Source organism: Lepidochelys olivacea (assembly GCF_965140295.1).
Source record: "Lepidochelys olivacea isolate rLepOli2 genome assembly, chromosome: 18".
Taxonomy (NCBI): Eukaryota; Metazoa; Chordata; order Testudines; family Cheloniidae; genus Lepidochelys; species Lepidochelys olivacea.
Genome location: NC_140428.1, coordinates 20083072 through 20225438, shown reverse-complemented (window position 1 = coordinate 20225438; position 142367 = coordinate 20083072). Strand labels below are relative to the sequence as shown.

At 47.8% G+C, this 142367-nt stretch overlaps 2 protein-coding genes, 2 long non-coding RNA genes and 1 pseudogene across 7 annotated transcripts in view; 4 read left to right on the top strand and 1 right to left on the bottom strand.

Moving 5' to 3' along the window:
- The window catches only part of LOC311532812, a 4694-nt gene extending 3636 nt beyond the window's left edge, over window positions 1-1058 (top strand). Inside the window, exon 3 of the long non-coding RNA XR_014714453.1 lies at window positions 308-1058. This is a non-coding gene — a long non-coding RNA (uncharacterized lncRNA). The remainder of the gene's footprint in view (window positions 1-307) is intronic.
- Window positions 1059-36941: 35883 nt separating this feature from the next.
- SLC25A33 (solute carrier family 25 member 33) lies at window positions 36942-72807 on the top strand. Of its 3 annotated transcripts, XM_084651656.1 has the most exons (9): window positions 36997-37055; window positions 45034-45330; window positions 54571-54612; window positions 55466-55645; window positions 62500-62577; window positions 64124-64224; window positions 66699-66765; window positions 68311-68594; window positions 70684-72807. In XM_084651656.1, the coding sequence occupies exons 4-9, from the start codon at window positions 55599-55601 to the stop codon at window positions 70884-70886; spliced, it is 780 nt and encodes a 259-aa protein (XP_084507782.1). In that variant the 5' UTR covers window positions 36997-37055; window positions 45034-45330; window positions 54571-54612; window positions 55466-55598; the 3' UTR covers window positions 70887-72807. The 3 variants fall into 3 exon arrangements, with proteins under 3 accessions (XP_084507781.1, XP_084507782.1, XP_084507783.1); XM_084651657.1 differs by lacking the exon at window positions 45034-45330 and having other exon boundaries at window positions 37037-37055; XM_084651655.1 differs by lacking the exons at window positions 45034-45330; window positions 54571-54612 and having other exon boundaries at window positions 36942-37055.
- Window positions 58455-77770, bottom strand: LOC311532811. The gene is made up of 4 exons (XR_014714452.1): window positions 77257-77770; window positions 65902-66062; window positions 65745-65810; window positions 58455-60295 (listed from the first exon to the last, which is right to left on the bottom strand). It is a non-coding gene; the product is annotated as an uncharacterized lncRNA (long non-coding RNA).
- Window positions 77771-77989: 219 nt separating this feature from the next.
- Window positions 77990-130496, top strand: TMEM201 (transmembrane protein 201). Its single transcript, XM_084651798.1, has 11 exons — window positions 77990-78216; window positions 89267-89387; window positions 91784-91978; window positions 98526-98702; window positions 99549-99934; window positions 100602-100805; window positions 113911-114134; window positions 119977-120048; window positions 122659-122949; window positions 123552-123683; window positions 124146-130496. Exons 1-11 carry the CDS (start codon window positions 78098-78100, stop codon window positions 124241-124243), a joined length of 2019 nt encoding a protein of 672 aa, XP_084507924.1. The 5' UTR covers window positions 77990-78097; the 3' UTR covers window positions 124244-130496.
- A 3610-nt stretch (window positions 130497-134106) lies between these two features.
- LOC311532776 (forkhead box protein L2 pseudogene) lies at window positions 134107-137154 on the top strand (annotated as a pseudogene). Its single transcript, XR_014714592.1, has 2 exons — window positions 134107-134457; window positions 134619-137154. The product of XR_014714592.1 is annotated as a forkhead box protein L2 pseudogene (transcript).
- The last annotated feature ends 5213 nt before the right edge of the window (window positions 137155-142367 follow it).

Here is a 142367-nt window from a genome sequence, read left to right as displayed (position 1 = left end):
CACAGGGTGACTAGCAGCTGAGTCAGGCTAAGCCCAGCTCTTACAGGCTCAGCCAGAAGGCAGCTCCTGGGTAGCTCTCATGGGTGCGCTGCTGCCTGTGACCTAGGTGGGTCTTGGTTCAAGTTGCAGCAGCGACAGTGTGCATGCCCAGTAACAGCCATGAGGGTCAGGGGCTCTGCTAATGGCTTCATGGCATCCAGTCAATAGACGTGTCAACTCTCTTGCCAGGCTAAGATCTGACAAACTCATGCCAGTAACACAAAGCAAGTGGAGGGTGCCGTATAAATTATTTGCATCTTGAATGCAGGAGGACAACCCAGTGAGCCTGTAAGCTGCTGGAGCTGAGAGAGGGAGCGTGGCATGCTGGGACAGGCAGGCTTGGTGGACCACATCCCTGCAATCTGTTTCTTTTCATGTGACTCAGGGACATTCTTCAGTCAGGCAAAGTTTGGCTGCTGTTGTCCTACGTGGCTCTCAAAAAGGCTTAATCTAGGAGACAGAGGGATGGAGAGTAATTTCCCTGCTCCCATGCACTCCACAATGTCACCATTTTAAAGTGAGTCAGATTATGGCTCCGAACAACTGGCGTGGGCTTTTGTTCTATGCCACATTCCCTCTGAGGATCTCAATTCACTGGACAAACACAAATTAATTAAGCCTCACGACACCCCTTTGACTCAGGGGAGACGCTGAGATGGCCACATCGCACACACAACCCAGATCTCCTGGTCCTGTATCAGCCAGGAGACCATTCTTCCTCCTTAAGGAAAAGCTAGAGGTACAACAGGAAGTAACCTGCCAGGGCATGGGCAGCCTGTCTAGTGAATGGAGCAGGACCTGGCCTGGTGGTTGTGGAGGCCATTTGGGTCCACGGATCCAGGAATCTGGCAGTGGTCCAAGTGTGAAGCTGGAGGCGGGGTCAAGGTGCCAAGCCAAAGGTCTGAAGCCAAAACCTAAGCCAAAGGACAAGACGGAGTCGGAATCAGAGATGGAGTCAGAAACTGGAATGGAACAGAAACGAGGCTTGGAGCAAGAGCTGGAGAAGGAAGTGGGAGTAAGACCAGGGTAAGCACAGCTGCAGACATAATGTACCTTGAGCAGCTGCTTAGCTGCTGCAAGGCTCAAATAGCCAACGGCTGGCTCCCTGGGAGTGCAGCCATTTGGAGGGGCCTCACTGGGTCCAGCTGAGCTTGCTGGGTTGCCTAGCGACCAGGCTGGGAGCCAGCTGTGCCCCTGACCCAGTGCTAGCAACTGGACAAAGTGGGTCTGAGACATACAATTCTATTTGCATGGGGAGAAAACATGGTTTAGTGGTGAGAGCATAGGACTGGGAGCAACTCGTTGCATTCCCATGGGAATATCCCAACCTTTCTGCCTCAGTTTCCCCATCTGTGAATTGCAGATAACTCTGACCTACTGTGGCTTAATGTCTGTAAATTGCTTTGCAATCCTTGGATGAAATGAGATGGAAATGCAGTGAATTATTATTATTTATAGCCGAGTTTGATCTCTCAACCACCAGTCCAATTTCTTTACCCACCCTGCATCCTTGGAATGGACTCGTGACACTTTCTGTCCCAGTTTCTCTTTGTCCCAAGAATCTGTTGGGTTTCTTTTAACCCTTTGCAAACCTCTTGTCAAGCAGTAGCTTTCTGCTGTATTTTGGCACTGATCAGTTCTCTCTGGGAGCCATTACTGCTCTGGCCCTTCCCCAACCTCAGAAAGATGAGAGGAAGGAAGGATGGCTGAAAGAACCAGTTGAGTGAACAGGGTCCTTCAAAGTTAACAGGGTGCAGGAGGCCATCCTCAGATTCAGCCCTGCAGGAGAAGGAGGGGAAGAAGCCCTGCAGAGGAAGGAGTGTCACAACAAGAACAGGACACATCTGTACTTCCTTCTCCTTCCCCTAGTGTGCTGCAAAGAGTTCTAGGTTACTGCCTCAAACTGGGACGAACTGGTTCTGTAGGTGATGGGGGGGGGGTGCAAAAAGTGTGAGGTTGGACTCGTGGCAATAAATATCCTCCCGTGTCCTTTGTATGTTATGAAACACCCCACCTGTAGCCTCCAAAAAACTTTGTACAGGCATAATTAACTTTAATCATAGCTTGTGTCAATGCAGTGCTTTTCCTCTAAGGAGCCAATGCACTTTGATTCCCACAACCCCCACATCAACCATGACCCCATTTACAGATGGGCAGCTCAGGCACAGAGGTGAAGGGCCCAAGCCCACAGTCATAGGGAGTGGGTGGGAATGGAACCCTGAGCTCCCAAGTCCCACCCCAATGCTTTAACTATGAGATCAGCCTCTCTCCCCAGCCAGGCCCCTACACTGGCAGGGTCCCTCTTTTCTCTCCCACTCCCTGAGACTGGCCTCTCTTGCCCCTTCTCCAAGTCCAAGTGCAGGGACCCGGCTTCTCCATTGCCCTGCGCTTTTTGGATCACTTGACAGCTAGGCGTAGAGTCTTGCTATTCTGACTGGCTAGCATTGCATACCCCCGGCGCACGAAGCCCAAAGGAGAGGTGAATCATCCCATTGCACACAATGCTGGGGAGACGCTTGGGCACAGGAAACTGCCTTAATGTTGAAATGAGCAAGAGTCACATCCGACCTCCCCCGCAGGCTCTACTTTCCCTCCAGTGTGGCGCTGGCAGAAAGCATTAGTGCAAAGGCCTTCCTGGTTTACCAACTCTCCCCTCCCCACCACCTGGTAAGAAAGGCAAGCGGTCCCCGACGCAGTTAGAAAGGCAGAGGATGAGCAGGAGCTGGTGTCTGCAGCAGGCAGAAGAGAGGTCACCGGAGGAAGAGCAGCAGAGCACGCCCCAGACTCCATGCACATGAGGCATTTCTGCAACTGAGAGAGCTTGGCAGCTTTCCGATGGGAGTCCTGCAAATTTCTGCTGCTTCTCTTCCGCGCGATTATTAGCGAGAATAGGTCCGCCCTTCACTCCTACCAGCACAGTGTAAAAATAACATCAGAAAAGGGGAAATAATAGGGGAAAGGGGGCAGGGAACCACTGTACATCTCACTGCACTGAGTCCATCACTGGACAGCGGGAAATGTAGCTGATTGCAGCTTTCAGGGGTGATGTTAATGTGGTGAGCTCCCACTCACTGTATCCTCCTAACTGCAGAGGACAAAAGACCTGCCACCACCAAAATGTCTTCCTTCATCCCCAGAGTAAACTGTAACCATACTGGATACTGACAGCACTGGGCAAACATAACCTGGCTGCTTTATGCTGCAGTCCCCATGTGCAAAGCCATTCATTGGGGCTTCCAGACAAGCGCGGGGCAGAACAGAACTTCTGCAGGGGGGATCCAAGCGCAATGTGCCCTGCTGTGTTTGGGGCATAATTAGTCTTTTATGAGCTAGCCGAATGCAAGGCAAGAATTTATGGGCCACGGAGGGTTCTGCTAGGAGTGTTTATAGTGCCCCCTTGCATACAGCTGGGCTGCTGTACAAACAACATTTAAAGGAAGCTGTCCCAAAAGTGGCCACGCTGCTTGGATCAAACAAACCAACAAAGGCAGGGGTGGTGGAGAAAGAGCCAGAGAAACAGAAAAGGGGAGATATGAATAGTCAAAGTTAAACTCACTCAAATAGAAAAGCCTCAGAAACAACTGTAGAGAGATTTTCCAGCTGCACAGGGCTACTGCTGGGCCATGCTCAGGGCAGTAGCATGACAGATGATGTCCCTGAACAGAGAAGGGCCTGATTTCCACTTCATCCTGGGGCAACGTGGCAGGACATCCATGTCTGCAAGGGCTTCAGCTGAGGTGGAGGTATGTTCTTGCGGTTAGGGCACTGGCCTGGGACTCTGGAGACCTGGGCTTAAGTCCCTTTGTGACCTAGGGCAAGTCTTCACTGCAGAGTTAGCCATGGCTCTTAGTCAGGACTCTCTCCAGCCCTCCCTTTGACATGTGTTTAGTGGTGTTCTCAACCCAGGCTAGCTGAGGGACTATAGGCTTAAACCCAGTTGAGTGTTTCAACTGGGCTGGTAACACACTGACTTTCCAGGCTAAACCATGGAGTGCTCATAGTCCTCCAGTGTGTTCCCACAATTCCCCATGTGCTCAGACACATTCTTCTGCCATTCACTGGGAAAGAATCAGAGCATCTTGGGTTTACTGCAGCACAAGGACGCCTGGGAGATGCCCCCAGAAGCCCTAGTGACACATACAGGGGAGAGCAGCACCAATGAACACACGGTAACTTGGGGCCTGGCTTTGCAGTGTGGCTGCTCTTACCCAGGGTAGGTTGACCTGGGTGCCAATCACCCAGGCAAACTCTCCATGGGCAGAAGAGGCTCGAGTGTCACTCAGGCACCTTTTGGGTCTAGTCTAGGTTGCTGAGGGAGTCTGGACTAGAGTCACTATTACACTCTGATGCACCCCAGAACAGCAATCCCAAAACACAAGAAAATCGAAGCCAGACACACAGGTAGATGGTCCATCAAAACATGTAATAACCATGAACCAATTAAGTCATCAACAGCCTGAACAAAACATAACAGCAGTCCTGATGGCAGGTAGGAAGCAGCAGGCCCTGAATAACTGCTCACACCCAATGCTACCCCCCCGCCACACACACACAGGAAGAGGACTTGGAAGACTGAGTTCAGGGAGCAGGAACTAGGCAACATACAGGAACAAGAACAGGGAGCAGGAAGCAATAATCACGAAGGCAAGACACACATACCAGTCATCACAATCACCCTGACTCCTCCATCTGAGCAGAGGAATAGCATGTCAATGAGTCAAAATGACTCTCTTCCCCTTTAAACGTGGGGGTTTTCTCTGCACTGCTCTCTGCAAGAGTTTCAGGCTGAGTTCGTTACAAAGCCTGGCACACGAGCGTTCAGGCTGGAAGCACTTACACCTCCCCAGATGCACGCAGACACGCTGCGGGTCGGTGACTCACTCAGCCGCCCTGCGGTGGATAATTGTGGCTCAGCATGCAGGTGCACAAGAGCCTCAGCTGACATGCTCCCAGCACAGCTGCTCTCTTGGGGATGGGAGCTCCCGCTCCCTACAAACGTCTCTCTGTGCATCCCTGACTTGGCACATGTACAATGCTAAAGGAGGCATGTGGTGCCCTCTAGTGTCTGTAGCAAAATGTCACAGGGCCTCAGCGGCATGGCGAGGGCTGGTGATTTCTGCCCCCTGCAGCTGAATAACCTTTTTAAGGTGGTAGAGAATTAATTCTTCCCTCTAGTGCCTCAGCCCACTGCATGGCTTACGGTCCATGGGGAAGGTTGCCAATCTTCCAGGATTGTCCTGGAGTCTCCAGGAATCAAAGATTGTATCATGGGATGAAACCTCCAGGAATATTTCCAACCAAAACTGGCAACACTGTCCATGGGCCAGAGGCCGCCTTTGACCCGTGAGATGCAGGGTTCCTGTCACTAATCGTGAAGAGTCCCGCTAGTTTGAGATGGCCCAAGTGAAGTTCATGGTTATACGCAACTGCCACCATGCCTGAGCTCCTCGCAGATGTTCATGGTGCAACTGCGCGTTCGCGTCAGGGGGCGATGAGGCTACAAGTTTAACCAAGTACCTATAAGGAATGCCAGCTGCAACAGGGGATATTCACCCGTAGAGATGTACCCCTGTATCTGTCCCTGCATCCTCGCAGTGGCAGAAATCCCTTTAAAGGAATGTGGGCTATTAGACCTAAAATACATAGCTGAACAGTGGTTAAACGATGCCATCTGCAGGCATTGGCCAAGGCAGCATCATTTGAGACCTGGGACTGAGTTCAAGTCCCACACAGGGTTATGGTTCGGAATTGGAGTATGTTTCCAAGGTACAGCAATGGTGTGTGAGCTGCTTGCAGTAGATCTTAGCTTCCAGTTGTGGAAGTCTGAGATCAACTGTTCTCGGGAGACTTCAGCAGGATCTGAACTAGGAAACAGACCTCCCGCCCCACACACACTTCTAATTTGGGATCTGACAGAATGGGGGTCAGGTTTGAACCCAAACCTTTCGTGCTCACATAAACTCCCGCGTGGTTGGGACTGGAGGTTCTGGTTTTGGCCCATCTCACAAAAACAGTGGCAGGGTTTAAGAAGGCAGCATGATTCTCTCACCCTGACCAAAGCAGGGCTGTAAACTGAGGTGCAAAAGCACATTTTTATGCAGTCATACTTACACAGCATGCCCTGCCCTTCGTGCAATTAGAAGTTATCTGGTGACTGCCATGCTGAACAGCCAGTTCATAGGCGTTCACTGCTTGCTGGCAGGCATCCTGAGGCATAGTTAATCCTGTTGCTGTGCTCTCCAGGAAAGTTCTAAGCAAGTTCCTTCTAGGTGATGTGGATGGAGGATGTTCTTGTGATTAAGAGATGGGAGTGGGAAAGACGATTTTTGGGTTCTGTTCCTAGTACTACCACAGCCTTCCTCAGATGCATCAGTGAACCTCACTGTGGCTCAGTTTCCCTATTGTAAAAGGGGGCTAGTACCCATCTCAGAGGGGCGTTGTGATCACTGATTGATGTTTGCCAGGTGCTTGGAGATCATTGGATGGTGAGTGCTATGGAAGTGCAAACCATTGTCACTACTGTATATGCCCACTGAAAGCTGGCAGAAGTCTCCTCTCCACTCAGCCAACCCAGCAGGAGGTGCATCCGCCTCCCCAGCTCCTGCTTGCCCCCTTTCCCTTCTGGGGAATGAGACATCAGTACCCTCCACTCCCAGGAGAGGCCCTCTCCTCCCAGCAGATGCAGAGTTGCTCCCTGCCCTGCCTGGCCTTTCTGCTCTCCTGCCTGTGTATCATTGCTGCCTCAGGGCCAGTTCCTCCTTGCCCCTGCTCTCAGCTGCCAGGCCCCAAGAAGGGAAATCTGGCAGTGGAGTGGGTCAGGATAGGACCGTCTCCGTCCTGTCCCCCTCTAGTTGGAGACCTTCAGTGTTAGAATCTCGATATCCAGTGGGGAATACTGGAAACAGGCCATTCCTTCAGGTATAAACCTCCGCCCCACCACAAAGTTCCCAGAGCAGCTGCCAGGAGACCGAGCCATAGTCTTTCTCATGCTGAGTGACTTGGAATTGCTGAAAGGAGAGATCAGCCCTGGCAGGGTGCACAGGGGAAGGTTCTGCAGGTTTCAGTTACTTTCTGGCCCTGACTGTTGAGCTTTTAGGCAGGGCTGAGTCTGGCTTCTTGTTTGTTATTGAAATGCAAGGATTCCAGAGGCCTTGACTGGATGCTCCTCTTGCATTCAGGGGAATTTCTCTTTGCATGGAAAATTGCAGCAGATGAGAGTGCATTGCTGCATCCACATGCTGCTCGTCCCCAAGCACCTGCTGCCTGCTCCAGCAGTCGGAGCTGGAGCTAGCCCCTTTGGTACTGCTCAAAGCTGCTCCCAGTCATAGTATTAAACATTGCTTCAGAGCAAGGATTCCAGCAGAGGGACAGTCAAAAAGAATTGCATAATAGTTCAAATAAGAAATACTTTGAAGCCTCACCAGACTCGGATGCTAAAGCAATTGCCGAATTCCCCAGGTTTGCTTTGCCAATGACTGATTTTCAGCATTCAGGCAGGGACGGAGTTCCAAGCAGTGACGATTTTTGTAGGTAGCGGAAGGACTTCAATGTGTATAATACAACAGGCGCTGTCCTACATTCCCTGCACACCTAAAACTATTGAAACCAGAGCATGTCTTGTCTGCAGTCTCCTGCCCTAACTAGGCCTAGTTGCTATTTCACATGTATTGTCTAACCTTAAAGATGCAGGCCTCAATCTTGGCTAGTGCAGCACAGAGCTGGACAACCCATAGCCAGCAGCGTGATCGTGGACCAGAAGGTAGCTGATGTTATTTGGGCCCCTCTGTAACCTCGCAGGGAGGCCACTACATGTGTTCGCTGGGCTAGTGCTGTAGAAGGACTTGCCGGGATGTGGCTTGTTCATTTGCCTGGTGCCTCATTTGACACCACCACTCCCATGCTCGTTATGTTTACCCATTTGGGGTGAGGAGAGGGAAGAGGAGGAGGAGCAGTGTGGGGTGGAGGTAGGTCACAGCCAGCAATTGACCCAAGTGTAATTGTACACTCTCTCACATGCACCACAGTTGTCCGTTTACAGACATCTGCCAGAAGCCAGCTCCTGGCACAGGGATATTAAGAAGCTATCCCTCCGTAGGTGCTTGGATACCATGATGGTATGTGCAGAAGAACCTAGACCAGAAGATGGTTGTGTCTCTTCCTGTGTACTCCTTGCCTGGTCTATTCTTTGGCTCCAAGTGCCATATAGCACCAAGTGTGCCAGTCATCCCAGAGCCTTCCCCCCCCCTCCTCCCCCCAGGTTCTGCCCTTCCCCCCAGGTTCTGCCCGTATTCTGGCGTGATTTGTCTCCCTACTTTGGCTAAAGTAACACCCATGTGTTGCTGGTGCCAGTATCTCACGCAGGACCCTGGAGGCACGGAAGAGCGAGCCCTGTTCTTATCCTCTGATGGCATCACCTCCTGCCTCCTCTTTATCGGCAGTGATGTGATGAGCTCAGTTCCTGATAGCGGGCGGAGCATGCAGTGCTAGAAGATCTTTGTTTTGACTTGCTAGCAGAACATATTTGATATGGAAACCTTGAGCCTGGCCCCAGTCTCCTTACGCAGGCAGGGCTCCTGTTGACTTCAGTGGGAGTCTTGTCTGCGTTAGGAGTGCAGGATTGCTGAGGGATTGGTCATAGCCTGTGCCCAGGCTAGATAACCCCTCAAGTGGACGGAAGGGTTGTGTATTGGGTTCATGCCAGTTAGCGGTGTGTGTCAAGAAGAAGGGGACGCACTGGAGGTTGCATGTGCATGCATGTGAGAGGAGTGCAAGTTGAGGCGCATGGTGTGCGTATATCTTGGGGTGGTTTGTGCTTCTTAAAGGTGTGTGGTGGGGTTTGCTTGTGAGTGTTGCAGGTTCATGACTGCTAAAGAGATGTGCTTTGGGGGTGGGTTGTGTGTGTGTGTGTTGGGGGAGGTCACGTGCTACAGGGGTTGTGTAATGGTGTGTGTTAATGGGATCATGCCTACTGGGGGGGTCACACCTTCTAGAGGCATATGTTTTGGGTGTTGCATGTGTGTGTTTGTGTTGGGGGGGTGTCAGACTTGCTGGAGGAGTGTGCACTGGGAATTGTGTGTGTAGGGGGATGGTGGCGTCCACATTTGCTAGAAGTGTGTGTGTTGGGGGATCATTCAGGCTGGAAGGTTGTGTGTGTTGGGGGATCATGCCTGCTAGAGGGGGTATGTGCATGTGCTGGGGATTGTGTGTTAGGGCCGACATGCTGAATGAGGTGACTGCCCAGGAACCTGGCTGGGGATGTTTCCCATCTCAGGTCTTTGTCCGGGGGAGGATGCCGAGCTCATTTCCTCGGCGCCTGGCACTGCCTCTGCTTCCCAGCTCCCCAGCAGCCCTGTGAGGCTGCAGGGAGGCCATGAGGTGAGGCATGTTTGAGCCGTTGCCTGGGTGACAACTAAACATTTGCTTCAAATAAGAATTGTAAAATAACTTCGCACTGGGGCCATGGGGAGGGGGCTTATTGTTCTAGGGAGCCCCATAAAATCCTGAGTGAAAAGCTACTGGTGCGAGCCAAGTTGTCTGAGCCTCAAAGCTGACTCGGAGCCCTATGCCTCTAGCCCTCCTCCTGGGCGGGAAAAGACTAGTAGAGAGGGAAGCATGTCTCTGAGAGCTCCGTGCAGCGCACCCGGCAAAGCACCAGGCTGCCCTGGCTCTCATCCCCCAAACTCGGGGGGGGAGGAGGGGGGACCCTGTCACTCTGGTTCTGGAGACACTTGGCACCCTGGCTCATTTTCCCCCCAGCCTGGGTATGGTACAGCCTCTGGGCACCCTTCGACCTGCCTCTGGGCACCCATTGCCCTCTGGCCTGGCTCTGGCCGACTGCAGCAACCTGGGGCACTGCAATCCCCAAGAGCTTTGCCAGCTGTTCACTCTTTTGTTGCCTTCTCTGGGGCTGCACAGATGTCACTCTGATTGGTCCCAGGAGGCTGTGTGTGATTGTGGGCTGGAGTCCAAGCCTGCCCTTGCTGAACCAGCTTGGATGTTGCACATCCGGCTCAGCCGACACTTGTCTCGCTGTGATGTGGCAAGAGAGGGCTGGCTGGGTGGGGAAGCAGCAGGCTCTTCCTGTGCTTGTATGCCCTGGATACGCCTGTCTTCAGAAGTCAGGTGGCAAGGACGTGGAAGAGAAGCCTTCCTGGGGAGAATGCGGCTGTGTCTTCTCCTTGCCCTTTGTGGATGTATTCCTGGATAGATGGCGTGGAGCCTTCTTGCAGCTCTGACTGCCGTTTATTATGCTTTCCCTCTGGCCATGGGGAGAGCTATGTTCCCAGCAGATGCAGCATTGCTCAAGTGCACCCTGGGCATGGATTACACCTTCCTCTCTAGCACGGGGTGCTGCTGGAGGCATGATGCCAGGCTTGATAGGATTTGTCAGCCCAGATCAGATTGTTATGGGTGATACCCCCAAAAGCCAGCTCCTCCCAAACACTAGTATGTGGGATCATGGGCCACCAATTATTGAGGTGTCATTGCAGGAGTGGGCAGGGATCATTTCTGTGTTCCTTCTTCGTATAGCACCTAGCACTGTGGGGTCCTGCTCCCTCGCTGGGACTTCAAGGTGCTAAATAATAAAGGACTATAACAGTATCACCAGGTAACATACTTGTGGCTGACTGAGCCCCATGTGACTTTGCATCATGGGTGAACCCTGCAGCACAGGACCCAGCGTTTGGGGACTGTGGCTCTTTTTGCTCCTCCCGGCTAAGTGAAAAAAGTCTGTCCCTCCCTGACCAGAGTCAATGTCAAAATAGATAGCCAGTACAAATTGTCTGCCCTGTTCTGCTTTGTGGCAAAGCTGGCCCTGGGTGTGGTGTATGGTGGGGGTCATGCCTTCAGGCAGACAGCGCTGCAATAGTTTGTAGTCATGGGATGGACTGGGCTATAGCTCACAAGTAGCAGGCAGTTACCCACCTTCCTTCCACCCTGTTGGGTGAGATGTATCAGCAGGCTGCCATTTGCCCTGAATGCAGCGATTCCTTTCTCTTTAAAAATCCACACCCGTTGCTGCCCCTTCCAGCTTGACTCCTTGTCCCCACAGATAGGCCCTTTTCCTCCCTGTGTGAGCCCAAGCTAGGCCAAAGCTGGAGCTACAGACCCCAAACTTTGGGGTTCAAATAAACAAGAGGGGCCCGAATCACCCACCGTTTGAATTTAACCAAATCCCAACTGAAAGCAGATTTGCAAGCCCCGCCTGCCCGCCCTTCCCTCCATCTCCCGTTTGGTTGCTTTCCAGTTTGAATCAGTTTCCAGTCTCCAGGGCTAAGTGCTCCCTAGTTACACAAAGGCAAAACCATTGTAGATAAAGTGGTCCTCAGAATAGAATGGATGCCCCAGAGGCTCTCCTGGATAAGGCAGCACCAGCAAGTGGTGCTGTATGACTGACTGGAGGAAAAAATAATGTGAGAGGCAGAGGCGGAACCAGAATCCACCCCACACCCTGATCTTCTCTTGGCCTCATGTCAACTCCAGAGCCACATGGTGGGGTTGCAGGTAGGGTGGCCACCTCTAAGAGTGTGATGTTTGCATGGTCACAAGTTGGTGTGATACTGTCACATCATGATGCTGTGTTGAATCTACAGGTACTCTCATGTCCTGCACCCTGGTTGTAGCGTGCGTGGCATAGGACATCCTTGTCAATACCAGAACTGTCCCATAAAGAAAAGGAGGACTTGTGGCACCTTAGAGACTAACCAATTTATTTGAGCATAAGCTTTCGTGAGCTATAGCTCACTTCATCGGATGGAAATCCGGTTGGGTCGCATCCTGAGGCTAGAAGATCCCTCGAGGTCCAGCTCAGATAGAAGGGGTGGTCTTGCATTGAAGAAACTGGGCTGGGCCGAAGGAGACCTGGGTTCAATACTTGGCTCTGCCACATGCTCCCTGTGCACCCTTGGGGCAAATCATTTAATAGCTCTGTTCCTTGTCTGTAAAATGAGGCTCCTCCTTCCTTTGCTTGTCTTGCTTATTTAGAATGTAAACTCTCTGGGGCACAGACCGATTCTTACTGTCTGTACAATGCCTAGAACGGTGGAGCTCTGATCTCCGTTGCCACCGCTAAGGACTATTATCATTCCAATAACGAGGGATCAGGATACTCATGGAATTTGGAGCCCATCCAGCATTTCCTTACCTCTAATTATTGAACATCTTGGTGAGTGAGTTTGAGGACAGAGTGTGCATTATGTGACCAAGTCTGGAGGAAGAGCAAGTTAATTTGAATTAGAGCTTTAGAACTCCCCTGAGGGCTGGTCTACATGAACACTTAGTTCGCAGAAAGCTGGGGTGTAAATCTACCCTGCACTAGCCTGCTGCACATTAAGTGTCCGTGTGGACCCTGCTGCTGCACACTAAAAGTTCCATAGTGCACGTTGCTCCTCCCCACTTTGAAATGGGAGTAGATTAAAGCATGCTATGGGACTTCTAATGCGGGACAGCAGGGTCCACACAGGCACTTTGTGTGGTGTAGATTTACTCTCCAGCTTGGGTAAGTGTTCATGTAGACAAGCCCAAAGACTCTAGAAAGCCATGTACAGAATCCATTTACAGCTGGGGCCAGAGTTCAGAGAGTCTATGGAGCAATTTTGCTGGGGTATATGGAGGAAGGGGAGCAGGAGGTGGTTTGTGAGGCTGCTACCCTAGCAAATTCCGGTGAGCTAGGGTGGTAACTGGCATCACCTAGTGAAGGGGTGATTCACTTTAAATTGCTAGGGGCAGAGCCTGAAATGAAGACCAGTAGGGCTGGGAGAATGGGAAAATGCAAAAGTGATTGCAGAGCCATGAGTAAAAGCACATTCCTCTCCACCTGCACCTCAGCCCTAGTTTGGAGAGAGAGAGAAAGAGAGTGTGTGTGTGTGTGTGTCTCTCTCTCTCAATCATACAGACAGAAACACACAGAATCACCAACAGGGTAGCCCTGAGCCAAACTGCTATGGAAATAAACCCCAACTCTCCTCCCTGGAGGGCTGGGACTGAAGTCTGATTTGTGGATGGCTGACAGATTCTTACCCCAGCTGGATTGAGACAATAGGTACCAGCTGAAGTGGCGTATTGAGGTGGCATATACTGCGAATAAACCCACTGTGAATCTCTGCCTCTGAACAAGACATTCTTAACATCTGACTGGAGCTTGTCCTACTAGGTCTCATTAAAATACAGCTATTCTGCTTCTGTGTAAATCATGCAGGCTCCCTCCCTGGGGGTGGATGGCTCCCAGAATTACACCGGGTCATGATCTCTGCTACTGCGTCCTCCCTATTGAACTACTTTTGGGGAGGAGAGGAAGAAACCTAAGTTAAACTCTGAAGTTAACCATTTTCTGCCTAGCTGGCAATGTGATTTCCAGTGAAATTCTGAGTGCTGGTGAAGGGCTCTGGACTGGCAATTCTGGAAACTGAAGGCCTCTGCCCCCAGAATAGGTAGTTAGGGCTGGCTAAAAATTTCCCATCGAAAAGTGCCTGCTCTCTGTGGAACATACTGACTTTTTTTTTTTTCAGTGTAAAAATATCAAACACCTGAAAATCCAAGTGTCCTTGCTCCAGTGTCTCATGGAAGTTGCAACTCAGTTTCCTTGTGTCTCCATTCTCTTCTAAGAGCCTGGCTCCCCAGCCAGGCCACATCTCCCATGGTGCGCCATGGCCTGGGCCTCCACTCACCGTTAGGGGAGACTGGTGCATGATGGGAGAGGTAAGCAGGTGTGCAGTGGGCTGGGCTCCTGGGTTCTACACTCAGCCTTGCCCCTGCTGTACAATCTAAGGCAAATGACTTAACCTTTTAGGGCCCAGTCCTGCTCCCAGTGAAATCAATGGCAAAACTTTTGTCGACTTAAATGCTGAGATCAAGACCTTAGTGCTTTAGTTTATCCAACTGTAATAATAACAGCATTCATGCAGCACCTTGCATCTTCAAAGCATATCCAGGCACTATCTAATTAAAACAAATTAACCAAGTAATACTCAGTACAGCTGCTTCAAAGAGTCACTGTGCTGCAGCAAAAGACTGAATTCTCTGTTTGTTTTCATTGCAGAAATCTTCAAAGCAGATTTAATGGTTCCTCCCTAGTGGGGGCCAGGGAATGTGAGGGTTAATTAATGTTTGTAAAGCGCTTTGAGATTCTTGGAGGGAAGGTTTTGTAAGTGTAACACACTGGCCAAGTGTGTCTGTGTCCCAGTCTGTAGCTGATTCACAGGAGAGAGCCGTCTGCTACTGCCATCAACCCTTTAGCTCAAGTGAATGAGGTCTGTGCATTGGAGGTCCTGTGATTAATCCCTGCTGATGCCCCAGCCAAGGGGTCATTATATAAATATTACTGTTAATTTTGAATTACTCAGGTAACTGCGAGTGCAAAGAACTCTGCCCCAAGTGAACGTCTCTTGATGTTCTCATGCTCTCTGCTCTGCTCTCATGAGGAGAGAGAACGGAGAGGATCTGACAAAGGGATATAGGAGTAGGAGAAGTGCAAATATAAAGGCTGCACTGTGTTCTTCCTTGGTTTGATTGCTCACCAGAAGGGAATGTCTTGCACTGGGCGGGGGGATGATGAGTGGGAGGTGTGTGTGTGTGGGTGGGGGAGCCTCTCCCACCAAGAATCTGTCTGTGTACCCTGTAGAGTTCTCTACTTTTCAGCCAGCCTGTGAGATGGGAAACATGCGAGAGGCTGCTCAGCAGAGCAGGGATTTAGGGATTGTTTTATGGGAGATGATATCAAATGCTTTCATCTGGAGTTCTCTGATGTCTATGTTTCCTCCCTTTATCTCTTTCCCCTTCCTCTTTAACCACACACGCTCAGAGGAGAGAGGAGCAGGGCCAGCCCCTTTGCAGCCGCAACATGAAGCTACAGACAGATCCCATGTGGCCTGTAACTCGCACACCGCTTTGATCATGTGACATTTACATTGGCCATCTGATAAAGGAGACAGAACTGGGTTATGTGTATGCTGCTGCCTCTTCAGCCCATGCTGTCTCAGCAGTGTTCCCAGTGGTTTTGTATAGATGTTGAATAATATCAGGAAGAGGATTGAGCCTTGAGGGACTCCGTTGGTGTGGAACCATCATCCACGAACATCCCTTTGGGTTTCAGGAGAAAGATCTGAGCCGTTTCTGGCTATTACTGTTATATGTAGCATGCTGGAGGCAGGATGGGAATATCCAGTGATCAGATGCACAGGATCAGAGGACCAGGATGAGTCTGGGTTGTTTTCCCTTGCCAGTCTGTGCATGCAAGGTTAGCATCCACTGGAACAGCAAGTGTTACCTCTGTACCATGCCCTGGCCTGAAGATTGACTGAAACAAATCCAGGATACTGGCAGCGGGTCCTGAAGGCCTCTTTTTGGCTAGCATCTCAATTTGCTTGCTTAGTAAAGGGGGTTAGATGCTTAGTGGTGGTTTGATGCTGTGGCTGGATTTTAAGGGACACAGATAGGACTTTTAAAAATTAGCCTTACTTGTGTTTAGAGTTGGTCAAGTATTTTATTTCTGTTCTAAATTCTTTTAAAATGAAAAATTGACTTCAAAATATGAAAAAGAATTCTACTTTTTTTTTCAAAACAAATATTTTTCAGTTTGAGTTTTGGTTTCTCCTCTTTTTCAGTGGAAAAAAGGTGGCAGAGGAGGAACAAAAAAGCAAAACAAATGTTCTGTTTTAATTTTTTTTAAGTGGCTATTTTTGGTTACATTTTTTTGGTGAAAAATTTTGCAATACTGAAAAATATTTCCTTTTCTAACCCCGTGGAAAAACAGTTACTTCACCGTTTTCAAAAATGTTCACAAAAACTTAGTGCTTTTCCATCAGCTCCACCGGTATTACTTAACACCTGCGAATATTGAAAAGTAAAGAATTTTTAAAATAGAATTTACTTCCCTCCATTTGTGCTTTTTGTTTCCTTTTCCCATCACACTCGGCGTGGATAGTGAACCTAGCTTGATGTGTTTCCCTTCTTCATTCCTATATACAGACTCAATGGGGCTCAAGCTGTGGGATGTCTAAATTAAGTTAAAATAAGTTAGATTTTCTGAAACAACATTGAAGCATTTGCAAATAAATAAATAAAGTACATGCAAATAAACTTGACCCCAGGCAGAATCCCTTCAATTTCCCTTTTCACCCATGGAGGGAGCCAGAGAGCTTCACTTCCCTGCAATCCCTTTTGCTGTAAACTTGCATGTACTACTGATGGTAACAGGTTTCAGAGTAACAGCCGTGTTAGTCTGTAGTCGCAAAAAGAAAAGGAGTACTTGTGGCACCTTAGAGACTAACCAATTTATTTGAGCATGAGCTTTCGTGAGCTACAGCTCACTTCATCGGATGCATACCGTGGAAACTGCAGCAGACATTATATACACACAGAGATCATGAAACAATACCTCCTCCCACCCCACTGTCCTGCTGGTAATAGCTTATCTAAAGTGATCATCAAGTTGGGCCATTTCCAGCACAAATCCAGGTTTTCTCACCCTCCACCCCCCACACACAAACTCACTCTCGGTGAGAAAACCTGGATTTGTGCTGGAAATGGCCCAACTTGATGATCACTTTAGATAAGCTATTACCAGCAGGACAGTGGGGTGGGAGGAGGTATTGTTTCATGATCTCTGTGTGTATATAATGTCTGCTGCAGTTTCCACGGTATGCATCCGATGAAGTGAGCTGTAGCTCACGAAAGCTCATGCTCAAATAAATTGGTTAGTCTCTAAGGTGCCACAAGTACTCCTTTTCTTTTTACTGATGGTAAGTAGCCCACAACCAGGTGGACCACACAGGTTAGCTTCAGCATAGTATCTGGATAAGAGCCCATTGTAAGTTTAACTAGTGATGTGATAGATGTGATGCACCAAATCCTTTGGAGTTTGAGATATAAAGGCTGAGAACAGTTGTGCTAACTCATTGCTGCTGTATTTAAGTTGCAGTGTGTCAGGGGAATTTTTAAAAATTCTGCATTCACTGAAGAAAAACAAAACCTACCTGCAAAAACATGTCTGTTAATAGTGGCTATTGTAGCTCTTATTTCCACAAAGCTTAATTCTAGTCATGGACTATTAGGGAATGGCTTTTTAAGCCATCTTGGACTGGTAGGCTAAATCATAAAGCCAAACGCAGGTTTTGGTACTCTGATTGGATCCTCATTTTTCAGTGGGTATCTACCTGGGTTAGATTGCAGGACTGGCACCAGGGTGGGTAACTAAAACAGCCCCTAAATAAATCAGTCTAACAGCTGGATAATAAGGAATCTGAATGTGTCCTGATCCATCTTTGACTTTGGATGCTGGAGCCAGGGCAGAAAGAATCAAGAGGATGAGAAAGGTGGAGGGTCCTTTCAAGATAAGCTAATGATAATAAAAAAGCAAATGGGCAGGGTAATAAATCTGATGGGATGGGTAGCTATTTCACTAAGCATTTTCTGCCGATATTAGCTAATAAAAGCAGCAGAGTGCTTGGTAGCTGAGGTCATCCCCTTAGCACATTACACCCATCTATAAATGAATTTTTTCCTCACTTTAAAAAAAACATTCTTTTTTTTTTTTTTTTTAAGGAAACATTTCAATCGAGTGGTGGTTTGTAAATTCATTATGAAGGGCGCTGTCAACATGAAGCACATTTTGGTCTGGGAGGATTTCATTATTTTTTAATTAAGTTGCAGTGACACAATTGGAAAAAAAAACCTCTTCAGATCATTGTTGCATCAAAAAAACGTATCTCTTGCACAGCTTGTTGCTGTTATAATTACAGTGTGATGACGACAAGAATTTGTAGGATGTCAATCACCATGACATCTAATTGAACTGTACATGGCTTAAATTGGGAGCAAGCCACATTATTAAAGTCTTAGGCCTAGGGTGACCAGACATCCTGATAATAGCGGGACCAACTCAATATTAAGAGGCTTTGTCTTATATTTGGAATTATCCTCCCCCCCCGCCACAAAAAAAAGGTGTCCTGATTTTTCGCTCTTGCTATCTGGTCCCCCTGATTAGGCCTGATTAATTTATATTACACTGGCATCTCAAAGCCCCCACCAAGATTAGGGCCCCCTTGTGCTAGCCGCTGGACAAACCCATAATAAGAGACAGTCTCTGCTCCAAAGAATTTACAATCTCAACAGACAAAGTGTGGGAGGGGAAACTGAGGCAAAGTGTCTTGTCCAGGTCTCCACAGAGGTCAGTGGCAGTCAGGAATAGACCACAGGCCTGCAGAGTGCCCGGCCAGCTCTTTAACCATCGGACCACACTGCCTCATCTAACCCTTAGTCATGTGAGTAGCATTGCTGAAGTGCTCAGGTGAGCAAGCATTTGAAAGCAGTGTCAGGCCAATTATCTGCATCTGCATTACAACATCCCTCGCATCCATCACCACAGCTTTCTGGGACGGAGATGGGAAAGGCAATAGCTTAAATGCCATGGATTCCAGAGCCCGCAGCGAGAGGGAAACTTGGATAAAGAGATGTCTCCTGTGCTGGTTTGTCAGTGTGGCAAGGACTTAGGCATAACAGGTGCTGGATAAAGCCCCTTTTTCTCAACCAAGTCAAGCACTAGGATTTCAGTTCAAAGATGTTTGAGTCTAGGATTCCGGTTTGGGCCCATTGTAAAAAGAGGTGTGAGCTATGAAGTTTAGATGTGGATCCAAACAAACTCTCCCCAAGGTAGGAAACATTCGTATAGTCTGGGCCTTTCTCTGTCTCTCACCCCACTGAGATTTAGTAATTCAGGGCCAGATCCTCATCTGGTGTAAATCAGTGCCGCTTCACTGCTGATTTACACCACTTGAGGATCAGCCCATCAGACTTCAAGCCACTTCTCTTGCCCCCAAAATATCCATGTCACCACAACGGTTCTGTTCTATTGAGTGGCAGCTCTTCCATTGTCACCTGCATGCCACATCCGATGCCCCTCTGGATTTTATTTATTTTTATAGCACTGTGCTTTGTTGTGGACTGGGTCTCCATGGCATGGGGAAAGGGAGAAATTGGAAGGAAAAGCAAAGAGGAGGAAGAAAGTGATGGCGTGGAAGATGAGGGGGAGGCATGTATTGGGTGTGCATGTACGTTAGCCTGTTCTACACTTCGAAGGTAAGTCGACATAGCTACGGTGGTCAGGGTCGGGGTGGGGGGTGAGAAAATCCACACGCTTGAGTGCTGCAGCTATGTGAGCCTAACCGCCCGCGCAGACACGGCTAGAAGCATTTGGCCTTGCTTCTGGCCCATCCCTAGCACATACAGCAGCAGTGAAGCACCCTGAGGATGGCAGGTCTTGAGGGAAGAGTGGATCGGGGATCGGAGCCCTGAACTGGGTATGAGTCTGGCTCCTCCTGTTTGCTCTGAGTCTACAGTGAGAGCTGGGGGAGGGCGGAGGGCATTGTTAGTGATTCTCACTCTTTCATTGTTATGGACTTGGAATCCTTTCTCCAGACTGGATTATGACTAATTATTTCACCAGGAGCGTGGGGAGCACTGGAGCTGGAGCCACGTACTTTTTAATCCCTCTCCCCCCCGCACCCTCCAACCCCACTCCCCATTCATGAGCTATTTGATCAGTGAACACATTCCTGAGTGGGTGCCAGGCTGTTCCTCAGTACCTCAGCTGCAGCTCCTGAAGCCCTGGGTCACAGGCTCTCCTCCCATATACTTTCTATTAGTCCAAGCTTTGCCTGCAGAGAAGCTGACTATGGGGATGGGGTGGGGCAGCTATGGGAGATGCTGCTCCCCTTCTACTTTGCCACCGCCCCTCATTCTCATCCAGGATTCACTCTGCCCTTTGGGGTCTGTACTTGCAATGTACTGTCTTCTTTGTGAAATCTGCTCCAGGGAGTGTATGTGAATGACTCGTTCTAGATCAAACTGGGTGTCATTTCTGCCCCGCTCTGGGGGATGACGGGTTCAGTGGGGTTTGATTCAGTATAGTAGCTAGGCTTCAGGTGCTTCTCACAGACCCACATGAGCATGCCCTTTACCTGTAAAAGAACGTTACCCAAGGGCAACTGGATTGAAACCCAGAGCAGGTGCAGGGAGCATATGCTTAATACAGTGGTACCCTTTGTTTGTGGAAGCTAGTGGTGGAAAATGTTAAGTAATGCAGCCATTTCCTCTTGTGCCCCCTCTGCATCCAGTCAGTGTCTGATTGCTCCCTGCAGCACATTCTAAAAAGCTTTGGCCAGTCTAGTTTCACAAGTCCCAAACAATAGGGTTTCCAGCACTCCCTTGGAAGATTATTCCACAGCCGAATCCCTCTCTCTTTTAGACAGTTATCCCTCCTCGTCACCCTACATTTTTCTTTTCCTAGGCTCAGTTTCAGCCCATTGCTCAAAGTTACACCCCCTTGCAACATGTTGACCAACTCCCCCCGCCACCATGTCCCTGACCAATTAGTTATAGCTGAGCTATATGCATTAGCCCTTTGAAATTTTCCTCATAAGCCAAGTCACTTGGGCTCTGTACTACACAAATGTAGTTATCCATATAAGTCATTAACCTGTTTTTGAATCTTACAAATTCTTAGCCTTAACAACTTCCTGCAGCAGTGAGTTCCGTTGCTTAATTGCACATTTAATGGAAAAAGCATTTCCTTTTAACAGTTTTGAATTTGCCACCTTTTAATTTAATTGAACGCCCTCTTGCTGACAGCGTGCTGCTCCCAATGTCACATCAACCACTCCTAGGCAGGGTTAGATGATACAATGCTTAAAACACCTGCAGCTGCCTGGACCACTGTGTGTACTAGAACTTCCTTCACAGGTGGAACTGAACCTATCTTAGCAATGGTAGGAAACTGAGTGCACAGCATCCAAGTATAGATAGAGCCACTCATATTTAAACCATCATCAGCAACAGGGCAGCTGATAATGGGTGCAGAACATGCTAGCATAAGCCAGGCTTGTATGGCCTTTGGATTAGTTATTCCAGCCCCAGCCTCATCTGTCCTAACTTATTTTGTGCCTGTTGGCTCTCTTCCTCAGCTTTCCCATGTGTAAAATGGGAATAGTCTATAATCACTCTGCTTGGCAGGCTTGTGCAGTTTGATTTATTCAAGCTTGCAAAGTGCTGTGAGATCCCAGGAAGAAAGGCAGCTATAGGAGTTAAAATAGTTTGTATTAAATAAAGTCCTGAGTGATTTTTATTAAACCATGTAACATGGCTTAAAAAAGATACATTGATGGAATCTCTAGATGACACACAACCCCCTTCCTGCCCATAATACTCCCCACTATTCACCCTGCTTCCATGCTCCCAGACATGCACCTCTCCCCAAAAGTGGAAGTTGCCCCCAAACTGACAAGGAATGACCTCAGTCAGCCATTCCTGGGACAGTTGAGCTTTATCAATTCCTTCTTCACACCATGGATGTTTCCCTGCTGCTGCTTCTGGCAGGGCTGCAGTTTGGAAAAGGAAGGAGAGCTTCAGATACACATCAGCCTCCATGATACACATCACTGGCCAGATTCCTTTCACCAGGTACTCTGGCTACTTTAGCTCAGACATTCAGTGTCTTCAGGGAAGCATCATCATTCCGCTTGCTCTCTCCTGGCTCCCCTGCTGATTTGTCTTCGAATGCCAGCAAATAGCTGAGCTGCAGCCATTGATCTGTTCTGCTGTGTGAGTGTTTTGTTACAATAATCCCTGTGTTTCCGCTAACTTAGGTCTTGAGACAGGACTGCTGTGGAAAGGTCAGATCCAGCTCCCATTGAAGTCAATGGAAAGACTGCAGTTGTCTTAAATGGGAATTGATTCTAGCCCTAAAACAGTAAGTGGAATGGGGGGATTGTAATGGGGTTGCTCTGCCTTTCAGCTGTGTGTGGCTGGTTTGAATCTAACCCAGGCTGGTAGTGATTGAAAAAGCTGCCACCTGGTAGCTGAGGTGAAGTGAGTTGCTGAGTTCTCAGTGTAGTTCCCACCAATCCACTTTACAAAACTGCTGCCCTGTTCCAGCACAAGGACCAGAAGTCTGAATAGGCTTGGAGAGCCTGAACTCCCCCTGGTTTCTCCTGATCAGGTTTCAGCACATTCTGTACCTGTTCTTTAGATAAACAAGCTTTAAGGTCTCTGCAGGGCATCTTTACTGAGCATTAACTTCACTAGAACCACCCCCAGCCCTGCCATAAAAATCAGCTGGAATACGGTGTTTTTCCATGGATGCTGGTTCTGACCCACAATGCTGCTGCTTTGACACTGTCCTAGGATTACTCCAATAGCTCTCTTAGTTCCCTGTCTCTTACCTTTGATTGCAACTCCTTAAACTGCTACCTGTGGGCCCCAATGTTTCCTGTTTCAAGTTCTGGGTGTGCCACTCAGCATGCCAGAATACCAGATGCTCCTGAGCAGGGAACTCCACAATAGGCCAAACCCACTCAGAGTGTCTGGCTGGCGCAACAGAAAGATTTGGGCACTGTGGACAGTGCAGGAGTCTGGGGCATGCCATGCCTATGGTTGCAAAGAGACCCTACAGTTTTTACAGATCCCTCAATTTCAGAGCAATCCTGAAAGAGGAGAATGGAAAAGAAAGGAGAGCCAGTAGGTAAAGCCATATTTGCATCTCTGGGGTGTGACATGAACAGTGACAGAAAGCCAATAAATACAGGCAAATGCAGAAGCTTGTTCTCACCATGGTTAGGAAGAGAAAGTGTGGGGCCAGGATACTGATCTGAAAGGGGTACAGAGGAAGGCTGTAATGGGATCCTGATCTCTAATGAAGCGGAGTGAGAAGCTTGAGGAGTGATGGGGGCTCTGCACTCCTGAGTTTCAGATTGACTACTGTTATCACCTGAATTTTTCTGCTGATCTCTCCAGCGTGTATCTTGACCGGAGCAGTGGCCATTAGGGAGGATGCATAAGGAGGGCTCTGAATCCATGGAGGCTGGTGAGACCTGAAAACATGCAGATAAAACTGACCCAGAGATGTACAGGCAGAGCTAATTTACAAGATCTGGTAAAGATCCTCCTGCCTCTGGCTCTAACTCCTACACTGCTCTGAGTTGTCTGTGCTCCTGACTCTGGTCTTAGAGTGCTCTCTGGTGGTGACTGTGAGCTAGAAGGCAGCTGGATGGTAGACATTCTTCATCGGCATGCACACTGGGTTGGGAAATGAGCAAAGGAGCAGTGTTTAAATTTGGCTTAGAGATTGCTCCAGCTAAATTGTTCTGCAGTATGGTTTGGCCAGCCAGCATGGACTGGGCTGAACTGTGTTTGAGAAACACATTCTAGCCAAGGTAAGGATGAAATACATGAACATCTGCAGTAATTCTGAATATAATTGCCAATCTCTGCTAGCTTTTAAGTCAGAATGGTGATGATCTCAGGCAAAACATGCTTCCAATGCAATTTGGCTACATTCACACTGACCAGCCAAGCCACGTTACAAACCACTTAGCTGGAACCATATGTAAATAGGCTCCTTAATGAGATCTGAAATCCAGTGTAAGATATGGCTTTAGAGAGCAGGCAGTGATTCTTACCTGAGCACCCTACTTCCTCCCTGTGCTGGTGACAAAGAGTAATTGAAGTGAAACGAATTAAAGTGATCAAAATATCTGCTCCAGTCAAGATCCCATTATAGTCCATTGTTAAGTATATTTCTCCCCTCTATTTAGGGATTTAACTCCGGAAATAAGGCTTCAAACCATGGAGGGAAAAGCAAAAATCCTCCAGAATCAGCTGGACTGGGGGTTTGGTTTTGTTTTTGTTTGGTTGGTTCTGGTTTTGCTTTTGTTAATGTTGAGAATAAAAGGGTGACTTTAGAGGGACAGGACAGCTCAGAGACTTTCTAATAATAGCTGAACCCTCTAGGCCATGTGTTTACATCCACGTTGGGCAGCTGGTATCTGAAAATGGCTGTGGCATATATGAAATGAGTTGGAGTAGCCCAGTTCTGTGGCCTGGGTGTCTAAATCACCTCTTACTATTTGTTTGTATTGGGGTCGTATTTAGGATCCCAAGTCATGGAGCAGGATCCCCTGAGGCTATTCTAACTTATCCTTGGAGCTGGGTATGTCTTGGATGACTCCAGAATACAATCAGCACAAAACTCACGAAAGCTTATGCTCACATAAATTGGTTAGTCTCTAAGGTGCCACAAGTACTCCTTTTCTTTGCGAATACAGACTAACACGGCTGCTACTCTGAAACCTTACCTTTATCTGCCCCACTGCATTCCTTCCCAGTGCAGGAATGGGGAAACTGAGAATCAAGCCTACAGCTTTTACTGAGTGTGTTGTAACCAGACCTCCCTGGAGCATTTCTAGCCTGTCCACGCTCGTCAGGCACACCGTGCATGACAGATCTTTGTCCAAGAACAGTTTAGCTCTCAGTGAAGACAGGGCCTCCCTCTCCAAGTCCCAGGATCACTTGCAGCCTGCTAGGACCCCTGCCCAAGGGCTTTTCCTAGAGCTGCTTGCTGAGTGGCTGTCTTGAGCCTACGCCTTCTTCACGCCCTGCTGCATTGGGCTGTGGCGTTCTCCTGAGCAGCTGGTGTTCTGGGCAGCTGGTGTTCTCCTCATTCCTGTCCGTCGCTCTTGCTCCTGTTTGGCCACTTGCCATCATGGCAGAGCTTGCTGCCCAGTGAACTGAGCGACGGCCATGGTGGACTCCCCCTCAGGCGTACGGTTGGGACAGAAATACAGCAGTGGGGTGGCTACTGAATAAACTAAACTGGGGGAAAGACCCCGCAGACTGAGCCATAGCCCATCTCATCCACGCACCCTACTGGGACCCTTAAGCTGGGCATGCTTCTCCCATCCCCCCTGCAGCTTCTGCTTCCCCACTCCACCCTGCATCCCTAGACATGAGCAACTTTGTAATCCCCCTCCCCCATCTGACAACTCCCTCCTTTTCCTATCAGGAGAAACTTTTCCATCTTCTCCTCCATGCCAAGGGAGCAGCCATTTCTCCCCCATCCCTGACCTGCCAAGGCTGGCTCCTCTCCCGCATCCCCACCCCATCACCTGGGTATCCCCACTTCTCCCTCTCTCTCCCCACTCCCTAGTCAGCTGCTTGGTGTGGCTCCTCTCCGCCACACCCTCCATCACCTGGGCATGCTGACTTCTCCCTCCCCTCTCAGTCACCTGGCAGAAGCAGATTCTCCCCCCTCTCTCACAGCTCAAGCTAGACGATCCAATTTCCTGTTTCCAGCTTGTGAAAAGGTTACTTGGCACCTCCCCAGGTGAGCAAACCGGTTCCATCCAGGAGCTGCTCTCCTGAGCTAGCTTCTGGGTTATAACTAATCTCTTGGCACTGCTCTTGGCACACACTGGTGTGTGTGGGGGAGGGGGACCTTCCCATCTTTGTGCGGGGTGCTTGAGGGTGGAGGGGATGGCATTTGTGCCTGAAATTGGGGCTTAAAAGGTGCTGATTTTTTTGTAACATGGTTGTGTATGTAGAAGGACTAGCCCTGCTCTGTGTATGTTTGTGTGTCTGTGTACACATCTGTGGTTGTGTGTATATAGGAGAATAGCTACCCCAGCTATGTCAGCTTTGTGCATTTGTATGTACTGGGCAGGGGTGGGAGGGAGGGTTATGTAGAAGAGAGCTTATTCCACAGCTGTTTGCATCAGTGTGTGTTTTTTTTGCATGTATTTGTGAACATTTGAGAGCTGTGCACATCAGTGAACTTGGTGCCTTTAGATTTTTCACCCTGTAGCCTTTGTTCTGTGGCAGTAGCTTGAGCTGAGCTGTAATTAAATGCCAGGCAAGCAGTGGATAGTGAAAATGTCCATCTAGTTCTCCTGGATGTTGATGGTTTAGTCATTGGGGATGATGTTTTTCTAAGCTTGGCCCAGAGCCCAAAAAGTAATCCCAGCAGAAAGAGAGGGTTGGAACTCCATTAAACTGGTCCCTACTGGCTCTTTCAGAGCCCAGGGGATTCGAGCTGCTTGACGTTTTTTTGCCAAAAAAATTTTGGGGGGGTCAAAAATGCAGATTCAGCAGCACTGAAACGTTTTGCAAATTAGTGTTGATTGCACCAAATTGTTCACTTTGGAAAAAAAATTTAAATGTGTTTTTTTTTTTGGACATTTTCTAAATGAAATCTTTTGATTTTTTTAAATTCAGAATGACTTTGTTTCAAAATGTCCTTTTATTGTACTTTTAAGTAAAAACAAAAAAGTTCAAAATCAAAACAAAACTTTTCATTTCAATTATTCTTTTTTTTTCTTTTCAGTTAGATGAAAAATTTAATTTTCAGTTCAATCCGAAACTCTTTTGCCCCATAATTTTTTGGCTCTGCCAGCACAACAAAAAAATCTGTGATTCACACAGCTCTACAGGGCACTGTAGCAGGTTTCTCATATGGAAGCAGCTTTATTGCAGCTCTTCACACAAGCTGTGTACAGTGCACCCTCCCAGGGCTGTCCTTAGGATTTATGGGGCCCTACGCAGTATTATTAAACTGATGCCCCTATGCTGGCGCATTCAGCTCTGCGAATATGGCCCCTGGCTTCTGCCTAGTAAGGAGACCGCAGAGCGCGCTGGGTGTGTGGGAGCCGACCTGCTCTTTCCTGCTGTCCCAGTTATAGGCACGAACTCCGTGGGTGAGTGCTCCGGAGCTGGAGCATCCTGGGGAAAATTTAGTGGGTGCAGAGCACCCACCAGAGCCAAGCTCCTCCTCTCCCCCCATGCCTCTCGTGTGCTGGTGGCCCTGCACTCACAGTGCTTCTGGAGAGCCGCGAACAGCTGATTCACAGCGTTCAAGCTCTGGGAGGGAGGGGGAAGAGTGGGGATGGAGCCACTTGGGGGAGGAGGTGGGGAAGAGGCGGGGCAGGGGTGGAGCAGGCACGGGAAGAGGCGGGGTGGGGGCTTCGGAGAAGGGGTAGAGTGGGGGTAGGTCCTGGAGCAGAGGCGGGGGGGTCGAGCACCCCCTGGCAAGATGAGAAGTCAGCGCCTATAGTCCCGGTGGTGCCCCAAATTTTCGGGTGTCCGATGCAGCCGTGTATGCTGCGTATGCCTAGGGATGGCCCTGCACCCTCCACCTTTAGTTCAGTGTTTTTCTCTCGATAGAATTGCTTGTTGACTTCATGGGCAGCCAGATGAGCACCTGGGCCTCCCTTCTTGACTGGACAATGGGCACTCTTCCTCATACCCCCATCCTGGAAGTTGGATCCTTCTTTCTGGGCAGCAGGCACCCATGCCCCTTGGGAGTCATTCCCTTCTGGCTGCATACTCACAGTGAGTCCCCACCTCCTTAGGAGCCAGTCTCTTGTCTCTGGATTCACACATTCCCAGGAGCCAAGAGATGGAATTAATTGCAAAATGTAGAGGAGAGCACTGTCCCTGTGATTAGATGGCTGTTTCCAAGTGGCATAGACACGTGCTCTCTATGTGTTGATAGTTAACTGCCAGGTTAGGAAAAGTCTTATCAAAGTTAAAGGGTTTATTAGTTGATCAGAGGCTGTCGACCCTAGGAAGATCTTCAAAGATCACATGATGGTTAGATCAATACTGTCAGCAAACAAAAGGGAGAGACACACTAATCAGGCTTGCTTGTTCACCTACATTCTGATAAACCTGCAAAGGTCACCAGATCAGTTCTGAAGCTGAATAAGCTGCCTCTTTCCCAGACTTTCCTATCTCCATACATTCACATGGCCCATCAGGGTCACTCATAGGGAAAAGCACTCAATTGTTCTAGCTGATATAATTCACATAGTTCAGCATTCCCAGCACTGGTCCTTAGATATATTTGGGACTGGCACATCTACAGAGCTCCATGGACATACCCAAGATAGCTACACAGAAGATGCAGGAACTGCATGGAGTCTGGTGGGAGCAGACAGAATACCCAGGATCCTGAGTTGCATGGAGCCCAGGCCGTCAGTGTGTATCTGCGGGAGTTGCCTCTCCTTGTGCTCGCTTGTCTGCAACCTCAAACAGGCATTTACGCATGCAGGGAGTGAGTCACTGTGCTTCAGAGGACCCAAGTGACAGCCATGGGTCCTGTAGCCACCGAGAAGGTACAAAACAATGCAAACCTTCACCCAGTGCCCTGTTCAATCCTTAGGGTAGGTCTAGACTGCAATCCCTAGGTATGATTGCTGCTCGAGCCGACATACCTGAGCCAGCGTTAATCTAATCCAGAGGAGCCATGGCAGCATGGGCTAGCCCCAGGAGTACTGTGCAAATCTGGACAGCCTGCACTGAAGCTTTCACTGCTGCAGCTCGCTCTGGGCCTGAGCTAGCGAGATTAAAGCTAGGTCGGGTGCGTGGCCCTGAGCTGCAGTCACACCCACTGACTGTAGTCAAAGCAAACCCACAGGGCTGGTCCACACTGAGAAGTTACCCTGGCATAGCTACGTCTCTCAGGGGTGTGAAGAATCCTAACCCCCAGCGCAGACAGCGCGAGGCCGGTGGAGCTACCCACTTCGTGGGGAGGTGCATTAACGGCAGCGGTGGGAGAACCGCTCCCATCTCTGTAGTGAGCGTCGGCCCTGACCCGCTACAGCATCGCAGCCGTAGTGCTGGAGCTGCACCACTGCCGTGGTTTAAGTGCAAACACGGCCACGGCCACGCTGCCGCTTACGTCGGCAACATGTATGTCCCTCAGGGCTGTGAAGAAACCACTCCCCGGAGTGACACACGTTTCGGTAGTGTGGACAGCGCTGTGGGCGCGAGAGCTTGGCACTTGGCGGGGCTGGCAGAGGCTTCTCACCCGGCTCCTCATCCCTGTAGCTCCGAGGCGGCGGAGGCAGGGGCTGTTCCCACCACAAGCACCGGGTGCCACAGTCCATGGGAGCTGCGTGGGCAGGGCCTGCAGGTGCGGGCAACGCAGAGACCCCTCCCCCGCCCAGAGGAGCTGCAGGGGGGCCATGCCAGTGGGAGCCGGGGAGCACCCCCCACCCCGAGGTAAGTGCCTCCCGCACTCCCCCAACCCCCTAGCCCTGAGCCCCCTCCCACACACCCAAACTACTGCTGCTGGCCCAGGGGCTGCCTGAGCTCTTCAACCTAGCAGACAAAAGTGTAACAAAACCCAATGGCTGGAAGTTGAAGCCAGACAAATTCAGATTAGAAATAAGGTGCAAATTTTTAACTAAGAGGATAATTAAACCTTGGACCAATTTACCAAGGGTTGTGGTGGATTCTCCATCACTGGACATTTTAAAATTAAGATCAGATGTTTTTCTAAAAGAACTGCTGTAGTTCAAGCCCAGCTATTGGACTAGAAGCAGGAATTAATTCATGGAAATCCTATGGCTTGTGTTATGGAGGTCAAACTAGATGATCACAATGGTCCCTGCTAGGCTTAAAATCCATGAATGTGTTGAAGACATCTCACGCAAGCCACCAAACGAGGTAGTTAAAATCTAAAGCATTTTTCCAAAATAACTTCTGACTTTTGTGAGCATCATCAGCATTGTCAGTGCAGAGAGATACAAAATGGCCTAACACGACTGCTCTTTGGAGTTTGAGGGGCAGGGACAGGGCTACAAATTTGGAACCCCATCATACTGGACTGATCCACACTCTGGATCCAGATAATGGTTCTGAGTTCACTACTTGAACCTTTTTGTGCAGTGGGCTGAATCCTGAAATTTGGGGAAGTTCAGATCCAGATCTCAAACACACAAGTTTGGAAGCGTTCAGAGCCAGCGGTTTGGTTTGTCCCATGAGGGCGACCTGAAGTTCAACTCTGGATTCAGGCTGCAGGGGCATTAGTTCAGAGCTATTGTCAGGAATAATAGAAAACCCGTGTTTATGGAAAATGTGCAGAGTGAGGGTCTTTCTGTGGACTTTAATATTTTCCCCAGGATTAAAACATCTATGTATAAAGCCAGACATTCCTAGCTCAGTATCACCAACCCTAAATGTTCAAAAATCATGAGTCAGTCTCACCAAAAATCATAAGATTATGTAAAAATAATCGATTTGGGGTTCTTTTTATTTGCCTTCTGCGTTTTGAGCCTTTAGGGTGCACTGGGGTCACATTTTGAAGCTTTCTCCACAGCCACAAGGGCAAGAAACTTACTTTTTCTTTAAGAATGAAGGCTGAAAGCATCACATCTCCACTTGACTCTAGGAGCTGGGGCTTTAAGGAAAACAATAATTATCATGTGACTCATGACAAAATCATGAGAGTTGGCAACACTGCAGTAGCCCTTCTGGTTGTGAAGTAAACCCGCAGCATATAAACTGATGGCATATTGTGTCTGTCTGCGGAGAGCTGGGTGTAAACCATTGCACTAACATAAGGACAAAGTTCCTCCGTTGAATTCAGTAGGATGTAAACTTTGGAGCTTAATATCATGTGTCCCTGAAATATAAACACTGTTAAACACTGTTGATATTCCTCTCAGAAACATCCAGCTAACTCACGTGGCCAGAATGCAGCTGTCTGAGCTTTCCCCAGGCACATCAAAGGATGGGGATAAAGCTGCCTGGTTTGAATAGGTAAACAGAACTGTTGACTCTTCCTTGAATTATTGAAATTGCTGAGATGCTTCCCCTTGTTCTTAAAATGTACATAGATGCAATAAGTCATCTTTGCAACATGAGACTCTGATATCTCTGAAGTCCTCTGGGGACCTGGAAGGGTTCGGAAGGGGCCCACTTAGTGGAGTTCCACCCCAGGACAAGTGGCAACTACAGTTTTGTCAGGAAAAAAAAAAAGTGGAGATTTTTGTGGTTTTTATGTAAGATTTGGGCCAGTGCTGGCAATTCACAATAACACGCTAATACATATTGCCAGTGATTCTTTGTCTGATAATGACACATGATTCTAAACTGTAAGGACCAAGCAGACTAGGAAACACCTCCCAGGTAGGGCCGTCATTCGCTCAGGATATTCCTGATTGTGTCGGGGCGCTCCCGCATTGGCTGTGTCAACGCTAAACTTTTTGGGGCGAACTACAAATCATCTAGTTTGACCTGCATCGCCACCTGTGTCTCTCCACCCGCAGGAGCAATGATAGGGATTCTAGTGTAGACAGGGCCCTGGAATTTTCCCCACTGTGTTTTCTAACCCGCCCTGTCCAGAGCCTAAGGCCTGCCTGCATTAGGCAATCCCATCATTGCTACCACCGATGTAGCTGTACATCTACAGGACAGTGCAACTTGGGTGAGTTAGTGAACACAAGGCCGTATTTCCAGCAGCATTCGTATTAGCCCTGCATGGATCCCAAAATATGTCACTGTGATGAAGTGGTTTTCACTGCACTATGCTGGTGGTTTGGATGCAATATCGTCGCAGCTCATTAGGTTTGCCCCAGGAGATAAGAGTAGCTGGATTTGTGCTGTTGGACAAATTCACCAAGATGGCAACCCTGCTTCCCCTGCAGGAATTCAATACACTGCAATTAGACACCCAGGCTGGCCCATGTCAGCTCACTCAGACTCACAGGGCTCAGGATAAGGGGCAGTTTAATTATGGTGTAGATGTTCAGGACTCGGGCTTGGGACCCTCCTCCCTCAGACCCTGGGAAAGTCCAAAGCTTTAGCACCATTCAGGAGTCTACCCCTATGATTCTATAGTGAAAACAGAGCCATCCTTTAACCATGTTAGGTGACTACTGTTGTAACCAGGTTCTGCAATGGAACCACTAGTACAGAGAGGGCCTCAGTCTTGGGACATGTCTACATGAGCACTTACTGTGTGGCAAGCTGGGGTGTAAATCTACAATGCTCCAGTGTGCCACACACTACGTGTCTATGTGGACCCTGTAGCAATCTGCACTAGGGAACCTATAGTGCACACCAGCAGGGTCCACATAGACCCTCTTTGTGGCACGCTGGAGTGCTGTAGATGTACACTCCAGCTTGGTGGGGGCACAGTAAGTGCTTGCATTGATATGCCCTAGGTCTCAGGCTAATGCACTTTTTAAAAATCTTGGGTTGGCTGCAGATACAGAGCAAGTGGGGGAGGGCAGGACAGAGACTTTGGACCCAGAAAAAGTGGCCCTCGTAAATTGCAGACTGGAGGATGCTGCCCAAAAATCAGACCAGAAAGTGCAAGAACAGTAGAGCAGGGCCAGATCATCTGAGCCAAGGTAAGATAATGAACGTGAGTGGGAGAGGAAAGGATGTCACATTACCTTTGACATTAAACTGCTAGATAGCATCATTCTCAACAGGGCTTCTGTGGAGCTCCCCTTCATTTTGGGAATCGGAACCTAAGTCATCTTTCCTTGTTATCCATCTATCTATCACAAACACGTTTCTACTAGCTGCAGTGTCTTTGCCTATATATAACATAATATCCTGGTGAAACATTTTTCCTGGAGTGTCTGTATTGCCTCTTCTCCTTCCCTCTCCACGTTGGTCCCTCATTTAAACTACACTACTTCCAAAATTATCCCTGTGCAAGGCTTGTCCCATGACTGACAGCTGCCTGTCGGGAACCATGTGAGAGAGGGCATGATTTTCTGGGACTGCAGTTGGTGGCTTGAAACACATGAAACTGAGATCCCTGCTGCTGAATGGTATTAGAATGCCAGCAAAGTGTGTCACAGGTTGGAACTGGAATGGGACCTTTTATAACACAGACATATAGTACGGGCATTTCAAGGATGACTTTTAAACTTCCCCACCTACACCTTTCCATTCTGCAAAAAACATTTACAGTCAGCTACTCCCTGAATAACATATACATAGTCCTCTTCATAGCACTTGAGTATAGTTGAATTGGTACACAGGCTTACTCTGCTGCATAGATTAGGTTTATAATTGCTAACCATGTATGGATTCTTATTTCTTATGATGACATGGACTGAACCAAAGTGAAAATATAAAAGTACTGGTAAAATCTGATGGCACTTTTTGGTAGTAGTTGGATTTTGTCCCCTATGTGCATAGCCAAAATTTATTCCTGTGTTCAACTTATTTGCCTGCCTCTGCCCCAGAGGTGGCTGCATTCCAATGGGTTGTATGTAGTGTGTGTCTGATCCTTTGTAATGAAAGACCCTAATTATTATTCTAGTAAGAAAATCAATGTATCATATGGGCATTCCAGAGAAAACATGCAGTTACTGACCTGAGAAATACTTTAATCTTTAAACCACAACATTCCTGTGGGTGAGTGGTTTGAAATATTTTTGGCAGTGAAAGGGTAAAATGAACTAGAGGCAGAATTGTCTGGTGGGTAGATCAGATAACTGGGCTACAAGAGAACTGGATTTTATTCCTGATTCTTCCACTGACTCAGCATGCAAACTTGGGCAAATTGCTGACTCTCAGTTCGTCAGTTTCCACATCTGCAAATTAGGGATATACCTAGCATTTTGAAGAGTAGCAGCAGTGTTAGTCTGTATTCGCAAAAAGAAAAGGAGGACTTGTGGCACCTTAGAGACAAACCAATTTATCTGAGCGTAAGCTTTCGTGAGCTACAGCTCACTTCATCGGATGCATTCAGTGGAAAATACAGTGAGGAGATTTATATACACACGGAACATGAAAAAATGGGTGTTATCACTCTCCTTATAGTGTGTATGATAACACCCATTTTTTCATGTTCCGTGTGTATATAAATCTCCTCACTGTATTTTCCACTGAATGCATCCGATGAAGTGAGCTGTAGCTCACGAAAGCTTACGCTCAAATAAATTGGTTAGTCTCTAAGGTGCCACAAGTACTCCTTTTCTTTTCACCTAGCATTTTGAAGAGTTTGCAGTTAGGGTGCCATTTCCTTTGGTTGATGGTAGACATTCACAAGTGGTCAATTTGTTCCATAATCTAGGAGTACTCTTGGATTCCTTGCGGATGCTAAGATCTCACATAACAGAATCTGCGAGTAATGCTTTCTGTCATATCCATCTGGCTAAGAGACTCTGTCCCATCTTGGCGGATGATGATTTGGCCTCAGTTATTCATGCCTTCATCACTTCTCAACTGGACTACAGCAATGTGATAAATTTTCAGGGCATGAAACCTTCAGCACTTGGGAAACTCCAGCTAATACAGAATGCTGCAGTGTTTCTTCTCATCAGCACAGTCTGCTGTGAGCACCTCAGACCAGTCCTCTGCTCTCTGCACTGGCTTCCCCATTCAATTTCAAATCAGTTTCAAAGTCTTCTCAGTCCTCTTCAAAGTGCTTCATGGCCTGGGCCTAGGACATCTAAAAGATCACCTAACACTCTGGAAGGAAGACCATGGTTCACAACTCAACTACTCTCTACAATAAGGGTAAAGCTTGTCTGTGCAGGAGACAGAACTTTCTCAGGGGCCAGTCTGAGACTGTGGAATGAACTCCCCCACAAGAACCAAAGACCATCAAAAACCTTATTGCCTTCCACTGCAAGGCACATTTCTGGGAACTGCCTTAGCCAACATAAACACATAGCAACAGGCATGTTTAAAAATAAGAACAGTAAAAAAACCTACAAAAACAAGACACTCCACTGCACGTGCTTCTCCCCCTGGGGACAGGATGAGACAACAAACAACCCATGACAGATGTGTAGTCACGTTGCTTTATGCACTAGTGAAAAGAGCTCAGACACTACAGTGATAAGCGTGGTATAAGAACTTTCATAGAACAGAACAGGATACCTTGGAATAGAATACCTTGGAAGCTGCTTTGAAGTCCGTGGAAGAAAAGTGCAACATAAATGATCATTAAAGTGATTCAGACACAAGTTCCTAGCTCCAGCTTTAAGGGTCAGGTTATAAAAAGGCACAATGTAGATGCTTAAAGGAAGATGTGGGTGCAGGAGGTTAATAGCACTGCTGGCTTGTACCCCCTGAGAGTCTCAGTCCAGATGCTACATTGATAAGCACTTTAAAAATACCTGTTATAATAATAATCCACAGACTCCCGGTATATTTGTGAAATAGTTCTGTTTCAATGACAGTATTAGAAAGCATGCTGACTCTATAAAGAAGTAAATGTGTGATGCAGGCGGAGTTGTTAGCTGTTGATGTGAGCTGATATCTGAGCCAGGTGCCCTGTGTTTGACATCTGTCTAGAAATGCCTGTGTTTTTGGCAAGTCTCTGCTTCTCCAACTGTATCTGGCAGGATACAGAGGATGATCTGATTATTAATTACCGTTTACATATGCCCAAGATACTTAAGCACACACCTAGCTTGAACCAAGTGAATAGTCCCATTACTTTGCTGAATCAAGGCCATAGCTCCACATGGCTCACAGTAGGTATCATAGCAGGCAAGGGCCCAGCCCTGAGTAGCTTACATTCTGATTTATACAGGTAACACAGTCAATAAAGACATTAAGGATCCAGATCAAGTACCTGTGTGTTTGTTCTGGAGAGGTTAATAGGATAAAGGGAGAAGTTTTTAAAGGATCATATTTTGTTTTACATGCCCACAGTGTGAGTTACAATCATTTGAATAGCCATGTTTTTTGGGGTGCGACAGCGTGGCCAACTCTTGTGATTTTGTTTGGTATTTTTCTTAAAGCCGCAACTCCAGAAGTCAAGAGATTGTGAGAAAGTCAGTGTACTTTTTTTTTTTTTTTAAGTTGAAAGCCTCTAGCCCTCATGCCTGTGGTGAAAAGCTGGCAAATGTGACCCTTGGGCCCTTTAAAGATTCAAAAACCAGACTGGAAATAGAAAGAACATGAAATGTGTTATCTTTAAGCCAAACTCATGATTTTTTAATTTGGGGAAATTTGGGCTGCCAATACCAAGTAGAGGGTTTCAATCCTGCCAGGTCAGGCAAGTGAATGACCATAGAAAACACCTGGATAGAGCATGATGGGAATGGGATGTCAGCTGACAGTTTAGTTGAGAGATTTGAAGGATAGGTGAGGGAGATATTAGATGTGCAAAATATGCTGACATTACACTCAGGGAAAAGATGCAGCGTTAAGTTTATTTTGTCTGAAATGTGTCAGTAGCAAAATACCTTTAGGACAAATCGTGCCACTGCTTTCATCCCCCCCCACCAACTTCAGAAGTATAATGCACTCAGCTCTAATACCCAGGAACTCCAATCAGCAAGGCAATCACAAGGGAGGATCAGATAAGATTTTCTTATCTCAGGAAGGTTCTGAATTTATGGCCTGGAACTGTCCTATCAGACACTATCATTATGCCTCTGATCTCAAATCTCCACCCATCTCAAGGCCTAAATATCTGCAACCTGGTCACCACATTGTAGCACCAATCTGCTTGAAAGACTGCAGACACTTTGCACAGTTGCAAACAGTTGCTCTATTGCACCCTAGGTTCCAGCTGTCCCAACAGCCTGCCCCATTGAACCTCACAATCCTGTTATACGAACTGATTTGGCTGCGTCCTTAATGTAATCAAGCCCCACTGCAAGAGCTGCCTCCTTGGTGTACACACAGCCTCCGTGCACTGCCTACCTGCTTGCTGAAACCCCATTCCCACTGCACAGTCTTCTTGCTGCATATCTAATTCCAGTGCACCCCTACCTGATTGCCCCTGCAGCCCTACCTTTGCTGTACTTCCCAGCCCCAATGTGCCAGCCCTAAACCCATACCCTTGCATACCCCTTCCAATCTCACTGCACCAGCCCCAAGTCTTCACCCCCATCCAATGCACCCCCATTGCACCAGCCTCTGGGCTGCACCCCCCATCTCCCTACACTCCCATCCCATTGCACCCCCCAATCGCCCTGCACCCCTATCCCATTGCACCCCCTATCCCATTGCGCCCCCAATCTCCCTGCACCCCATCCCATTGCACCCCCAATCCCATTGCACCCCCTCCCACTGCACCCCCAATCTCCCTGCACCCCCTATTCCATTGCGTCCCCAATCTCCCTGCACCCCCATACCATTGCACCCCCCAAGCTCCCTGCACCCCCCCATCCCGCAATGCTCCAGGCTCGCCTCCTCCGCATTGTAGCACCAGAGCTTTCGTTTCCCCCTATGACGTCAGTGCCAGCGCCCCCGCCCCGCCCCCGAAAGTCCCGCCCCACTCAGTCCCTGGTTGGTGGGTTCACATCCCGCTGGCTTCACGTGATTTCCGAGGCTCCGCCCCCACCAGGCCCTGGTCCCAGGCCCGGTCGGCGCAGGCGCAGTGAGGAGGCAGTCGCGGAGCCGGTAGCAGGAGCCGGCGGCGGAGCCATGGCGGGAGCCCCGCAGGAGAACACGCTGCTCCACCTCTTCGCGGGGGGGTGAGTGCCCGGGCCCGGCCTCCCCGGGGCTCCTCCCTCCCCCCATTCCTCCCTGGGGTGTCCTGGGACCAGCCCCCTTCCCCCCTCCTCCTTCCCCCCATTCCTCCCTGGGGTGTCCTGGGACCAGCCCCCCTCCTCCTTCCCCCTTCACCTGTTCCCCTCTCTCCTCCTTCCCCCCATTCCTTCCTGGTGTCTCCCTTGGGTGTCCTAGATCAGCCTCTCTCCTCCTCCTCCCCCCCCCATTCCTTCTTTCCTTCCTTCCTTCTCCCTCAGGTGTCCTGGCTCAGGTCCCCCCACGTCCCCAGCTTCCTCCCCCCCCCATTCTTTTCTTCCTTCCCTTCGGGTGCCCTGGATCAGTCCCCTCTTCCCTTCCCCCTTCACCTGCTCTCCTTTCTTCTTCCCCCCCTATTCCTTCCTTGCATCTCCCTCGGGTGTCCTGGCTCAGCACTCGTTCCCCCTTCACCAGCTGATATCTCCCTTCTCCTTCTTTCCTGTCCCCCCTTAATTTTTCCTGCCTCATCTTCCCTTCCTCTCCTGTTGATATCTCTAGATATTCTCTTAAAAGGCTTCGGTTATAAAGAGATTTTGTATGGGGAGGGTGAGACTTGAATAGTCTCACACGTGGGATGGGGGGAAGGGAAAGTATCGCCGCCACCCTCCTCCCCCCCATGTCCACCCAAATGTGCCTCAGTTCAGAGAGAAATACGACTGAGGAGCGGGGGGAAGTGGTACGGGCAGGGATGGGGTTAATGAGGTTCACATGACACACACACACAGTAGAACATGCCTTTCAGCAGCAGCCAAGGCTGGGGTTAGGGCAGACTGGCTCATTCTCCTTCCTGTCTTTTAAAGACCTGGCTGTGTGGACGTGGAAGGCACAATCCATGACCCAAAACGTTCATGCTCTAGTGCAGGCACACAGGATATACCTGCTGACAGCATAGGCCAAAGTGGCAGTGATATCTGGAAGTGCTCTGGATCACAGTGCATGCCTGCTGCTACCGTTGCAGTTCTGGTTTGCACTGAGTTTTGCATTATAACCTGTTTTCAGCTGCTCATAACCTCACTGGAAACTTTCCCTTTGGGCTGCAATTCCTCATCCTTTTATACATATTTTTTGATATTGATATTGCAAACATTTGATGCTACGGTATTGTTGCTTTCTCTGTCTCCTGGAATCAGATGTTGGGTTGTTATTGATCTGCTGTTTTTTTCCCTTTCAGTCTTTTAAATCTTTCCTTGTCTCATCCACCTCCTTCCCCTGTATTCTTGTTGTTTGTGCCATTGCAATAAGGCTGTGTAAGGTGGTGCTGCTGCCTCCCTGCAGTGGAACTGTATTGCATCTTAGCAAAATAAAACATCTTTTCCAAATATTGCATTATTAGGGGCAAGCAAGTCTAAAGCCTTATGACTGAGAAGGAAATGGGGGTGTTTTTGGTGCAGTATTGATGGTGTTCGCAATTGAGAAGGTACTAGGGAGGTTCTTAGAGCCCTGGTCAGCCTTTGGTATGGACTTTGTGGGCATTTGATACTGGGGCCACTTGGCTGGAAACATGACTGCACTGGAGTGCCACATCCCAGGGATACCCTGAGCAGCAATTGCCATTAATCTGCAAAGCCAGAAAGAGCCATGGAGTAGCAACATAGCAATCTGTGTTCATTCCTCCGGAGGCTGAATGGTTTAGTGCTTCTTCCCCCTCCCACACCTCAGTGACAAAAAGTGTTTCTCTCCCTTGAGAACGTCCCCATAAAAGTGAAGTTTGGACTCTGTGTAAATGTCACTACCTTCCTGGAAGGGTCAGTGTAATAATCTATTCTTTCTAGACCCTGCACTTGTGGTGCATATTGACTAGTCCTGGTAGAGGAAGGGAGCATTCTGAGGACCTGTATTATGCATTCATGCTGTAAGGCTCGTGCAGCCTGCGGCAGGCAAAGGGAAAAGAGCAGTTTGTGATGGAGTCACTAGGTCCACATCTGCAGTATAGAAGAGACCATGTCCTGAAAAAGTGCAGAGGACTTACGCGGCAGGGCAAGAATTTCCTTTTAATACTATGATTGAACGCCTGGAATCCTCAGGTTTCTTTCATATACAGGTGCAGGGATGTCCGGGTGGGGAGGATTTTGTTTTTCTTGATCTTAGCAGTGTGTGATCTATGAGGATGACTTGGGAAGGGTAATGGCAGTTGATAGTTGTGGTTGACCACATGCTGGAATTCAGTCTTGTCCAAAGCGAATTTCAATAGCTTTAAGGCTTTGTGTTTTGTTTCTTGATTACATAAGAGCACAGTTCAGAGGCTTTTGCTTGAGACATGAGACTTAAAAAAGCAGTATCTACCCAGTTGTATGTTTCTGTACTGACCTGCTAGGTATTAACACTAAAGCCTTTTTGTGTGTGTACTAATCAGAATTATGAAAGTGTGTTGTTTTTCCCATTGTCTTCATAATAAAAACCAATGGATTCTGTGCCAGGGCTGGCAAATTATGACTGGTTTGCAAGGCAGCTCTTAGGCAGTAAAGATAGAAGTCAAAGGTTTTGTCTACACTGCCACTTTACAGTGCTGCAACTTTCTTGCTTGGGTGTGAAAAAACACCCCCCTGAGCGCTACAAGTTTCAGTGCTGTAAAGTGCAGTGTAGACAGTGCACCAGTGCTGGGAGCTAGTCCCCTCATGGAGGTGGTGGGTTTTTTAACAGCGCTGGGAGAGCTTTCTCCCAGTGCTGGTGCCATGACTATGTTGCTAGTGAAGACCTACCCTAACTTAGTGGGTCTTGGGACCGGACTGAGGGCTAGTCTACACTGGCAATGCTAAAGTGCTGCTGTGGTCTTGTGTACCTTGTGTGGTCGCAGCGCTGGGAGAGAGCTCTCCCAGCCCTCTAAAAAAACCCACCTCAATGAGGGGTGTAGCTCCCAGTGCTGGGGCACTGTTTACACTGGCGCTTTACAGCACTCTGCTCGGGGGTGTTTTTTTCACACCCCTGAGCAAGAAAGTTGCAGTGCTGTTAATTGCCAGTGTAGACAAGCCCTTAGGAAAAGTGAGTTGTGTTTGCTATGATATCCAAGTGTGTGTAATTACAAAATCATATATAACTGTGACATTTTGCTGCATTTGTTAAATGAATGACTTGAGGCTAAATCCTGCCCTTATGTGTGCCTCCTGTTGAAGTCAATGCAGGACGTCATACAAAGGCAGAGCTCAGCCCGTGGTCTTTAGGCAACTTGCCTGAGCATCAATTAACTGAATTTGGGGTGGGGGTGGGGGTGGGAATGTTTGCAGAGCGTATTTAGAACTTCTTGCATAGGCTGCGATTAAAAAGTAAGGCCTTGAAACTGCATAACCTAATGTTTCAAAAGATGCCAGAAGACTGTGGAGACTGAAGTCCTCTATTTAGCAACAGACCAATGTTCTGAGAGGTAAGCAAGGCTCCAGTATTAACTAGATTAAGACCAGCGATCAATTTCATATAGTCTACTGAAGTCCTGTCAGTTGGCAAGTACTTTGGAAGAAGGTTTTGTAGTGCAGACAGATGAACTATCCAAAAAGATGGGCTTATAATGGAAATTGAGCAAGCTTCATGTAATTACTTAGTGCTAGCATTGCAGGATTTTTCTCTAAGAATGTCAACCATAAAATGAGAGAGACGCACCATATTTTTAAATGTTATTGCAAGAAGTTATTCAGGAGGAGAAAAGAGAGTGTAGCCTTTTCATCATTTAGTCACTTTTAGAATATCTAGGATCCTACATGTAGTATACTGAACTTTCACATAAAAATAGGAAAGAAGTTTACAACTCTTTAAAAGGTGGAGCACAGAACTCTCTGTGAAGGTTATTTACTCAGAAATGCCAGGAACCATTACAGCTTTTTATACTCTGTTTTTCAAGTTAGCAGTACTGATTCATCCAGTAAATTAAAACCCACAAAGCTGTTTTCTGAAGGCACTACCTCTTCTCCTTCTGGCTTGTAGTAGTACATGTTGACTTAAGTACAGTAGTATCTGGATCCCGCCACTGAGATGTGGGCCCTATCTGTTCATTTATGTAGATAATAAAGATGCTTATCCAAGGTTCCAGGTGTCCCAATGTAATTGTACAATAAATAATAATTAAATTGATCCTCAGCAGCATTAAAATCAGTTCCACAGGACCTGAGCCATCCCCTTTACCACCTAACCTCAGCTTCTCCAGAGATCCTATTGAACAGGTGTCTTTTGCAGCGTACCTAGAAAGTCACCAATCTTGGGCTGTCACAGGAAACACCCTGCCAACCATCCCCTCTTTTATAATGAGGGGGTCTAGTTCAAGCACCCTTGAGACCACATGTTTGGCAGTAAGGCACAGGGAGGTAGATCAGGCACTGTACAGACAGACTAATAGAAGAGGATCCCTATGCTGAAGGTCTCCCATCCATCCTTGCTGTCGGTCATCCATGTTTCATGACTGACAGTTCGCACTCAACAGCAGTAATGGTACTGTAACAAACCAAGCTAGTGCAAATGTGCACCACTACCCTGTATTGGATTGGGCTGGAATTGCTCAGCTTTGTGCTTGGTCACTGTTTTGCGAATATATGATCGTGATGAACACCACAGAAACGTCTATAAAAATGAAAATAACAAAGTAGTCGTGAAGTCTTTCCTTCAAGCTCATAGCCTGCACTCCTGAGGCTAGAGGATCTAGGTGAAATTCATAAAGCTGTTTTATGCAGCATAGTGGTGACAGTGAAGTGCCTAGGTGGTCACAGTGTGGTTATGCTATTTAACATTTACAGCTCTTAACCATGTGACCAACCACTTCTCTTCTGCTGTGCCGGAGGCTCCCTCTGCCCCTATTCATTTCTGTCTTCCTGCTTTCTTCCATGTGAACTCTTAATGCACTGAACTTAAATTCTTCCTCTAGACTTGCTTCTACTAAGATAGCTGAGAAATTAGCCAGCTGTAATAGCTCAATAGGGAGCCTGTTGGGGATAGCTGATATGTCTGAGTTGTGTGCTGTATCTTTCTTCCACCCATTGTTCGTTGCTTGAGGATATTTACAATTAAAGATTGTTAGGTGCTATGTTACTATGGTGATAAAGTCCGTATGAAAACCTAAGACATGTAGATAGTTATGGGTGCTACTGTGCTATCTGCTAGGCATTGTCCAAACTGTTTGGAAGAGCTCCTAATCCAAGGTCCCAATCCTGCATACACTTAAGCATGTGCTTAATTTGTATGCGTTTATGCCCATTTTTGCAGATGGGGAACTAAGACAGAGAGAGACATACTTGCCCAATGCGACATAGAAAGTCTGAGGCAAAGCAGGAATTTAAATCAAATCTTCAGTGTCCTGGACTAGCACCCTAACTACTGAATTGTTCTTTTTCTCTTCACATATGCATAGGAAATCTGGTGTGTTTTGGAACAGTGACAAGATACATAAACTTGGGAAACCAACATCACCTTGGATTAAGTGTTATAAACCCTGCTATCCTTATGGGGTTTTGCTTTTTAGCAGTATAATAAACTTACAGCACATTCCCTTGAGAGACAAAATCTGATTAAAGGAGAACTTCAGTGATTAGATATTTATTTTGCTAACTATATTACACTATCAAAGCAATTTTTGTAAACCATTGTCACTGCTTCAGCTCTTCCATTCAAGTGAGGGGCAAAGTTTCTTGTTTCCCCTCCATGTAAACTCTGTGGAGTAGGGACTGTCTCTTTGTTCTGTTTGTACAGCTAGCACAATGGGGTCCTGGTCCATGAGTGAGGCTCGTAGGTGCTACCTCAGTACACACAAATAATAATAATTCCCATCAGGGACTCTTTGATGGTGCAAACTAGGACTCCGGTCCTGCAAGCACCTCCACCTAATCAGATCCTGGCATGGTGATCCACTGAACTCAGTGGGGCTCCCTAGATGTAAGGGTCAGCCCACACAGAGTTGGTTGTAGTACCAGGGCCTAGGATGAAAAGGTTCCACTTTGCCAGTAGAAAGCATTAAGAAAGTGGGAACAAATGAAGTTTCTGTAAGATAAATTCTGAACTTAAACCCCCTTTTAATGACAATTTTGCAGTTGATATAAGAGCCACTCCATCACTTAAAACAATGTTGTTGGTGATTATGGCGATGGCTGCGGGGCCCTATTGTGCTAGGTACTGTGCTTATACAAAACTAAAATGGACCCTGCCCCAACCAGCATGCAAGTTTACCTAACCTTACAGCTTTGAAGCTATCCAGCACTTAATGCAGACTAGGAGTGAAAGAATGGACTTTGACACTAGAAAGCATCTTTAAATTGTAGAGAGATAGCTTCCTATTAGCTTTAGTGTATTTATAGGCAGTCACAGTGGTTCTTGCTGATTTCGTCTTGTTCGTTAGATGGAGTGTTTCTGTTAAGGATCACACTAATAACAGCAAAGCAAATCCTCCTGTGCTGTGGATTGGAAAGATGAGTCTGAGGCAAGAAGGATTTAATCAGCAACAAACAAGAATGAGACCTGGTAACGCCTTGAACACCTTGAATGGGTGATCTGTGTGACGTTACCGTGATCGCTCACGCCTTCTGACGTGCCCGGACACCACGGTGAGGAACATCGCGGAGAGTGCTCTGCAGGATGCTGTCAAGAAGCAAATCGCAAGGACCCCCTCCAAACAAGATGTCGCACCTACCTGAGCGGCTCGCTGGAAAGTGAATTTGGAAGAGATGGGGAGACTTTGCTTTGCTCTGGACTCATGCCCGCAACGCTATGTGATGACTGGAGAAGTGCATCAGCTGCCACTGGATGTGCGTGCAAGTGGGAAGCCAGCAACCACTTCTTCCCTGATTTGCCGACTGGAGGTTCATCCACAAGACCTGGCTCAACTGCATCCCATTGAACAGAGCTGTTCACCACGGGAATCAGAACAAGCGATGCAGGAAGTGCAGCTATGCCAACGAGACGCTACCCCACGTACTGTGTAGCTGCAAGCCCCATGCGAGATTGGCGACTGCGACACAACGCCATCCAAGATCACCTGGCCAGAGCCATTCCGCAACCTGTGGGGAAGGTTGCTGTAAACTCCGCCATCCCTGGAACTGACAGCCAACTGCGACCAGACATTGTCCTCACCAATGGGGACTGGAACAAGATCATCATGGTGGACATCACAGCGCTATTCAAGAACAGGACCCCAGCCTTCCACGATGCCCGAGCTCGAAAGGTAAAGAAGTATGCCCCTCTGGCCGAAACCTTGAGAGCTAAGGGTTAACAGGTCCAGACATGTGCGCTGATCGTCGGAGCCTTACACTCATGGGACCCCAGTAAGAGTGAGTGCTGAGAGAATGCGGAATTGGTCAACACTACGCCCAGCTGATGCGGCAACTCATGGTGTTGGATGCCATCAGGTGGTTGAGGGACATCTCCATAGAACACGTCACTGGACATCAGCAATACCAGGAGGAATGAGCTGGAGTGCTGATGAGAAACACAGTCAGGAAAGGTTTCAGAGTAGCAGCCGTGTTAGTCTGTATTCGCAAAAAGAAAAGGAGTACTTTTGGCACCTTAGAGACTAACCAATTTATTTGAGCATAAGCTTTCGTGAGCTACAGCTCGCTTCATCGGATGCATTCAGGAAAGTAACAAATACTGTCCTCATGGATTGTATTTTCTAAATGGACAACCAACCTAATTCTCAATTACTGAGGGACAAACTCCCCTCATTGAGATGTGCTTTCCATTACCAAATCTCTATACAACTTTTCATGAGTAGTGTATCTGAGTATTCGGATTCTAATATCTAAACTGTATTATTCAGTCTATTCAGCTAAATTTGGGTTATTGCTGATTATGTATTCTCTGTATCATATGACTTTTAAAAACTAACTTTGTGTTTGTGGATACTCTATGCACTATACCTAGATGTATAGACATTCTTTTCCCAACCTGTGTATTATATAATTTTTTCAACATTCGCTTTAATAAAATTTTTAATTTGTGTGTATGCTTAAATGTTTCAAGGATTGGGGCCCAATTCAAAACCTCCCCTGCTTCGCAGATTCCAAAAGGAAACAGCCAGCAAAGCCCTCTTGAAAAGCCTGCTGGAAAAGATTGGGTTTGCAGTATGCCCTGAAGGTCAACCAGCTCAAGCTATTTCAGACCAAAGGTGTGGGGTAGATTCCAAAGATGAGGAAGATACAAGGAGTCCTCATGGAGAACCTTCCTGGCTGCTCTCAGTTACATCCAAAGTTGCTCTAGTTTGATCGCTGCCAATGTGTTAAGTTGCATCACTGCATCTGCAAGAGGTGTTTCAAACAGGTGAGTCCCAGGCCATTTATGGCTCTATTGATCAAAACCAACACCTTTAAACTTCACATGGGACCACTGGGTAGCCAATGCAGGTCACAAAACATTGGTGTCATGTTTTAATGGTGAAGGACTCTATTTAACAAACAAGCTGCCACTCTCTGCACTAGCTTCAGGATTTAAAATATTGATCCATGTAGAGCACTTGCAGTAGCAGGTAGATTTGTGGGGTTTTCTTAAATCAATAAGGAACAGGGCAGAGGAGGCCTCCTAATAAATTGCTCCAGCAGAGGTTAATACTTGTATAGTGCAGTGCAAACACTCATCCTTACAACACCCTCTGGGAGGAGGAGAATACTAATTCATCTACCTTACAGATAGGGGAAACAGAGACATGCAGGTTAACATGACTTGCAGGGCCACAGTAAATTATGGGCAAAATCTGGATTGGAACTCAAGAGTTCCTGGCTCCCAGTCCAATGCTTAGTCCACTGGTCTGTGTACACTCTGATAAGAAAAAGGTCTTTCTATTTCCTGAGTAGTGTCTAAACACAGCACTGATCTGAAAACAGGAAAATGCTTTGCAAGAATTCATGTACCTGGTAACAAAATTATTAGTTGGAACTTTATTGAATGCTTAATATAATTAAGGGGCTTGTCTGCTTGTCCTTATTTCATTACTTATTTTAATACAAAATCTGCTTCAGTCCCTGAGTTTGCATCCACTTATTTCACTTAATGCAGTGCTCAAGCATTGAAGGCATGACCTGCTTAACAGTCCCCACTGAGTATTCATTGCTGGAGATTGTGGCATGTTGCAGAAAAACAGACTGAAACTTTCCACCGCAAAATAAATCTGGGGAAAAGCTCTGTAAAGAGCATTCACCTCAGAACCCCCTAACTTTGAGATGATTCAAAATTCAGCTGTTGGGGACGCTTCTCAGTGCTTCCAGTTTTCCTAGGACGAAGATGGGCGCACAATGAAATGTTAAGAGCTAGATATTGAGCCCCTTACTTGTGTAAATGAGCAATTATTTACCTGAGTGGTCCCACTGAAGGGAATTGACCTGCTGGGCGACCCTGGGCAAGTCATTTCCTTTCTCTGTGCCTCAGTTTCTCAATATTTAAAATGGGGGGTAAATAATACTGCCCTCCTTTGCAAAGCGCTTTGAGATCAACTGTTGAGAAGTGCTATATAAGAGTGAAGTGTTATCAAATGCTTGACAGCGTGAATAAGGGGGCTTCCAATCTGGTCCTCTCAAATTATCCTTCATTATAGCCTTGGCTGGGCTCATAGCAGTTTTTGACCCATTCTGTGTCTTCTGGGATTACACCATTTACCATTCTTAATTTTCCCCAACAATTATGCTTGGTCTAGCAATGCTGAGTTCGGGTTTCCTTTCTAGTTGAGTTTTGGTTTTAAGTTTTGGGAGTCGTGCACATAGACTAGGTTGTTGGGATGCTGACAGCTTCTTTAGAATAAAGTCACTGTGTACTGGGGCAGACATTAAGTATGAATGTCAAGGTCTTTGCAAATATAGAAAGTGGGAGGTAAAAAGAGAAGCACAATCAAATGTTGAGCCTAGCAACCAGGACATGATTTTTAAATAAAGCTTTTGCATCTACAATAAATAAACAAATATACTTATGTAATCATATGTACAGAGAGGTACGGGGGGTGCTACTGCACCCCCTGGCTTCAAGTGGTTTCCAATTATATACAGGGTTTACAGTTCAGTTCAATGTCTCTCAGCATCCTCACTATACAAATTGTTCCAGCCCCCCTGTATGTAGTTACATAGGGCTTCCCATCAGTTCTTGTCATAACTGCTTACTAGCTGCTTTGTGGTCCTTCTGGCACTGATGGGAATTCTTGCACATCATGGGAAAGATCCATTTCTGTTGCGATCACGTGTTTCTGCTGCCTGTAATTCTTAGGTGAGGGTGGAGAGAGTAGACGCTACTTTTAGCTACCTTTAGACCTTTCTGATTCTGGACTGCTTTCTCTTTCCTAATGAAGAACAAATTGATTGTGAAACCCTTTTATTTTGATTTTACAAGAGGCCGATGCAATAAAAGCTGTGTATCTTGTCATGAGAACTAAAATTTTGCAGCTGGTACCTCAAAGTAATTTTAACCAATATGGAGTCTTGGTGGACACGATAGCTGTAACTTTTACTTTGGAAACTCTGATCTGGCTGCCTATTCATAATCCAGTACTGCAAGGGTTTGGCTTTGTTTGCGTAGCTGTTTAAGGTTGTTGCTGTTTTTTTCCTTTTCCCAGATGTGGGAGTATGAGACACTCTGGGAATACTAGAAAGTATTTCCTTTATGTGCAGCAGGCTATTTTCAGCTGTCTTCCCAGGAAATAAACATCACAGGGAGAGATGATGCAAGGAAACCTCATGCGGAGGAAAATCAGCTGATCAGAGCATAGTGTTAATATACTGAAGTACTTACTGGAGCTGACCTGCAGAGAAGTCCGGAGATTTGCTGTGCTAGATAGTGTTGTGTTTAAAGTCATGCTGGTAACATTTGCCCTGAGCGGTTAAAGCTGATTATGTGGATACTAACTCGTGCTGTGTATGAAAAGGTTACACACTTATTCCAGGAGGTACTTGCACTTAAATGGTAGAGGCTGCATACGTGTCGGAGGTTACTGAATTGCAGGATGGAAGGGCAGTTCGTGTGTGTGAACAGGACAAGATGGCAGAGGAGGTAGCTAGTGGCTGGAGGAGAATGGCCAGGTATCCGAGAAGGTTGGAGAAATTGCATAACAAGAGATGTCACTCAGTGTAGGAATCATAATGCTCTCCTGTCAGTCATGAGGGCTGTGGTAGTTAGTACACATACTCACGTAAAACCCTAGACCGTATATTTTTAGAAGCAAGCTGCACAAAATAATCATAGAATCGGATAACCTTTTCATATTGTGTAATCTATTGTCTGTAAGTAGTTAACTTCGTTTTATCATGTATATGGAATAAACAAGATGTAACTAGATGTTTGGCATGGTGCAGTGTGGGCTATTCCTGGTTCTAATGCAGACTTCCTGTGTGACCTTGGGCAAGTCACTCAATCACTCAGTGCTTTGGTTTCCCCATCTGTGAAACAGAGATAATGCCTCCTTTCTCACACCCATTACCTGTATTGTATGTTTAGATTTGTAAGATTCAGGCAGGGAAAGTTTCTTACAGTCCCTGTACGATGGGGCCCTGATCCCAGTCTAAGTGCTACTGTAATATAAATGATCAAAGCATAACATTGTGTTCTTTATGTTTAACTCTAACAGCACGAAAGCACAGATTAGGCAGCAAGTGCTCATGTTCTTTGCACTGCCACCTGTTCGCTTCAAGATGCAATTCAGAGTTTTGGCTACAGTCCTACGGCCCTGAATAAAAAGGGACCCCAGTAGCCAAGATTGCCTTTTGCCTAGCACCCTGTTGTAGCAATTAAGGTCTGAAATTCTTTGATGGCTGGTTAGTTGCCAGGAGCAGTGAGAGGGCTTTCTCTGCCCTCTTTGCAGCCTGCCAGAATTCTAAGGGCATTGCCGAGCATATAAACTCTGGTTTTAGGGGTGTGGGTTTTTTTTAATATTTAGTCTCACCAGCATCTGGTTACATAATGTGGATGTGGGTGACACACTGCAAAAATGGTGGTTACGAAGCTCTGCCTTTTTTGAGTGGCTTTACATATAATTTTGTGTCTCCAATTTTCCCCCCTGTAATAGCACCTAGCAGTTAAGACACTCTATAAAAAGAAAGCCAGCAAAGAAGATTGTATGACTAAAGCATCTGTCCCATTATTTATGTAAATAGGGAAGGATGACTTTCTTTGGTGAAAGCAGAAACCTACTACTGTGCTTACATAATTTTTCATTTCAAAGGGAATTCATTAATCACTTCGGTTTCTGCTCTTGGATGATAAATTCTTTAAGATGGGGGTGTAGACAGGCTGAGTCAAGTTCTCCTCTCACGCCATGGATTTCAGCGGAGTCACTTGTGATTTACACTACCATAAGTGAAGATAGAATCTGGTTTGTTGTGCCAGTGTTGGATCCAGGCATTCAGGAGCAGAGGGAAGGACTTGAGGTACATGTCAGATCCATGCCCAGAATGCAATTCCAACCCCAAACTATTTTAAAGTCTGTACTCTGGGACCGGACAAAGGTTTTGTTGTGAAGGGTTTTCCCTGCCCAGGGCCCCAGTCCCTTCCCCCTCCACCACCTCTGTGTTCAGGCAAGCACATGGGCAGCACGCACAGTTCATGCTGTCCATTGAGGAAGATGTGCTAAAGCCTTGTGCTCCAAAGCTCTATTTGCAGAGCAGATAGCTAATGTCAGGCCCAGGTTCTGTACACAAAGTGAGCAAAGTGCTGATAACAACCAAGCTGCTTGTTCAGTCAGTCTTTTGTGTCAGTTTTTCTGTAAATGTAGCTCAGCCTCCATCCATGCAACAGAATTTCAGCTGCTGTGTGTGTGCCTAGCTTCCTAAGCAGCTTCGGTGTTTTATTCTACAGCCAAGGTCAAAATCAAGTGGATTAAAATGTCTGGAGGCAAAGCTGTTTCTCAGAATACCTGTTACTGTAAAATGCATGGATTGCCAATGGTTTAGGATAAGCTCTTTCTGTTTGTGATAGGAAGGAGCAAGAATCAAGAAGACGAAGGAAAACACACTTGACTGATATTGTTACTCATAGTTTAAGGCTCTAAAGTTCTCAGATTTCACAGGGGGGCTGTTTGCATGGGGGAGAATTATTAATGGTAAAGGGAGGAAGAATCTTGCAGTCTATCCAGCAAATACAAACAATAATGGGGAAACTGGAATTAAAGTACCCTCTATGTTTCCAAATAGTCCTGGATGTTCTGATCATCTTTACAGTAAGGCCTAGTCTATCCTTAAAAGTTTTGCTGTCAAAACCCCTATAGGGTAGATAGATGCAGCTTATACAGGCAAAAATAAATGCTTTTGCCCTGATAGTTTATATCAATTCAGCAAGCAAAATTAGCTCTACCACCAAAAGCACATGTTATGACCAGCTTTTCTCAAATGCGGTCACCAGGGGATTTTTCTGTGGCCTGGGTGGAGATTGGGTGGAGGGTCGCAAAGCAGTTGCTCCTGGCTGCCTTGGTGTTTGCTAGCACTGCCAGCAAGGGATCAGCGCTCTTCACCACAGAGCCTCTTGGGGGCTCCGGACAGCGCCTCTGCAGACATGTGGGGCCAGTGTGCCAGCGTGCTCAGGGGGCTGCAGGCTTCAGCCTGGGGCAGTGGGGCTTAGGGTTGGAAAAATTGTCAGAGCAGCCACCAGCAGGGGTTGGTGGCCGCACTCTGAGGCCACCAAAAAGAGTTGTTCAGCAAATCCCTTGCTAGGTAGGGGCTTGCGTAACAGGGGGCAAGAAGTGGCACAGGCCCACCTCCAATCAGCAGGGGCACAGAACTCCTGCGGTGCTGGGTCAGGGAGAGCGAGCTCCACTGGCCCCCGGGGCGGGACGGGGAGAGATGAGTAAGGTCCACTGACTTCGGGGGGAACCAGCCTCTTGAGCCGCGGACAGCACAGAGATTGCCCCTCCAAAAGCGACCAAACTTTTATTCTTGTGCACGCCCCTAACACTAGGGCATTTGCCTGCATAGAAATGTCAGAGAAAATCACCCCTAACCAGCCTGGCTATAGCAGCAAAAGTTCTTAGTGTGTAGACCTGGCATTAGACTTTACTCTGGTGCGTATGAGTTTTTCCAGCAAGTTCCTTGTAACTCTATCAGGCACTGCTTGGCCTGTGAGTAAGATGAGGGGCAGTTTTTTGCTTCCTTCTCATGGACAACACCTAAATTGCAATTTCACCATAAGATCCACTGAATTAAATGGTATTCTCCAAAGGGAATCTCATAGCATGTTATCACTTCAAGAAATGCTAAGACGCTTGTGTAAACAAAGAAAATGCTTCCTTCCATTGAGTTGAGCTGTGGAAGATCTCTCCTATTTAAGTTGTAGAAAACTGAACTTTTCATTTTACATCCTAGCTAACGCCTATAATAATATCTTATAGCACACTTCTTCAGTAGATCACAAAGCACTTCACAAAAGAAGTATCCTACTGAGGCACACAGGGGCAAAGAGTTTTGACCAAGGCCACTCAGCCAGGGCAGTGGAAGAGATGAGAATAATACCCAGCTCTTTTGAGTTTTAGTTTGGAGCTCTATCCACTTGGCCACACTGCCTCTGTTGATCATTACTGGCAAGGGTTAATTCTGGAGCAGAGAGCTTCAGCATGATTGCAGGAAGCAGCAGCATGCATGTAAGGTGAGGTGCAACACACTAGTTCAGGGGGTCTCACACTCAATTTACCTTAGAGCCAGTGCCAGTCCTCAAATCCCCCCAGCAGGCCAGTAATGTCACTGACAATGGTGGTCCGAAAAGAAAATGTTTGTTTTGTTTTTTATTTTGAATTTCTTAGCAATAATAAAACTGTCATACAACTTTATACAATTCTTTGCCTGCCAGAGAGTTTTTAGTGTTTGCCAGACACCTGGCAACACTTCAGTTCTGTCAGTTTGTTGATGTTTGGCCTCAGTGACAAAGCCGTTGAAACCTTCAGGATTATGGCAAGGTGTGCATCAGATAGTTGTGGGCCGGTATTTTGACTTGGGGTGGGGGAGTGACACTGCCTCCACGGCTTACTCTGCCTGGCAACTAATGATGCTGCCTCCATGGCTGATTCTGCCCAATGATTAGTGATGATATTTCTGTCCCTCTCCCCCAGCCAATGGGAGCTGCAGGGGGTGGTGCCTGCAGAAGACAGAGCCGGCAGCGTGGCTATATGGGCTTCTCCTCTATGGGCTGCAGTGGGGAGGCCGCTTACGTAGCAGTACAGTAAACTCCTCACTTAACGTTGTAGTTCTGTTCCTGAAAAATGTGACTTTAAGTGAAACGATGTTAAGCGAATCCAATTTCCCCATAAGAATGGATGTAAATGGGGGGGGTTAGGTTCCAGGGAAATTTTTTTTTTTGCCGTACAGTACTGTACTATAGTTGGGAGGTGCCCCCGCCTTACCCCACACAGGCACAGCCCACTGGCACTGGAGACCATGAGGCAGGCAAGGAGGCTGAAGGTGCTGTAGGCTAGGAGAAGCACGTTGCACAGCTGCAGCTTCCCCTACTCTGCAAGCACCAGGGGCAGGGCACTGAACCCTCAGCCTGCCCACTCCACCCCTTCCCCCAAGCCCCCACCCTTGACCCGTCTCTTCTACCCTCCCTCCCTCCCCCTTCACTCCGCACGCCACATCCTTGCTTCTCCCCTGCCTCGCCTTGCGATGTTTAGGGGGCATTGGAGGGAGGGGGAGCCTGTGCACCGAGTCCTCACTCCTCCCCCCTCCCTCCTGAATGCTGCAAGCCAGCTGATTGCCATGGGCAGGAGGCAGGGGAAGGAGGGGGAAAGTGCTGATCCACAGGATCTGCCAGCGGGTGGGAGGTGCTGTGGGGGGCGGGGGCGGCGTAGGGGAGCTGATCGGGGGCTGCCAGCTGTGGACAAAGTAGACAGCCAAACGACATTATAGCAAAGCATTGCACAACTTTAAATGGAGCATGTTCTGTAATTGAGGAGGGACGTAAGATCGAAACAACATTAAGCGAGAGGATGTTAAGTGAGGAGTTACTGTAGAACCTCTCTGAGCCACAAACTTGCATATTGTCCTAACCTGCAGCCTTGCCCCACATCTCAGCACAGATGTAATAGCAGAATGGTGTTGTAAGCTTACTGGAAAAGTTATGCGTGTTACTGAAGCTTTACACAATATGTACTATGGGAAAAAAAACATTTGCTAGCATGCAGTGAACTGTTAGGATAAATCATTGTAAACAACATTTGTCAAAATAAATGAACCAGCTACATCTTGCAATCAACTATCCTTGTTTTTCAATCATGTTTGTTTGTTTATTTTAATTTCCAGAGGGTTTCCCAATCAGTAGTGTGAGTTAGCATTGTTCATTGCTCAATGTATACACAGTAGTTGCTAGTCCTTGGGGTGGGGTGTGCATGAGCAGGTTTCAGGGGGTCTGCCGAGCAGGTACTGCATTAGGCTTTCTGGGGCTCATGACCGAAAGCTGAAGCCCCACCACGTGTAGCTCAGGGCCCCAAGCCCTGCCCCCTTGGGGCTGAAGTTGAAGCCTGAGCAACTTAGCTTCACAGGGCCCTCTGTGACATGGGGCCCCGGGCAGTTGCCCTGCTTGCTACCCACTAATGTTGGTCCTGGCTTTTGTATGCAGAAAACCTGTTGTTGTGGCATAAGTGGGACGTGGAGTTTTTATAGCATGTTGGGGTGGGGGCTCAGAAAGGAAAATGTTGAGAACCCCACCCCCGAACTTACGGTATGCCTGCACTGCACACTAAGCCCAGGCTCTGATTCAGGTTCAGCCCAAGCCCTCCTTTCATCCGCACACACGAATCAGTCTAACTCATGTCAGCAAGCACTCAGGACCTGGGTCATAGGACCCTGCTAGGGCTTCGGGCTCTCACCCACCCCTCGAACGTTTTGCACGGTGGATGCAGCTCAAGCTGTAGACCCAAGTCAGAATGTCTGTGTAGTGCAGTACTGACGCACATTAGCATGGCTGTGATACCATGGTCCAGCAATTGTAAACCCAGGTGTCCAATACAGTGAGGATGCTTGAGCACAGGCTTGGAAACACGGTCCATAAGCCTGGACCCCACTGACCTGGATTTACGATGCCGTGTGTAGACACCCTTAAGGGCTTGTCTACTCAGGGACATTCAGGAAAGAAATGGACACTTTTAGTTAATTTGGAATTAAAAGTGCATTAGTTACACCCCATTAATCCCTGGGTGGACACTCTTTCAGAATTTAAGTGGCCTTATTTCGGTTTTGTTCACTAGTGAATTAAACTAAACTGAGATAAGATCACTTAAATTCTGAATGAGTGTGTCCACTCAGGGATTTCATGCAGTTTAACAAATCCACTTTAAATTCACACCATAAATTAATTCACATTAATTTTCCTTTGTCCCCAAGTAAACGAGTCCTCTCTATACCATTTGCTAACAGGAAGAAACCATTAGTCAAGAAAAGGAAGGCGAAGAAGACTAAATTGGGTTTTGTCAGCATGTAGATAATGGTGGGGAAATTAAGAGTTGAACAAGAGCAGCAACCATAGCACATGGTGTTACAGTTGAGAAAACAACAGACAAACTGAAATAAAACTAAATGCTTTCATTACACTTTTTTGTTTTGATTCTATCAGGTGGCAACCGTTTGTGTCAAGGACAAGATTTTCTTGACCCTTGTGAGTAGAGGCTAATGCACAGGCTTGGAATTCATGGTTTGTTTCTTTTTAAATTGTTAGTAAAGGTAATATGTAAATTACACCTGAGCTTCCCATATCAGAGTCAGTGACCCATCCAATTTGACCACAGAGCTTGTCCTTTTGCCCCCCTCTCCTGCCCCCTGTCTTGTTCTCAAATATTAGCTAGTTTTTCAGGGCAATTAACTTGGAAGTCTGAGATTCCTCCACCTTCCACTTCTCAGAAGAGAGCGTATGAACTGCTTTTAAAACGACTGACTGAAGGAGAGAAGGCTTTGTCACATCACTTTTGGCACAAGTCCCCTACAATTGCTATTTTTTACCTTCTCTAGCTAGGCTTTCTTGATGGAAGAATCCCCCAAGGACATAAATCTAGAGCCTTCTTTGTAATAGGGCTAGTGACCCACTAAAAACTGGAATTACCCCACTCCATTCAAGAAAACTAAATTCTCTTGCACAGTAAGATCAGGTGACCTGGACAAACAGGAACATAGAACATGGGACTAAGAACTGATCAGTTGCTATTGATTTGGGCGTTTTGCTGACCTTCAGAATCCTCCTGCCACTGGTAACTTATGCAAGCATTGAGTAGAAAATGATTCACTAAATCTTTTTGAGACAAGAAAGCATTAGTGCTCCTGAATCTCTTTTAAAATCCTCCTCTTTTATCTCATGCCAAAAATTCCCCTCTCCTGGTATTGACATAAACACAGTTGTAACTCTTTCTTGCAGTGGGAGAAGGGAGGGGAAAGAACTTCACTTGTTATATAACGGTGGTGTTTCGATATGACCTTCTTTTGCTTACACCGTATTCTGTTTGCATTGTGCCATACAGGTGCGGGGGTACAGTTGGTGCCATTGTTACATGTCCCTTAGAAGTAATAAAGACCAGGCTCCAGTCTTCAAGGCTAGCTTTCCGGACTGTCTACTATCCTCAAGTCCAGCTGGGGACGATCAGTGGGGAAGGAATGGTCAGGCCGACATCTGTATCACCCGGACTTCTCCGGGTTCTAAAGTGAGTACAGCTCTTGTCATTCGTAGCCCTCTGTGCAACCAGTGGACTTGACTCTGATTTCATTGGCACTGGTTTTACACTTGAATGGTGTCCTTCTGGACTCTCACTGGTGTGAGATGGGAATTGGGCCTTATGTATTCAGCATCAACTGAAAAGTTGAATTAACCTTTAAAAATACATCTTGTGGAAGCACCTTTGAATTTTCAAAGGAACTTATTTAAAACTGCACTGAGAAGCTTTCCAAAGAGTATTGGTTTGGATAAGTGTCTGGAGGTAGTATTTTTAAATAGACTTATTGGCTCTAAGCTTTCTGGTAAGTATAAAGCCCCAAGGATCAAGAGACGGTAGTATTCTCTTGACAGGTGATATGTATGTCTGCTTGCAGGAGAAGTTTTAAAAATATGCCTTTCCTCCATAGCATTTCCTATAGCTCAGAACATGTGGATTCTCACCCTGTTCATCCTTTTGGATTTCTCATGTTTCTCAGTCTTTTGCACTGGAGCAGTGTGATGGGCAAGTCCTGCTGGCTAGGCCCCTGTCTTAGCAGTGTGACTGAAAGACTGAGTGAGCCACTGAGGCAGAACTCCTCCCTCTCATCTCTGGAGCTGATGACGATCCTAGTTCAGAGTCGGAGCAGCATGGGAGAAAAACTTTTCGTTGCTGCTGTCTGTGCTGTGTACCTGTTCTGGGGACCATGGACTCCAAGACTGTCACTCTAACTGGGGTCTACCCCTCCACCTGTTTCAGGGAGCCTGGTCCCTTTTGTTTCGATGGGCTGTACCCACCTTTCTAAGGTTTTGTGGGCCCCCCTCCCGCCTGTGTGGGTGGGTGTTCAGTTGCTTTGATGGGCAGAATCCACAAACACCAGTCATCAAATAGTGTGGGGCTTGGCCTAAAATTCACTTTAAAAAAAAAAAGAGAGAGAGCCAAAAGCCCATCAAGTGATGAAGAAGGGAAGAGTGTAAAGGCCATAGCGTGTGGTGTCTTGCATTGCTCGACTGGCACTGTGTTTTAGAGTATTAGACTGTAGTTTAATAATATTGGAATGGTCCAAACTAACCTCTGACACACTCTGTGCTGGAGGGTGAAGGGGTGTGTAACATGCCACTGCTCTGGGTTTGCAGGGCAGTAGCGCAGTGGTGTACAGTTGGGATTGCTTTTCAGAGCAATCTATCCATGTCTTTCTTTTAAGGCTTAGATTCTGCCAAAAACTGCACAATTGGCAGCTTCAAGACTGAGCTTTTCCAGTGGCGATCTGGCTGCCAGGTTTCCTGTTCCCAGCTTCTTTGAAACAATAGATTGATAAAACTAACAATCCATTTTATACAAGCTTCCTATCTTTCATGTTTGCCACATCATTCGTTGCTGTCCCCCTTCTTACATTCCCAGCTACGTGCTGCAAATTAGATGAGACTTGGTTTCTGTCCAAGAACCTGAGCTGATGCAAACAGGATCTACATGATGTAATCTTTGCTCAGTACCTGGGGTTGGAAGGTCTCGGGCAGAGGCAGGCAAACTACAGCCCACGGGACCGTCCTGCCCGGCCCTTGAGCTCCCAGCCAAGGAGGCTAGGCCCTGGCCCCTCCCCCGCTGTTTTCCTTCCCCGGCAGGCGCGCTGCTGCGCGGGCAGCACATCTTGTGCCCGCCCACCTCCGAGGCTTTCCAATAAGCCCGTCCCAGTGCTCTGAGCGGCATGGTAAGGGGGCGGGGGGAGTTGGATACGGGGCAGGAGGTCCCAGGGGACAGGGATTGGTTGGACGGGGCGGAGGTTTTGTGGGGGGGGGGGGGGAGACACACACTGGTCAGGAAACAGGGAGCGGGTTAGGGGATCCCAGGAAGAGGGGGGGACAGGGAACGGGGGGGTTGGATAGGGCGTGCGGTCCTGGGGGACAGTTAGGGACAGGGGTCCCAGGAGGGGTCGGTCAGGGGACAAGGAGCCGCGGGGGGGGGGAGTTGAATGGATCAGGGTTTCTGAGGGGGGCATTCAGGGGCGGGAAATGGGAGGGAGGCAGGGGCCAGGCAGTTTGCGAAGGCACAGCCTTCCCTACCCAGCCCTCCATACCATTTTGCAACCCTGATGTGGCCCTTGACCCAAAAAGCTTGCACACCCCTGGTCTAGGGTGATCTTTTGAATTTGGAGGCCTTTCTGGTACAGGTAGGGCACTGGTGAATGCGTGTGAATGAGGGCTTCTCTGCACTGTTATGAAAGGCGCTGATTGTGACATGCCACATGGGAACTCATGGGGGAGGAGAGGGAAGAGGAAGGAGACAGTCTCTTTCACAAAAGCAGTCCAGCTAGAAAACCCAGCATGAACAGTCCCTAAGACAGCCCTATTCTTTCCTCCTCTTTTGCTATTTCTGACTGAACGAGCAGCCTTCTGTCTGCTACTGATGTGTGGTTTCAGGCAGTGCACATTATATGGTCATTCCCGTAAATCCTCAGCTGGGAGTTTGAACTCCCCCTGCATATCCCTGTTGGAAAATCTCCAAGGCTCGTCAGATGCCTCTGCAGACAGGTAGGAGCAGCAGTGTGTTCAGCCTAATCTTTTCATGACATACATCCAACAAAAGAAGACTGGATCGAAGGCAAGTCAGTGCTCCCAAGCTAATGGGTTTGTATGGCCTAACCTGAGGCCTAGGTCTCTGCTGCTACATTTCTGAAGAAAGCAAAGGCAAAATCTAATCTGCACCAGGTTTATGTGGATCTGTGCAAATAAATATTTGCACTTTATTTTCGTGCAACGATTTTTTGTTTACATCAGGCATTTTGGTGCACCCCTCCCCTCCCCCCCCCCAAAAAAAGCCCAGCCAAACATGTTGGTTGATTCATGTAATACTGATAAATTTGGCACATTGCCCAGTGAAGTTGCATGAATTAGATAACAATACAGTGGCAATCAAGTCCTCTACAGACTGTGTAGCTTGCGTCACGTCACAACTTGAATCTCTTATTATAGATAAGCAATACTTCTCTCCCACCCTATCCCACAAATGCCAAGCACTCCTCTTTATAACATTTTTTTTTGGTCAGATTGAGTCTAGAGCAGTACACGATGCACAACCAAGGTAACCGGAGCAAATCAGTACATTTTGGATGCATCTAACTCCCCTCCCTCCTGCGACACAAAGCAATCCTGATTAAAAGGGAGTCCAATAAAACCATTTCAAGGTAGCCAGTTCTTGTGACAGTATTCACCACTCTCTCATTTTCAGGGTTGTCCTTTGTGGGGAGATAGAAAGTTGGCTAAAACTGGGTGAGCTTTTACCATCCTTATAGACTCATTAAAGTCAGCATTTGTGGTCTGGATTTATTTAATCTTGTTTCATTTCAGCAACTGCTCAAAGTCTGTCGCTTGCCTGGCTCCTTTTCCAGATGTCTGTGAAGCAATCTTGCGAATCGATTGTACTGTTTGTATTTCACAGACAATAAATTCTTCAGAGTCTAGAATTGATTTCACACAGGACCTCAGTGCACTCTCCTAAAGAGACAGTGTACACTTGCCACTGGCTCCCCTTTCCCATTTTGATGAAATCAGACCCCCTTGATGCTGCAGTTAACCACAACTTTGTGTAAATGGGCACATTCTCCAAGGAAAGTGTAAACGCCTTCCTTGTTGCCACCTCCACCAAAGAAAGTTTTCAGAGACCACATTTGTAGAGCGTTCCCTATAGATAGGAGTGCACTTTCCTCCCAAGACTAATTGCCTTCTCTATAGCAACATTGGATGAAGGGGTATAGAGGGAGCATGGACTCGTTCAGCATTTTTCTTAGTTATATCGTTGGAGTCAACTGTTCAGAACCTGATTCTTCATGATTAAGGCTACATTGAGGTCATGGAATCCCTGACTTCCAGAATCCTCCGTGACCGTCTCTGCTTCAGCCCCAGGGGCCGAGGGACTGGAGCTGGCAGCCAGCGGGTCCCCAGGAAGGTTCCAGCAACAGGTGACAGCAGTGACGGGGGCCCCCTGCAAGTTTCCAGCAACAGGCAACAGCCTCCTGAGGGGGCCCTCCTCAGGGTTCCAGCGATGGGCAACAGCCTCAAGTGGAGGGGTGAGGAGGGGAGGGGGCCACCTTGGGCAAGTGGCTGGGGGTGTCCCATTTTCTCTTTGACAGAAATGGTCATCCTGCAGCTCCCAACATCTGTGGGTGAAAGGGGGGGCTTGCTCTGCAGCTGCCGCAGGCAGAGGGGGTTCCCCACAGCTCCCGGCTACTACAGTGGCGGGGGAAACCATGGAGCCACAGCAGCAAAAGTCACAGAGGTCATGGCTTCCATGAAGTTTTATTTATTGCCCGTGACCTGTCCATGACTTTTTTTTACTAAAAATAACCGTGACAAAATCTTAGCCTTATTCATGATTGATTCTTCAGAGAAGATGCTGTATTAATAGCTTTCGACTCAAGCAAGCCTTCTAGAGCAGGTAATGAGCGGTGATGACTTTTTGGGGCTCCTCTTACTGATGTCTCAGCGTGTTCCAGGCTGCAGAATACTAGGGGTTTGGGGCATAGATTGTCTTTTTATTGTTGTAGATGCTGTGCAAACACACAACAACCTCAGTGGGGTCCTGGTCCATGATTGGAGCTCCTAAATGCCACTACAATTCAAATAATGCTGCTGGTGGCGATCCTTCCTGCTGCTGTGAACTTGAAACCTTAAAGCAGGATGGAGAGCAAATTGGGTCTTTTGCATTAATTCCCTCTGCCCTTCTCTTCTGAAACTGCTGAGCTGGGGGTGGGTGAACTAGGTGCTTTGAGTGGTATCAATAATTCCATTGAAAGGGGAAAAGCCTTCAGAGGCCTCTGTCAGATTGCTCCCAGGGAGTTGTGTATTGGCTATGAAAACACTGACTGTTAAGGCTAGAAAGAAAATAAATGCCCTGGACGGACCTGGTTAAACTTGCCTGTGGAACCTTTCAGAATGGAAAATGGTCCCAGAAGGGCAAGCTGCTTGTGTGTAAACCAGATTTTGGTGAGTCACCTCAGCTGGAAGCCACAGTCGTGACTATTAAAGTGACAAAGAACAAGCAGTCACTGGATCTGTTTCCTAGGAGACACTTAGCCTCGGAGTTTACACAGAATATTCGGCTCTGCTTTGGGGATGCATTTCAGAAGCTTTCTAATGAGCTTGTTTTTTGGGCTCTGCGGCAAACGTTGCCAGCAGCATTAATGACCTGGAAAGTAAACTTTGCAAAATGGGAGACTTAAACCAAAAGAACAGGCACGTGTGAAGGACCTTTGGAAGCAGGAGCTGTTTGAATTTCCTCGCATGTTTTTCACACGCACTTTTTTTTTTATTAAATAGGAGGGCTGCTACTGCCTTGCAGGCCACCATACTGAAATCCAAAGCAGCTCCATGGCAATAAAAGTGGCTTTTGCTGATGGTTGAAATATGGTCCATGGATACTTACTAGGGCTCAACCATTATTTTCTTACTTGTAAATGTCCCTCTGTGCCAAGGCTTCTTGCTTGGAATCGAACCCTACACTAGGGATGCTTTTGAGCCAAACTTGTACAAATTGTGCAGGGTCCCCAGGAGGCATCCAAACCATTTTCCCTTTTTTATATTGGTGCCAGCTCATCTCACCCATTTGGGTTTAAACCATGGGAAGGAAAAAATTACGCTCAAGGTCAGGAATTTGGACTGATCTTCACCGGTGTTGCCAACTCGCACTATATTTGGTGGCTGTCTTAAAGCCCCAGCTCTTAGAGTCTCGTGATTGTGACAATCTCAGCTTTCATTTTAGAAGAGTACATTTCTAGCCATCATAATTGCAAAGAAAAGCTTGAAAACGTGATCCAGGTGTAACCTAAAAGCTCAAAACCCAGAAGGCAAAGAGAATGAATCCCAACATTATTATTTATTATTTTATTTTTAAATCTCATGAGTTTTAAAGCCAACTTAGGCTCTGCTATATCAAATGCATGATTTTTTTCAATGCTCGGAATTGACAGTACTGCAACTGCAGTGTTCTGTGCTTCTGCTTAGGAGGCCTAAACCAGAATTTGTAATGCCTGGTCAGACTAGACTCCAAGCTGCGTAACAGGGAGTGTATGCTTCCCCTTGGAAGGAGGAATGTGTAGGTTCCTACTTCTGGAAACTAGTCCTCACCCTCCCCCCATGCTCTGACCATGTGTTCTCCTGTCCCCCTTTTCCCCAAAAAATACTCTCACAGTCCTCCAAAAAGAGCGTGTGGGGCAGTTCCACTCTAGTCTTTATCTCCCCATTCCTCCCTCCCATGTGGGGAAATCTGCATGGTTCTCTGATTCTCATAGGGTCCGGGCAGCCCCTGCGTCACTGACTCAGGACTAGGAAAGCTCAGTCTCGCGCCCACCGCAGAGTGGGCAGGGAACACCACCTCCTATGCTCGTTAGCCCCCACAGGTGACCCATTTGAAGGGGTGCACCATTTAGCAAGGCCTCTCAACCCCATACACCTTTGCTTCTCAATGAAATCTCCACTTCCCTTCAAATGTTCCCCCTGAAGGAATAGCTGTGATAGAATGAATGCTTTTTTTGTCTTTCAGAACTGACTTCTCTTGTGATCTCCATTAACTTTTTTAATAACCCAGCTCCCAATAGTTTTCTAGCAATTGAGCTATTAAGCTGCTCTCATATGACACAAATGCAGATTTGTCTGTAATACCCTTAAGTTCCATTGCATTAGCTTCCTTTTTCAAGTCAATAGCTAAATCAGCCAGCTTTCTACCAAAGAGCACAGCCTGATCGCTAATAGGTTTGTTGTTTAATACTGTGTTATCTTTTACCACAGTTTTCCTGATCTGTGACTGATGGTTATTATCTACCAGGAGAGGTAGTTGGTGATCTTTATTTTTGTTTTTTATTTTTATTTTTTTAGGTCAATTTTGGAAAAAGAAGGACCAAGGTCGCTCTTCCGAGGATTGGGTCCAAACTTGGTTGGAGTGGCACCATCAAGGTAAAGATCTTAAAGGGTTCAGTTCCATAATAATAAAAAAGTACATTTTAAGGCTGTGGCAAAAAGATTGTACTAAGCATATTATAAATGCTCTGTTTTTATTAAACTAGTCTAAAAACCACCCGAACAGTTCATTTATGAACTAACTGCTGGCCAGTGGTAAGAGCACATAGTCCTAGTAGACAGAAGACCTGAATTCCAATTCCAGCTCTGTCACAGATGTACTCAGTGATTTGGGACAAGTTGCTTAACTTTTATATACCTTAGCTACCCCATCTGTGAAATGGGGCTACTGAAGCTCTTTCCTTGTCATAAAGCAGTTGCAAATCTATGGATGAAAAAAGTGCCATGCAAGTGTGATGCAAATATATATTAAATTCGAGCCATTATTTTTGAGGTGTGCAAATCAAAACTGAATGTGAATTAATCTTACTTAGTACTTGCCTAGCACTTTTCAATTCCTTGTCTGTTTCCTTCTCCTTCTCCCTGGGAGAAGGTGTACGAGCAGACTGAAAGCAAGTGCCTGTTTACAGCGCCTAAAAATCTGGCTTTCTCTGGCATATTTATTGGCTTCTGTACATTTTGTTTCTCTGTGTGTGTATCCAGGCTGCTACTTATGATCTTTGCTTTTCATTATCAGTTTCACACACTGTCTTAACGTAACTGATCTGCAGAGAGGGAACTTGAGATTGGATAAAAAGAGGGGTTTCTGTTAGTACAAGCCAGTCCTTTATTTTTTTTTTTTAAATATGTAGACTGAACCATGTATTTAAATGAATATCAGGAATGGGTGACTCGCTGGGCATAGACTGGGACAATAGAAATAAAGGGGTGCAAAAAATGTGAGATTTACATTAAGACAGACCAAAAAGAAAGGGGGCAGCAAATGTGGGCATGCACAAAGTTCTGGCATGGGGAAAATGGGGCACACACAACACCTGGTGGAGGGGAAATTGGGGGTTCCTAGTTTGGGGGGATAGGGGTGTACACAGAGCCCCTGCCATGGGGGGATGGCACTCTGAACCTCTGGTGGGGGAGAGTGGGAGGAATGGGGGGCATAGCTTCTGCCAACGGAGGAGTGGGGGAACCTCAGAGCCCCTGGTGGCAGGGGGGAGATTGAGAGGGAGGAATGGGGGGCAGGCAGAGCCACTGGCATTGAGGAGGTGAATGAAGGATGTGGGAGTTAGAGCCCTGTACGTAAGGGAGCAGTGAGGAAGTTGCAGGGAGTCCCTGAAATAGAGGGGGTGGCACATGGGAACATGTGGGGTGGAATGGAGGAATGCATGGAGTTCCTGATGTGCACACTGAGCTTGGCCCACAGAAGCTATGAAATGCACGACACCCTAGTTCTAATCCTCTGGCTGTAAAGGCAGACATCCCGGTGCAGGTTGGCAGGCTGAGCCTTTGCAGATGGAAACAATAATGTTGAGGCCCTTCTGAGATCTACCTTGTTGGTCAGGACTATGGGAGGAAAGCAGTGACTGGTTTGAATTGCATGTCTGTAGATTATCCTCTGTTGCAATTTCTTCTCTTCTTCCTGGCACAGGGCGGTCTACTTTGCATGCTACTCCAAAGCCAAGGAGCGATTTAATGGCACTTTTGTGCCCAACAGCAACATTGTGCACATTTGCTCAGCAGGCTCTGCAGGTATGTTATCACATGGAGGGTGTCCCTTTGTCTCCGAGGCTGTCTTGCCATAGTACAAAGGTGCCCAGCCATTCTGCTTCCAGTAATGGGTTATCCGTGGTGATCCTACTCCAGAATCAGTCACGCACCATTTCCTTTCCACTCCACTCTCAAGAACCTCTCTTTATAGAGGGCAATGAAGAAGTTTTATCTATCAGATGGTCCATAATTCTTTCGACATGCTACTCTGTATGGTACACGTACCATCTAGGGCTGCCTAAAGCACATTTCCCAACTAAAGCAGCAGGAAATGTTGGCAATGAAGCATAAAACAGGGAACTGTGTTTGTATTAGTACCCTGTACAATGGCGCCTGATCTGATCGATACCTCTGTATGCTACCATAATACACACGAAGACACAAGCTGTGTATTATGGTGCAGAAATGCCCAGATCTTCCTGAAAATGTTCATTTGGTCTCCCTGGGTTTGTACACCCACTGTGTTGCTGGGCCTCACCATGGAGAAGGGCATTCTTTTCCCAAGGAACATTTATCCAGCAAATGATCTCCATAAAAGATTGAGATCAGGAGAGGTGGCTGAGTTCATGAAACAATGATGTTGGGAAGGGCACCTCTCAGGAATCAAAGTACAGGGACTGTTGAAAATCAACTCTGCTGGACCAGAAACTTCCAGCTCTCTTCAAAACAGGGAGGCAGGAGGCAACTTGGCAAGCTCCTCTATGGATTCTTAAGGAACCCCTCTTTGCAGAACTAGAAGTTAATGTTCATGCAGAGGCTTAGTCATGCAGCTTACTTCTGCAGCTCTCTACTTACACAACTGAGTATCCGTTTCAACCAGGGAGGAATTAATTCCAAACAAGGGTTGTTTTTACCAGTTGTATAACATAGTTGTGGGACGCTCTGACAAGGATACTTTCAAAGTCACCGTAAAGCATTTGGAAGGTGAGAAATAAAACTCTAGAGGAGCCTGCCAGGTGAATACCCACATAAGATATGTACATGCTGTAGTCACCCCACATAAAGAAATGCCTAACAACTGGTATACCGCAGAGGGTCCAATATGTCACAAATTCTGAAGAGTACTGGATGGATTACCCAGTGGAACAAGGAATTTAAGCTGGGATTTTCAAATAAGACTATGGGGCTTTCCAAGGGAGTTGGGCACACAAGTCCCTTAGGCCTGCTCTGTCGACATTTTTACACAAGTAAAACAATGTTGGGGAGGGGGGTTCGGGGTGGGGAGTAGTAACTATTTACTGAAATACTTACACTGTTATAACTCCTAGTGTTGGCACAATTATACCAATATAAAGGTGTCTTATTCTGGACTAGTTTATTCTCCTTCCCATACAGGAATAAGATTTACCAGAAAAAAAACAAAACACTTTTGTACTGGTGTAAATGCATCCCACTAGGGGGCTTGTAGTGCTAGACTATACCGGAATAATTCAAGCGGTACAATTAGAGTATAGACAGGGCCTTAGGCTCCTTTGACAATCCTAGTCTTAAAGAAATCTTACCCTGTGTTATACACCAAGCACTGCAGTTCTTGAGCAGCGACCAGCAATATGTCGTCATTCCCTCAGCTGGGGAAAGAAACCATTTGCGTGTTATAATAAGTGCCTTTGAAACTGAGACTTAAAGATTTAAGGGGTGGGAAGAGGTGAAGTTACTAACCTCTCATGCAGCACAATATCAAGTGAATGTGCTAGTGCTCAAGTGTATTTCATCTTGCTTATGTAGGAACCCTTTTAATGTGGAAAACTTTGTGTACATTTCTTCTGAAAATACGTTTGCCATTTGCAGACGAGGAGGAGGAGGAGGTTATGCTGATGCTCCTGTGAACAATAAGGAAAGGTGCAATTTAATTGAAATCAGCCAATCCCCAATCAGAATGGTTTTTAAATCAGCTATTCTTTGTAGTCTCTCTCTTTGTCAGTGTTGGGATGGTACTTTGCTGTTCTGGGAGAATTTACCTCAGGATGACTGCACCAGTTTACTCAGACCTAAGTCACCTAACTGCCCATTAAAAAACATTCTCAAATTATTTCAAGCATGGATGGGTTCAGTTAAGGAGATGGCTCAACAGCACCACCTAGAGTCTTGAACTATCTGGTATGGATGATTGGTTCATGGACAAGTTAATAAATTATTCTAAAACCAATCAGTAAATATTAAATCTTATAGAAAGATTGTTTACAGCAACCCGGGCTACATAATAATACCAGTGCTGAGTGCTAACAAAATCCTACGGTAGAGAGAATGAATACCTCATAAGGGGAACTTGCTATGATTCTGTAGCAGTGTGTTGATTCCAAACTGACTACGTCCCTCCCTATACTTCCTGTTCTGAAATCTCTAAATAGAATCTCGCCTATGGGACTACAGAGCATTAAAGCTTAGCAATTGTCATGGTTATTGCAGCAACCAATCCCTCTTAATTACGCTGTTTTTTTGTTTTCTTTGTCTTTCAGCTTTTGTCACAAATTCCCTGATGAACCCTATATGGATGGTGAAAACCAGAATGCAGCTGGAACGGAAGTAAGTGACTGAAAGAAATCGGGTCATCTTAGTTGAGAGGAGCTCCAAAACACACGTTCTTGCCCCTTCCATCTGTGGCTCTGGCATCCCTGACAAAGCGCTTTTCCTATTCCCTGTCCCAGTCAACCCCCATACCCTTTAAGTCCCTGTCCTGTCAGATGACCAGGGTACAGCTTAAGCCTATCAATTTTGTACCTTAATTTGACAAGAGGGGTCACTACTGAGGAGGGGAAGGATGGTCCAATTGGTGCTAGCTTGGGATTCAAGACCCACGTTCAGTTCCCACCTCTGCCCCAGACTTCTTGTGTGGCCTTGGACAAGTCACTAGTCTTTTTCTCTGCCTCAGTTCCCCATTTTTCCCACCTCACACACAGTGGTGTCAAACCTAAGTACATGAAAGATTGTGCGGCACTTGTATGACCCCCATTACCGAACTATCCAAGCACTGAAGAGAAATGCTCAGGGTGGGTTCAACGAGGTAAAGGTCAGGACTGAGGATCCAATGTGTGTCCCCTCTACGACAAAAAAAGCATTAATATTGGCCCTAAATCATACAGAAGTAGGTTCTATATTCTCTTCGGCTAGTTCAATAATACAAGCCCCTCCGTAACTGCCCATTAGCTACGCTCTGAACAATGTGAAGTTTTTTTTAAAAATCCTATCATTGAGGTTGTTTAATTTCATAGAACACTATAATGGCAATAAAAGGGTCCCCTTCAGGGGTTTAAAGTCCTTTGGCTCCCCCTTCAAGACTCTATTACTCTCAACCACATGTTCTAGAGACAGAGGATAGTCTTACGTAAAAATTGATAGTAACAGCTTGGCGCTGAATGATTCACATCCACCGGTGGATGTGAAAGCCATGAGGGATTCTAGCACAGTGAGAGCTCAGCTATAGTTAAGGTTACATTAATAATGTGACTCTTTAAAATGGCAATTTTTTTCCCAGGGATATGTTTGGTGATAGATCAGAAAGATCCTTAAGATACTGAGATTACTCACCAAGAAGTACTTGAAAATATGTTGGTTTACGCAGTTTATAAATTATTTAAAAAGCCTAACTCCAGTAGTTCACTAGGTGGCACCTTTGAACCTAAATGCTGCTTGTTACCTGAAGAATCATTCCACAGACAGACCTTTGTCTCTGGCCCCACCCCAACCAGACAAGAAGGAAATTGCTAGTTCAATAAAAAGCAATGCTCCCTCCATAGTACTGTTATTAAAGCACTAAACTATGACAGAGGAGCCAGGACTGGCGCTGAAAAGATTAGCACAGGCATGTATTAGCTGACTGGAAAAGGCAAATGTGCACAATTAGCATTACAATCCTGCTACTGGCATTTGAAATGTGACTACAATGCCAAAAGCAATGAAAGGAACATTAAAAGTCTCTGCACAGCGTTCCTAGAAAATTCCTGCAGCTACACTTAGCAGAGAGCTGTTCTTGTTTCTCCTGGGTCACTTTTCATTTGTAATGTCTGTGCAGATTTTTGAACCTCTTGAGTTTTGCCTTGTTCTAACCCTGTTTTAATTTGCTCCCTTTAGAGTCAGGGGTTCAAAGCCGATGAATGCTTGGCAGTGTGCTAGATACGTTTACCAGACAGAAGGGGTCCGTGGTTTTTACAGAGGCTTGACGGCCTCCTATGCTGGGATTTCGGAGACCATTATCTGCTTTGCTATTTATGAAAGTTTAAAGAAGCACCTGAAGGATGTCCAGCTGCCCCCTTCCCCTACTAATGGGACCAAGAGGAACTCCACAAACTTTTTTGGACTGATGTTTGCTGCTGCTGTTTCTAAGGGCTGTGCCTCCTGTATTGCTTATCCGCATGGTATGTTAAAACTCTCCATTTACCAGTACAGTAGAACAGCTGTTGCCTTTAGTCTGTATTATTCTATGGCTGACAGTGCTGTAATATTCTTATTAATCTGGATGTCTGCAGATGCCATGTTACTGCAGTGACTGTCTATGTACCCAGATCTTCAGCATTGTTCCCCTTACTCCTTGCTAGCTAAACAGCTGATTGCTGGGACTTCCTGAAGGAGGTTGGCTACAGAAAGCGAACTCTTCTCCCTCCCTTCTCTTGTTCTTCACTATTAGCCTCATCCAGCTCCTCACAGGTCTTTGGAGCATGAGTGTGTTTGTTTCATTTTTATTAGCTCACTTTGAGTGCCACATAAATGACTGGAGGTAAGTGCTTTACAGAACAAATAGACTATTGTTTCTGTCCTGAAGAGATGCATCAAGGGAGAAGGGGGCTGGGGAATGACAAGGTTGCAGCATTTGGATTATGCTTGTCATTGTGGTTAAATAGATGCCGCATCCCACCTCTTGTAGGCAGCTCAGTAGAGGGGTTTAGCAGGGATTTGGCCTAGCCATCACCATCCCCTCAGACAATGAAAATTGATGGGAGTTCCATACAGAAGGGGTAGCATGGAGAAGGCTGCTAAAGGGAGAGATGGAAACAGGGCAATGAGGCTGGTCCTAAAATGCCAAAGATATTCTCTTCCTTATCGGGCAGTATTTCTTTACTCCGCTATATGCTGTGCTTTATGGAAAAATTATTCTGATTCCCTGCACATCTCTCTCTGCCAAATTCTTTCCTTCCTTTTAAAATCAGAGCCCTAGATACTGGCTGTTAACATGGCTTGAATTCTTAGTCTGATACCCTTAGATGCTACCATGAAAATGCCAATCTGGGCTTTTACCTCATTCTTGGCACTAACTTTTAGGCAACAGATCACATCACAAATGGAAGAGAGCCAGGGGGGAGAAAAGACCATGAAATCCGATTCACCAAACCATTGACTAATTTAGTTTTAGTCAGAAACTAATTCTATTCCAGGCCTTCCTCTTCCTTTTTTAAATTGTCCTCAGTACCTTGTTTAATGAATGCAACTCCATAGAGATTTCATAGTGCCATCAATGCTCTGAATCTATAAGAAGCCTTTCTCTGCCATAGCTCTCCAGACAGATTAGATGAGGCCAGTTTTTATTGCAACTGTACAGAGACTGTTTTTGACTTCCATCATACCTGAACAGTATATAAATTTATGTGCAAATGAGTCAGGTAAGAAAAAAAATCTAGGGTGACTTGTCCAAAGAGAGCCTGATTCTTGTATAAATGTTTTGATTTATACAAATTACAAGTGGCTCCTATCTAAGGCAGTAGATGCCGCTGCCATAAAGCTAAACAGCCCACACCCCATGCAGATATCCCCCCCACCCCAAATCTGATTCCTTTCCAAAGCTGCCCGCCACAGCAGCCCACACAAATTGATGCATCTTGCAAGATGTTCTGAAGTTCAATGGAGCCTGGCTATTTTGGAGCAGAGGAGGAAGCTAGTTTCAGAGTGGTGGGCCCCTCACAGAAAGCACTGTACTGCAAGCCGCCTCTCTTGTTCAATCAATTGGAATCCAGCCCAAATGCATCTGTCGATCACAGCTATGGCCTTGAACAACACTGTAGCTGTGCCAAATCAGAAGTGGCTTCCCTCTGTTTCATCGTAAGTAAATGCCACCAAGCCACAGCTCACACCATACACCAGCTTGAGGAGAGCACAGGACATACTTAACTGTGTACCCCCTTCCCAAAGCACAGTGTGGGGAATGTGAGCAGAAACAGAGGAGGTAGTCAGCTGACTAACAGCTGTCATGAGCAAGCCATCCATTTTTTGTGCAGTTTGGTGTTTACATGGAAGTGGAAAGCCAATTTTAACTTCCTGCCTTGCCTGACGAGCAGTGCCTGCAGGACTCCAGGGTTTGTAGGTGAGCGGATTATCCAACAGGCATCTCACTTGTCCAGGGTAAGGTTCTGGTTGCCCTAAGCTATGCAGGCTCTTTCCGAAACCTGTATGTGTTTCTGCGCTGGGGGATTTGACTGGAGACACTAACCTAGTGCTCTGTTTGTTCCCCCACAGAGGTCATACGGACAAGACTGCGAGAGGAAGGCACAAAATACAAGACTTTCTTTCAGACGGCTCGTCTGGTAGCACGTGAGGAAGGCTACCTGGCTTTCTATAGAGGACTCTTTGCGCAGCTCATCAGGCAGATACCAAACACAGCCATTGTGTTGTCCACCTATGAGCTAATTGTGTACCTGTTGGAAGACCGCACTAAGTAGCAGAGCCAGGGAACATCCTTTGGAAAATAAAAACTGACTTGAGCAAATAGCCATTTAAGAGACTGATACAGGTGATGAAGATGGAGAATAGCTATGAGTCTCTGATCACCTGCTGGACACTTTTTTCCTTTTGGATTCATGCTTTCTGGAAGGGTTCAACTCATTAACGTTAATAGTTAATTAAACTTTTTAACTTAAGGAGAGATGACTCAGAATTAAACTGCTACTAAATTAAATCATGCATTTAATTTATGTATGTTTTGTTTGTCCTTTTCTTTAAGCACAGGTATATGTGGCATATATGTACCTGTGCTATTGAGATGTCTCTTGGATTGATAGTCATTAAAACTGTATTGAAGTGGGAGAGGAACTGGTTTGGCGTCTGAAATTGAGACCTACCACTGGTGTGTCACACTATTGTTTCCCAGAAGTACTGAGGCCTGAGACTTTTCAGTGTGCTTCATGGCTGATTCATGGGTGTAATACTCATCATTCCTGTGATCTTTCAGAATGGGGTACTGAGCACAGTGAGGCAGCTTTGTAACTTGCAACTCGACCAGTATAAAATGTTCATGCCGGAATTTCCTGGATAAGCCACTATGTTGGAAGACATTCCTGTAAAGGCTAAGCAAAATAGCTCCCCTGAGATAAACTTAAATCATACTTGGGAGGGGCACCTCATTTAATGTTTGCATCATTTAAGTCTTCTCTAATCTATTACTTTCCTCATCTCCAGTGGGTGACTTCTTTTCTGAATGGCATGGGGGAATCAGTACAAATTCTTCGAGGTATGAAGCCAACTCTAGAGCTCCACTTTCTGGTGCAATATCTAGGAGCTAAACAGTTTTAATTGGTGATATCAATAATTATTATTAATCTGATTTGCCCCGGGAAATAGAAACTTGGGGATTGGAATGGAATCATGCACATTTTACCTCCTGATAACCCTTGCTACCTCACTGGGCTAAGTAAAAACCATATAAAGTTATGTAATGAGACTTTAAGGAAACCATGTATGAAGTTAAAAATGGAGAGAGACAGATCTCCTACTCCAGTACAACCTATTGGACTGTTCTCCCCCCCCCACTTAATGTAGGTTCAGTAATCTCTTGTGTGCTCCAAAGAGACCGGATTGAATGGCTCCCCCCCACCCACACACACACTTTGGTCATCTTTCACCACGAGTCAGTGACATAGCTCCTGCCTTTCCATTTTAAATGACGCACCCTGCATAACTCGAATCCTTTCATGGGGCTCTTGAAAGGTGCTTAAACTTAAGCAGTCACGTACATTGTTGTAGCACCCAGCGGCCTAGATATCACTGTCCGGGTATAATTGCTGGGTGTTTCTGGATTATTTTGGGGGGACTTAAAGGGTTACAATTGGTTTTGCCTTTTTGACTGGCCACTGTGTTCTTGTACCCATTAGTGTAATTTGCTTTGACAGCTGAGACAAATGCTACAGCGCAAGAAAGATCATCTTCTGTCTTTTCTACAGTGGAACTGAACAACTGAGCTCCTCGTGACTTCAGCAGGTGTTGAATTCTTGGCCATGCACCAGTGTTTACTTCTCTAACTTCACCAAGAAGCAAACCCAGACTTCGGAGTGTGTTACAAATAGTTAGGAAAAAGCCCAGGAGTGAGGCTAGGGCTCTAGAATCCTGTCTGCTTATAAAAGGCTAATGAGAATAACCATGATGGTTAGAAATGTACTTACTGACCCACTCTGTCTCTGTACTAGAATGCCAATCTGGATGCTAACAGTTAAGCCCCCCTTGAGGACAACTGCAGAGGTAGGAGGAAGTGAAGCATATGTACCCTATAGATGAGGCCCAATGTAACTATAGAAGAATTTATTAAATCCTACAGTGGTTCATTGGCAAGGAGAGAATGTAACATTTAATTTGAATTTAAAATTAAAAAAATTGAAAGTTGAATAAACTAGAAATTGTGAAAGGACTCTTAAAATAGTTTTGCTTCTTGTCTCTCTTCTAAAACCCTTGTGGGACTCTAAACTGTCAGTTTTGAAAACCAAAAGATTTTTGCTGCTTATTCCTTCAAAACTTGAATCTGAGATCTGCTTTCTTAAATTATTCCTGTTTTTCATGTACATTGGCTCCCTTTTACAGCATTGGTCAAGTGTCTGAGCTGCTGGTGCTTCCCTTTTAGAAAAAGGGAAACTAGTGGTTTGCTTGAAGCTCAAAACTTGAGATTACAAACAGGGTTTTTTAAAATACCTAAGCCTGTTCAATAAGGTGTTTTGGATTTTGTTTTTACTAATGACCTTGGCAAATTATTTGATGGTGATTGAAAGTATCATATTGACAGCTGTTGGAAGATGAATTCAAGTTTAAATTATTCCCTCCCCTTACACTAAAATCCAAAAAGTTCAAAAGTCTAAGACCCTAATCCTGTAAAGATTTATACACATTTAATGTCATGCTTTGTGAGTAATCTCTCACTGAAGTCTGCTTCAGTAAGTCTAGGCCTAACTCCATTATTGGAGGAAAGGACTGGAAATAGTTCAAGGGACATTCATGTTAAAATACTCTAAAAAGGCAGGGGAGTCCTTTTTATGATGAGATGTTTGTGTTTTTTCACAATTGATGTGGTCTTTTTAAAAATTCATTCTGTTTAGGTAATGAAAATATACTAGTCAATGTCACTTGTTTCACTTCCAGGTTCTTGCTTCCTAACACCATGTTGCAAATACTGGGTAATATCCTGGCCCCATTGAAGTCAGTGGCAAAACTCGCATTGACAACAGTGAGGCCAGGATTTCACCCGTTGTAGGAGAATGGTTAAAACAAGCCGTACGGTGGTTCAGGATACCAGTTTCTGTAAGTCTAATTTTTGGGGTAGCTCTGATGGAATTGATGGTGAGAGGATGGATCAGGTGTAGTGTCCTGGCTCCTCAGAAGGCTGTTTGCATGACTGGTTATATATTATGGTCGTGCCTAGAGAAAGTGGTGCAGTCTTGATCTGTCACTTCTTTTTCCTCCTCCTGAAAAGTAGCTGATTTCCTCCAACTTTGAAGAGTTTGTGTATATTCATTCCATTCTCTATTCCCCTTTTCTTTCATGTTCTGCCTCATCCCCACCTGTCTTTGTGGTCCTGTTTCATTTTTAGTAAGTACTCATGTGGAAGCAGCCTTGCTTCGTAATTATGAAGTGGGTAGATCTCTCTTGTACAGTTGGAAGTAAAGGAGGCAGAAATTATAAGCAACTTGACCAATGCCAGAAGGAGGGAGTGTGTCAGAGCTAGGATTAGAATACAGGTGTCTCAGCCAAATTTTCTGATTTGTCCATTGATTCTGGGGGCCCAGGTTTTGAAACAGCTTGGTCTTTGGTTTTCAGAAGTTCTCACACCTGGAATTTTCTTTGATGTCAGTGGGAACTGTGGGTACTTAGCACCTCTGGAAAATTAGGCCAAATACAGGTGTCCAGAAGTTGAGAAATGTAAAACTAGTGCTGGTTTCTTAAAAGCAGCCCCTCTTGTTGATCCTAGGCTGCACCTCTCTATTGAACTGACCCTCTTTATAGCCAAAGAGCTGTTCCACTTCCAGCCAGCCAGAAGCTGCAGCCCAGGTGCCACTTCCATTTCACAGCTGTGTACTGGGCAACATCATCTATTAAATTCAGGGGGGAGGGGGAGGGAACCAGCCTACCTGTATCAGAAGGCCCCTCCCCCAGCCTGAGGGGAGGAAGCACTAAATCCAAGGTTCAAGTCAAGCAGGGGACAAAGAATGATTCAACAGGGTCAAAAGCAGGGGACCAGAGGGGTGCTGGGAAATAGCAGCTGAGCCAGCACTTTGGTCACTGCGGCTCTAACAGAGCAGACCTCGTTAAGAGGAGCTGTGCCTAACTGCTGGGCTGAGGAGGACTGAGAGGCTAATCAGGCTGTTAGGCAGATGATACAAAAGGCACAGGAAGAAAGTGGGATGGGAGAGACTGGTCTTCCCTGCTTGCCTTGGGAGCTGAGGGCTCCATAGGACTGTTGGAGGGAGGATATGGGGGTGGTGCAGACTAATATTGCAAATAAACAGCACTGGGTGTTCTACCTGAAAAGGCCTCTGAACTGTCTGTGAACTTGAGCGGGGGCTGGGGGGGGGGTTGCCACACGTGGGGGCTTGTCTGGGATCGTAGCCAGCGTGAAGGTTTGGTGGCCTGGATGATGGAGGAGACCCTGCAATGGCTGGTGAAACAGAGAAGACCCTGCAAAGTTTCCAACAAGCCTATCGCATGGAGAGGCAGGCCTCACAGCAGAAAAGCTTGCCAACATGTCACAGCAGCTCCTACAGAAAGTGGTGAGTCCTGTGATGGGGGATGGTAAACCAGACACAGGGCCTAGGGCCTACATAAGATAGGCCCTGCTGAGGATCCTGATGCATTCTGGGTACTTTTGAGAGGGTAGGTATGGATGCAGGTTGGGATAGGGGAACCTGGGCCCTGAGGCTGGCTCCCTATCTGTGGGGAAAGCCCAAGCGGCCTATATGGCTCTGAATGAGGCTTAAGCCACGAATTACAAGGCAGTGAGGGGAGCCATTCTGGAGCGGGTGGGGCTGCCCACTGAAGTTCCACTGAAAGTTCTGATCTGCAAGGCGGGCTGGGGGTTTATGGCCCTGGGCATTCACCCAAAGGCAGATGGACTAGGCCATCTGCTGACTGAGACCAGACACCCAAACTGGGGAGCGGGGAATAAGGGAGCTCTGGTGCTAGAACAGTTCCTTCAGGGCCTTCCTGAGAATAACCAAGTGTGGGCCAGGAAGCATCTACGGGGTCTGATGGATGCGGCCATAATATTAACTGAGGAATGCACAGAGGTGGACTTTCCCACAAAGGGAGGATTACCATATAGGGATCTGGAGCATGGGAGGCAGACCAGAGACCCTCAGCAGGAAGGGGATAGAGAGACAGGTGACAGGGACACACGCAGGGATTGCCTGTACATGGACTGTGGTTTTGCTGAGTTTTGTAGCTGGGCCAAAACTAGAGAAAAGCAATGGACAAACTGTCCACACTTCAGTTATGGTGGGAAGGAAACTCTCTGGAGGGGACTTGTGGATACAGCCTCAGCTTGCTCTCTGGTCTGGAGGGAGCTGGTGAAGTCTTACTGGATGATTCTAGGAGCAACTAGGAACATAGTGAGTCCATGGGGATAAGAAATGCTGCCCTATGGCCTGGGTGCGCCTTGAGGTCAGTGGGAGGTTTTGTTGGAAACAGGTTGGGGTAGTGGACGGGCTGTCCTATCTGGTTGTATTGGGCACTGACTGGAACCCCTTCCCAACAGGGAAACAAGGCGGTATAAGGAATCCCAGGGTGGGGAAAAAGAAGCCAGAGGAAAGAGAAGAGAATGAGCCCGAAAGAAAAGCAGTAGAAGCCTCTAGACAACAAAGCGTAAGTCAGAAGGAAAGGAGAGTCCTTCAGGAAACTGAGGGTGCGGGGATAGGAATTAAGGAAGGAGGTACAGGGGAAATAGCCTGAACTCCTTAGTAGAGCCTGTTGGACCTATGAAGTCCCCTGCTCCACAGCCCCAAGGAGAAGAAACCCAGGCATGGCTTTGAGGATTTGGAGAACCCGAGGCCCCGAGTGAGCAGTGGGATAAAGAGAGTAACCTTGATCCGTTGCTAGATACAAAGGGAGAGAATCTTGTGAGCCATTCCCCCAGGTGCCCATGCTGTGAAGACTTGTGGGCTAAGCCTGAGCTGTGGGGGTATCCTCCTCCCACAAAGTGTGATTTCTGTGGGTGGAAAATGAGCAGACTCCACCAGGGTGACCCAGATGATTACCCTAGGGAGAGAGAGAGACTCCTACATGGAGGCACCTCTGGTAAGGGATGGTGGGGGAGGGGGTAAGGAGGTGTGTGACAGACTGCTGGGTACAGCAGTTCTAATTCAATACTTGAGAGCAGACCTCATTAAGAAGAGCTGTGCCTAACTGATGGGCTGAGAACTGCGAGGCTAATTAGACAGATGGTACAAAAGGCACAGGAAGGAAGTGCAGGGAAGCAGACAGGAAGAGTGCTCTTTCCTGCTTGCCCCAGGAGCGGAGGGTTCTCCAGGACTGTTGGAGTGGTGCTGTGTAGAGTATATGGGCGGTGGAAACTAATATTGTAAACAACCTGCACCCAGTGTTCGTCCAGGCGAAAGGTCTCTGAGGTGGACGTGGACTTGAACAGAGGCAGGAGAGAGAGGGCCCTGCCCCAGTTACTCTTCCATCAAATTACTGACTCTAGCCATAGGCTCGGAAAGCCAGTGCTGGGCTGATGTAGAGGAGACCGGTAACTAACCTGCATTTGTCAAGCAAAACTAGCATACTTTCATGTCATTTTTCTCTCAAAGACCAGAAACTTATTGAAAAACCGAGATTTACCTTGCCAGTCTGAAAACCGGAGGGGGTTGCAGCGCTGGGTCTTTCCATTGTTTGCAAGCCCCAGGGTAGTAGATAAGATGAAACATTTCCCATGAGGAAAGGGAACAGGGTCACTCTTCACAGTCCAAGCTGAGGGCAGTGCACAGAATCAGTTCGTACAAGCCGCAGCCTGGATCTTCAACATTTTCTGACTCTCACTCCCCTAGCATCTGCACCCCAGGTAGGGAACCTGCTCGGACTTGGAGAGGGATTGGCCCCCTGCCCGTCCCTCTAACACGACCTTCTCCGCCGCCTCCCTGGCTCCGCACGATCTTAACGTTTCACAACCCGTCTCTCCCCAGCTGCCCTCCTGGTGCGTGCAACGACCAATCCGTGCGGCTGTCGGACCACTGCCCTCTTCTTCCTCCCTGCCAGGCCGGCCGCTGCGCGCTTGAATCACACACACGCCCGCCTTCCCTGATTCACAGCCCCCCCTGGCACGACATTGGCCTTTCACGCTGCCTCCTCCACTCCTACGCCCACCTCCGCCGGCCAGCCGCTGCAGACGCAGCAGCCGGGGGCCGCCTCCGAGGCATGAGTCACTTGCACGCTTCCCCCCTCCGCCAAGCCTCCGAGATCCCCGCCCGCCCCCTCTGCCCGCCGCTGATTGGCGGACCGGCGGGCGCGCGGCGGGGCGGAGGGGCGGCCGGCGGCGCTTACAAAGCGCGGCGGCGAAGGTCACAGGCGGCGGATCGGCTGGCGAGGGAGCGCGCGGAGGGGCCCAGGCGCGTTCTCCGCGCGGCTACTCCGCCTTCGGGGCGGGCGGGCCGTTACCGGGCGTTCCGCGGGCCGCTCTCCGGCAATGGAGGCGGCCAGCGCGCTGCTGGCCGGCTGCCCGGTCGCCGGCCTGGCCGGGGGGCTGGGGGTCACCGTCTGCGCCGCCGCCGCCGCCGGGCTGCTCCTCTGCAGGATCGCGCGGAGGTAAGGGGCGGCCTCCTCTTCCGCCGCATGGGCGCGGGAAGCGGAACCGCGCCGGCCGGCCCGCTGCCGCCGGGCTCCTCCCGTAGGCGCTCCGCCGGGGAGCGGGGCTTTCCCTGCTGCCTCGCTTCCCCCCCCCCCCCGCGCGGGGCTCCCTTTGTGCGGAGGCGGCGATGGGTGCCTGGGTCCTGCCGCCGCGGGAGGCGGGGTGCGGTCGAAGGGGGAATCCGGGAAGTGGACCGGGGTCCCGGGCGCTGCCGCCGCGGCGGGTGGCGCTCTTGCGGGCGCGTGGTGGGGCCGGCTGGCCGGGCGGGACGGGGGACGACGCGTGGAGGGGACCGTGCTCGCCATGCGGGTGGCTGAAGGAGAGAGACTGAAGGGGCAGGAAGCCCGGCGCCCTCTGCTAAGCAGGGGAGGAGGCGTAGCTCTCCCCCGAGCTTGTCACTGGCGCACAGGCGGCAAAAGAGGAGAAAAGACCCCGGCCGCTGGGAGCTTTGGCCCCGACCGGGCTGGAGTAGGAAGGACAGATGCTCACGGGACTAGGCGGTCCATAAACCGTCGGAGCTGTCCTGTTCGGGTGCCGTGGCCCTGTCTGACCCCCCCCCCCGGGTATTTAGGCTCTAAAGAGGCTTGGGAGGATGAGATTTGATCGAAAAATGGCTATAAAGGTCCGTTTCACCGTAAACCGTGTGCGGGGGGGGGGGAATATATTTCCCTGGATTATCAACATTTGCAGCTAAGGAAGATGCTGCTTCAGCACTTTTTAGTTTGATTTAGTAGCCGCCTGCTCCGAATATTTTGACGTGATGTTGACAGCTTGTGTTTTAACAGTTACAAAGCTTTGGCAGTCCACAAGTAGTTATGTCCCCTGCCGTTAAATAATTAGTGTCTGACCCCCCCCCCCGTTCATTTCCCACACCTGTAAAAAGTTGAAAACATGCTTAAAAATGGGTATTTGTCCAAATTCTTAAAAAATAAAATCCAATTTTGTCCAGTCTAGTTGTAAGCTCTTTGCGGCAAACACTGCGTCTTTATGTGATTGTTCAGTACCAAGCATGGGGATGCCTCAGTTGCTACTGGGACTTTTGGGTCTTACGGTAAAATTGTGTGTGATTAAAATATGTGGAATGGGTAGGAACGCAACTGAGAAGGGCATTTCTGTTTTTTTTTTAATTTCTTCCATAATTTCAGTATCTGTCTAGGAAACAAAATTCCGAAATGGGCAAAAGTTTGAGCTGTTTGGGAGCAGTTATTTGTAGGGGGATAGCCGGATACATTTTTTTCCCCGTCCCCAAAACTATTTCCTGTCTTTGTGTTCCATAACTGAACACCAGGCACTTGGCTCTTACAGGAGATGCATAAATTCATAAAATCTGAAGTGTCTTCCCTTCCTTCTGTAGATGTGTCAGTGGCTGGCATTTTTTGTGAACTATATTACAATAAGTTATTTACAATAAGTTATTTATCTGTGCACCTGCACTGATGCAGCTGCTCCGCTACAGTGCGTCTGGTGGAGATGCTCTGTGCCCATGGGAGAGAGTTCTCCCGTTGGCATATTAAATCCACCTCCATGAGAGGTGGTAGCTATGTCAGCGGGAGAAGCTCTGCTTCGGTGGGTGTAACTTACATTGCTCAGGAGGGTGGCTTATTTGCACCCCTGAGCAATGAACGTTTTACTCCTGGCAGAATTCTGTGCCAAAAAATTAAAAATTCTGCACCCTATATTTTAAAAGTCTCCATGTTTTATTTGTTAGAATAACACAATATAATCCCTCCAGTTTCAGTTATTTTGATGATTTATTTCAAAATATCTGTCAGCAAGTATGTCTGTAACAATACAGTCAACAACAAAAGATTTCCCCATGAGTAGAGAATTAAAGAAACCTCTATGCTTTTGTTGAGTGCCTGACTCGGTGTGTCACACATGCCAGCTGGACACATCTCGTAGTTGATTCTCACTTTTTTGCCTTGCCCGCGTAGGGGTACCATATTTCAAGTTCCTAAATAGAGGACAATGGCAGGGCGAGGGGCAGTTGGAAGGGGGGCGTACAATAGGGGTGGGTATTTGGAGCATGCTGGAGGGGTGTGTACACTGGGAGGGGGTATTTGGGGGTTGCTGGCCCAGACACTTGCACCTCTTCCCCCCAGAGACCAGCTGCGAGGTGCCCCCAGGCCCAGATGCCCGCACCCTCGCTCCTCCCCAGAGCCCAGCCACAGGCTCCTTTCTGTGCAGCTTCGTTACTGTCCCTCTGCGGAATGCGGTGCAGCCTTCCCTTCCTCACCGTTTGGGAGAGATGGCGCAGCTGGGTCTGCTCCCATCCCTGGGCAGATGAGGATCAGGCTCGGTAGCCCGTGTGTGCAGTCTGCATCCCTGCTGGACTCAGAGCTCTACTTGCTGCAAGGCTGTGGCCCACACAAGGCTTCCTTCATTCAGGCCATGCCAGCAACTGCAGCCTGCCCATGCCTCCCGTGCAGGCACACTGTGAGCTGGTAAGCTGAACTCTGCCAGGTCCAGCAGCTTTGCAGCGCCTATTTTGCAGGGGTAAAATAAAATTCTACAAAGAACATTAATTCTGCACAAATTCTGCATTGCACATTGGCACAGAATTCACCCAGGAGCATAAATTATATCAAAGTGAGTGATAGTATAGAGCTGGCCTTAGTGAAGACAGTACTATGCTGATGGGAGAGCTCCCATTGGCATAGCTACCGCCACTCACAAAGGTGGATTAACTATGTCAATTGGAGAAACTCTCCCATGTCATAGTGCTATCTACACTGGGTGTTAGGTCAGTGTGTTGCTACGGGGTGTGGATTTTTCACACCCCCTGAGCAATCTACTTATACCGAAGTAAGTTTGGCCTCAGGCTTTGAGATTTTCTTTCCAGCTCCAATATTTTTTTTTTATTTTTATTTTTTTAAGCAAATGAACAGGCATTATAATGGGGAAGGTGAGAGCTACTTACTTGGTTTGCAGACTTTTGGTTGGTTCATTAGCGGGGAGGCAGGCGTGTATAAGTGCAATGGAACAGAATCCCACTAGGGAAAGCAATGCCAAGATGGTACACTCATGCCATACAGTGGTGCACTATAGCAACTTAGAAAGGTAAGCAGGGGTTAATGGTGCTCTTTAGGCTTTGGTTATTTTTGGTGATTCCTGCTGAATCGAATGGAGTTGTACTGGCCTAAGGAAGCTTTATATACCTTATATACGCTTCTATTAGTTATTTTTTCCCCTTTTTCAGGCTTATTCCTTGAAACATTATTTTCTATAGCCTCTTGTATCTGGGGTGGAGTCAGGATTTGAATTGCACAGTGGGAGCTGAGTTGAATTTGAGAAGCTTAGAACTAGCATAACTTAAAACCAATGTTTGATATGTGCTTTTTGACAAGACACACTTGGTGTAACAGAGCAAACTTGGGCCATCCTATCACCCATACTGTGCTTCACTGGAGTAGGAGACAGTCCCCATGACCAGTGTAAGGTTCATTTACAGTTTGAACTTTCAAATGGAAATAAGACACCTACAGCAGAATAGTTCAGGTTTCTTCTAAAACACATAGGCTTTATATAAATGAACAAATAGGACAACAGTCAATGTTCCTCCATGTAAAGGACCTGACATTTCCATTTGACATTAAGGGTAGATAAGAAACTGATGGCGTGCAGCTATCTTCCATGAAATAAGCCATGCTTCCATGACCATTCTTGGTGCTGATTTAGCCAAAGTGCCTCTTTGCTTTGCTTAAGTGGCTCAGGTGGAATGTGTTTGTGGAATCCAGAGAATCTTAGAGTTTTTTGAGCCCCTTCTGTACAGGGAAATTACCACTGTTCTGAAAACATTCTCAGGGACTGGTCTTCATAACTGTTTGGGGGGTAACATAGTGGTGCTGAGCACTGCTGGGACAAAGTACTGTTCAAAATTAGGTTTCAGAGTAGCAGCCGTGTTAGTCTGTATCTGCGAAAAGAAAAGGAGTACTTGTGGCACCTTAGAGACTAACCAATTTATTAGAGCATATGCTTTCATGAGCTACAGCTCACTTCATTGGATGCATGCAGTGGAAAATACAGTGGGGAGATTTTATATACACAGAGAACATGAAACAAAATCTTATGCTCAAATAAATTTGTTAGTCTCTAACGTGCCCACAAGTACTCCTGTTCTTTTTGTTAAAAATTATTCCACCAGCGCTTCCCAGTCCTCCTATAATTTGCTAACAGCAAAGGGACGATGGGGTGGCAGTGACACTTCCCTACAGAATTCTCTACTGGGCTGGGGGCCTGCAACAGTACCTGGAAGAAGTGTGAATTGTCCAGTACAAATTAATGGGTAGTTAACTCTGAAACCCCTGCTACTAATGGGCCACCCCAGAGCAGCCTAGGTTTCTGAGTGACCCCATCCCACTGAGATGAATGGAGTCATTAGCACTTATAATGTCTGCAGACCTAGATTACACTCACTGGGCATGTCTACATTTGCTCTTCCTGCAGCAGGAAACAGGTTCCTAGCTGCAGTGTAGACATCCCCTTAAGGAGTTTCTGGTGAAGTTACGGTACTCTAGAGCATATTTCCACTGATGAAGGACAGTTTTTCAAAGCAGTTTCAGGAGTGGGAGGGGTTGGTGTGGATTGGGTACTGAGGAAGACTGATGTAGTCGGAGGGATTGAGAACACTGATTTAAGATGGAGCATTGACTCTCAAAAAGATTTTTTGAAAAAGGTAAATTTGTTAAATACATTTTAAAACTTTGATCCAACTTTGTGTCACTCTAGAACCTTGGAACAGATCCCTTGGAGTCCAGCCTAGGGAAATCCCTCCGTACCCATACTTTCGTCCCTCACTCCTGCCCTGCAATTAGATGGGTAATATCCCACTCACATGCTCTCACCACAAACCATCCTCCCCTCCATGAGGTTGGGATCTTCTGATTTTTGAACCCATTTCCATGGCAACAGATTACAGGGTCATACCAGGGGGATTATTGCTTCTTATCCTGAATAAGCAGGAGGAGCTGGAGAAATCCTGATCCTTTGTGTGAAGGAAGGGTTGATATTGAATTCTTTGTGGCCATTCCGCCACCCTGATAAGGATGCAAATCTGGAGGGGAGAAACAGAAGCATGTTTGTAGGAATCGGAGCTTCCATGCTCTTCCCACAGTAGAGAGTGCTCTTGTACCTATTAGTCTAGTTCTCCTGTGTAGTCTCTGGTACCAGCAAACCTTTGGACGGGACGAAAGCACTCCTTTTCTCCTAGTTTCTCAGAGGCAGACCCAATAGACCCCACCCCTCTTTTGTGCCCACGGCATCCAGTACTATATCATCCTTAAGGGGCTGGTGAGCATGCCCTCTAGCAGACCTGTCTGGAGGAGCCAGAAGTAGACTGAAGTGTGCCTCAAATGGACCTCAAACTCCTGTATGGTGGTCTGCTTGGCTGCTGAAAGGTGAATGCCGGTAGCCCGTGGCTTACTTGGATTGGCCACCTAATCTAAAGGAAGGACATCTCTCTTCTCTTCTCTTCCCCCCCCCCCCCCAATTTTAACAGTGTTCTTTAAGTACCTGTCTTGAATTGAGCACGTTGGGCATTAAAATAAATCTTATTGCCTTAGGACTCTCTCAGGGGGGTAGAGGGAAGGGCCTCTCTTTCCTATAGGTCTCTTAACCACTGAAGATTTTCTCTGTGTGGTCTTGTCTTCACTGTGGGGGAGAAGATTCACTCTGAACTAGCATTAACCAACATGAGCTAAAATCCTAGGGAAGACAAGACAGTGCATAGTTTTCACAGAAGTTAGCAGGTCCAGGTAATCCCTAGGCTCCCTCATAGTCTTTAATTGGACCTGCTAATTCATAAGAAGACTACAAACTGCCTTGTCTTCTCTAGGATTTCCACTGGAGTTCAGAATACGCCTTTTTCCCTCTCATGAAATACCACCGTGTGTGCGATATTTATGCTCCGTTCTCAGCCCTGGGGACCAATGACCTCATCTTACCACAAAGCAGGTATAGCACAACAGCAGCTAGGCACACTTGCTCATGAATGTTTTAACGATGTGGTAAGGAGACCACCTGCTCGGGATCCAAGTCTCATGCCCACTTACTTGTTGCGTGCTCTGCTGAGATTGCCATGAAGGGAACCAGTTGGTACTAGTTATGCTGGTGTTTTTGAGAGGTGTGCACCTGGGAGCTGGGCTGAGACCATTTAGTGATAACTTAGGCAGCAAATATCTGACTGTTTACTGTCTCCAGGGTAGCCAGCTCTTCCAATTTTAGTAGGTGTTTCACGGTATTTGGTGTGGGAGGCGTGGATCTGCGCTCGTGTCTCACTCCCCGCCAGTACCCGGGCTGGGGAAGCTAACGAGCCAACCAGTGGACCAAATTCAGTGATGAATCCTGATCGCATGCCACCTGAGGCACATTGCACAAAGGCTGAGATATTTGATGTATTTCTTCATGTTCCAGTTCCTGGAAGTTTGTGATTACATGAGAATCTGTTTTCATCTTTAAAAAATCCAGCCTTCTTGATTGCAAAGAAAAGCTTGAAAATGTGACCGGAGCGTACCCTACAGACTCAGAAACCAGAAGACAAAGAGTACCTGTGACTTTTGGAACGCTTGGGGTTAACGTTGCTGTCTCTCTGATCCAGAATGCTCACCAGTGAAGACCACCATCTTTCTCTGGCCCAAAATCTCCAGGACTCTCCCACTCATACCTCCTAACCAATGGACCAGGGGTGGCCAACCTGCGCCTGAGAAGGAGCCAGAATTTACCTATGTACATTGCCAAAGAGCCCCAGTAATACCTCAGCAGCCCCCCATCAGCTCCCTCCCCACCCCCCGCCTGCCAGCAGCCCTTCTGATCAGCACCTCCCTCTCCTTTCCTATGCCTCCTGCGGCATGCAAGCTCGAGGGGGAGGAGCGAGGGCATGGCAGGCTCAGGGAAGGGGGCAGGAAGGAGTGGAGGCCTTGGGGGAAGGGGTGAAGTAGGGGCAGGGCCTGTGGCAGAGTCAGGAGTTGCAGTGAGCATGCGCGCACTTTTACCACCCCCCCCCCGGCACATTAGAGAGTTGGTGCCTATGCAAGGAGACACATATCAACTTCTGAAGAGCTGCATGCAGCTTTGGAGCCAGAGGTTGGCCACCCCTGCAATAGACTGTTGGTTTCAATATGTGTGTGTTTCTCTCTCTTTCTTTCTTCTCCCCAACCCACTCTATTGCCTGCCGTAGAGCCCATGGGGATGGGTATTCTGGTGCAGGGCAGCATTTTTATCCCAGCAGTACGACTTTCCACACCACCTTGAACTTCACTGGTAGAGAGCAGCAGCACTGTTGGGCAGGGTGGGAGAAACTCAAGAGCTGAAGCTGACCCCTTTATTTATGGTCCTGCCAAGTCTCCTGTTTCAAATAGGAGTGTCTTGCATTAGGGGGTGTACCCACATCCCTACCACACTCCCTTTAACTCCTGCCGTCCAGCTAGCATTCTGTATCCTGGCATTTATAATCTCATCACGGGTGGTAGCGGTGGCTGCTGCTTCTCACTGGTTCTCTGAGATTCGCCCAAGTCCTTCAGTCGGTAGCTTCCCTTGCAGCAGGGTCCTTTGTGGATTGTGGAGGGAACAGTTCCCTGACAGCAGAGAGTATGTAGAAGATCTTTAACAGAACTAGTTCTGCAACAATGCCAGCAGCTCTGCCTTTGACACAAGGCCAGGGTGGGCCGCAGAGCGCTCCTTGCTGTGACTGATCCCTGGCCATGTCTTTTAGGCAGGAGTAGGGAAAGGAGTCTTGGGGGCCCTGAGGGAGAAGTGTGGAGAGAAGATGGACAGGAATCACAGGACTGGAACTGAAAGGGGTGTGAAGGTGGGAAATGGGACAAGAAAAAGGAAAGCTCCCAGCCCTGCCATCTGTACCTAGTTGGTATCCTCAGAGAAACTTTCTCAGCTCTGATCTCTTGGCATAGACCCCATGCTAGGGCCCTGGGAGGGTTTATAAGCATGTTATGTGCCGGCTGTCTGGGTTGCAGTTGTCAGCATGATCCCTCATCAAGGGCTGCTGGATAATCCAGGACTCAAAGGGAGCCCATGTGGGTCCCAGCAGAGCTGGCCACAGTCCACTAATGAATGAGTGCCATTGCTCTGGGTGGGTTGGCTTCTGCCTCTGTCCTGAGGGCTTGTGTGAATGAGATGCCTTCAGATGGGCATTTCTCCTCCTGTTCTTATCAACAGCTGTAGTTCAAATGGGCCTTTGTGGCCAGCTGACTGACTGCATAGGGTGGCTGCAAACGGAGCTTGGGCAGATTTTCAGCTTCATCTTTAAGGCAGCTTTTTGTGGGGGCCCTAAGGTATCTGTGTCTTGCAATGAGGTTGTGTTGCAGAGGCCTTGGGTATGTGCAGAGAAGTGAGAAGCCTTTTTCCCCTCTACTTGCTTCCAGTGGCATTTCTACTGCCCAAGAGAACTGAAGTAGTTACTTACTGCTTCAGCTTGCCCCAGCACGGGGTGGCCAGGCAGCTTTCGTTCACAGTGAGTGCAGGGTATGTAAACGCAGAGGTGGGTAGATCAGTTAATCTCAGACCCTCCTGCGTCCCCTTTCCATTGGCTCTTCCTTGGAGCTGTTTTTCTGAATCTTCCATCCCCAAGTCTGTTGCTGTCACTCAGCCATTGGATTGATTTATTTTAATTGCAGCTTTCCGTATTTGTTTATAAAGTAGCCATCTGAGGTGGGCAATCAAAGGGGAGAAGGAAGATTGGCATTTATCAGCAGACCAAGCCTCTACCCCTTTCTTTGAGTTGAGTATCTAGCCCAACCATCTTGCCCACCTCCCAGAAGAAGGGCAGGGTCAGATAGGTACTTCACGTTGTTTTATAGTCCCAATGGCCATTGAATGTTTCTTGAGCTTAATCATTCAAGCGCCTGTCCTGCATGCCTGTCTAGCTGTAGCTGCACAGATACGGTGGTGAGGAGAGAGATCGAAGCACCCAGGTAATATTTATAGGAGGAGCCAGGCATCTGTGTAACGCAAAGCAGATTTGAGTACCCACTAAGCACCAGGACAGAAGTCCTATTGATAAAATACCGAAAAGGGCAGAGATTGGAGGCAAAGAGCAGATTCCACACAGCAGGAGGATGGGAAGTTTCTCATAGCTGCTGGAGCTCCTGTGGGGTTTTTTCTGATTTCTAAGCCCGTGATGTGCTTGCATGCCCTGCTGCTGCAGCCGTATTGGACAAGCGTCAAAGGAGAACTCCACCCCTCTGCCTCCCTGGGTACAGATGGCCGGTGTTTGAGTCTTATTTTGTCCCACAGGGTCAACATGTAGCAGCTACTCACCTGTCACACAAGTGTTTACTGCAGTACGCCATGGACAGCCCTTTCCAACACGCTGTCCATTGGCGACACGGCCATTGCGTGGCTTAACTAGAAACTGCTATTCTTGATTTGGGTAGCAGCTGTCCCTGTCACTCGAGACAGCTGTTGTACACAGTCACTGATTGGCTGTTGGCTTGAACAGCTGTCCCTTCGCTCCCAGACCTGGTTGGCTGGTTTTAATAAACCCAAACAGATTAACTCTGTTCTTTGAGCTACGATGAAACTTGTTTCTTGGCTCGGTTCCTGGTGGAAGACCAAATCAGAGAATTTTACTTGAGAGATCCTAGAGGTCCAAATGCGGAGACTTTAAGCAAAGTCTTTGTTGTGGTCTCCTCCAGTCAGGCTGCATCATGAAGGAGGCTAAACTTGCTGAGATTCCTATTTTATCAGGATTGTTTTAAAAAAGGGGGACTGATGGGCTCAGGGGATTGGGCTGATGGTTCAAACCCAGGCACAGAAAAATGGGGATTGGAAGTTGTTTCCGTCTGAAAATTAGTGGCTTGTGTGACATGAGTTTGGGTCTCAGTCTAGTTCCCAGTGGGCAGGAATCCATATTTCAAAAATCTCACTACTTCATTTTTATTGGCAGAGAGAGATCACAAGTTGAATAGGGCATGAGAATTAACTCCCATGTTGCCTCTAAAGGAGATGTTGACAAAGGAGCGTTGTGGGGGAAGGCCCCCCCGCCCAGTGCTTTAGATCTGCCTTGTGGGTGGATGATTTTAGTCTCCAGGGCTGCCAATCTAGCACCTTGCCTGACAGTCTAATTAGTTGTTCCCTGTTTATGACAATGAATTCCTTGCTGCAGCTCTCTGCTTGCACAGTGACAGTAGACCAGTCAGTTTCATTCTGTTAAGTCTCTCTGATTTTCATGCACTAGCCCAGTGTAGTGGGTTTGGATTGTAACTACAGAGGTCTGATAAATAGCTGGCTTTTGAGCAAAACTTGCCTTCTCTGGCTGTTGTTTTAAGATTATGGGAACACTGTGTAGGAATTAGAAATGACCTATTAATCCTTCAGTCCTCCTTGCCAATTCATTTGTCTAGTGCTATGTAAAAAGCTTCAGTTTACAATGGCTGAACTTGGGGCCAAATCTGATCTACCCATGTCCCTTTAATGTGAGGTGCGATGAGCCATTTGGGCACACAGCGATTATCAGCTAGTCTCTCATATTTCTGATGTCCCCACACATGGCCTGATAGAATGTGATGGTCACGGCAGCTTTCAATACCACCAAGGCTTCCCTTTCCCATGGCAACTGGAGCACAAACTTGAAGGTGTGCCAGGACCCTGTAGCCTAAGCAGGTACTGTTGTGCACCCTCCAGTTGCATTGATGCTAGCCACACCGGGGATGGCACATGAGGCAGTTCTGGGGGTGCAGAAATAGCAGAGCAGGATTCCAGGCAAAGCCATCATTGTTGGTACTTTCCTTGTGCAAGCCCCAGGGAGACTAGCCAGGAGGTGCTGGAATTGCCTGTACTCATCTCTCCAGTCTTCTGCCCCATCCTAAGAAGGATCATTCAAATCCTGATGTTACTGTGAGGCTGCATGGGGTGCGGAAAGTTGGTTACTATTCTCAGACTTGTATGTAAAACACACCTGTATTTTCCGATTTGAGCAAACAGGCTGCTGCCCTGTTTCCTTCTAGCTCACTGGCCCAGCTCAGTTTGACACCCTTCTGTTTCTGTTTCTAACAGGAAGAAGCCCACACACATGTCTGTGAACTGCTGGTTCTGTAACCAGGACACGGTGGTGCCCTATGGGAATCGCAACTGCTGGGACTGTCCCTACTGTGAACAATACAATGGCTTCCAAGAGGTACCGCAGGGGCTACCTGGCTAGAAGGCTGCTGGGAGGGGCTGTGCCCTGTGGGAGCAGCAGTTGCAGGGAAATCCCTACTCAATCCCACATGACAGAGCATGCTCTGTGCAGATGAAATCTGCAGAGAATTTAGCTGCTATACACTAACAAGTCTCTACTGAGCATGTGTAAACTGAGATTTATCATTTGGTCAAGTTTGAGTGAATTTCACAAACAGCGAAAGGGAGACCCTGTCAGATTTCAAGTCCTTGCTCCAGAGCATCGAGGCACTAGATTTTTCTCAACAAAACAGATGTGGGAATTTTTTGACATGGATAAAATGATGTATTTTTCCCCCAACCTTGTTTTCCAAAATGGCTGAACCATTCTAGCTTTTAAAAAAAAAAAAAAAAAAGTAAATTCAGCCGGGGCTGGTAGGCACCGCATGGGAAACTTCAGCCCGAACGGTGAGCCTTTGCAGGAGGGTCTGTCCGCCCAGCAGCGGGGAGGTGCAAGTCCCAGACGCATACACGCTAGCGCACACAAAATAGCAGCATGGCTGCTACTGCTCAGGTATGTACCCAGGGCAAAGGTGGGCAAACTACAGCCCGAGGGCCACATCCGGCACACGGGACCGTCCTACCTGGCCCTTGAGCTCCTGGCCGGGGAGGCTAGCCCCCGCCCCTGCTGTCCCCACTCCCCCACGGCTATGTCGCCGCGCAGGCGGTGCGGCTGGCTCAGGCCGGCATGGCTGCCAGTCCTGCCGCTCTAAGCAGCATGGTAAGGGGGTGGGGAGTGGGGGGGTTGGATACGGGCCAGAGGGTCCCGGGGGGCAGTCAGGGAGCAAGGGGCTGTTGGATGGGGCAGAGGTTTGGGTGGGGGGCGGTCAGGGGATGGGGAACAGGGAGAGGTTGGATAGGCATGGGAGTCCTGGGGGGCCGGGGTGGGGGTGTGGATAGGGGGTCGGGTCAGTTAGGGGACAGGGAGCGGGGGAGGGGTTGGAATGGGTGGGGGGTCCTGGCAGGTGGCGGTCAGGGGACAAGGGGTTGGGCAGGGGGGTTGGAGGGAGCAGGGGTTCTGAGGGAGGCAGTCAGGGGGCAGCAAGTGGGAGGGGGCAGGGACCAGGCTGTTTGGGGAGGAACAGCCTTCCCTACCTGGCCCTCCATACAGTTTCGCAACCCCGATGTGGCCCTTGGGCCAAAAAGTTTGCTCACCCCTGACCCAGAGGTTGGGTAGGATTGAACTTGACCGGCTAGCCCAAGCGACCGCCTGTGTTGCTATGGCCATGATGGTGTTTTAGGAGCTCGCGCATATGCCTACCGATGCTGGGACTTAACCTCCCTGCTGCTGGGTAGACATACCCGGCGTAATAAGCATCAGAAATTGGCTTCATCGTAGCCTTAACTGCAGGGCTTTCTAGCCAAGATTCACAAAGTCTCTCTCTTTACAGAGAGAGATTAAACCCCACCCTCCACTCCGTCAGAAGGGTTGTGCCCAGTTTTCAGGTGGGGAAATTGAGGCACAAAGGGTTTGCTCAAGGTCACAGGGTGGGTCTTTGACAAAGCCAGGAATAGAATCCCAGTCTCCTGATCTCCAGTCCTTTGCTTCTAACCACACAACCATCTTTCCCCTGGCTTTATGTCCCCAGCCAGGATTTCCTTAAAGTCTGACCTCGAGGCACTTTGACTCCCTTCCTGCCCTTCCATGTATTCCCTTCCCTTAAAGCCATTCCCCTATAATTAGCTCATCAAACGTATGGCAAAAGAAGCCAACTCTGCTGCATCTTCTCCTCCTTCCAAACCTCTCCCACTTCTGGGGTGCGCACACTTTGTTATATGTTGACTGGCCCTAAAATCTTGGTAGAAACTCTGTCCAGATGTTAGTCTGTGGCCTGCACATCTGCATGCACAGGGTTATAGCCCGATGCTGTTCTCTGCCGTGGGAGACTCATCTTCTGTGTTGAACCTCGTTGTTTGCCAGCTGTTAGTTGGTGGATGCTGGGCTGCTGAAGACTGAAGGGTCCAGAGGTGCTGGCTAATATGTTTGTCACAGGATATGCAGTGGCATTTGATGGGCATGGGTGCTTGGTAACCTTTAGCTGCTTAAGGACATTTTTGATAGGGCCCGTCTGTCCCCTGCTGTGGCTCCTGGGCAGTTTAGTGAAATGCAGGGTACAGTGCTGATTTTGCACCCCTTAGTGGTGTGTGCACTAGACAATCCATGGCCCAGGAGTATGCACGAATCTCTGCAGCGCGGCCTGTAAAACAGCTGGGAGTGGCGTACAGAATGGGGGGAAGAGCAATGGATCTTATTCTGGTTTTATTTCTTCCTCATCGTATGAGGCAGGGCACTGACAGTGGAACCCTTGCAGAGGGTGGACTCAAGAGCTCATGCTTTTCTTTGCTGCTTGGCAGAATGGAGACTACAACAAACCCATTCCTGCCCAGTACATGGAGCACCTAAACCACGTCGTGTCAGGCGCCACCACCTTTTGCGACCCCACCAAGCCACAGCAGTGGGTGAGCAGCCAGATCTTGCTGTGCAAGAAATGCAACAATCACCAGACCATGAAGATCAAGCAGCTGGCGTCCTTCGCACCCAGGGAAGAGGTAGGTGCTGGCTTGGACAGACTCTCTCTCTCTATCCTGTTTGGGTAAAGATAACATCCAGGTGTCCCCAGATCTATCCATGAAGGCATCTTATGTTCCCACTCTACGTTGCTGGAGGAACAACAGCCTTTAATCCTGATCTACCATTTTGATAAGCTCTGGGCAATTGTAAGATGACTGAACTACCAAGACCCTTTCTGTCTGCCCACCCAGCCCCCTCCTATGTCTCCAGAGAGTGGTGTGTGCCTCGGAGCTGGAGGGCAAATCTGTTGATTTGATCCCTGAGCAGGGCATTCAGCAATGCGAGCAGCCTCCAAGTTGTTCTCCTGCTGTCCCTGCCCTGGATTTTTCCATGGATTGCATCCTCCAGACAGCAGGGCTGTTTCTTGTCTTCTCCCTGCCATGCAGGTAGCTCATCCTCTGCTCATTCTAACTGTGAGCGCAGCCCATGTGTCTGTGTGTGAAGTGCCTGCCCCAGTTATCTGGGAGGCCATGGCAACTGCATGATGATGCAGATAGGGAATTACTGTCCCACCTACACAAAGAGCTTTTTGTCCAGGGCCTTAAGAAAACTGAGTCCTCTGAGCTGATGGCAGAATCCTGGATGAACACTGAGCAAGGAGCCCCTGAGTGCAGCCCTCACAGTCTGTCTTGGGGAGGAATTTCCCCGATGTTAAACTCAGCCCCACTTTATATCTTCACTTCCCTTATTATTCAGAGTCCAGACTGTTGGGTCCCCTCTGCAAATACAGCGTGGTTCCCTGTTGTCCATTTTGCAGACTATGGTCCTGTTCGGTTTGAAATGAGGCAAGCCAGGATACTTCTATCACTTCCCTATGGAAACTGAGCCACAGCCTGGAACAGTGGTTCTAATCCTTTCCCGGACCAGAACCCCACTGACCCAATTAGCAGTATGGAAAGAGCAGTGTGTTTGCAACGCCTAGGCCTAATAGATTTCATTGTTTACATGGGGGGGAGGGTGTTCTTTATTTTCCCCCCCAATCTTCAGCCAGAGTCTCTGAATTTTAGCTCATTACCTCTAGTTTTTACCCATCCATTCATTAGGCCAGTTCCTTTCCCTTTTCGGCACATGTTACTAGGCTGGTTATGTCTCTCCCCTCACCCTTAGCCAAATGGGGGGTTTGTATTCTTCTTTTTAATCTTTCCTTGAGTGAATCCTGCCAGCCTCCCAATTATTTCTGCAGCTCTTTGAACTCCCTCCCTTTAATACTTTGCATGAGTAGCCTTTTGTGTGAGGCTTTACAAATGACACCAGGCCCCAGGAGGCTGGTAATGGGGGGAGAGGGGTTCTTCGCTCAGCTGGAGGGTGGAATGCTGTATTCAGTGCTGCCCAGGGACTTTGTGCAAACAGTTCAGGAGGGGGAGTGAAGAAGACTCTCCATTCTGATTGGCATTGGCGAGGGGGTTTATAGATGGGAAGAATTGAATTAGCGGAGTTAGAATGTGGCCAGGAAACTGGAACCACCTCTCCCTAACCTTGCAAAGGTTGCTGTGGGATCGCTAGCGTAGTTAGGACTTCTAAGGTTTTGTCCAGCCTGCCAAACAACACCATGTCAGTCACGGAAGGAAGAGCGCCACCTACTGAGCAGCTAGCATAACTTCTTGCCACTAGGCTGGGTTTCTGTGGGAGGTTTCCCATCTCGATACTGGTCGGACCTCGCCCTGCTTAAATTTGTGGGATGCGATGGGCAGAATAACATAGTGGTAGTTCTCAAGCGCCCTGCCCTTTTCTACAGGGCCTCAGCTGAGCTGCTCTGATCCAGCTACGGAGGTTAAAAAGAATAACGCAGTCCAGTTGACATTTCTCCTGGGAGTAGTAGGTTCATCTTCGTGCTTGCGTAGGACAATGAGGCTGCCACTCGTGCAGCTCTAGGAAGCTCTCCTGCTGATTGACGTCAGTGCTGTCCACCCAGTGGAGCACGGGATGGTAGTCCGCTCTGGTGTGGGCTTCTCTCCCCCAGCTTCTTATTTTAACTGTGTTCCTGCAAAGTATCTAGGGCAGTAGGTCTCATCCTCTGCCATGCAATGAGCCCCCTTATTATAGCAGAAAAATTCTGGGCCCCCTGGGTTGCAACCCCAGGACCTAGTGGGTTAGTTTTACTCTGTAGACTTTTTCTTATCCAATCTATTCCATGTAATTGGAGCCTGCTTAATCAGGATGTCTCCCGGGGAGCAGATTTGAACCCATGGATTGTGATTAATGAGGATGCCTTCTGGCAGTTTCATGGTGTTTGAGTTTCTCTTGTGTCTCTGTCTCATGCTGATTCTGTCCACTTGCTCCTGAAACAGCAGTTTTCGCTTCCTCTGTGGTTGATTCACCTCTGCCTGACCGTTTGCTGGTTCCACACTGGCTAGACATGTGGGGTCAGCATATAAACTGCTGGCTCAGTCTTTACTCCCTGCAAAGAGCGGCTGTGCAGTAATGTGATGAGCCTGCTGCCGCTGAGCAGCTCCTCAGAGTGTCTCTTGGTGGCAGCCCAAAGCATCTCAGTCCAGAAGGTTGTGACCCTCAGTGATAATACATGGCAGTTCCATTGTGTTTTTCATCCGGCCATTACAAATTGCTTTGCAAAGGCCATGGAGGTATCGTTACTGCCTGTCTTTTAGACAGAGAGGTGAAATGACTTGCTTGAGGCCAGGTAGCATGTTAGTGGCAGAGGCAGAGAGAATGTGGGTTTCTTCGCTCCCTGTCTGGGTCTCAGCGCTTCTGGACGGTGCTGCCTTCTGTAGAGATGCCTGGTCACTTGGCCCTCCCAAGATCTTTGTCAATGTAGTAACATTGTGAGCTGCAGAGTTCTCTTGTGCCCACTAGCCTGATGCCCAAATCCTCAAGACCTCCCACAGTTCATGCTTGTGCAATGACTCTCTTCCAGAACACTGTTCCTTTCCAGCTTAGAGAAGAGAGGCAGGGTCCAAAGGTGGCTGCCAAATTCCCAGCCCCATCCCTTAGGTTCCCACGCTTGCAGAGCACTCTTATCCTATGTAATTCTAGCTGGGTGCCAGCAGAGGGAGCCCTTGGCACGGCGATAGCCAGGGAGATGGGCCTTTCCTCCCTTACCCCCTGGATAAAGCCGCCTTTGTCCGGCACAGTAATAAGCACCTGCTCTGACCTGACCGAGCAGTAAACTGCAGCAGCTGGCAACCTCGCTGCTGTGTGAACAAGGAGCATTAAACCTTCCACGCAGCCTCATCTTGGCCATGGGCCATTTGCAGTGAAGTCTGCAGGGCCCTCAGTGCACCTGGGTTTCTAGTGCTCGGGCAGCTGTGCCTGGGGACGAAGCCATCCAATAGGGGTAGGGAGGGAATCCGGAATGTTTCCCGTTGTTGCTGAAGACGTTAATGAGGCAGAAGTTTTGGGAGCATCTTTGGAGCTGTGAGCTGTGGCTCGCTTGTGAACGTGGTAAAGTGCAAACAGGATACAAAGTCATAATAGCATTGTCACCTCCGGTGTGGCCCTTCACATGCACCCCACACACACGCACACTCCATTGCTGTGGGTCGCTGTTAAGAGGAGTAGCCAGCTCAAAGACCTACTCTCCTATACAGCTTGTGGCTTCCTTCCCAGTGTCTTGCAACTGTTGGGACAAAGGTGCCCATCTCCCCTGGGCAAATCCCAGGGCCATCGAGAACCTTGTTTGACGTCAAGCAAATCACTTTGCCTTTCATAGAATCATTAGAATATCAGGGTTGGAAGGGACCACAGGAGTTCATCTAGTGCAACCCCCTGCTCAAAGCAGGACCAATCCCCAACTAAATCATCCCAGCCAGGGCTTTGTCAAGCCTGACCTTAAAAACTTCAAAGGAAGGAGATTCTATCACCTCCCTAGGTAACGCATTCCAGTGCTTCACCACCATCCTAGTGAAAAAGTTTTTCCTAATATCAAACCTAAACCTCCCCCACTGCAACTTGAGACCATTACTCCTCGTTCTGTCATCTGCTACCACAGAGAACAGTCTAGATCCATCCTCTTTGGAACCCCCTTTCAAGTAGTTGAAAGCAGCTATCAAATCCCCCCTCATTCTTCTCTTCCGCAGACTAAACAATCCCAGCTCCCTCAGCCTCTCCTCATAAGTCATGTGTTCCAGTCCCCTAATCATTTTTGTTGCCCTCCACTGGACATTTTCCAATTTTTCCACATCCTTCTTGTAGTGTGGGGCCCAAAACTGGACACAGTATTCCAGATGAGGCCTCACCAATGTCAAATAGAGGGGAACGATCACGTCCCTCGATCTGCTGGCAATTCCCCTACTTATACATCCCAAAATGCCATTGGCCTTCTTGGCAACAAGGGTACACTGTTGACTCATATCCAGCTTCTCGTCCACTGTAACCCATAGGTCCTTTTCTGTAGAACTGCTGCCTAGCCGTTCGGTCTCTAGTCTGTAGCGGTGCATGGGGTTCTTCTGTCCTAAGTTCAGGACTCTGCACTTATCCTTGTTTTGGTTGATTTCTTTTGGCCCAATCATCTAATTTGTCTAGGTCCCTTTGTATCCTATCCCTACCCTCCAGCGTATCTATCACTCCTCCCAGTTTAGTGTCATCTGCAAACTTGCTGAGGGTGCAGTCCATGCCATCCTCCAGATCATTAACGAAGATATTGAACAAAATCGGCCCCAGGACCGACCCTTGGGGCACTCCGCTTGATACCGGCTGCCAACTAGACATGGAGCCATTGATCACTACCCGTTGAGCCCGATGATCTAGCCAGCTTTCTATCTACCTTATACTTCATTCATCTAGCCCATACTTCTTCAACTTGCTGGCAAGAATACTGTGGGAGACCGTATCAAAAACTTTGCTAAAATCAAGGAATAACATGTCCACTGCTTTCCCCTCATGCACAGAGCAAGTTATCTCATCATTGAAGGCAATTAGATTAGTCAGGCATGACTTGCCCTTGGTGAACCCATGCTGACTGTTCCTGATCACCTTTACTCTCCTTTAAGTGCTTCAGAATTGATTCCTTGAGGACCTGCTCCATGATTTTTCCAGGGCCTTTGGTGAGGCTGACTGGCCTGTAGTTCCCAGGATCATCCTCCTTCCCTTTTGTAAAGATGGGCACTACATTAGCCTTTTTCCAGTTGTCCGGGACCTCCCCCAATCGCCATGAGTTTTCAAAGATAACGGCCAATGGCTCTGCAATCACATCCACCAACTCCTTTAGCACTCTCAAATGCAGCTCTTTGACCCCGTTCCTCCCCCCAGCCGTCCCAAAAAAGACCTGCACAGAGAGGTGACCCTCGTGCCTGGATTTTTCCTCCCAGTAGAGTCAGTGCTCAGCAGCCTCCACGCAAAGTTGCACGCTCCCATCCTCGAGATCTCTCTGCAGGTCCATGCTGGGAGTGAGGACAGATGAGGGGTTGAGGAGAGGAAGGGACAGGCTGGGGTGGGCATGTTGTCCTGCCGGAGTTCAATCAGAACAACCTGGGTCTGTTCTGTTTTCCGAGGCACTGTTGCTCCTGGGGTCCTATGGGTAGTGATGCCCATGCTGGGTGCTGTCGAAAGCTCGGGAGCTGTCCCTTTGGCTGCTTAGACTCAAGCCAGCAGAACATCCGTGTGATGCTCCCCTTGAGTGCAGGGGCTGTGGCATTGGAGGCTCTGATCTTGTGGTGTTCAGGGCCACCTGTGTTTCATCATAACTGAAGCAGGAGTTCTGAGCCACATGGGGCTGGTAGACAGCCCTGGGGAATGGAGGCCCCTGTTTGTTCTTGGGGCAGGATAAGATTTCTCCCATGCTGCCCCGCTACCTGAGCTGCTTCTGAGCTGTAGGGTTCAGATAGGAGCCCAGCCTGCAAGACTAAATAAAGCATGTGGGAAGGGGAGGGGCCGGCCCATCCTGGCTCCCCCCTGGTGAAACAGGAGCCAAGTTTGGGAGAGAACTGACCTTCCGATGCCACGGCTGGGGCAGGGAGCCCAGAACAGCCTGGGAATGGAGATGGCGTTGAAAGAGCCCTGGGACCTGCCATGATGAGTGACGTCTCCGCTCCAGTGACAGTGATAAATGCACCCTTCGCACAGGCTGTTTTGACAACCATTGATGATGATTTATTGCACTGATTTGAGCGGGGGGGGTTTTGCCGGTGACTGCTGCTGAACCTAGGCCAGAAAGAGGAAGCAGCTTGGCTGGCTGGCTTGCCTGGGCTGAGTGAAAATCTCTGTGGGCAGGTACCAGCTGGGGTACCTGCTTACAGATATGGGACACCTCTCCCCCTAGATGTGGTCCTTAGCTGATAAAATCAGCAAGGTCATGGCTGACTGTGTTCCATATCCCATAAACCACCAAAGGCTGCTGTGGCTTGGTTCTGCTCCATCAGCACTGTCTGTCTCTCCCAGACTGTGTGGGGCTGAGAGACATTTCCCACTTGCTAGCTGGGTGTTTTGATCCCAGCTGACCTAGAATTCTGAGGTGGTACCCAGCTGCTCTATAGTATGGAGATCGGGATCTGTGCATTGGTGGAAGAGCGATGGTGCCCTCTGACTGCTGGGGTTCGGTGCCTCTGATCTGCTTCCCTGTTCTCTCCCAAGGGTAAATACGATGAGGAGATCGAGGTATATAAGCACCACTTGGAGCAGACCTACAAGCTGTGCCGCCCATGCCAGGCCGCTGTGGAATATTACATCAAGCACCAGAACCGGCAGCTCCGGGCGCTGCTGCTGAGCCACCATTTCAAACGCCGGGAGACTGACAAGCCCTATATGCAGGTACGTGGCCATGGGCAGCAGGGTGAGTGGCAAGGAGAGTGGTGCAGTGACCCAGGCTCATCGGCATCCAACCCAGGAACGGGGCTGGAAGTGAGTGTGTCTGCCCGGGCGGCTCTGATGGATTCTGCTTTTGAGTTAAGTGGGATGATGGGATCACATTTGGCTTAAATTGGGGCCAGGGCTAACATCTGGTCTTCGGCCAAATTTGATGTTGTAGCTGTAAATAAATCCAGAGGGGTGAATAACAGTGAGTCTTCTGTGATCACAGTCCCCTGCCAGCTTGTCTGTCCAGCTGATGGTGCCCTAGATGTCTGCCCAGATCTCTCTCAGTATAATTCTCTCTCTCGGGCCCTGATGAGCTGGTCTCTAATGTTTGGCATTGGGTTTGTGCCAGGCTGGGGGATTGCAACACCCCTCACTGTGCGATGCTTGCATCTTGCTGGGATGATCTATGGGGCACCATTGAACTGGAAGGAGTGAGGGAGGGTGGAGCAGGGGTGGGAAGAACCAACTCGCCCTGCCGCAGGGGAACTATGAAGTGTGGGACTGAGCAAGTGTGGAACTGAGCAAGGGGCGGGAGTGATAACTTGAGGGTTTGGCCCTTCTCCTACAATCCCCTGCTGTTCCAGTCCTGGGCTCTCCTCCTTCCTGCCCCTCCCCAGCCCACTGCGGTGCTGATACCCCTCACTCTTGACCTGCAGCCCCCTGTTCAGTGAGGCCAAGTTGCTCAGTAGGTCGATACGATGTAGATGTAGAAATGTTTAGTTGGCACCAGTCTGAGGATCCTCCCCTGCCCCCCAACTTGTTTTGCTTGTGACCAGAGATATTTCTCCTTCCTCTTTGCAGAGCTTTTGCTCTTCCTCCTCCTCCATGAGCACCCCGACTCAGGTGATAATTCTGCGGTTCCTGACTTTCCTCAGCTGTGCGTTCCTTGTCCTGATGGCCTTGTATGGGTCAGGTGACCCCTTCTCACTCAAAGTCACGGCCCCTGTTCCTATGGAAACTGGCCCCATGGCCATTGGGAATGGGACTGCAGCGAGCCCAGCAGTGGCCTCGGAGAATCGCACTCTCCTGGGAATTGCAGGCTGGTGGGAGCTACTCCACCTGCTGCCAGAGCAAACGGTGAAGAACTTGAGTGTCGCTTGGACCTACGGGAGGAACCATCAGATTGCGGTCGTCCTCCTCGGGCTGTTCACCTGCCTGTTAGCCATGCTTCTGGCCGGACGGATCAGGTGGGTCTCCTGTGTGCTCTCTGTGTCCATCTGGGGGCTGTTGGAGATCCAAACCGGGGACTGATTCTCTGCACAGGGCTGAGAATGCAGCAATTGGCAGCACTGGCCTCCTGTCTCCTTGCGGTGCTCACAAGCCATCCTCCAAGCCAGCTGAATCGGGAGACCTGGGTTCTAGTCCTGCCTCTATCTCGGGTACTAAGTGAGCGTCTGTGCCTAGAGTGATGCCTACCTGCCTGTCAGATTAAAAGGCCTATGTATATTGTTATGGCGGTCTCCCATTCAGTGCTCGGATTGTGGGAGAAGATTCTTGGGATGCTATTGAGGTTGCAAAGGACTCTCTGAAAGATATAGATTTTGGGCGGGGGAGTTCTTAGATAATCCCATTGGATTATAACCATGGCCTGAATTACCAAGGATGGAGAAATCTCTTTGTTGTCCTGCAGTCTAGTGAATGGAGCAGTAACTGATCAGGGCAGGTGGGGGGGCCGTGCAGCTGACACAGCTTATTGGGAGGTGGCCTATAGCCTGCTTCAGTCTGTTCATCCCAGGCTGCCACCTCCTTCACTCCTCAGCGCCGCCCTCCGGGGCCACGCCTGGCTTGGCTCTGGGTGGCCAGTTTGTAGGCGTGTTGCTCTGACGCACAGCCTCGTTTTTTTTGGCATTCCAGGCTGCGGAGAATCGATGCCTTCGCCTCGGTCCTGTGGCTCCTGGTGATGGGTTTGCACTTGGCTGAAAAGTACCTGAAGGCGGACACACCCAGCTGGCTGGACACGGCCAAATTCGGCACCACGTCCCTGTGCTGCCTGGTGGGCTTCACCGCAGCAGTGGCCACGCGAAAGTCAACGGGCCAACGGAGATACCGGCCCCGAAGGTCAGAGCCAGAGCAGTGACCCTGGGGGAAGGAGGAAAAAAGCCGTGCGAACTCTGTGCGACTGGTGCTTCTCTCTCCTCTTTTTTTTTTCCCTCTTTTTTTCTTTCTATTTTTTTCCCCTAGAAGCACAGTGAAGACTCTTCCTCCTTTTTCCACTCTCGCTTCCTACCAAGCCAGCTGCTCATAGCCTTTCTGCCGCCTCCGTTAGCCAAGGAAGCCGCTTCTGCCGCCTCCATTCTCCCTCCTCCTGAAACCTCCGCCAGAGGTGCAAACACCAACCCCTGCGCGACCCCAGAGCCAAATCTTCCACCAGCTGCTTCACAGACTGCTCTCATCCCCCATTCTGCGCCTCCGGCCAAAGAGATTCTGGCTGCTTCTGTCCTTCCAGCTCCACTCACTGCGTGTCCATCCCTAGCTAGTCCTGGAGGGATCCTCTGCCCTGAGCCTCTCAAGGGCTATGCCACGTTGTCTCCTAATGGTGCTGATCATTTTTAGTTTACACTGACGGGAATGCACTCCTGGATTCTTTTTAACCTCTCTGTACTTACACTGCATGGCTGATCCTTAATGGGGAGGGGGGATGAGACACGCTTGTTAAATAACCTGCTTCCACTCACCCTCCACTGTGTAGCCTCACCTAACCGCATGTCCTTTTGCTGTGCTCTGGCTTCTACTCTGAATAGGAAGAGCTCCTTGGGTGCTTTTACTGGAACTATTAATAGCTTGAAAACAGAGGTGCTTTTAAAGATTATTTAACTCAGGGTATCTTGACTGGTGCAAAATCTTCAACTGTTTTAAAATTTTATCTCCAAATTTCTGTGTTTTGAGGGGGAGGTTGTAAAGAAGATCTAAATGGAAGCACAATTTTTATTTATGTATTCATTAAACCGTTCTCCTCTGCTCCTGTAGCCTTAGCAGTGGAGGAGGACACGCTAGGCCACAAATCACAACTAGGAGGTGCTGTGCTGTATAGTCAGTCTTCCGGCATACATAACCATAAGCCTTACTCCATTCAGTGTCGTCTTTTGTATTCAAGACATCTGAGTTCAGGACATCTGATGGGAGGAAGTGCCAGAGAGGTGGAATCCAGGGGGTTGGTTACTAATTAGATGGGACTTCATGAAAACAGATCTGGATTACGTGGTGTTACCTAAAGGAAAGTGCTTAGGTTTTTTGGAGTTGTGGCAGTTGGGAGGTGAGGGAGGGGTTACCCATGCCAAAAAACGAGCCCATGAAATGTGATCGGCGGCATTCTTTCCAGTAGGGTCCAAATGAAATCTTGAGACCCAAATGGTGAGGTGCGTTGGGGAAGGGAGGATCTTTCTCTTGGCTGAGTGTTTCCAGGAGGAACAATTTGGGCACCCACCATGGGTTAGATGGTCTGGTCTGGGTGGTTCTGCATTTGGTTGTGTAGGACATTCTAGCCTGGACACAGGCCTTGCAGCAAAAGGTGGGCTCTAAAAGGGAAACTGCAACATTACTTAAGATTCTGCTTACTTATTCTTTTGCATTATATTTATGAAACAGCACAGGGAGCTGCCATCCTGACAGTAGATTAAATGGTCTTCTGCTTTACCATGTGTTTGTTAAATCAAAATGGAGCTCCTGCTAGAAAGAATCTGTCTCTCCCACCCAGGAAGTCAATGGTGCTACTCCGAGTGAGAGAAATGGTGAAACAGAAGGGAATATCTGAAAGCTTGAGGTTTTTTTAAAACAATTTTTCATGTCTAACTATTCACTGCAGTGCCACTTGTAACCGCTGTTCACCAAGACAGCGGAGTTGTAATGCTGAGCTGGTCTGATGAAATCTCCAGTAAGAGCAAACAAAGTCAGCTGGCTGCAGCCTGGGATGTACAGCCATCCTCTTTCCTATAGAAACAGCAGTGCAGCTGTAACTTAGGCAGCTGTCACAGCAACTCCTGTAACTGTGTCGGGCGACTGTTCGAGGAAGTCCATGCACAGAGCCTGACCATGGAGCTTTACCCTAAGATCCCTCTTGTTGGGATTTTTTGCTGGTGTCTTCAGGGAACTTTACTATCCAAATCCCTTCTCTGCTCTCAGACAAACACCCCCACCCACTCTCCCCACGCACATACAACTTTGGTACTTGTGAAGGGTGTTGCTCTGGAGAATTAAGACCTACTTATCCACAGTAGCCCCAGCATTTGCAAAGGCAAGCTTCTCCCCACTGCTCTGCCAGCCTTGCTCAACCCGACCTATAGGGCCACCTGCCAGGGTGAGGGCCTCGCTTTCTATTACCAGTTTGACTCTTGGGCTCTAAGATTGCCATACAGGGCTTCAGTTGTGATGGGGAACACAACCCTTTGTATTAAAGGGCTTCTTTTTAAAAGCAAAGGTTGCAAGGCATCACACGGTCTCCTGGCAGGGGAAGAAAGGAGTGAAGAAGCTTGCCCAGAGCAGCCATCTTGTCGTCGTCGTCGTCCCCCCCCCCCCACCCCGGCTGGAGATTCCCAGAGACATGGTGATTTCTCTTTGCTCCTTCTCCTTCCAAAATGGAATCGTAGCAGGAGCGAATTTGATCTAAGAAACGGAACAGGCCACTTGTCCACTCACTGGTACTGCCCCTAATACCACATGCACACCTAACGAAGTGGTCATTCTCAATTAGTGCCATTGCCTGGTCACTTACAGGCCAGCTGGGTTGCCTAATAAATCCTTGCAAATGCATCAGTAACTGGCGCTATATTGACCATCAGAACTGTCTTGGGTAAAACCATATAATAAATTTTCTGGCAGTTGGGCCAGATCTGATTCAGGTTCACTCCATTCACAGCTAAGCTGCACAAAAATGTAAGTTCTGTTGAGCTGGATATCCAGTATTTTGCTTTTCCTTTTCCCTGTTTGGAGGTTTTTCAATCTCCAGCAAAGTCTATGTGGTGTGAGACCCAAGTTTTCACTCTGCTGTGTTGCCGCCTTAGCTGGATAGAGACCCACAGCCTCTGTCCTTGCCTTGCTGAAAGGTTCCTTCTAGCCTTGTGACCTTGCTCATCTCCTCTTGTGAGGCCGCTCTGAGCCAGAGGACCTTCTGGGTTCTCAGATTTCCTCTTTAACGAGCTGCGAAGGGAATAATCTCCCCTCTTCGTTGCTCAGATCTATCATCTCGTGGTCACATCTGGATCTCTGATGACACTAGCGGGTTTTGGGAGACTTGCCAGGTGTCCGACTGTGAGCTCTTTGCATGAGCAGCATCACTTTTGCCTCAAGGCTCTAGCTGCTTTGCAAGTGCACTCCTCATCTAACCTCTAAAGCTTCTTGCGTTCAACTCAGACTTCTGTTCTTCAGCCCGCAGCCATCTCCAGTTATACAGGCACTTAAAGGAGGTTGCCCTGGCACTCTTGTCTCTAGCTGTCTGTAGCTTCTGGGTCATTTGCACCTGAACACCTCGATCAGGGCTAGTGAATAATGGGTGCTCCGTGCCCAAACAAGCGCATGGTACTCGCATTAAGATACTGTTGTTCATGGTGGAGGTGGGATTGACTAAATGGTCAGCGCTGTGCGTGGCCTCCCCTTTATCCCAGTAAGGCCTGTAGCTCAGGGGAGGCCAGCATAGTGGGTAGCCATCACGCGTGTGTGCAGAGGGGAACGGGGCAAGGGGGAGGAACCTTTTGAGAAGAGTGCAGAACAAGGTGGTCAGTGAGGAAAGCACTGTAGCTTGCAGGGTAAAGAGCTAATCCCACCTGTTCATTTGCTGTGTCATAGTTCCTTCTTATCCTCCACAGTGTACCAGAGCCCTTCTGCTGGTGTAAGCAGGTGACTCCTGGGTTTGCAGAGGGCTGGCAGGTCAGGGATCAGATCATTTGCTTGTGTGTGTTTCTGCCAGCTCCTAAGAGGCAGAGTGCTGCACAGAGCTAGGTTTCTCCTTGGTGTCAGTGAGCGCCTGGTATGGAATTGATCCCCTTATGGTTTTGCCAGGCATGCTTAGCTGTGAATGCAGAGCCATTAACAGTTCTTCACTCTAGGTTGCTTGTCCCTCTCTGGCATCCCTATGTAACCACAGAGGTGCGCTGTGCATGGTAGATGTGTGGCTGTCCACAGGGGCTGGCTCAGGGTCAGGTGGAAGCATGGGTGCTGGGGAAAGGCTGTGACGTGGGGAACCTTGTGCTAAGGGGAAGTATCAATTCCATTCCAGGAAAGAGGGCTGTGAGCTCTTCCCAGGGCATGCAGTTCAAGAGCTAATAAAGTCCTTGTGGGAGTTGACGCTGGCCCCACATGAGCTGAAAGGCTCCGTGGCTAATGATACACCAAGTACGTGCTGGGATGGAGCTTGTTTGCTCAAACAAGACGAGTCTTACCTGTTTTGAGCCCGTCCCAGGGTTGCGATGCCAATCAAACCTATTGCTGAGCCATCAGCCACAGCAGCTGATCCAGACCACTGCAGGGCAAAGGCCTCTTCAGTGCTTCTGCAATCCTTTTCGCGCTGCTGCTTGCAGCTCTCTGAAGGGTGGACGTTCTTTTGCCCACCCGTCCGTCCCTGTCCCCTTAGGGGAGTTGTCTTCTCCGGCGCTGCTTCAAGCTCCTCCTCTGTCCAGGAGCCTGCCACGCTGCCAGTGGAAGCAGGGAAAGTGGCTGAGGCTGTTCTGACCAGTGCCACGTCCCTGTTGGTCTCACTCCAAGGATCAGCCTGGCTGACTCCCCAGCTGGCAAGAAGATGCTCCACGGCAGCTCAAGCAGCAGTCCTTTGAGAACCATTTCACCCATTTTCTTCTTGGTGCCCAAAGGTTCGGCGGTGGTTTTCCAGCTGAGGTTTCGCTTGGGCCTCGGTCAGATGGCAGGCTTCTTGCCCTCTCGCTTCCCTTTGACAGTGCCTTAGTTTCTAACTGTTTAGATGTGTCCTGCCTCTAGCCATTAGGTCTCTGGCACCTTTTCTAAAGAAACGCATGCCAGTTTGCTGGCTGTGTTATGTCACCCTCCATCCAGTGTGCTTGATCTCTAGCTCTGTTCTTTCCTCCGATATGCTGCTGTGGCAGACGGGTGGAGGCGGGTGAGGGTGCAGGGGAAGTTAGACACCAGAAATAAGCAGCCGAGACAATAATCTATCTTTAAACTGTGGGCGGCCAGAATCCCTTGATCTGGATAGTCTGTTACTGCAGCTAGGAAGCATGAAATCAAACTGGAGTTCATGACCTCAAGGCAGGGGGAGTGGGAAATATACATTCCCTGACAATTTAACATCTTGGTTTAGCAAGAGGTATTTTGGGTACCTGCTAGGCTGTACTGCTGAAGGGATAGATCCCAGAGTGCTTTTAGCCAATTTTTTTGGATCCCTAAAAGGTTTCTAACCAGAACATTCAAAGGCAAGACAGCCTTCTGGAAAATACTGGAAACAGTTTTATTTTAGCCTCAGAGGCTCTTGTCAACACACTGTCATGTTACTTTGATGCTTCTGGGTGCCTTGGCAGGTGCGTGCTGCTGCATGTGGCTAGAAATAATCAGTAGAAATAACTTTTTTTTATGGAATCGCACAATGCAGCGAAATCAAACTGGCAGTGACTGACTCACTGGAAGACTCTAAATTAATCTGTCCTGTCCTGTCCTCCTTGTGCCAATCTTGTCTAACTCACTGTAGCTCTCAGATGTAGGATGCTTGTTTCCATACCCAGGGTGATCCATACAGGGTGTATCAGTCATACTGGGGCGTTGGTTGGGTGTTTTTGTGCACTTAGATCTGGGTAGAAGGTTCTCATCTCTTGTTGCAGCCTGACTGCTTGCAGATGCTTTGACTGTCTTTGGAACTGCAGTCACCAGCGCTAATAAATAAACCATAACACTGCCTTTTCTTAGGGTCATTCTTGAAACTCCCAAGTCGGAATGCCATCTGGGCTGTTCACAACAGTGTGCCAGACCAGGAATTAAGGTGCTTTGCTCCCCTAACCTTCCTGCTGTGTCTCCTCTCAGCTGGACTGGAGATCAGTCAGCAAGGAAGCTTGTGGTCTGTTTTATCAGCCACCAAAGCAGGGCTGTTGCCTGAAGATTCCCGAAGCCTTGCAGGCCTGTGCATACAAACGAAATCGAGTGCCTGTACCCAGCAGTGTAGATGTTCCCAAATTAAAAACATCCTGCCCCAGGTACTCTGTGCTTCCATCGGCCTCGTTTTGGTGGCACACCAGTAGATCCAAGTGCAGGATGCAAACTGGGGCAAGGACTCTGCCTTATTAGCATGATGCTACAAACATGTAGGGATAGTGGGTGGTGAGAAATGGTGGCTGGCTTTGTCCATCAGTCTAAACATGGCCACCATCTGACAAACTTTGTCTGTGAACTCTGCTCCTTCTACAGGGAGCCAGTTCCCTCCGTTCCAAGGCTGAGGGAGGCAGCTGCCTGTCAGCAGGAACAATCACTTCAGTGATAGAAGTGGACTGATAAGGAAGGGGCAGAGACATGCCTTTCCCTGAATACACTAACTTCTGCAACACTAAATGGCTCTGCCTTAGTTGGGACTGAGCTGGCTGGCTTGGACAGAGAGCCCATGCTTCAGCTGAGCTACTGCTTCTGTTCTGTTACCTACCAACAAGGCTGGCTGGGGCTGAGAGGATACTTGGATGGTGCTTTATATTTCCAAGGTGCTTTGCCGACCCCAGCAGGGGAAGAGGGAGAGCAAAGGATTTGCAGCAGGGAAACCCACCCAGCTGCTGCTCCTCTCCTTCCGAAACGTGTCTTTGCATGTAAATTGACCCCCCTTGCAGTTTTTACTTCAGCATATTTATATCCCATCTTTCCCTTGCTATTATCCCTTCCTTTCCCTCCCTGGTACAAGTCTGTGGTGTGCATGAGCTGGGTGTGCCAGATGGACGGGGAAAGGAGGGAAATTTAACCTTTTTTTTGTTTTTGTTTTAACTTGTGCTCTTCTTTACTTTAAAGCAAGCTGAAATTGTGTGATGCTAATAATCATGTTAGACACTGCAGCAGATGTATATGTGGCTGTAATGTAGAGGAATTATTTATGCTCTTATTCTAAAAAATTATATTAATATAATAGCTGCTGCCATTGCCCCAGCTTGTTTGACTCTGTCTTTGAAATTGGGGGTGGGGGGTTGGCTTAATTTGTAAGAGCTGCTTGTGACCAGCATCCAGCACGTGCATAGCTGGGGTGAAATGTGCGGCTTAACGCTTGAGGCTTTCGTGGTAGTAGCGGAAGTTCTCCAAAGGGACAGTATTCAGTTCTGAAGTGCACTTTAAATTGCACCCCCTATAGAGCAGCAGTGAGAAGGTGTCCGATGGAGAGGTCACCTGCACCCTCCCTCCCCAAAGGGGCCATTCCAGGGGGTGGCGACACACACACACTGACTCACTGCACCTCCCGCGCACACTGTAAAATATCCAGTGCTGCTGGTCAGGTGGGAAGCCGGAACTCTCCGTGCTGAATGTGAGTGCTCAGGAAGGGTCGTGAACGAACATGGGGCAAGTGGCTTTCTGGCCATGCTCCATCTGCCCCTCGTCCCCTAAAGGAGGGTGACTTCTGGGAGAAAGGAATCCTTGTAGGTGGACCTTGATGGGATGTGAAATGTGTAGGGATCACTTATGCCAGGGCAGATGGAGCCCGAAAGCTGACTGTATATGGCCCTGTCCAGTGGGCAGAGCAGGCATATGTGGAAAAAGCAGATTATCTGGTCTTGACTGCATGTTGCCTTGGTTTTTTCCCCCTCCGTGCTAGTCCAGTCACTGGAGTGGGTCCATGTGGGCCCTGCTGACACATACTAACGCTGACTACTCCTCTCTGCCCTGGGGATGACAAGTCGTCCCTGTTCAGTTCCCTTAGATGGCATTCAAAATCCACCCTTTGTGGGCCTTGTTCTGAACTGAGGAAAGGCTTTGGCACAGAGTAGGCCCTGCTGGTGGGAGGCAGCTCTTCCAGTCCTGCATACTGTCCCATATCAGGCAATGTTTTACTTAACCACTATTTAAAGTACCTGTACAGTAGAATTGTGGCTGACTGTCTCGTAATTTTTAGAATCACTGTAAACATGACTCGAGATACTAGATTATTGTTCATGACATCGAGTTTTAAAATAAACGGCTTCGTGGCCCTGACTATTTCCAACACCCATTTGACTCCAAAGCCTTTTTTCATCACTTCGCCACTGCTGCTCAAGTGTTTATACATGCACAACATGGAGCAACGCAGTTCAGAGCCCGTTCTTCGCCCCCTGGGGAGGCAGAGAGAAGAGGTCACAGCTCCATCCTGCATTGCTGTGTTTTTAGGGGCTGATGTGGCTGCTTCCTGCACAGTGACTCTGTTCTTCCTCCTCTTCCTTTCCACCTGCTTCTATAAACTGCTTAGGTGAGCGCTCTACTGCTCAGGCATGGAAACCCGTTTCCATGCTAGGCCCTCTGCTCTAGCTCCTAAGCAGTGCTGAACTCACTCCTCACTATAACTGAAGGGAAGAAGGCACCACTGGACAGGCCACAAGAGATGGGTGTTGTAGAAGGGGCAGGCTTTTGCATACACTAAGCTGTGCTTGTTGACTTAAAACAGCCAGAGGACTTAATTTTTTTTACAGTCAAACCAAGAGTCCTTCAGAACTCTCCTCCCCGTCAGTCAGTGCCAGGGGCCTGCTGCGCTCATGACCTCTACTCAGATTACCTGGCCACTCTTGTCCTTCTTGACTGTAAGAGTTCTCATATCATTATGGTGCAAGGGGAATAATTTCCCTCCCTGCTTCCACTGTCTGGGAGACAGGAGACCCTCTGCCCAGGTGAGGTTTAGGGCACAGTAAGGCTGGAGAGCCGCATGGTCTACAGGAAGAAAATGAGGGAGAAATCTAACTCAAACAGTAGCTTAAATCCCAGTCATGGACTCTGAAAGTGATGAATGACTGTAAAATCTTCAAAGTTCTCAAGTGAGAAAGCTCCAACAGCTCGTGAGCTGGACACAGTGTGTTCGGGCACAGAGAGGAGCTGTCCAAAATCAAACCCTTTGCCCCAAAATGTAGCAAGGTATGGCGGTAGGAGAAAGCAACCTGACGAACCACGTGTGAGGACTTGGATTTGTTCCTTGCTGTTCTGGCCACTTTGTGTATGGTGGGTATTTCTCTGGGATGGGCAATTTCCACTGACACGTAGTCTTGTTTCATTTCCATCCCGTTCCAGCTGTGTACGTCCGTTTCTGCTCCACAGACGGAGCTTGGATCTGGGTGTGTGAACATTAAAGGGTAAAGCTAGACTTGAGAAGCATGGCATCTTGTTCTAGGCCCTCTGGAATCTAGGCAGAGGGAAGATTTTGGTTTACTGATAAGCTGCTTGCCTCTGTTACGAGACATGTCCAGACTGAGAACGTTACTGTAAGGTTGGCTGATGCAGATCTTGGTTAGCCTGATAGGTGAAACTAGTTGGATAGTTTCTCCAATACTTGCAGATTGCTTTTAAAAAGAGAGGAAAATTTCAGATGTTGACTCTGTCCTTTAAAGTGCAGTGATCTTTTAAAATTAACCTGCTTGTTGTAGACAAATTTGTCTTGTTGCTTCCATTGTGTCACTGTATCACCCCATTATCCATGAAAGAGAATGGCATGTGCTTCATTTGTTTCAAAATGCTATATAGCATAAATCACCATAAATCTGAGCACAGAGTCAGGGAATTCTGGCAGCTTCTCCCTGTTCTGCTTCCTGTATGGCCTTGGGCAAGTTACTTCACTTTTCTGTGTCTGTGTTCCCATCTATAGTGGGAGTAATACTTTACCTCCACCGGGATGTCAAAACTTAGATTAGTTAGATGTTTCAACTTTCTGAGGTCCTCTGCTATCAGGCACTACAAAAATGTAAAGTATTTATCTAACAAGTTGATGCTCGGTCAGTGTAACTACGGGACTACATCACTTCTCTCTGAAGTCACTTTCTTAAAATCTGAGCGTCCCTAGACATCTGATAGTCTAAGTGATGGGACTGAAGTATGCAAATAGATTGCTTTGATGTCACACCATTGCACTGTCTATCCCATTACTCCTCCACGTATTGGCAGTTTGCTTCTCACCACCCCTTGCTTTTCTCTCCTGTAGTTTTTAACTGTTTTACAAATCCTGTAATAGAACATGGGGATATCTTGTATAAAATTTAAATAAAGCAGGTTTTTCCTGTGACATCTTTCAATAATACAATTTAAAAAAGCCACCAGAAACTAAGCTTGTGCCTGCCCCATGATTCTGATGTTGGAGCCTGGGTAAGCATTGTTTTTTGTAGTGTCATTAGAACAGAACTGTCTGTCTGTCTGCTGTGTAGATCATCTGAGCTATGCGTACGTGTCCAGGGGCTCTGATGACCATGATTGTTTCAAAATTGCCAGGAGGAACAGAAGAGGGCGGCAATGGGAGTAATCTTTTGATATATCGTTTGTTAGGGCTATGAACCAATGTCAATGTAGGTGGTAGAATTGTGACATCTAATGCAGCTTTGCTAACTGCATAGTTTATTTGTATGGAGTAATCCTGTGAGAAAAATGCTGGGAAAGTTGTCTTGTCTTGCCCTATTTTAAAAAAAACAAAACGCATCCCTGTGGTATGGCTGTCCCAGCTATGGACTAGAACCCTGTTATACAGTTGTGAGAGCTTTATTTTACAATATCTGACACTGGTATTTTTGGTATGTCCTCCTTTAAATCTACATCTACTCTTTTATGTTCTTAGGCCTGGGGCACTGTCCTCTAGCCCCTCCTGAGACTTGGTTGGAAGCTTTCTGAAATGGTCCAGGGAACCAGGCATGGGTGGTGCCTGAACTGCCAGCTGGGGGAGGCTAGTCCTCAGTCCCAGCCCTTCCACCCAAGGCTCCGCGCCTGGAGCACCAGGAGGGTGGGCAGCACGGCCCCAGCCCCAGAGCACCAGGGGGGCAGCCGCAGCCCCAGAGTGACGGGACGGCGGGTGGCCCAACACCACACACACACCCCCACCGGAAGCAACGTGAGGGCAGGCAGCGCAGCCCCAGTTGGGGCCACCCCACAGGGAGACTGGAGCAGCGACTGCACTGAGCAGAAGCAGGACGGGGGAGCCTGGGGGCAGAGCATGGGCGGAGCCACACCTGGCTGTTTGGGGAGGCACAGCCTTCCCCAGCCTATGGTACCCACTGCCCATGAAACCAGGGCTGCTGTTGCTCTGGATCAGTGGTTCTCAATCTGTGGTCCAATCAGTACACAGCTGCGGCCCATGTGACATCCTCAGGGCCATACAGGTGGTATATACGTTGTGTGGATGCAGCTCACTTAACACACACACAGAGCCGCATATGCAGCCCCCATTGGTAAACAGGTTGAGAATCACTGTTCTGGAATATAGGCAAACTTTTTTAAATTTTCTAAACTTTTCCACGTCGAGAACTCCAGTATTTTGTGTGTGTCCATGAAAGTAAGAGAGACTAATAAAGCGATATGAGCCAATCAAGCAATGTGCATCACTGGGGAGCACAGTTCCCACTGCATAGCTTTGCTAGTGCACATTTGTATGAACTGCAACCCCTAGAGGAGGAGTGGAGGAAGGATGATTCAGGCATTAGCCTAGGACTTGGGAGGTCTCAGTTCAAGTCCCTGCTCCTTCATAGCGTCTCTGTGTGCCCTCAGGCAAGTCCCTTCATCTCTCTGTGCCTCACTGATCCATCTGAATGAGGAGGATAGCAGCATTTCTCTGCCTTGCGGGGGATGTTGTGAGGTGCTCAGATACTACAGTCGTGTGGGGGCGGGGGCATAAAAGTAACTTGGCTAGAGAGCAAGCTAGAGAACTGAGGTGCTAGCGAACAAGAGCCCACCACATTAATGTTCAGTGTATTAGCATGACCAGAGGTGAGATTTTTAACTCTGAACTTTAGAGATGGAAGCTATTCTATTCACCACCTAGCTCCCATGAACATCAGGGCAATCGCAAGCGCACACCATTGGTACTGTGCTTTTATGCACTTCATAAGGCATTCTAGTTATCAACATCTGGTCAGATTCTTAGCTGATAATTAAACCAGTGGAGTTACACCAATGTATACCAGCAGAGAATCTGGCCCACCAACTGCTTTGAGCCCGAGGCCTCAATGTAAATTGATGGAATCCCCTGAGTATTATTCCATTGGAGTCTAAACATCAACTTCTCTTTTAGATCTTCCATTCCGACGTTGAGAAACTTAAGTATTGATAGATACGTGATGATGGAGGAGTAGACACACCAAAAATGTGTAACCCCGTCAGTGTCCTGGAACGAAGAAAAATACGAGCTCCCTTACTCATCAGAAAGTTAACCCTATAGTCCTAGACTTGCATGTATTCTGCAAAGGCCTAAATAAACCAGTTAGTTACATTGGCTGCTGCTGCGTTTAACTGTAGCAAAAAGCAATACTTGTACGTACAAGAGGAGCAAACTGGCAGCTGTCTAATTGAACCTACTATGACTGCTATGATCCATGCTGGAAGTCAAGGGAGAGAGCTGACGGGCAAAGGTGACAGGACACTGCTGCAGCGGGCAACAATGGTGCTTTACTGTGAGATCCTTTCCTGTAGAGTAAGACCTTATCCACATGAGTCGGTTGTACCTGTTTAACTGAAGTTGCGATTTTAAACTGGTTTACTTAAAACCAGTGCAAACCCCTGTGGTGGACACTTACTTCAGTTTGAGTGGTTTATTTGGGTGTTGCTTGAGTCCGTTTTTAATTGATTTAGGCTTAACTGAAGTAAGTGTCCACAATGGTTCTAAGTAAACCAGTTTAAAATCACACCTTTAGATTAACAGGTGCAACTGACTCATATAAACAAGGCCAAGCATCTTAGCTTGTTGTGAACTCCTTTAAATGGTTTGTAGCCAGCCCCTGCACTGACTGGAGGTAGGTGGACATGGTGGTTTTTTCAGTATTGCTGGAATAGAACATCTGTGGGACACACTTGTTCACATTGGCACCACTTGATGCTAACTCCTGATTAATTTGGTGCTATGTTCCCTGTGTAGACTGACTAGGCATTGGCACAATCCTGGCATCCCCACCAAGCATACCAACCTATACTTAGTTGCACTACTGAGTGTGTGGAGATTTGTCGCTTTGCACTTTTTGTGCATCTGTGAGAGCTCAGTGAGAAAGTTGATGCTGGAATTTATCCCTTGCTGAATATTTGTCATGCATATCATTTACAGGTTTATTTCCGGGGATTCGGTCACTCTGTTCCCCAGTGGCTCTGGGATTGGTTTTCCTTGTTCCACTGGCTTGCCGTCTGTTTTTATCCCAACGCCCCCCAGCATCCTCCAGCTGACGAACCAGCAGTTCTTCAGATCCCCACGCAGAGCTTCCTCTTCCTCGCTCCCTGGACGTCTGAACAGGGCCCTCTCACTGGGCACCATCCCTTCTCTAGCCAGGACAGGTAAGGCATGCATCACATTTCTACACCTGATGGAAATGAAAGTGTAGCTGTGTTCATACCCGAGTGGGAGTGAGTCATGGAATCCCACCCACTGTAATGTGCCTGGCCTGTTGCCTAATAGACTAGTAAGTCTAGTTAGAGGTCATTGTTGTGCACTGTATGATGTTGCTTGTAAAAGTGCAAACTGAGTGGTGAGTACTAGTTATTCGGAATAAGTCGCTGCACGCTGGTGGGCAGTGACGAGTTGGGTGTGCACACACTCTCCTTGCAGGTCTTGCACGAGGTGTCTCACAGATACTGTAGGCACAGCATGTATAGCATAGGGCTTGCTTCTAAGATGGTCAGCCTGCCGGTTCGGTATAACTGATTCTTCAAAGGCAACAGAGAGTCTGTAAGCTGGCGCTCGTGCACATAAGCTAATTCTTATTGCCTGGGTGGCAGCTCTTGATAGGAGTTGCGTGTAAATGCTTTTCATTGATCCTTGGGTGGTTGCAGTCCCTGTGGTGCAGAAGAGTACCATACAATGCTCTTCCATGGCTATGGGTCAAGCGGTTGATTTTAATACTAGACAACTAACTTTGGTATTGTCACCACCTAGGTAGAGCAAAGGAGCTCTTAGGTTGGTAGGTGAGTAGCTGTGGTTGGAGTTTGTGGAGCTGGGAAGCCAGAACAAAGAGCATTGCCCCCAGTGACTGACCCGCTTAATGTTTCCAGTCAGAGGTTCTCTTTGTGTTTTCCAGAGAGTTCCGTTCTCCAGCAGTGGACTAGATTGAAAATTATTAGTTTTCAGGAACTGTAATCACAAAAATCATGTGAGGAGAGGATCAGTCACTCAGATTTGTATTTCAAGTGTGTCACTATGTCTCCTTTAGGGCCTTTCAACCCAAAGCTCTCCATGAGCTGCAGACACAGGGCTTGCTTTGCCCACTGTTGACACACAAGGCAGTGACTGGAATGCCTCAGCCCCAAAGCACAGCTGTCACAGTATCAGGGATCACTGCCCCCGTATTCCTCCCTCCGTGGTCCACTCCAGGCGTGCCCAGTCAGGACTCAGAACTCCTGCCATTGCCTGTCTCTGGGTAGAGACCCTGTTTCCACTGCCTTCTGACCAGGGGTTTTAAGGCTGCACAGCCCCTGCCTTGCACTGTGATACCCCCAGCAAGCCAGACTGCCTAATGGCCAGCGCTGATGCTTTGCTTTCTCTCCAAGGGCTATGACCGGTGTGATTTACCAGTCATATTAATTGCTGTTCTAAGCAAGCACATTTATTCCTAAAGCGGAAACGTCACTGAGAAAACATAATAAAAACAATAAACACATTTAAACGTACCAGGAGTCACCCATCTGTCTTATGGGGCCCTAGGAGGTCAAAGTCTTCTCAACTCCTCCGCAATTGCTGGGACCCTCCCTTGGACAGAAGATCCTGCCTTATAGTCAGTGTCTGTCTCAGCAACAGGCCAGTAGCAAAGGCCAGGATGGCAGTGTCAACCTTTCTGGGATTTGAACCTGTGGACTCAGGGAATTGTGTTTGCTGCAGATCTGATCCTTAGACCATTGAACCATCCCTCCAACGGGTGTTTGAGGTAGGCTGCAGAGAGCAACATTGCAATGTTAACTTGTTACCAACTGTCAGATTGAGCCTGTCTTTGAAAAGTGACTCTTGCTTAACTATCTCCTGGTTTTAAAGCCCCAGCTGTCCCTGACTCAGGGCTCATCTACATGAAAAATTCTATAGTGGCCTAGCTGCACCATGGGTTCTCTCGTCAGCCTGGGTAATCCACCTCCTCGAGAGGCAATAGCTCTAGTGCAGAGTACTCTGATAGAAACACTGCCTCAAGATGTCTGGGTGGGCTAGATCTTGTCCTCAAAGCCTCCTAAGAGACTCTGGTCTCCAATTCCTCGTAAAGGGGCATCTGGGTCTCTTAGGGCAGCTTGGAAAAGTTTAGCCTCCACATTTGTGAAGAGAGGGAAAGATCAATCATTGAGGATGACTACCAATGTAGTGTGGATCCTTGCCCTCAGTGGGAGCCCTCTTCCAAATGAGCTGTCATGGGAGATCAAATTGCCTTTGTTTTGAGGGTGGAGGAGAGAAAGCAAATATTTTACCCACAGGTGGTTGTGCAGTGCATTAGAAGTATTTTTTGGCCAGGGGGAGATAGGAAGCTTAATAAAAGTCAGACTCTTAGAGTGGGACATTCCCGTCCTCCTCAGCAACAGAAGCGTAAAACACACTGCTCAAATCTGTCATCTGGACCAGTGTGCTGTAACTGGAGCCAGAAGTGTCTGGGGAGAATTTACAGCCATCAGCAGGGTCTTGTATTCCATACCCCGATTCCAGACCTGCTCTGGTAGTAGTTCTGAGTGTCTCTGAGGTCTTTTAAACACCCTAACAAGTGCCCCAGCCTGTGGTCTCCATTTCACTGTCGCGATCCGGGTCTGTCTCAATTTAAACATACACTTCCAACACACCCACTCTTTTCCTGGAGGGTTTTTTTTTTAGGAACGTGTTTAGAGGAGGCAGGTGAACAGAACTGTTGAGTTTAAATAATAGTAATTACAGTTTAAATCTCTGCATGTGAGGGAGAACCAGGCTGCAAAGCTGCAACGTTTTCTGGTGGGTGTTTTTTTGTTTTGTTTGGGTTTTTTTTTTGGTTTTAAATGTGAATTCAGTGTCAGTCAAAGGTACAAACTTGACAGCTCTGGAGCTTGAAGACATCTAAAATAAGTGCAACCCAGGCAGCAATGATGCAAACATCCCCTGCACGCTGCCCATCCAGCATGCTCAACCTTCACCTATTGTGGTATCTTCTAGGCGTGAAAGAGTTCAGTTCTTGGGCCAATGTCAGGTGGGGGGGGGGGCGTGAGCTAATTACGATAGTGGTTGTGGGAAGAAGAGTGGAGCTGTCTTTGTCTTAAAGTAACTGAACAAAACGGGCCTGAGTCACTAAGTTAGCTTCTCCTAGTCTGAGACCGAGGTCTTGTCTACATGACAACTTACTGCATGGCAAGGCGAGCGTGAATCTGCCGTGCACCAGCTTGCTGAGCAGGAACTCGTGTAAACTAGCCCTGATTTACTGTTTCTCACTGGAGTACATCTGCTTGCGGGTAAGGCTGCTTTTTCTCACTACAAACTGATGGGGCAGAGGACTGGGCCATCTTTTAAGTCTGATTTTATTGTGCACAAACACAGCTGCAACCCACCACGCTCCTGGTTTTGTACTGTCTGGCTGGGAGGGCCTCTGACTAGAGTCTGTGCAGTGCAGGGAAGATTTATAAGCCTGAGGGAAGATTGTCTCCTACCAGTGCATTAAACCTCAGCCCTAAATTTGTTCTTGAAACCAGCAAGCACATGCTACTCTCCATCCAAGGGAAGCGCTGCCCTGCCCTGTCAGTGAGTGATTATCAAGGGTCAGAGGCCAAGCCACTGATGGGTTCTAGAATAACACCACCGTGGTAAGAACAGCCGAGCCTTTTTTGTTCAGTTTGACTCGTGCCACCAGCTGCTCTCCTGGATCCATCAGGAACAGTTGAAAGAACAGCCGTGCAAAACCTTTCAGCTGGACGGTGGCTTTTTGGCATAGCATTCTTCTTCCTATTCCTTTACAACTGGGGACAGCAGGTGCAAATCTGCCATGCAGCTGTGATTCTCTCCCCCCCCACCCCAACTCCACCATACTTTTGCTTGGCTTTGCCGCTCCAGGCTGAGGCACCGGGGCTGAGCAGTGCATGGAAGCTTGCCCTGTCTGTGCCGCATCTCTTCTGTGCATAACAGGGCTTTCAGTCTCCAAACCCATTTGGCACCTCTAGCAATATTTATTTAAATAGCTTTGTCCCAAAGGACAATGTCAGGACTGAGGTTTTGGGGATAACGCTTGGGTCTTCTGGTTCTTGCAGCTTTATTTGAACTTTACCATAGGTTCCTCGCTGCACATCCAAAGATGCAGATGGAAATTCATGTGATTCTGTCACTAGAACGTGAGAGAGAGTTGCATGCTCAGTCATGCAGGAGAGGGTGGAATCTTTTCTCTACCTTCCATCCTTTAAGATCGTGACAAGCCACCCCATGGTGCAAATGCATGGCAGGAAATGTGCACCTAATGGCCCTTGGCTCCCTGGTGAGGGAGCCACATGCAAGCGACTGTTGGGAGCTGGTACTGATGCTTTCTAAAATAGCACTGAGCCCGCAACGCATTTAAGGTGCTGTGCGGTCCAGACCCATTGAAATGCTGAAGTCCCTGCCAAAGCAGGGGACGCGCCAAGCACAGGGCTTAGAACCTAAAGATCCTGGCTCAGTTAGTACTTTTGCAATCAGAGAGAACTGGAAGGGTCACTTGAGTAGAGGTGGGATCCTGAAAGTAATGGGCACCACAGTAAAGTCCCGTAAGTTACTGGCTATGCAGCACAGAGTGGTAGAATCTTCTGCTGGTGTCGGTTAAACCACAAGTCTCCTTGCCAGCTTCTTCCTTTTTCTCCTCCTGCTGCCTTCTCAGACCCTCTCCCCAGCTCTTTGTCAGGCCAGCAGCTTCTTAGTTCATTTAAAATACAGAGCAACTCAAACAAGGATAAAGATCCTCTTGGGAAGCACCAAGGGTCATAGATTTGTCCATAGCTATAGAACGAAGGAGCAGGCCGCACGCAGCGCCTGCAAAGGCTGTCTGGGGAACATGGGAGGGGAGGGGGCGAGTTCTCCTCTCTCGCTGCTGTGGGACTCTCAACCTGCCTCCTACCAAGAACTTTTTTGAAGTTTGCTGGCTGCTTCTGTTCCCCTGCAGCCAGGCAGAGAAGGGATCCCTTTCTGCACACAAGGCCCGAGGGAGGACTTGTGCACTCAGTGTCCTTGGATTTGCCTTCGCACTTCTCAAGCATTTAGTTGGAGCTGGCTCCCTCTACAGCACTGAGCATTTCCAGCTCAGGCAGGAGAACTGAACCATAAAAGGCAGGGGATGCAACTCCAAAATAGTTACTGAGCAGCCTTGGTCGCCAGAAACGCTCTCACACAATGCATCCATTGCTCAGACTCTCTGAGAAGCTGAGACATATGGTGTAGTAATAACACCATATGTTTCTCTCTCTGTGTCCTCATCCCAGATAGTTTAACCCTAGTTTTGCCAGTCAATGAAATGCAGCCACTTCTAGGGGCAAAGGTGACAGTTGTTCAACACCACACTACACAGTAGGGCAGGGAATAAGAAGGGGGAATGTTGAATTGAAATGGAGGGCCCTTCACTCGGCAGTGGGCAGGACCCTGGGGTGACACCCTATAGGGTCTTAAATGGGCTTTTGGTCTGAGCCACATCTTGTGAGGGGGGCACTATGGGAGCCAGTCGTGAGGGGCTTTATCGAGGATTTAAGGGAAGGGAGGAAAGGAGGCGCAGAGAGGGAAGCAACAAATGGGGCCAGGGTCACTCTGACTATGGAACTAGAGCTAGAAGTGGCTTAGCCTTAGTCCATGCAGCTTTACGTCGGCAGTGGTGACTCTTACACCGGGTCCCTGAATGCTGCCCGGCTGCCTGGGTCCAGGTAATTAAGATGAGTTTGTCTTCAGCAGCTTGCCCTCTGCTCGCCCTCAGTGGGGGTGGAAGCCAGCTCTATAGCAGAGGGGTGATCTGGATGACTGAACACTCAAACCCATGTGCACCTGAGGCCTGTCTCCCCTTAGCCACGGTGTGACAGCTTGGGGTTATGAAGAGCCCCTTTTAGCAGAGCACACGACAGTCCTGGGAGGAAGTTGCCGGAGCTGGTACATTAACTTGTGTTAGCGAGGCTGGACACACAGGTGCTTTTCTTGGTGCTTGCTACAGTATTTAGCACCTGTGCTGAGTTTCTTTGGTTTGCTTTTTAGATTCTGGCTACTTGTTCAGTGGAAGCCGCCCGGCATCCCAGGGATCTCAGTCTAAGGAGTCGCCTGCGTCAGGTAAGGGCAAGAACTTTCAGTGCCGAGACTCCCAGGGGTTGAAATGACTTGCTAAAACATGTGGTAGAAGGTTAACCCTATTTCTTCCCCATCTCTTCCCTCCTGCCCACTTTCCAATGAAAGATCAGAGTAATCATTAGTAAGATTGCAAGTAGCACCTTGTAGCCTGAACTGAGGCTCAGATCCCCATCACGCTAGGTGCTGTACTTCCACACAATAAGGAAACCCTTGCCCACAAAAGCTTACAATTAAGTAGACAAGACAGACGTAGAAAGGATGGAGCAGTTATGTGACTTACCCAGTGGGCTACAGCATCTGCAGTGGAATCAAGAATTGAACCCAAATCTCTAGTGTCCAGTGCAGTGCTTTAAACACAAGATCAGCCTTCCTTGGATTTGGATCTGACCTTAACATGATGCCTTCTGAGTGGGTGAGGGTCAGAGTGACTTCCAAACACTATTATTTTTCCAGATCATACAGCTCCAAAGGTCTCTGCAGTGCAACTCCACTGCTAAAGTCCTTCCCTGTTCCCTCACCCACCAAAGTCAGGATCACGGTTTGCTAGTGTACTGATGCATCAACAGTGCTACAGCTATAAGTCCTCTGCATCGCCCTTTATAAAACCTTATTGCAAATGGGAATACAAAATGGGCTGGAAAATCTAGTATTTCAGAGAGAGAGAGAGAGAGAGAGAGAGAGACACACACACACACACACACACACACACACACACACACACACACACACACACACACACACACACACACACACACACACACACACACACACACACACACACACACACACACACACACCTTTTAAAGTCTACATTTAGTGCCAGAGAGAGCCCTGTAGGCTCTAGGCAGCTGCATTGGCAGCAACAGTGCAAGTATGTTGCATTTCAGCCCTGATCTGGAGGGCAACACCTCAAAGCTAGGAGGGAAACTTACTCTCCATGCCCGCTCAGTCCTTGGCCTCTTCCCAGAGACTGGCCAGTTGCAACAGTTTTGTTGCCCACTGGGGTGTGGTCAGAGACTTCTTCTATTGCTTGGGATGTTACACGCACAACTGGACCTTGAATTGGCTCAGTCACTTCGTGACAGTATAGCTTGCTGCCATGGAAGAGTTCAGGTTCTCCATTTCTTGGGCCAACAGGGATGGGGAATGCTGCAGAAGTAGCATCATCCTGCCTCGAGGCAGAGAAGAACAGGAAGAGGGTGCATGTGTGGGCTGGAGTGCTTTATCCCTGCAACAAGTGTATGCAGTTACAGTTACCTGGCTTGGAGAGAGGTGAATGTTATGTAGGGCCACTGAGGAAGAACTGAAGAGTAAAGGGTAAAAGCTACTCTGTGGTATCCCCAGGCTTCACGTTCTTTTGATAGCTGCAGAAATATTGGAAAACATGTAAAAGCTGAGATCTCACTGAGTGATTTCAAGCTTTCCATCTGCAGCTCTTTTCCTCTTTCTTTAGGTTTTGTTTTGTTTTTTTTTCCCCCTGTCCAAGGAACTGATTATCAAACTTCTTTGTCTGCTGTGCCTCTTCGCTGCCCCATCATACCGGTGACCTGTCTGTTGCACTTCTGACCCCAGACAGACCTTCTGTCCCCGTCTGGATCCCTTGCCTCTGCATCAAGTTTGTACTGCCCGTGTTTTAACAATCCGAATGCAGCTGCAGTCTGGGTTAATTCCCTGCCCACCCCCCACTTTCCTGGTGTACTCTTCAAACAAACGGTCTGAAAGTATCTGCCAAAATCACTCCTTTAAAAATAAGCTGCATGCAAAATGTAAACTCCACTGAAGGAGCCCAGCGACCAGACCCAAAGCGGGTGTTGGGCCATTAAAAACTTACCTTCTCTCTCCTGTTCTAAGTGTTCTTCTCCCCTCCAAAGTTACCCCATTGTGATGCACCAGCATGAACCATGATGTGACATCGTGGTTTCAGTACCAGAAATCCCAGCTGAATTTTCTCCATTGAGTTCCATGATAGATGCTGGGGTGATGGTGCAGTAGAAGTAGCTGATCTGTGGCTTGGGGAACCTTAAAGGGTGGAAAGGGTAAGAGTGGGTTGAACCTGGGCTGCATGAGGTGAAAAGTTCAGTGAACGGAGAGGAGAGTTGACCTTCTAACCTCCTGTTCTGTTGGGCAACAGAGAATTTAAACGATCTCCATTTAAATGGAGCAAAGTCTTGGGTCTTTTCTAAAGACAAGTTGCACAGATCTAATGCATCATTTTATAAGTCAGCTTAGTCAAATTGCTGCAACGCTTGTATATAGACATAGCCTTAACAGAGTTAACTGAGGACTACTATGATATACCTTGTTTCCCCAAGTTCCTTTGCAAAGATAGAAGTTTTTGGCTCTGACCCTAGGAAACAGCAGAGAATTACTTTTGAATCCCCCCCCCCACCGCCCCAATCTTACAATGTGTGTTCTCAGAGTAAAGAACGGGCATAGAGGAGATGCTCCGGTCACTCATAGCACAGCAAGGACTTTTTGAAATGAATAGGGACACATACACACCCTCCTCTCGCAGACTGTTTGGCGAACACATCCACCACATTTCCCAGCCTAAATCCCCTCTCTCTGCCCCCCGGCGTGTCTCCATTTCAGAGTACTACTCCCTGCTGTCTGGAAGCTGCGCCCCATCCCCCATCCCATCTCCAGCACCTTCGGTGGCTGGCTCCGTCACCTCCAGCTCCGGCTCGTTGCATTACCGCCGGCCCCTCATCAGTCCTGCACGCCTGAACCTGAAAGGGCAGAAGCTGCTGCTTTTCCCATCCCAGAGTGACGCCCTGCACACGCCGACCAGCTTGGATGAGCCTCCGCACCCCGACAGCAATGTCTTCGCTGCTGAGCTGACCCTGTTCCCAAAAAAGAACCTCCGCGAGCGTGGAATGCCTGGTACGTGCCTGACCTCTTCCCCAGCATCCAGTCCAGTCACAGTCGGTCAGCTTGCAAGCTAAGCAGTTGGTAAAAGGAAGGGGAGACCATCAAGGAAAACCCAAGTGGTACCGATGATTCAGTAGCTGAGAGTCCCTATTGGGTCCAGTGGCCCTTTGTGTACCACTGTAGGGGGTGGGTAAAATTAGGGGGCCACTGTACTGCTGGAGGCCCTGTCCTTCAGATTCGAGGTGAAACCAAGATCCTCTCCACTTGCCATTTAAGATCCCATTGTTGTTGTTTATTTTTATTATTTGGATGATCATAGGTGCTTTCACATGATTAAGGGTGTTAACCCAATTGTCCTGACCACATTCTAGCTTAAATAATTACATTCTGACTTCTGAAATTCATCCAGCCATTGCAGTTGTGGTAAGATTGTTTGTTTCACACTGATGAATTATGCCAAAGAGCTCCTGGATTTGTCTTTTGTCTTCACTTCCAGTCCTAACCTCTTGTGCAGCACTGCTCTGCAATGTTTCACCATCCAATTCTGGCGACAGGCTTATAATTTCCATTGCATCTGTTTTTTTCTGATGGTGCCTCTTCCTCTCCTCTTGCAGATATGAGGTCAGTCATGGAAAGAGGGAGTATTTGCAGTAATAATTCCATCAAAAAAGAGGATAATTCATCACATTCATCCACCTGTGTGGTGGACACAACCACCAAAGGAGAAGACCCAGCAGGCTGGAGAGGTGGGTGGCAGGCTGTGTGTGTGTGTCTCAGAGAGAGAGAGAGAGAACGAACTGTTCATTGTGTCTAAGTGACTTGGCAATAATCAAACAAAAATAATTGGCAGAGACAGGAGAAGGCAGCAGATCTCCTCTGTGCCAGTCCTGTGCCTTTACTACAAGGCTCTCCTTATTCCTCAGATTGTCAGAGAAACACTGAGCACTACAGTGTTCTCCTGGGTCAGGAAACGGTGGGTGAGATTAGAAGGGAATGGGAAAGAATTGGATGGAGAAGTACATCAGAGTCTTTCCTGCCTGGATTGTGGCTGGAAACCTGGTTCACCAACTTCTGATCCGAATAAAAACATTGGGCCTGGAAAGGGAGACTTCTGTTCATCGTTATTTCATCAAGTTCCTTACCAGTTCTTACTGGCATCTTCTTTTCTTTTTTTCCCCCCCCTCCCTCCCGTCTCCGCCCCTGCAAAGGTCATTTTGGTAACTCCACTATCCGAGGTCTCCTTGCCGTGAGCCTGACAGCCAATGCGATCTTCACATCAGCCTACCTCTACCAGAGCCTGCGCTGACCTGCGCCGCCCCAGCTCTTCGTGACGCCACCTACTTCCCAAGAGACTGACACGAGAACAATTCAACCGCAGCTTTGGTGTCCTATGGCCATGCCACAGGCGCATGCTGCTTATCAACCACTGCCTGCCAGGCTGCAGGGACACCGGGCCAGACAGCTGCTGCTGCCACCTCGGAGCAGAACGTATTGAAGGGCTGTTGTGATGCTGGAGGTGGCCAGCGGGACTCTTCGTAATACCCAGCTCAAGGTGAGAGGTCAGCTAACGTCCCTTGCATCTTCTTTCTAAAGAATCTGTCCGCGGCATGAACCGGAGAAGATGTAAATGACCTGGTTGGCTTTGTCTCACCCCATCTTTCCCACCTATTAACCAACCTTGGATGGACGGTCACGATGGAATAAGAAGAATTTGAACAATAAGTTGGAGACAAGAAGCAGGACCTGGTCTTCAATTATTGAAATGGCTTCCCCAGCCTGGTTTCCTTGTTGGCACCTATTCTCCCTCCCTCTCACTCTCCCCGGTTCTGTTCTATATGAATGGTTTTATGTCCTCCTTAAGGTTTCCGGAACCCATAGTGGGGACCTTAGCTGCTCTGTGATTCTCTTGCTCTGTGTGTGTGTGTGTGTGTGTGTGTGATCTGCTGTCTGAGGTCTCTAGCCAGTTGCCTTCCTGCAATTCTGGCTCCCGGTAACCATTCATGTCCATTGCTCAAACCAGTACAGCTGCTGTAGAGCTGGGCACATCTGCATTAAAAAAGCAAACCGATGCTTTTTGCCTCGCCAATACTACTGTAATATGTGCCCTGATGCGCTTGCATCGGGCCTCAGGAGCTCCAGGCTGCAGCTCTGACTGCTGATGTGTTTGTTGACATTGGGAGCTGCACAGCTTGTTCTTACTGTAAACCACATAAACATACTGTTTTGGAAACTGTGTGAAGAGCACTTCTAACAGGGAGGAGTCTGATAACATGCCCCACTCTAGAGGCCTGGCTCCTCATGGTTGGTGGAGGCCTTTATCATTCATTATTTAAGGTATTGCCTTCTTGGCTAAACTGCAAGTCTGTCTCAGCTAGAGATGCACCAGACCAGCTAAACGTCCAGGATGTCCCTTAAAATCCATGGTGCTAGCCCAAGACTTTCAAAAATAGTTTCTAATTTTGAAAGTCTCCATTTTTTGGGTGTCCAACTTGAGATGCCTTAAAGGAGCCAGGTAATTTTTTTCCAGAGGGTGTGTTCAGCGCTCCTTGGAAGTCAGGTGCCTTTAAGGTGTCCAGTTGGACACCCAAAATCATGGGCATGTCTGAAAATTATGGCCCCAATGTCTAAATTCCTCCATCCCAACCACATGGCACAAAGGGAGACCTGGCTGGCCCAAAGGATGAGGCCTCTGAAGCATGACAGGACTCTGCCCAGAACCTTCCTGTGGTTCTGGTCCTGTTCTCCTTTTGGTCTTGAATCCTCTTACCTCTCCACATCTTCTTCTGTTTTGGATCTACTGAATTGCGCTTGCCATGTCTCTTCCCCTCTGCATGCCCTTCTACTGGCTACTTTGGGCATTCCTCCTCCTCCTCCTCCTCCACAACCAACCACTGTGGTAGTCTGTTGGCGATAACAGACTTCCCTATTAATCTGAAAATCTCACCTCATAGTAGAGATCTGGTGCTTTAAGAAACTGCTTTTCCTTCATGTTGCTTATTGAGCCGTCATGCCCTCTCCTAGGACAAACAAAGTGATAACCAAACACACTAATCAATGTGCTGCCCATCCAGGTAAGTGGCCTTTATTGCTGGTGACTCAAGTCTTGCTCTCCCTGTGTCTCTGCACCTATTCTTGCATTATCTTAGCAACCTTCTTATAGCCCCTATTGGTCCGCGAAGCCCTCCTACTGCCTTCTCCTCTCTCTCGTCACATGCAGGAGACTGACTGACTGCCACGGGCTCTTATCAAGAGATTGTGGAAGCAGGATCTCTGACTCTGTAGCTTTGTCTGGACCCTCCTTTGGTGTTCTGGCCTGGCTGTCTACCAGGCAACTCCTTCCCCACGGCCTAGATTCAGACTAGCAACTGTATCAGAAATAGTGGGCCATGCCCTATGCTGATTAGTAACTCTTTGTAACTTGCATTAAATGTTTCCCATGTTTGGGCTAGTCTGCGACCTCATAGTGGTGAGATTTGTGTCCCTCTGATGTTTCTTTGGGTTGTATTTAGTGTTCATACAGGCAAAAAACTGGTAGTGGCATTCCACAAGCATTCTCCATACCGCTGTGGCCCTGTAACTCACTCCTGACCCGCAGCAACCCGTGGTATCCTGGTCAGGGCCCCTTGTCCTGACTTTTGGCGTGCTCACATGCTCCTAAGTGGAGACTGGCATGCCGTAGAGTATGGTGGTCTTGTATGTCTTATTGTGATAGATGTGCACTGTGACTTTGCTTATGCTACGAAATTCGTTTCACTTCTCACCTCACGGTCTGTGCTGTATTTACCCACCGCCACATCTAGCACATGGCCCCACTTCACATGGTTTTTATTTGTCCCCACCAAACTCCAGTGCTGGATTTGCCCCTGTCTAGCATTTCTTCTTTGTTCCCAGCACCCGCGGCTCTGTAGACTCCCAGCCCCTCCTTTCTTCCTCTTGCATGTTTCTTGTTTCAGGAACTCCCTGATTCCATTTCTGAATCTGCTGCCAGGAGGTTGGGCTCCTGGCCAGGCATTTAGGTGACCCTGTCTGAAGCCGTTTTAAGACTTTTTGGATGCTCTCACTTAAGAGGAAATTCACAAGCCCTTTCAATCTGGTGCTAGAACAAAGCAGGAGCGATGCTATTGCTGATGCAGAGCCTTCACTGTTGTTAGTGTGTGTGCATGTGTGTGTATAAATGTTTGAAGAGTTTCTTCATTTTGAAAGATCTGAGCCCATGTTTGTCACTATATTGTCAGCCCTAATCCAGCTACTGGACAGTATGTCCATCCTGCTGCTGTTCTATATAACGCTGGTTTGGAGGAATCAAAAAAATGGTTCCCCGGTCAAAATCTTTGTGCATGAATTGCTGGTGGCATGGGTCTTCGTACAATATTGTTCAGGGATGGAATTTTATTTTTCCAATTGTTTTTGCTGTAAAAGCCTTTTAGGAGTGGGGGATGGATGTAAACTTTCTGTACATTAAACAAGATTTGAGCTTTATTTAAATAAGGTCAAGGTTGACTGAGAGGTGGGACATAAATGAACTCTTACCAAAAGGAACCTCAGCCCTGCTGCTGAATGATCACCCTCTCTCCTCCCCATCCTCCCTTAAAGATGCACACATCCTTCTTCTCTGTGCCCAGATTTATTATGCATGTCCCAAGACCCTGGAGAGTCTTCGCATGATGATGTCAGCTCTGAATTAAGGGCGGGATCTTGGATTCCCAATGCTACTTTTCAAGAGCGTAGCTGTATCAGCAGGTGTTGTGTATATTGTTCAGGGAGTGAAGAGAGTTTGGAGAACGAGTTGTCATATCCTATAATAGCCCAGACCTAGAGGTAAGCATTCCTGGCACATAAGCGGACTGAACTCGCTGCAGTTCAGCCCGCTTACTCAGTGGCAAATTTTGGCCAGTGAACGTCCAAATCCCACTCCCTATTCCTGGGTGACAGTAATATTGTGAAACATTGCCGAACTAGTTGGGGGTCTCTAAAGTGATGCAGCTGGGAGCCTGTGCTGCCTCTGGATATCTCTGGATACTGCTATATTTCCCAACCACCCTTCCTTAACTTCTATCCCAGATGTCTGTAAGAACGTCAGAAAGCACCTATTTCGTCAGTGCAAGGAAGCTGTTTCCACAAACGCTGCCTCCAGAAGTGACTATCAAATCCTCCGTGTCCTTGGATGGGTGGGGAAAGGTTTGAGGTACCTGCTGGTAGAAGTAGGTATTTGGGGAGGGGGGGAATGATGATAAAGCGGAGTCCTAAACCTTATCTCCTACTAAAGAAATGTTGTATGTTATCTGTATGCTTGCTTTGGGCTCTGACACTGTACAGTTTAGTTATATTGTGCTCCAGTTACGGGGAAATCTGTCCCCAGGAGGTTTTTAGTTCATGCTCGGTGTTTAAAGAGGATTATTTTTCTTTAAAAAACAACAGAAAAAAATACCCCAAAAAATTTGAAATTATAAATCTCATTTAAATGTGTCTTTTATTTCTGTGTGTCCGTGCGCGCATGTGGGTGGGGGGGAGACCGCTGGTGTGTGCGCATGCGTACCTTGCAATCAAGCTGTGATCTCAAAGCTACACAGAGTTAGCAGACAACTCAAGGCAATGCAAGTTGCCCCCATGCAGTGCCCCACCAATGAAATTCAACCCTGACCTGGAGGGAATCGCCTTTAGGGTGAGTGGGAAACTTGATAATCTTGCCCATTCGATTCTTTCTCCTCCATGGAGACTGCCAGTCAGGGTGTCGGTTGTGAATGGGAATTTTGTGATGTGGACAGGTATCTATTAGAAACTAAATTGAGACCCACCAACAGGTACCATGTCAGCCACTGACCTGCCACAGAGCTGGTGGTAACTTTCATTTCTAGTTTGCTAGAACATCAGTAGTGAGAGAGAGAGAGAGAGGGTCTGTTTCCCATTATCAGTCATTTAATCGTCTAGACTCATCTCTGCTGGACATATCAGGTCCATTCATTAGCACAGAAGGTGTGATCGATAAGGTGTACTAGAAAAATTAGGGACTTCCCCTTTCAGTGCTTTCTTATTGATGAATACAAAGAAGCATTTTTCAAATTCTGCTTTACTATTCGGTATTCCTGCTGCCTACCCGTGGGGAAATGGACCAGAATGTCTTTTTAATGGGGAGAGTTTGTTCCTGCTAGCCCTGTATGGTCCTTTATTTATTCTCCATTGCCAGTCTGGACACCCAGTGGTAAGTAACTAGCCTATGAACCCAGTGCTAGTCTCACACTCCAGCTAGCTAGCTGGGATGCACTATGCACGTTGGGTTTCCTTGTGCCAAATACAATGCAACTTAAGCATAGAAAAATGAGACTGGTGGATACTGATATAACTGCCTAGCACAGTGGGGTCTCAGCACTGATGGGAGCCTTTGGACACTATTGCAGACTACATAATAGTTGATAAACACTGGTGTAATGGGAAACTGCTTTATAATCCTACTACCTAATGTGTTGATTTCATAGATGTATTCGTTTTAAAATGTCTTTGGAGCCTGATGTTAATTTAGAGGAAGTAAGTAAAAATGTGTGTCTTGGTGGCAGCACCACATGGTAATTCTCAAGATTTGTGTAAGATCAGGCCACTTGCTCCCTGCGCAGGCTGGGGCTCTGGAAGGATGACTTTCAGCTGGCTGGGTGGGATCCAAACTGCACGCCTCATGAGCCTCCCTCCTCTACCTCCGTTTCAGAGCAGTCGCTTGGAGGATGGGACTTCATGACAACCCAGAATGGAAGTACTACAACTCCAACATGGACTAAGCCAGTATCTTTGCATTACTACTGGAGTGTCCTGAGCCTCATTGTCATGGGGCCGGGCAAGATGAGGAGAGGCCTGTGATTCAAGGCAAGGAGGAGCCCCAGGTTAGAGAGCAGAGATGGGGAAGATTGAGAAAGATCGTGCTTGGAAGCCTGAGCCCCTCCAGGTGAAAGGAAAGCCATTTCGTGCAGCAAACTTAATGTTCTTAATTATTAGCCACATTCAGTTGCCTCTTTCAGTAGACTTTGTCATTTAATCTCCTTTGAGGCAGGGACTCCTGCTATTTGTAGGTAAAGCCCCTGGCATCAATGGGCCTGATCTCAGCGGGGACCTCTAGGCAATACTGTTATACAAATAGTAATTTGCCATTATGTCTTCCAGTGTTTCATAGGCAAAGGTGTGTATGTGAGAGAGAGAGAGAGAGAGTGAAGATGCTTAGATCCTGATCCTGCAATCCTGACACATGCAAGTAGTGCTATTTTCTTCCATGGCATTACTTCGCATGAGTAGGGATTAGTCATGTGAGTGCATAAGCGCTGCTAGATTCAGCCCCCCAAACGCCATATGTGCAAGCTCTTCAGTATCAAGGTGGTCCAATTATGACAATAGCCTTGTGATTTGTGTTCTCCTTTGGCAGGGTTTTGCTTATACTTGTCAGGTAAGCTTATGTTTTAATTTTGTAGTGGAAGTTAAAATTTTGGAAGATCTGAGTGGGTTAATCAGAGCTTCTTGTTTGAATGTAGACTTTAAAGACTACCACTTTTTTCCCCCCTCCTTTTATTGCTGGTGTTTGGCAACCTCCAGGACACATTAAAGCAAATGTGTTTTGTCTTTCTGAAGTTTCTCTGAAAATTTTTTCTATTTATTGTTATGGAATGGGGGTGCTAATTTCCAGACACTTTTTCTTCTGGTGTGGGAGACTTCTTTGTTCTTCAGTCTCTTTATTTTGTATGTTTTTCCCTTCCATTTAATGCTAGAATCTACTGGATAGTTTTCATTCCTTCTCTTCTTGAGGGGGGAGGGAGGGCAGGGAGTGGGGGAGTTGGATAGGGGGTGGGGTCGGGGGGGGCAGTTAGGGACAAGGAGCGGGGGGGGGGATTGTATGGGTCGGGTGGGTCAGGAGTTCAGAGGGGGGCAGTCAGGGGGCAGGGACCAGGCTGTTTGCGGAGGCACAGCCTTCCCTATCTGGCCTTCCATACCGTTTCACATCCCCGATTTGGCCCTCAGGCCAAAAAGTTTGCCCACCCCTGATCTAACCTAAATCTCCCTTGCTGCAGATTAAGCCCTTATGTCTTGTCCTACATTCAGTGGACAAGGAGAAGAACACTTGATCCCCCTGTCCCCTTTATAACAGCCCTTAACATATTTGAAGACTGTTATCAGGTCGTCCCTCCCTCAGTCTTTGTTTCTCTAAACTAAACATGCCCATTCCTCATAGGTTAGGTTTTCTAAACCTTTTATCATTTTTGTTGCTCTCCTCTGGACTCTCTCCAATTTGTCCACATCTTTCATAAAGTGTGGTGCCCAGAATTGGACACAGTACTCCAGCTGAGGCCTCACCAGTGCCAAGTAGAGCAGGACAACTCCCTCCCCTGTTCTAAAAACAACACTCCCGTTAATACATCCCAGAATATTTGCCTTTTCCGCAATGGCAATGCATTGTTGACTCCTATTCAACTTGTGATCCGCTAGAACCCCCAGATACTTTCCAGCAGTACTACCTCTGAGCCAGTTATTTCCCCTCTTTCTAGCTGGGCATTTAATTTTTTTCTTCCTAAGTGTAGTTCTTTGCACTTGTCTTCATTGAATGTCATCTTGTTGAATTCAGACCAACGTTGCAATTTGTCAAGGTCATTTTCTATTCTAATCCTGTCCTCCAAAGTGCTTGCAACCCCTTGAAGCTTGGTATCATCTGCAAATTGTATATGCATGTTCTCCGCTCCACTATTCATTAATGAAAATATTGAATAGTACCATTCCCAGGACTAACCCCTATCGCACCTACTACTCTTGCTCTCTCCCCCACCCCCTCAGTTTTACATCAAACCAATGATAACTACTCGGTATGGTCTTTCAAACAGCTGTGTCCCGTCCCCCCCACTTTACAGTAATTTCATCTAGACCACATTTCCCTAGTTTGCTTCTGAGAATGTCATGTGGGATTGTGAAGCCTTACTAAAATCAAGATATATCACCTCTACTGCTTCCCCACTGTTCACTGAGAAGGAAATTTGGTTGGCATGATTTGTTCTTGACCAGTCCATGGTGGCTATTCCTTATCACCTTATTATTCTAGGTGGATACAAATTAATTGTTTAATAATTTGTTCCAGTATTTTTCCAGGTATCAAAGTTAGGCTGAATGGTCAATAATTCCCTGCATCATTTTCATTCTCCTCTTTAAAGATAGAATGCTTCAAGTTGATAATATTGCATCCTCATCTGTGAAGACTTCTGTACCTGGCTTATAATGATACAGCTGAAGAGTGATGTTTTGTTCAGTTTCTCCTTTTCAAATGCACTGAACTGCACCAATAGGAAGATATCAGAATAGCCCTGGAAGAGAATATTGCTGGACTCTCTAAAAGGGCTGCATTGTCCTTGTACCATGCAAACTTCTCATTTCAAACACTGTCAGGTATTACTGGAATGTCATGGGTCTACAGTTAAGAGCAGTGGTAGTGATGTATTCTCATTGCAGTGTGCAAAGACTTGAACACCATTGCAGAGGAGATGTACCTCCATAATCCATCCATACTTCCTTACAAACCACCCTCAACAGAAAAAAGAAAAGGAGTACTAGTGAAGCCTTTTCTTTTTGAGGCTACAGACTAACATGGCTGCTACTCTGAAACGTCAACAGAAACTGTTTCAAAGGAGAGCTATCAGTTGGTGGCAGGGATATTTCATCCTGAATATCTTTGTGCTATTTCTACCCTCATTACTTTAAGTCCGAGAGTGAAGGTAAGAGATTTAGGAATCAATTAAACGTATCATGACGGCTTTTGTGTGATCCACTAGCATCAAGCTATTGCTGCTTTGGATCTAAATGCAACAAAATGACACTCAAATACATTTCTCTTTCTTCATTTTATAAAAATTGTTTCTGCAGAACAGAGCCTCTGTTGCCCAGACAAACAAGCACCAATAACTTTATTAAATTAATGGCAAAGGTAGGTAAGGTTTTGACTTATAATTAAGACAGCTTTGGTTAGGTTAGGTAAGTGGTTGGAAGCAGCTGCAGAGGCTCTTTAAGGATCTAATGTGACTTGTTGTGTAACCAGAATCTAGACTATCCCTCTCTCATTGACTCTTACATTTTAGTGTTTGGTGAATTGTCGTACTTGTGAATGTGGCAGACTGTGATGAGACGGCATAGCGTGGGCAGGAGTTGCCGTAGCACTGTAGCATTCTGCCACTATGCCGCCTTCACTTATGGGATCATCCAGCAGACGTCATCCTCTATCTATCTGATATAAGGGAGGCTGCTGGGGTTACTAAACTGGATAGAGTGCTAGATTGAGCCTGGTTGGCCACTTAGGCCACAAGTCAAACTCAGACACTTTCTATGGAGGGTTCAAGACCCATATGTTGATTCCTTGGTGAATGGTAACTTTCTCAATGTGCTGACAGTATTTAAAAAAAAAAAAAAAATAGTGATTCCCCAATTTTACTTACTAGCCTTTCTCTACCTCACACACTCTGCAAAACATATATAGTATAATTTGCTAATTTAATTTTCTCATTTAAATTAATAGATGTATAAATTGACAAGTAAATAACTTTTATATTCACATGGTAGCATTGACCCACACTTTGTAATTCAAATATTGTTTACAGGTCTGCTCTGGTTGAAATCACTGGCAGAAGTCCTACTGACTTCCAGCAGTGATTTCAACGGGAGGAGGTTTACCTGTCATTACTTTAAATTATTTAATAGTTATCTTTTCATAAGCGTAAGGGGTGTTGGCACTAATTTTAAACTTTACTGTGATAGACCTTAAACCATCTTGCACTCTCTTCTTGGTCTTGGTTATCTGTGTTCAAGGCTTTTCCCATCAACTAACTCCCTTTAACTGCTTATCAAGGGGCCTTTCTTTTTGCTGCTGAATGTATAGTCACAGCCAAGAAAGAGGCAAGTAGATGCTGCTCTGTGTATTCTTTTAAATTTACCATTAGGCCCACAGCTTTCCGTGCTGGAACAAAATGTCCCAGGAACAGTGTGTGTGTCCTGGAGCAGGACTGAAATACCCCCAGCATTGTCCAAGCTCAAGGCAATCCCTGCCCTTGGGAAGGGGCTGTGCTGCTGGGGGGCTAGATACTGTTTGGTTCACTTGTTTTAGTGGCCATAGGGCCCCCCAAGAGTCCTCCCTCAGGCCAGGGCTGGGCTTGTGCAATCTCCCAGAATGCTCTGCGGCTGGCAGCTGAGGTACGAGAGCGCCTTGCAGCTGCCCTGACTTAAGGTGATGAGCGGGCTGCGCCCCAGGCTGCGCCAGCCCTGCCGGGGCGGCTTGAACGAGTCCCCTTACAAACAATGCAGCTGCCCAGTGTGGACAAGGCCTTAGCTCACGCTCCTGTGGCCAAGCTCAGGGGCCGGGCCTACGGGGAGAGGGGATGTCTCGGCGCAGGGCCATGCTGCCCTGGGGCCCCCCTGCTGCCGGCCCTTCTCCCTGGACCCTGCCCGCAGCGGAGGACCGCTTCGGCCCCGACCCCGCTGTCTCTCCTGGAGGCAGGCGGCGGGGCCCCTTCGCAGCCGGTGAGTTTGTGCGAGGGGGGGAACTCGCTCTCCTTACCCGCCTTTAACGCGCCCTGCAGGCTCTGCCCGGTGCGGGGAGAGGGCGGGGTCCAGGTGCAACCTCTTGACCGGCTGCTGTATTTGGGTTTGGTTTTTTTGTTTGTTTTTGTTTTTAATGACAGCAAAGGCGTGACCTGGCCGTGACCCTAAACAAGCGCCAGGAGCTCTGAGAGCCGGGGGGCGGCCCCCCGGCCAGGGCACAAGGGCAGGCAGAGCGCACGGGGCCGGCTCCGCAGACAGGAGCCCGAGAGGGGGAGCGCAGGGAGCCCAGGGACCGGGAGCCGCCCGCCCGGGCTGGGACCCAGAAGCGACCGGCGCCGCCGGGACACCCCCGGCCCCTCCCCCTCCCCTCCTCCAGCGCCGTGCGCCGGCGCCATGGAGGGCGCGGGGTCCGGAGCGCTGGGCCCCCCGCCGGCGGGAGACGGGCAGGGCGCGGGGGAGGCCGCCCCGCAGAAGCCCCCTTACTCGTACGTGGCGCTGATCGCCATGGCCATCCGGGAGAGCCCGGGGCAGCGGCTGCCGCTGAGCGGCATCTACCAGTCCATCGCGGGGCGCTTCCCTTACTACCGGCTGGGCCAGAAGGGCTGGCAGAACAGCGTCCGCCACAACCTCAGCCTCAACGCCTGCTTCCTCAAGCTGCCCCGGGCGCGGGGCGCCGAGCGCAAGGGCAGCGACTGGACCCTGGACCCGGCTTTCCACGACATGTTCCAGCAGGGCAACTACCGGCGCCGGCGGCGGGTGCAGAGACCCCAGCGGGCCGCCCTGGCTGGGCCCGGCCCGGCCCCCGCCGGCCCGCAGCCGCCCGCCTACCTGCCCCGCCAGAGCCCCCCGGGCGCCTACCTGCTGGGCAGCGCCTGGGCGTCCCTGGGGCAAGGCCCGCCGGGCTGCCCGCTCAGCAGCGGCCGCCCCGCCCCGTGCCCGGCGCCCCTGGGCGGCTACGGCCCCTGCCCGCGGCTGCTGCTGCCCGGGGCGGTGGCGCATCCGCAGCTGAGCCCTGCCGCAGCGGGGTCCGGCTGCCCTTACCAGCAGCCCCCGGAGCTGCCCTTCATGCGGTACTGGGGGGAGCAGGAGAGACCCTACGGCGCCTTGCCCGCCGGCATAGACCTTTGACTCCTTGGCCATCGGACAGGAGAGGGCCCCGGGTGCTGCGCCCGGACCCTGAGAGGTGCCCCGGCCTTTCCCTCTCCCCGGCGGATCGGGATCGGAGCCCAAACAACCCCGTGTTCTCCCCTTCTCCCCGCTTCTCCTCTGAGCGTTGCGGGGAGCGCTTGGATTGATCACGGGGACCCCTCCCGTGTTAACGCAGTAACCGGCAGGCGAGGTTTGTTGCGCGCCGCCTCTAAAGAGGAGTCGTTGAAAGGCTTTTGGGGAGCCTCGCTGAAAGAAGGGGGTGCAAATTCGGTTGAAAGGGGAACCACAGTTCTGAGAAGAGGAGCCACATCGGAATGGACTTCGGAAGTGAGCCTGTACTTCCCTTGCTTTGGAAAGGGGAGGAACTGGGACAGTACCACATTATAAATGCAAACACAAGCATTAACTTTGAAGTCCAAATGAATACAGTGAGTTGTGCGTTTCACTAACAATATCAGGGCTCCGGAGATTCGCCCTGCAGCTCTAATTCTCTCCAAACTGATTCTTCTCCGGGCAGAGGATCCTAGAGGACGTTATTTGTTCTGCAAAACTAACCCTAATATTTTAGAAATTCCCTGTCTGCAAAGTATTATAAATAACTTGAATTTGGGGTCAAAACTTTCTTGTTCCAAAGAAAGAATGAAGAGTTTCAGGCTAGTTTCCTGTTACATAGTTATTGTAGAAGTGGTATAATGTGTTGTTTAAGTAAGAATAGTGTTAACGTTTTCAGAGACTTTTATTCGTGAAAGCCGCTTTAAAATACGCAGTTACTGAGGAAGCATCAAGGACAATATATTTGAAAATGGTGGTTGGTACATCTGTTAGGAATTTAAAAACCTGTCTATTTTATTTTATTTTTTTTGGATTATTGAAGGGATTTAAAGTATGCTGCCTTGTTTCATTCTTTCCGGTGGCTCCTAAGAAACGTGAATTCTCCACTGCATAACCATTGTTTCTTTTATTGTGTTAAATTCAGTGGTACTAGTGAAACTGGAAATGCCTGACCTTGGGCTGTTATCTGTAAGCAAGAGAAGTTGATGAACTGATATTTCAGTTTTGTTAAGTCTGAGAAATTGTTTTGGGGACTGAAAGTAATGTGCTATCATTTTTAAAAGTGAAATATTTTTGCAAATGTCCTTCAAAACTCAATTTCTGAACTTTTTTTTTTAAAAGCGTTATGTAAAGGAATAACTTTATTTTTTAAAAAGATGCTAAATACCAAAGACTTTTGGGATAAATCTTGTAATCCTTACTTTTTTATATTTAAAGAGAAACTATTTTGGTTGAAGTGAAGTCAGAGGCATTTTATATACTGTTCCTTGTTAGTATAGTTATTGTGAACAGGGTTATAATGGCAATGCAGCGGTCCTTTTGTTGTTTGAATTTCAGGAGTGGCTTCAGCTCTTTTCCTGTCAAAAAAAGATTCTAAACGCAAATAGTATTTCTAGTCGAAATCGCAGTTTGTTATAGAAATGAATGGTTGAGATACTATCAATATGCATAGCAGCATTTTCTGGTGTGTTACATTTTGAGACTTGTTTCAATAAATATTTGTTACTTTATAAAAAATATGGCTTTATTTAAACTATTTTTAATACTGTGTTGACTTCCTCCCTCCCCTTGATTTAAAAGAATGTGTCACCCAAACTAGACCAGAGTTCTAATATTTAATCTTTAAAGTAGTTTTGAAGTTGTTGTTCTTCAAACTAACTTCCATAATACAACACAAACAAAATTTTAGCAACCTTAGTAGATTTTAGTTATGGGACCATCCGTTGGTGAAGCAAGTGTATATAAGAAATATCCATTTGTTGCAGTATTAAGATTTTCAGATAAATAAGTAATTTTCCACTGTTGCTTTAATGTGAACCCTAATATATTGTTCAACAGACCACCTGCTTATAGCTGAACTTTGGGTATTAAATGCAGAAAAAAAGCTACGAAGAAATAATTCTGGGATTTTACAGTGGATAATTCCATGGAAGGGGCTTTTCCCTCACTGTAGTTAATCTACTTTTTTGAGATGTGGTAGCTAGGCAGATAGAAAAACCCTTCTACTGACCTAGCTGCATTTACCCGGTGGGGGGGGGGGGGGTAGGTCGACCTCACTGCGGACGGTGCTCAGGATGCAAAATTGTCACAGCCCTGAGTAGCTTAGGTAGGTCAATCCAATTTTTAAGTATAGACCAGGCTTTTAAGTATACACCAGACTCCCCTAGAAGTTAATGGAAGACAAAAGACAGACTATAGAAGAGGTAGCCAAAGGAGTAAAATAAACTGTAGACCCGAGATAAATACAATGTGTTACTGGAGCCTCTGCCACGGTGGAATTTTTTGTCCCCAGCCACTTTTGAGTTATCTGTGAGATACATGAGCGTGTGTGTGTGCGCGCATGTGTTTTTTAAACTGAAAAAGGAAATTTTGGTTTTTTTCCCCCCTCTCATAACTCAAAAATCTTTGAATGGTCTTTCCTCAGATTTATATATATACTCTCTCTCTCTGTATGAAATACATATGAATTATAAAATATATTAAATAAAAACCTTAGGCTGGAAGCAGGGATGAAAAGTTTAGCCCCATAGATCTTTTCAGAAAGTTATCACCAAGCAAAAAGAAGTTAATAATGGTAGTTCATGTTCTTTTAACATTTGCTGCCTTATAACATATATCAAATATATGCATAATATGTATGACTGTGTCTACGAGTGGGAGAGAAATAAACCTTTCAAAAATTACCATAGTAAAAGGAGACAACTGATCAGCTTTGTGCTTTATTACAGAGGTCAGGGCTTGTTAGTGTGTTTCCTTTCCTTGTATCAGAATGTCTGTCTTCAAATGAGGGAAAAACCCAATGCAGGACTTGCAGTTACTGGTGGGCAGCCACAGGTGAAATGTACAAGACAGATCCAGCTCTCCTGCTGTTGGCATCTATAACATTCCAGCTCCCATCAGAATGGGCGTTAGCCTTTCAAAACTAAGTAGAAGAAGTTTGAAAATAATGAATTCCATTTAAATAGGGTGGTGAATTGTTTTGTTTAATTTTTCAGTGATCTGGCCTGAATGGGCAGTCAGGGTCTGAGCTTGTAAACTGTTGGCAGGGGTATGATTCTTGGGGGAGGGGAGGGCAGGGGGAAAGTAGTAGTCATACTCTACTCTGCTCTTCCTGTAATCCCAAAATGTGAATGCAATCACAGAGAAGAGGAATGCTTCTGCTAAAAGAAACCATAGTGAAATGGTGACATTTCAATATTGTCACATGGCTTCAGAGCCAATACCACCAGTGTGATGAAAGGCATAGTTCATACCTTTCATCTATAGTTATTGTTTTGGTCTGTCTGCAGACTCAAGAAGATAAACACACCAGTTCATATTTAGTTCACATGCAGAAAATTTTCTTTGCAGCCACACTAGGAAAGTCTTAGATTGCAAGCTCTCTAGGGCAGGACTGTCTTTGTTCGTACAGTGCCTAGCACAATGTGGTCCTGGTCTATAAGTGGGCCTCCTAGGTGCTACTGCAATACAAAAAATGAGAGAACAATGTTTTTTTAGTGTTAAACAAAAATTGTGCAGAAACTGATGGGGTCACCACAGACATGCTGGTATGAGAAGGCCACCAAATAACACCAACCCCTAGCAGTTGGATATTTCAGCTGATGGTGAAAAAGTGCTTTATTCCTGGCAGTAGTTAGATGTTTGGTGCACATGAAAGCATTAGATAGTAAAGCTCTAACCTGTGGGGGGGGGGAGGAAGTATTTTTTGTGTGTCCCTCAAGGGTCCCCTGACCTTTTCTCTGGCTCACTTCCTACCCTATGGAAAGCCTCGTTTTATTACCACATGCTAGCCAAAGGGGGTCAGATGGAACTCCTTAGATTCCATCAGTGCGCCTCCTGCATCATCAATGTGGGGCAGAGTACAGGGTGTTTATCTCTGGTTCCTAAAATGTTCTACTTTTTTAAATTTTGGTGCTTGTGGGAGGTGCTGAAGACTGAAAGCCTCCCTCCCATGCACAAAACAAACACGGCATTAGCTGTGCAAGTGTCTCCACACTGTTCCACCTGTGTTCATTGCCGTTGCCCTTAGCTTCTCTCTTAAGACTGCAAAAAATGGTCCAGTTTCCCTGTTGGTTTTAACTATGCAGTCCACATGGTAGCTGGACTGAGACCATCAACTCCTTGAACACAGGGAACTGACCAGCCACCCAAGCAGTAACAGCTTTCAGTTGCTACTTGCATGGGTTTTCATTCAAGCCTGTGACTTTGAGGTGACTCTGATTTGTATTTTCAGTCCTGTAAGTCATCCACCCACCATTCTCTATCTACGAGGGGAGAGCGGGTTTTCATTAGTATGATGATGTGGTCTTATTCCTAGGCTTGCCTTCATTCTTGGTCCTGGCTCTACCCTGTGGTGGAGAGGGGAAGGGTCTCTATTTTCCTAAATGTAGGAATTGCTGTACCTATGTCCACTGACCCCAATATATGCAGCTTCCTTTGCATTTCACGAATTTAAAACCTGACACCCTGTAGCTGGAGTCACATAAGGTAGTTTCTGTTGGGTAAGGAAAACCGTCTAACAGACTTATTTTAGAGTTGTGATGGCTCTCAGGTTCATTACTAAGGAAATGAAAGGGTGTTTGTCTCTATTGAGCTTATACTTTGACCTTTGCTATTCAGCAGTAGAGTATCCTAGAGTGAATCAAACAAAGTATGAAACATGCAAACTCAAGTCACAAGTATTGCTCTGTGTGTAAAAAGTTATCCAGCTTCCTGCATTTAAGAAAACAGGCAGCATGGGGAGATCAGCCATGAGCACGCTCATGGGCTTTAAAGGCAGAAAAAGCCAAATGATTAATGCCCACGTTTTTAGAGGCACTGAACAAACCCAGCTCCCAGTGAAGTCAATGGGAACTGCAGGTGCTTTGCAACTTTGAAAATCAGGCCATAAACCTTATATCTGAAATCTCACAGCAAATCCTAGGGGTGAGATGGAAATTCTTTAGTCAGGCAATTAGACTGTATAGTCTGGAATATGTGCTCCATTGTCTGTCTTCTCTGCTTTGTGTTGATAACCTCAGGGGTTTTGTGGTATTGCTCTGCGTGAGCATCAGAACATTGATGATGACAACTGAATACCATGCAGTTACCAGTTTCTGGGACAAAGTGTCAAGATGTTGTTATGAGAGACCGAGCAAAGAAAAAATCATTTGCTGGAACGAACACATGCCCGCCCATTTTACATATTTGAATGGGGTGAAGGGATCTTTGATGCCTAATGAAGATAGTTTTTAGATGGCACTGCATCTAATTGGGGTGAGGTGACTTGTAGAGCCTCCTAGGGGTAAGCATTGTGTTATGCTTGAACATCTATGTGAGATTGTAAATGATGTGGATGGAAGTAACTAGCACGTTAATTAAATTCACAGATGGTCTCAAGCTAGGAGGTGATGCAGACTCCAAGGGGAGCAAAGAAGGAAGTACAGGGTGATTCAGAGAAACTGTAAAAATTTGGCAGAAACTCATAAAATGAGTTTTAATCTGGAAAAATGTAACTTCCTAAGTTTAGCCACAAACAATCACACACAGCGGTGTTGAATTGATTCACTTTAATGGATTAAACAGGCCCAGTTTTTACAAGCTCAAGGCAAATGTTGTAGATTTGAAAGGGAGGAGGACACAGCTTTTGTGATTAACCAACTCTCTCTCTCTCCTCTTCCCCCCCCCCCCAAAAAAAAAAAAGAAAAAGAAAAGACAGTAGAAACCAACCTCCTCTTTGTTATTATCTTCTAAGGAAAAACCCTGAGAAGAGAGAGGCCTTCCATGACTCCTGTAAGGCCAACAGAACATGACTGTCTTACCAGTGGAATAAGTGAATGCTAGAGTTGCTGCCCCCCTGCTGAGAATACTCTGCAACTGTCCCCCAGACTTTGATCAATGGGTTCTTAGCTCCAGCACCTTAGCGGATCTCAGCAGTTGCAACGGTACATACAGAGGAGGTGCTGTCTGATAGGCAGGAGCCAGAGTATGCTGGGGTGGGGGAATGGAAGGGAGTCGTTAGAACTAATGCCGAAAGACCCCTGTGGATGGCCAGGTTGACATTCAAAATTATGGCCAGTTTAATAGTGCACTGGGGGCGGGGGGTGATATTTTAATGACATTCCTATACTGGCAAAAGCCCAAGTGTGGATGCCCTAATATGGGGGGGAGTGCTTTGCTGGTAGAGCTTTTTTCTTTTTAATCCAGGGAACCTGGTATGGGCTACACCAGGAAAAACGCTCTTTTGCCAGTAGAAGCTGCATCTACACTAGGAGAGTTTGCCAGTATAGCTATACCTGCATAGTTATATTGGCCAGCTTTTCTGTTGTAGAGTAGGCTTGTAACTGTGACCAGCACGTTGGATATGAGCCCATAAAGTATTAATAGAATCAGCTTTTTAGCCACCTTGAGCTATATACAGAGAAGCATCTAATTGAAAACCATAGGTGATAGTCCTCCTCTATTCAGCGTTGCTAAGCCCCTATGTGGAATTTTATTTGCAATTTTGGAACACCTAACTATAGTTACAATCCAGCCATTATGTAGTTGTTTTTATCCAAGGATCTCAATACATTGCACAAGCATCAACAATTTAAGCCTCCTGCAACACTGTGAGATAGGTTTCCCTTTTACAGATGGAGAAACTGAGCCACGGAGATGGCAGGTGACTTGCTAATGGTCACATGAGGAGCCTGGTATATCTGGGAGGA

Coding starts and splice junctions, on each gene's coding strand:
- SLC25A33 (XM_084651655.1), top strand. CDS start 37,006: ATGGCGGGAGCCCCGCAGGAGAACACGCTGCTCCACCTCTTCGCGGGG. Junction 55,646..62,499: donor GGACTTCTCCGGGTTCTAAA/GTGAGTACAGCT, acceptor TTATTTTTTTAG/GTCAATTTTGGAAAAAGAAG. Junction 62,578..64,123: donor GTTGGAGTGGCACCATCAAG/GTAAAGATCTTA, acceptor TTCCTGGCACAG/GGCGGTCTACTTTGCATGCT.
- TMEM201 (XM_084651798.1), top strand. CDS start 78,098: ATGGAGGCGGCCAGCGCGCTGCTGGCCGGCTGCCCGGTCGCCGGCCTG. Junction 114,135..119,976: donor CCCTTCTCTAGCCAGGACAG/GTAAGGCATGCA, acceptor TTTGCTTTTTAG/ATTCTGGCTACTTGTTCAGT. Junction 120,049..122,658: donor TAAGGAGTCGCCTGCGTCAG/GTAAGGGCAAGA, acceptor TCTCCATTTCAG/AGTACTACTCCCTGCTGTCT.